Source organism: Nyctibius grandis, chromosome 2 (assembly GCF_013368605.1).
Source record: "Nyctibius grandis isolate bNycGra1 chromosome 2, bNycGra1.pri, whole genome shotgun sequence".
NCBI lineage: Eukaryota > Metazoa > Chordata > Aves > Nyctibiiformes > Nyctibiidae > Nyctibius > Nyctibius grandis.
The window spans coordinates 5228722-5372900 of record NC_090659.1 but is presented as its reverse complement, the minus strand read 5'-3'; the positions used below and the strand labels follow the sequence as shown (position 1 = coordinate 5372900).

At 47.9% G+C, this 144179-nt stretch overlaps 2 protein-coding genes across 2 annotated transcripts; both read right to left on the bottom strand.

Moving 5' to 3' along the window:
• Positions 1–27309: 27309 nt before the first annotated feature.
• On the bottom strand, positions 27310–44150 carry CD101 (CD101 molecule). The gene is made up of 9 exons (XM_068425180.1): positions 44096–44150; positions 42558–42935; positions 41214–41630; positions 38474–38857; positions 37640–38023; positions 36454–36858; positions 30688–31095; positions 29438–29833; positions 27310–27506 (listed from the first exon to the last, which is right to left on the bottom strand). Exons 1-9 carry the CDS (start codon positions 44148–44150, stop codon positions 27310–27312), a joined length of 3024 nt encoding a protein of 1007 aa, XP_068281281.1.
• A 12300-nt stretch (positions 44151–56450) lies between these two features.
• PTGFRN (prostaglandin F2 receptor inhibitor) lies at positions 56451–137337 on the bottom strand. The gene is made up of 9 exons (XM_068423337.1): positions 137169–137337; positions 100018–100383; positions 98712–99131; positions 94274–94657; positions 89551–89976; positions 80575–80994; positions 69474–69581; positions 61314–61619; positions 56451–60062 (listed from the first exon to the last, which is right to left on the bottom strand). The coding sequence occupies exons 1-9, from the start codon at positions 137221–137223 to the stop codon at positions 59896–59898; spliced, it is 2652 nt and encodes an 883-aa protein (XP_068279438.1). The 5' UTR covers positions 137224–137337; the 3' UTR covers positions 56451–59895.
• Positions 137338–144179: the final 6842 nt, after the last annotated feature.

Below are 144179 nucleotides of genomic sequence, written 5' to 3'. Positions count from 1 at the left end.
GGGATGTCAGCCAGGCACTGTCATACAGCAAACAGCTGGCTGGTTCTCTCCCAGTGACAAAAATGCAGCAGCCTCAGCGCGGGGAGCAGGAGGATGCAGCGTAAGCCGAGCGTTGCTTGGTCCTTTGTGTTTGGGGGCAGGAGGCCTGCGCTCTGCCAGGTGCTGCACCCAGAGCGGGCAGTGGGTCAGAGCCGTGCCCAGCTGTATCCCCAAGAGCAGACTCACATCAGCAATGAGGAAAATCCATCCCCCCCTCCCTCCTCCCCTCCATGGCACTGAGAAGCCTCGCAGAGAGGCAGGCAGCCCTTGTGAGAGCAGCCCCGAGAGATGCGGGCTGTTCTCCCAGGGGTCAAGCCATTTAGTGAGAAACTGAGCTGCTGAAACGAGCCTGGGCACCAGCTCCTGTACAACAAAAAAAACAGTGGAAATACCAGTGCAGTGCCAGTGCTTCCTGCACCAATGCGTCCTGCAAGGCCGTGGGCCTCCTGTCGGATCTGCAGGTGCTAAGAAACCAGGAGGCAAGGGGCAAGCACCCATGGGGCGAGCAAGCCCCAGCAACTGAAAGGATCATGCCCTCTAGGACATGCTGCTGCATAGGGAATGGGGTGGAGAAAAGGTGGCCACCCAAACCAGCTGTCGTCCTTTTGTCTTCCTTGAGGAGGGGATCTAGCCAGCTGGTTGCCTCCTCGCCCTGGGGAAGAGGCAGAAGCAGACAAGAGCTCTTCATATGACTCCAAAGTGCTTTACTATAACCCAGAAACCAAAGAATCGCTGCTTCAGGAGGCAAGGCAATAGCAAGGCACTCATTTTTCATCAGCCTCTGATCTCCCCTAGCTCTAATTGACCTCAGCAGAAAACACAGATGTGCTGCTCTTCTAGGAAAAAGAAAAAATCATGCCTCAGTGTTATCTCAGATATTCCCAGGAGAGGTAATAGCCAGAGAAATTTGGTTGATCACATCTATCCACAGGAGGTTTGTGTCTGCAAAGACATTTCTATTGGGTTTCTGGCTGATACCAAATGCATCCTCTTTGATGTGCATTTTCGGGTCAATGCACACCAATGTCCTCCATGTCCCCTTTTATCCTGCATGAGCCGGAGAACCATTTCTGATGGGAGAACTCATTTAAAAATGACTCCAGAAAGCTGATCTCTGTCTGTACTCTGTATCCCCCAGGGAAACAGGCCCCAGCAGACGTCCCAGGAGGTTTGCTGCTGCCTGCAAGCCCGGCGCTGCGGAGTGTCAGGAGTGGGGAGCCGGGAGAGTGGGAGAACATGGTGCCTCTTGCATGTAGGAGCTGCGCTGGGTCTTCACGGGCTGCCCCTTGCACAGACGCTATAGCAGTACCTCCTGGCTCTTACTCCTTGCTCAGTATTTCTTCCCATTGCCTAAGACTTTTCTGCCCTATTGCAGAGGAGGTTTGCAAGCCTTTCTGCTTTGAGCAATGCCAGGTGAATATTGAGGCTGATTTTCTTTATATAGATGCTGTTTTCCTCTATTAGTGGTCTCTGGAAGCTCCCAGGCCAATTGTTTAAGAGCATATTTTATAGCTGCATGTGACAGTAAGGAGAGAATATATGCTAATACCCTCCCAACACGGGAAGAGGAACGCTGGGTCAGACTGTGGGAAAGGAAGCAGCTTCCCAGAGGCAGCAGCCCCGCAAGGAGAAGCAGCTCTGCACAGGCAAGGAGAGCAAGCCACCAGCCATGCCGGTGGCATGATGGGCTACAAAGGGGCCAGGCTTGCTGAGGTTTTCACGAGAAGGGTGGCTTTCCCTCAGGCAAAGAGTGGATTTACCATGGAACGAGGCAGTGGGGAGGCACGGGTGAACCACAGACCCTCCTGGTGAGATTTCTTGGTCTCCAGCCCTTGTCGCCCCAGCTGCAGGCACTGGTGTGAAGCACACTCAGCAACAGAACAGTGTGAACACGAGGTGTTGGTACCTGACATCATTTCAGACTCAGAGAATTGCTTAATCCCTGCACCTCAGAAAGGCAGCAGTAGGGTGGAGGTTAGCTGCTGGGGGAGGATGAAATCAGAGACAACAGATTTCTGGACAGCTTTGGGGGTCAGGATCCCTTGATCCCTTGTTGGGACAAGGAATATCATAGGCTGAACTTTCCCCACACCTACTAGCTGTATCTAACTCAGACAAGCCTAAATCTTTGCGCGCTTCTCAAACAGATAACCCACGGGTTACATGCATGGAGGCACACCAACAACTTCTCCGGTTTCAAGGAATTCAAAAGGTGAAATAGATTCTACATGTGTTAGGGAGTACCAAGAGGAAGATGTCATAATTTTCAATCACTGCTTACATCTTGTTTACCGTTCCAGCCCTGGGAAGCACACAGCCTCCTCATTGACAAGCTTTTCTTCCCTCATATCTTCATTCATTAAGCAAGCTGTCAACAGAAGCCTGTAAGCACAAAGCCCAACCATAGTAGTAGGCTTGGGAGACGACTTTATTTTTAGAAAGAAAACCTCAAGACTACCGTATTTCTCTGGAGAACTAACTCTAGAACCATTACCAGTAAAAGCTGACATGAAATAAAAACATTTTTAATGATGGCATTTAGCAGCAGTTTCAAGAGCACTATGCTCTTGCAATTTTATCAGAAGAGGGGAATGCTTTTGGGGGAAGACACCCAGGGCCAGTGAAGGACTGTGGGGTAGGCAACATAACTGGCCTTAGCTTGCCCGTCACCATTCGGACCAGTCTGTGATGCCTTTGCTCACAGGACCCAGCATTTCCCCTCTGGCTTTGCGTAATGCACCAAGATCTCAGATTCCTAAGTGGTTCGCAGTGCACAGTCCTTTTTTTCTCAGTAACTCTCTCATTATAGGCCAATTTCAACTTATAAATTCATTTATAAGCCAGTCCATTTGTGCAGAGTGTCTTGCTGGAGGCAGACTTCTGCCTTTCTCCATCTCCCTCCCTCCCTCCTCCGCTGGAGCCCCTAATAAGGACAACTGCTTGTGAATATGGGACATCTCTTGCCTATTGCTTGCGTGAGGCAGGGGCCAGCACCGGGCACAGCTTCACCCAGGAGCTGTGGGCAAAATCAGAAAGGGGCAGTGTAGCTGCAGTGAGGAGCCACTCTTGCTGCCCTGCTACCTCAGGGTAACACTAGCCCTCAGGAGTCCCAGCACTCCCCGGCAGCGGCTCGTATGGCAGAGGAAGGACTTACCTTGATGCAACTCCATCTACCCTGGGACCCTCCTCCCAATGACCCTGGGATGCTGTTTCATCACTAGCACCAACTCGCAGCACAGATCAAGAGCTCTTGGGCAGCAAACCAGGTACTGGCACAGGAGCCACCACCACCTGTGGGCAAGGAGGGACAGGAGAAAGGGGAATATGAGGAAAACTCGGTGTCAAGAAAGCTGAGCTTGCCAGACCTGAGAAAAGGCAGGCATCCTTCTCCAAAGCAAAGGGGTGGCGTGTGGCCAGGCCCCAGACCCTCAGCTAAACCAGGCTGACCAGTGGTGGGTCACTTGGCCTGAGCTGGAAGTTGGCCCTGGGTCTGCAAAGATGGGCCATCAGTCACCTTTACCACAGTGCTATGAAGGACACACTGACTGCAAAGCAGTGACCAGAAGAAGGAGGAGGAGGGTGATCATATAGAATCATTTTGGTTGGAAAGGACCTTTAAGATTATCAAGTCCAACCGTTACCCTAACACTGCCAAGCCCACCACTAAACCATGTCCCTCAGCACCACATCTACACGTCTTTTAAATACCTCCAGGGATGGTGACTCCACCACTTCCCTGGGCAGCCTGTTCCAATGCTTGACAACCCTTTCCGTGAAGAAATTTTTCCTGATATCCAATCTAAACCTCCCCTGGCTCAACTTAAGGCCATTTTCTCTCGTCCTATCGCTTGTTACCTGGGAGAAGAAACCGACCCCACCTCGTTACAGCCTCCTTTCAGGATGTCCACCTCCCCGGCAGAGCCAGCCTGGAGACAAGCCCCCAGGAACCGCTGCTGCCTCGCTGTCCCCAGCCCTCAAGCTGCTGTCCTGGGGCACAGCCACCTCCCCAAAACCCACTTTATTTCCCGGGAAACCCCAGCAGATGGTGCCAGACTGTCAGAAACCCTGCGGGAGCCCGGCCCCAGCTCCAGCGCCGCGGGGGCCCCCGGGGGCTGCCGCCTGCCTCCCCCCTCGGCTGGCAGCAGGGGTACGAGATTTATGGGAGGGCATCCCTTAACCGCTAGTAAAACCCCAGGGGCTGTGAGAAGGTCGGCACCCACCCCTTTTAATTCAGCCAACGCTCCTTGGCCAGCATCGCTTTGTTTCCAACGTCACACTTTCCAGTGCGAGGTTTGCTCCTCTGAGTGACCAGAGCAATGGAGTTCCACCACCCCCCCCACACTCCTTCTCTTGGCTGATTTTGCTCTGGGCAATTTATCTCGATTCTCAGTGTAAAATTTTCCTTTGCACCATTTCATCCTATTATTCCAGAATAAATCAGGATCATTTCCATGACGATTGCCAGCAGAGGAGCACCAGAGCAGGCAGGGGGGAGTTGCAGTGCTGACGGCAGTTCAGCCAGTTGGGAGACTTTCCCTGCGCTCAGGCACAGGGACAACGGGCCCTTCCCGCTGATCACAGGGCTCCCCGGCCTCTCCATGGATGCCTGGGGCCCTCACAGCAGTGATCCTCTCCCAAACCTCTCTCCGAGCAGAACTGTGCCAGAGGCTGGTGAAGATGCAGGAGAGTCTGGCATCTCAAGGACCAGCTGCCTGGGAAGCCACTCCAAGGAGTTTCAGCAACAGTCTGAGAGTGTAACTCAATAGCCAGCACTGCTGGGCTGGCCTGGAAAAGCAGCATCCGAAGGTATGGAAGTGGGCAGGCAGGCAGAGGAGCAGGCAGCTCAGCCATCCTCCTCCTCCTCAGAATCACAGAATCACCCAGGTTGGAAGAGACCTCTGGGATCATCAAGTCCAACCGTTGCCCTGACACCACCCTGGCAACTAGACCATGGCACTAAGTGCCATGTCCAGTCTTGTCTTAAACACATCCAGAGATGGTGACTCCACCACCTCCCTGGGCAGCCCATTCCAATGGCTAATGACCCTTTCTGAGAAGAAATGCTTCCTAATGTCCAACCTGAACCTCCCCTGGCGAAGCTTGAGGCTGTGTCCTCTTGTCCTATTGCTAGTTGCCTGGGAGAAGAGGCCGACACCCACTTCACTACAACCTCCCTTCAGGTAGTTGTAGACTCCTCCTCCTCGAAGGGCTTGTGGGCTGGGCAGGAGATCCAAGGGCAGCAGTGCCCTGGGGGAAAGCAGTGCACCGGCCAAAAGAGGAGAGCCTGCTTGACCTGGGTGGGCCTTCTAACTAAAAAATACATCGATGCATGACCCAGCATGATGTGGGGTCCATCCTGCACTGAGGGTGGGTCCATGCCACACAGCAAGCACTAGGCATTTCCCCACTAAGCCAAAGGTTTTCAACTGCTTGTGGAGCTCAGAGTGCTTTCCAGTGGAGGACACATGTGCTTGTGTCAGCAGGACCGCCAGCAGACTCACATACCTCAGACCCCAAAGAGCAGGACAGGTGTCCCCAGGGAGCTGCACAGCAAGGACTGCTGACCTACAAACAGCCATGTGGGCTTTGGTGCTCCCAGCTAGTGGTGATGCAGTCACAGCCAAACAAAGTCAGCTCTTAAATTACAGAGCAGAGAGCCCACCCGTTTCTCATCTATGCCCAACAGCTGAGCTTAACCACATGTTATTTAAAACCATGATGCCACCGTTCCAGGCACACCACTGCAACCTGCAGCCTGGGAGAGCTGAGTGAGCAGAGCTCCTCTGGAAAGCAGCACTGGGACCAACAGCCCAGTGCCCCAGGAAGGGACTTACTGCTTGAGCCTGAATGTGGGAGCTGTCTGGCAGAGAGCTGCCTGCTCAGCTTTGCTTTCCCCCACCAAGTGCCCTCACCTTCCTCCAGTCCAAGTGCTCATACAGGGCATTGCATCACCAAACCCTGCTCTCTACTCTGAGGGCTTTTCCCAAGCCTCTCAGCCAGACCAGGTGGCTTTGCATGCTGGAGACCTTCCCCAGTCTGACCTGCAAGCTGCTGCTGCTGGAGCACACAGCCCCAGCCCTCTCATACACAGAATCACAGAATCAACGAGGTTGGAAGAGACCTCTGGGATCATCGAGCCCAACCATTGCCCTGACACCACCATGTCAACTAGACCATGGCACTAATGAGCCATACACATATGAGCCGTGCCCCTCTCTCCTCCCTGTATGCACTCCCAAGCAGTATCATCCCAACCTCCTCCTCCTGCAGGCAGCCCAGCTCTGTGTCCCCAGTGCCCCAGCCATATCCTCAGGATGCAGCCACCTTACATCTCCCCTGCCTTGCAACCTACAGGCACGAGCTCTTTCCTGCTCATTTGGGGATTGCGGGTGCTTCATCCTTGCTTTATAAACACCTGTGTCTCTCAGCTGAGGTTGGGCCAATGGTGCCTTTGGCTCCTGCGGCTCTCTGCCCCACGGCTGGGGTTTCTCCTTCCCCTCCACCATCTCCCAGCTGAGACATCTAATCAAGTGTCCAGCAGCTGAAGCATCCTCTCTGCACTGCTCCTTGGAGCCTGCATGCGTGTGTGTGCGTGTATCATCAGTGCAATCACTAGCCTGTCTGGCAGGGATCTGGCAGTGCCACCCCAGCAGCGCTGCAGGGTGTTAGCAGCCACCCTGCAGCTGACAGCCTCAAAAGCACCCCTGGATGAAGCCTCACTCCAGACGAGGTTTATTTCCAGGCCAGTTTCCACAGTAAAGGGACCTAAGAATCACAGAATCAACCAGGTTGGAAGAGACCTCTGGGATCATCGAGTCCAACCGTTGCCCTGACACCACCCTGTCAACTAGACCATGGCACTAAGTGCCATGTCCAGTCTTTTCTTAAACACCTCCAGAGATGGTGACTCCACCACCTCCCTGGGCAGCCCATTCCAAAGTCTAATGACCCTTTCTGGGGAAAAAGAAAGAGAGCATTTTGCCCATCCCCATGGGTGCGTACTCGTTGCCCTCTCTTCAAGTTGCAGTGAAATTTGATTGAGAGGACAGCAGCCTCAGCTGTATTAAGGTCTCCTTGACTTATATCCTATATTTCCACAAATGTAGGTGAGCAGATAGAGGATTGAGACCCTGTCACAGAATCACAGAATCAACCAGGTTGGAAGAGACCTCTGGGATTACTGAGTCCAACCATTGCCCTGACACCACCCTGTCAACGAGACCATGGCACTAAGTGCCATGTCCACCGGCCTTTGCTCATCTGCCACCAGGCAGTTACAGGTCTCAGGGGCATGGTTAGGTATGTCATCCCCACAGGGGCATTTTTAATGAGAAGCTTCAGCTGGGTCGCTGCCACCAATTGGGTCCTCAGCCACAAACCATGACCTCGGTGTTGCAGTGAGAAAAGACGAGATATCACCCAGCAGGACACGCTTGAGTTTGAACATTGCCACAGCGGAGAAATCAGTAGCAGAACAATCGAGGACACCGGTGTGATTTCGTGTATTTAACCTCCTGATAATTCCCTCTGTCGGTATTACCTCTCGGCTTCCAAATCCTCAGTGTTGCTCAGAGAGAGGGAGATTTCTCTCAAGGCTTTAATTCTTGGGATTAGACACATAAGAAATGCCTGTCCAGGACACACCGACGGGCTGTCTAGCCCTGTCTCCCGCCATGGCCGTGGGAGAGAGGACACGGGGTCGACCACTCCTGGGGTCTGTCCCCACCATCCTCCCACAGCACTCATCATCATGGAGCCAAGCGTGTGGGCTACTCCCATCCCTTCGAGCAGCCTACTTCTGAGCCCGTTGTCCTCGAGTGCCTCTCACCCTGCCGGAGCCTGCTGGTGCTGCCTGCCTCCCTGGGGGCAGCGAGGGCCAGGCATCCAGGACCTGCTGCATGAAGACATGCTTCCTCTCGTAGCTTTTTCCAAAGAGGTGTACAAGTTTCAGTGAGTGTCGCACGGTGGCCGTGCTGCAGGGCTGGGTGAACAACAACTCCCTGTTCACTGCCTCTGTGGTTTAGCAAATCTCGTTTATATTCCCTATCAGCCTCCTGCTTTCCGAAAACTGAAGTATTTTCACATCTCTCAGACATCAAAGGACAGAGTTAGGGCTATGGGAGCCTAACATGTATCCCTGAAAGAGCCAACATAACCACATCTAATTCCATACCTGCCTTGGTATTCAAGTAATTGCCCCAGCCTGAAGCCAAGGACATGTCCAGTGGGACCAGTGAGACACATGTGGGGAGCTGTGGGAGGACTCAGCCTGAAGACCAGTGTATAAACTGGTGTAGATCTGGCATGCACCCATCAGCTTTGACCAGGTGACAGCTGTAGGTCTAGCCCATGAGTCTTTGAGTGTGGGGACATGGAAGGTTTTAAGAGAAGTGAGAGAAAGCCATTCTGAAAACTGCTGTAGGACTGGAAGTGTCACATGAACAGCCTGCGCTGGCGCAGCGTGGTTTCATTTGCCTGCAGTTTGCGTGGAGGTTTCATATCACACCACAGGACTCTCATCGTATGTAGCCTGACATATCTAGAGCAGGCAAAGGTAGCAATGAACATCAATGCATATATAACAAGTGCTGGAGATATTATCTGGATCTCCAGATGGGTTGCATGAGGCAGTTATGAGACTCCAAGCTGGCTAGACTTCTACAACAATGACAAGCAAGAAAAAAAATGCAGTAGCTCATTGGCTTTTCCACATAGCTCAGGCCTTTGAAGGGACAGAGGTCACTTCACAATGATCCTTTCCTGGACACTCTTCAAAAGTTTTTGTTCCTCTTTGATGAGTTCAGCCCTGCTGCAATGATGTGACTCCACCACCTCCTTGGGCAGCCCCTTCCAATGTCTAATAACCCTTTCTGAGAAGAAATTCTTCCTAATGTCCAACCTGAACCTCCCCTGGCCAAGCTTGAGGCTGTGTCCTCTTGTCCTATCGCTAGTTGCCCGGGAGAAGAGGCCGACTCCCACTGCGCTACAACCTCCCTTCAGGTAGTTGTAGACTGCAATAAGGTCACCTCGGAGCCTCCTCTTCTCCAGGCTAAACAACCCCAGCTCCCTCAGCCATTCCTCGTAGGTCAGACCCTCCAGACCCTTCACCAGCTTGGTCGCCCTCCTCTGGACTCATGACACAGCTGAAGATGAGCGTGTGTGTTAGCAGACAAAACACCCCCAGGAACACAAAATGAGATGAAAAGTGAGCTAAAGAAAGCAAACATCAAGGGATTCACACCACTCAAAGACATGGTGTGATCCTATTGCAACCGCTCCACCAGCTGCACATCTGTGGCCATGCCATGTACTGCCATGCACAGCCCTTCCTGGGAGAGAGTTTACAGCGGGGGACAACATGCTGTGGGCTGTGGGTAGGACAAGGGACAGGACATGGACCAAGAAGTACAGCTGAGTTAACTTCTTTCCAGGTAGCTGGGATGAGACACCAAGACGCAGTGTGACTGTATCAGCCTCCCGGCCCCATGTGGTGAGCCCTCCCACCACCCACCCCCAACCATCACATTTAGCAAGCCATCCAGGTCCTGACCACCTCTTTCTTCACTCCCCAGCCTGAAACACAGAGAAGAAGTGTCAGTAGGTTGCAGATAACACTGCTGCATCAGTTTAGTCTCAATGTATGTTTGAGGCATAGGTAGAAATTTTCCCTGTGGTGGGAAAGGCAAGCTGAGGGAGCATCAGACCAAGAGCACAAATGCACCCCAGAGTATCTATGTGCCTGTGCTGGGTCCACTTGCCCACAGCAGAGAAAGACCACCCAGCATTACCCCTAACATGAGATACCCTTGAAAAAGTCACAAGCTCTAGACCCGTGCCTCCTTCCCTCATGCTGCTGTTCCTAGGGTGGTCTCGCACTCGGCCACCTTAGCACCCTTGTCAGCTGCCCTTGCGACGTTCGACTCCTTCCCCTGTGAAAGTAAAACTACCAGATATGGACACCAGCACTGCTGAGAACGGAACAACCTCCCCAAGGTGGGGAGCATGGCTGGGAACTGGGTTCCCACTTCCCTGTCCGGCCTGCCTGCACTGTCACAGCACTGTTATCCCACGGGGCAGCACGTCCCTTCCTCTTACTCCCCCCATGACATGAAGCAACTCTGGTTACTCCTCTGGGCAGCTCTGCTCCACGACACACGTGAGCGAGCCATTGCAGTCCTTTCTGAAGGACAGGCAGCCCTCACAGCAGTAAACACCAGGGTAGAAGACAACAGAAATCTTATTTTTCACCCCAAGAAATGTCCACAAAGTTGCCATGGTGTCCTTGCCACAGCAGGCAATGCTCTCTGCACCCCTGCTTCTCGTGGTGCTTTTACCTGCCTGAACCATGAAGACACTGCAGTAGGTGACTCAGTGCTGGGTCCCAGGAGCTGTGACCAGCAGGACCCCCCTACACCTGCTGGCACCAGCCTGGTGGCATCAGCCAGCCTCCCTGGGACCCATGAGGATCTCAGTTGCTCCAACAGTGAAAGGTTTTAAAAACACTGCAGGGTAGCATAAATACTTGCAACCAGAACTGTGTCCAGGATACTGCACTTGAGAAAGCTTGGGAAAAAACCTGTCCTAGAGTGATGCAAAAACTGTATTTGAAAAAAAAAAAAAATCAGAACAACTTCCATAATGCATCAAGCTCTAAATTAGCCATCTTTTAGGGCTCCCGCTCAAGCATGTGAAGTCCTCTCCCCATCCTTGGAAGGGAAGCACCCCAGGGAGCAGCAGATCGAGAAATCCTTAGCAGCACTAAGGAAGCCTCAGAGGGCTACCAGCAGCAGGGATGCAGCTTCAAGGGCATGAAACTTCACCGCCTGGACTAAAACACTGGGTCTCTGAGCTTGGGGGCAGTGATCTCCTCCAATGCCTAGCTGCTGGAGCAGAAGAGGGACACATGTATGTGTACACAAGCTGTTAGCATGTCCTGTGCTTGCAATGACCAACTACCAATAACCTGCTTGGGAGGAGCCCAGGCTCCTCTCAGGTTTTGGACAAAGGGCACCACCAAGCTAATGAGCTGCTGAGCACCTCAGCACTGTTGGCCTAGCTACTGGCATCTTAAATAGAGAAGAGATTTTCAGTGTAGATGCACAGCAATCCCAATTCATAACCATAAAGACATGCACCCCTTCCCTTGAAATATGTTTGAATCCTGATGCCAAGGAGATTTCCAAAGCAAAACAACCCATGCACTTCTGCTTGCCTTCCCCATGAACCTTGCAGCTGATGGCCAGCAGTGTGTCAGACTGGCAGAGGAGACAAGGCTCTCATTACCTGGTGTTCAAACAGCTCACGCTTTAGCCTGCTCGTGCTCACCACACTTGAGGCTCCCTCAAACAGTAAGCTCACAACCTCAGCCAAAACTGAGAAACTTGAAGCAACCTGAGAAACTCAGGAGCAGCAGAAAACCCGGGGCCAGAGCAGGAACATTAACTACAGTTAACCTTGCCCACGTGCAGAATAGGCCGTAACCCAAGCGTCCCCGCTGAAGCCCAGGGGTCCTGATGAGCAGCTCGAGGGAGGGAGAAGCACTCATTCATGTGAAGATGCAATGCCAAGAGAGGCAGCAACTCCACAGAGGAGGTGGTGGGTATCAGGTGGAAAAAACATTTTTCAGGGCCTTGACAATGACCCAGAGCAAGAGGAATCTCTTTAAAAAGCACTCTCGCTGGGGATTTATGGGCGAACACGACTGTATATTTTACAGGACATCCTTACAGCCTCATCGGTCAATAATCTGCATTTAACTCAGTCCCTTCAGAGCATGATGGGCCATAACGCTTGCGAAGCAGCTGGTACACGCTGAAATAATAATCAAGGAAGCAGAGAGCAGAGCTGATAATTGATTCCGCTAATATGCGAGTCGGGACTTTGAGCTATTGATCAGATGTGCTTTGGTGGCTCAGCAAGAGCCCAGTCCTCCATGACTGGAGGTTATCGACTCTAATGTTACCAAGAAGGGGGTGCTTTCTTCTCCCTACATACTCCCTTTTTTGGATTGTCACCTTTTCTGGATTTCATTCAGCATTTCTACTAGGACTGGTCTAACATAGACCCCTGAAATTGCTCAGCAAAGCAGCTTTGTCCCTGCTGGTGTCCTACACACCCAGATCTTCAGTGTCAGGGACATAAACATGCAATGCTGAGGAGACAACGACTTTCACCCCTCAGTACCTCTTCCTGGCACCATTCCTGACATAGGTACCCCCTTCCTGTCAACTCCTTTTCCTTCTACCCTCCAAGTGAATCCATCGCTTCCCCCTTCATGTCTTCCACCCACCTCTCCTCCTCCTTCTTGAGTGACCCAAGCTTCACTGCAGGTTTGGCACATTTCTCCCTGCCCCCATAGGGACACGTGCCATGGCTGATCAAGGCGCTACACTGGCACCTCATCCCCCACACCACCACTGGCCACCCACTTGCCCACCACCTAGCCGGTCTTGGAGCCATAGCGATAAGCCACTTCAGGCACTGTCAGCTGGATGTCTGCAGCCACGTCTTAAACTTGCCCTTGCAAAAAGCCTGGTGAAAAAGCTAAATAAATGATGTCAGACAGTTCTTCTTTCTCAGCAAACTCACCGCTTTGTTCAAAGACTTGCAAGAGCTCAGGAAACGCGGTTTCCTTTTGCAGAATCTCTGCAGGTTGCACCTCCGAGCAGTCTTACCCATGTAAGCTGCAAGGCCAATTCTCCTAATTTGCTAGGTATTGCATTCATTTGCATGCATGTTGAACAGGCCTGTAATTCCCCAGATCATCCCAAAAGCTATTAGAAATGTGAGTACAACATTCGCCATCCTTATCAAACACTCTTTTTTCTTCTGGGTATTTTTTTTGTGTGTGTTTTTTTTTTTTTCTTCTTCAAGGAGAGAAGAAATATTTCTTTTTGAGATGCAGCCCTTTCATCCTCATGTTCCCTGAGACCTCTTGGCTGTACACCATCATGACCTGGCAGCTTACTGATACAGTCTGGTTGTTCCAGCTCCTCCTCTCTCACTCTCTGATGCTATCTCATCTTTGTCCACAAAAGAGCGAGGTCTGAGTAAGCACCTCCAGAGCCACCATCGTAGTCAAAACTAATGTGAAGGAATTATTCAGCCCTTTAAGAACATCTTTAGTTTCCTTAATTGCTCTCTTAAGTACAGGTGAATCAAACGATCCTCAAATATTTAAGCAGACGTCCTGGTGTGGGTTACTTGGGAAATCAATGCTTTTACACCTCTAGGCTTCTGACTGCTTAAACCCATTTTGATCGCCTAAGACTAGGAAAAATGTTGTCCAGTGAAGGGCGCCAAGGGCTTAGTCGGGGTTATCCAAAAACACTTGTGAGATGCTTTAAGCAAGGACCTTCACAAGAGTCTTTAAAAATTCTGTGGAGAAAGGTAAAAGAAGAATCAGTGGCTAAAATGTAGAGCCAGACAAGAGCTATCAGGAAAAAAAACAATGTGCTCTTAGCTGGGAGGATAATTACCCACTGTAATTCACTCCAAGCAGAGGGCTGGAGTCTCTCCATCTTAACATCTTCATCACAGCAACATTATTCAGACTTAACACAAGATACTGGGGTGAAAAGCTCTGTCCCGACCGCTATCAGCCAAAATGCTCTGGCAGCCTTCCTGACTCCAGGTCCCACGCATAGCCCCACCGATGCACATCATAGCTCTCAGCCCCTGCTCCCTCCAAGACACCAGCCAGACTCGCAGCTTGGAGCAGTCATGCAATGTGATTTATGGCCATACAGCACACAACTGGGGCCTCTTGCTCTCCCACACCACTCTGAAAGGAGCTGAAGAGGGGCAGGCGAGGTGTCCCCTGCCACCATCCCTGCACAAGGAGTCCCCAGGGTCCCTCATGGCCAGATGACATGCAGCAGGTCTAATGGAGAACTACAAGCCACCAGCCCTCTGTAAAAGCTTTTAAGAGGTGACTAAGAGAGGCGTGACAGGGTGAGGAAACAACCATCGTGCTAAGCTGCATGTCACGCCACCAGCAAGACCGAGCCGGTGGCACCACATGGAAGTGGTTAGCTGGGCTTCGCCTCCCGGCACGCACGGGTGCCAAGGCTGGTCTGCCCAGTGGTGGGGCGGCAAGCCTCTCAGGAGTGCCAACCCCCACTGGGGGAGGTGGCCTGAGCAGTGCTGCCCGTGCCCAGGCACATCCGTGGGTAAGATATCTCAAACACTATCTAGGGGAGAGCAGGGCCTCTGTCTGACGGTGAAATAACCATGTGTTTTGTGAACCAAGCCCCAGGGAGAGCCAGGGGCTGTGCTACGGGAGAGACCCTGCATCTTGCAGCAAGCTCCTCCTGACCTAGTGTCACCTTCACTGAGCTCAAAGCTGAGAAGATACGAACCCCTTCAGCTCACGAAGATGTGGCAGGATTCTGCTGGCAATACTGTTGGGTTTGACCACCAAACCAAAAGCCCATGGTGATTTCTCCCAGATTTGCCATGGTTTGGTGATTCTCAACATTTTTAAGCAACAAATCATGGTTTTAATTTGACTGTCTCATAGCTTGCCCTGCAGCCTTCTTGTCCGTCTCTTAACCAGAAACCCCACAAGGGCCTGCGCTTCCTTGGATCACTCCTTACTGCTCTGCAGGCCATGGCTCTGGGGCAGTGTCACAGCTCTGCAAGCCACCCTTCTTCAGTTCCTCCTGAACACGATTCAAAACCAGACACTTGTCCTAACCCAGAGTTGGATTACAAAGGAAAAGACGGGATTCAACAGCCAATGGAGCTGATAACAGCTAACAGGCTTCAGGTGGAAGCCTGACACTCCTCCCTGTCCACCATCATACCTCTTTGTGGGGAGAATGGGACAGGTTGAGCTCCGCAAAACCTAGTTGAAGAGTCCATAGGTTGCTTGCACCAGGTGATAGATGTCCGATGGGCTCTGCCGCCCCTCTGTCTGCAGAAGAGAAGGATAGCTTCCCATCCAACTCCAGCCTGCCAGATGCTGTGGGACGCACTCATGCTTCCACAGCTCTGTATGTCCCTTCTCATTTTCCAGGCTGTCTTTCCAACTGAATTCATCTACTGCCAGATGATGCTCACCTTGCCGAGTCTGTAGCTCATGCAGCTGCTAGATTTTCACAGAGGCTCAAAGGTTTCACCAAGAGTAGCAAAAAGTCGACAAGACGCTTGCAGTTTTGCTGTGGCTGACAGGAGTGCTGAGTTGCAGCACGGGCAACAGGAAGGCTCTTGTTCAGCTCGCTCCCATGATGCGTGAAAAGCTAAGAAATAGTCAGGCTGGCAGGGGAGCGATGGCTCCATATGGAGGCTTGGGATGCTGAGGGTCAACTCTGCAAGTCAGAGACATGGAAGATGGGGGTTTTGGAAAGAAAAAAGGCATTTTACAGAAATGAACGTAAGCAGTTTCCAGATGAGCATCAGGAAAATACTTTCCAAACGCTCATGCCAGCTGGACAGAGCCTTGCCTGGAAGATGTGTACGCACAGAGCCCACAGTGGCAGGCAGCAGATCCGCGAGGCACGAGCCACAGCACAGGTGCTGGTGGCCTCCCCCAGCTCCAGGCCTCGGTGCTTCCCACAAGAAAGGAGAAGCTGCTGTTCAGCAGGGGTGTGGGGGAGCACATGTCTCGGCACCTTCGGGTTCCTGTTGCATCAAACAATTCCTGACCAATTTTGCAACTACTTTGTCCACTCTTAGCATGCAAACAACCCCTGCCACCCACGCCTGGTGGCCAGCTCCCCTTTCCCTGGGAAAAAGGCAAGGCACTGCAGCATGGCAGCCAGACTAGTTGAGTAGTACCCCTCACAGAAACACAAACCCTGCAGACAAACCATCCACCCCCTATGGCTCTCCTGACTTCTCTTGTGTGGAGGGACTCAAGGACTGGGGGGTCCTGGTGGACAACAAGCTGAACATGAGTGGGCAGTGCACCGCTGCAGCAACGAAGGCAAACCGGATCCTGGGCTGCATTCGCAGGGACATTACTAGCAGAGATAGAGACATGATCATCCCACTCTACCTGGCGCTTGTCAGGCCACATCTAACATACTGTGTCCTGTTCTGGTCCTCACAATTCAAAAAAAGATGTGTACAGACTGGAGAGGGTGCAAAGGAAAGCCACAAAGATGATCAAAAGGCTGGAGAACCTGCCCTATGAGGAACAACCAGAGAGTCAGGTGTCTTGTCCCTGGAGGGGAGAAGGCTCAGAGGTGACCTCATCACAGATTTCCAGTACCTAAGGGTGGCTGCAAATTGCACAGAGGCTCTCTCTTCACAAGGAGTCACATGGAGAGGACAAGGGGCAACATGTGCACGTTGCACCAGGAGAGGTTTCATCCTGAGAGAAGAAAGATTTTTCTCAGTGAGAACAATCAATCATGGGAACACAACCTCTCCAAGAACATGGTGGAGTCCCCATTGTCTAGGCTCCCTTTCCCACAAAAGGTTGGACCAGGTGATCTTTCAAAGTCCCTTCCAACCTGGGCTGTTCTATGAGACTCATCCCTTCTTGAGACCCCATCCTCCCTCCAGGCCTTTGCAGCTCCTGGCCCCCGTGCAAGCCCCCTCCTGGGCAGTTCCCCTGCTGCCCAGGGATACTGCCTCCAGCCATCCCTCCCAGGGTCCTCTCCCCTGACTTTTACGAGGGGGAACCATGACTGCGCCATCCCAAGACAGAATGTGCCTTTGACAGGAGAAGCGTTGCCTCTGCTTGCAGACCTCTCGCTGCTTCGCTACTTCTTCAGGAGGATTTGTTCCCTTGCTTGGCCTCCCATCTCCTGAAAAATCAGAGAATAAAAAGGGAGACAAGTCTGCCACTTTGTTGCTCCTAATCAGAAGGGCTCCCCTCCAGCTCAGCAAGGAACGTTTCTGCTCCAGAGTATCACCTCTGTCACATCAACAAGGCCCAGGTCTGTGGATGCTGTTTCGGATCCTTCATCCCACTCCACAGCATTTGCAAATGAGATGGAGGTGGAAATGTCTGATCCAAACCCAAACCAACTGCATCCAAGGTTCAGGATGAGGTTTTGGTCCTAACCCATTATTAAATGCTGGAAAGTTCAGAGCGCCTTACAAGCCTGCTAATGAAGAAAGTGAAACAGGGAGAGAAGTAAGAATTCTATTTCTGTGCCAAAAGTGGATTCAATTTTGTAGAGAAACTGCATAGTCAATACCAGGCGTCCTGTGATCCCTCAGTTCCAGTCCGCTCTTTTCCTTCCCTAACAGGATTTTCCCAGCTCTACTTACCTCATCAGCTTTTCACTGCTACTAAGCCAGGATCCCCAGACAATCTGTCCTGCTGCCTCAAAACAACTTTCTGTCTATCACTAAGAAGTCTGCAGCACCCATATGTCCTGCAGCCTCCACTGCTAACAACAGTCTTAATCTTCTTCCTTAACACTGGTTATCAAAGTAACACTCCGAGGCAGGAATAGATGCTAAATTTCAAATAATTAGCAGAAAACAGAACCAATTATGAAAAAAAAAATAGCCAAGAGTAAGAGATCTCACACTGGATTAAAAATAGATTGTTTTTATTCATTCTCACGACTTCAATTTGGCATGCAAACAGCAGGCTTTGTAAGCTCAGAAGGGAAGGGAACCTGGCAAGGAGGCCGGCAGAGATGGTGGGGATGGTGGGGATGTACCCACCCGCTCACCCCTGCAGCGTGGAGGAAGGTGTGCGCAGCACCACGGCTTGTTTCGTGGGCCTGGGACACCTCCCGGGGTGACCCAGGCAAGACCAGCTGGGCAGTGGGCAGGTGAGAGACTGATGGGTGACAAGTGGGGGAGATGGTTTGCATGGACTCAACAGCAAGTCAACAGTTTCCATGTCGACCGTAACATTAAGATGGATTGTTTAAATGCCTCCAGAGTTTATCTTGGCTGGGACAGGCACAGGGGCTCAGGGGAGAGAGTAAGAAAACTGGATACAATTTCCATGAGGATTATTTGTTCTTCAGCCTCTGAAGACAGTCCCAAAGTGCTATCATCGGTAGGCTTAAATTCATTATGGGGGGGTTCTATAGTGCTGCTGGGAAGTGCTTAGAGGGGGGTCTAAAAATAGACACCTCCCCCAATAAAAAGCTGAAAGCCAGTGTGAAATAAGAAGGAAAAAAGATGGAAAGTTTGCGTGAAGAAGAGTAGCTGCAGCTTGGCTACACAAAAGCTTCGTCTATTCCAAGTATAGCAAATGGGAATAAAACTCTGAGTCAGACCTTATTTGTCCTATTAATTTGGCTGAGCATAAAGTCACAACAGAGGGGAAAAAGAGATATACAAAACAGCCTTAAATAGCTTAAACTAAACCCAATCATTTACCAGCACACAGTCACAATAAAAGCAATTAGCATGCAAGATATTAAGAACTATCCCATCTTTAAAATGTCTGTGGGCCATAAATAGAGGGGCACAAAAGATAGATTAGGAACAAATCTCAACCTCTTATGCCATCAGTTCTCAAGTTAATTATCTGATAATCACCATGGCGTTCATTTACAGAATAAACATCCCATGTAAATTTAAATCTGCATGTAAATAGAAAAAGAGTTAATTAACAAAACAATAAAGTACCCAGCAATGTAAACACTCTGCTGACTCCACTCTGCATTAGTGGAAGAGTCTGCTGGAACTTTGTGCTGAACTCCCAGACTGAAGCACTGGGGTCTGTACTTTTAGCAGCAAAGCAACGTGTGCTGTCATAAAAAATAAACTGCAAGTTTGTCAGTGGCAATGAAGGACAAGAAAGCCTGGATCCCAGTTCAACACAGCTTATCCTTGCTTCTACCTTCACCAAAATAAAGCACATAAGCCTCCATGGAAATCACATGCTTGCATCCTGTGCTGAATAGGATAAGCAAAGAACATGCGTAAATATTTTGCAGAATTAGATCCACAATCTGCGGTAATTCATTTTCAGAAAAATCTGTTTCTATGGAAACTAATTTTGGGTCCATCAGAGAGATTTTTCTCTTTGATTCTCACTTTTGGAGTCAGTCTTTCCTCCTGTCTCCTTCTCTAGAAATGTTCTAAAAAAGCAGATTTCCTATTTCTTTGCCTGTGTCACAGCAAACTACTGTGTCTAAGTTCCCTCATTTGTTAAGCAGAGAAAATTCTCAACTATGCTATTGTGCGGGTGTGAAGTCCTTGAGTGGAAGACGCTGTAGAAAAAGAAAGGATAATCTAAAAACTTCATCTTGCCTAGCAGCCTACAGATGGACATGATTTACTCTACTGAAAGAGGCTTCTAATGCTTTTAGAAGCACTTTTAGGGAAAAAAAAAAAGCCCTGATAGGCAGTATAAAAGGAAGAGAAAATGTGAGAGAGTACATACCTTTTTTTGCATCTTATATGTACAGCTACAAAATAAACATAGAATAAGAATATTTAAAAAGTCTAGATGATCAGACTATCTACCTCCTCACCTTGCCTGAGCAACGGCCAAAAGCACAGGCCCAAAGCAGAAGACAAAAGCAGAGCAGTTGTATGTGACACTTCCCCAAACCCCTAGCAATCCACAGCTCAGGACTTAACCAGGATGGCTACTTCATGGTTAGCGATGCTCAGTAGATTCCTTTCTTGTTCATTTTATCCTGGAAAACACAAAATTATAGCGTAACATCCCATAACGAGGAGCTTTCCAACTTCATGTTGTGTGAAAACCCTGCTCCTTTTCATTCCTTTCACTTTGAGACTGCTGTTGGCTAGCTTCAACGTCCCACTGCTCTCATGCAGGGGGAGAAGGAAAGCCCAATCGCTGTCAGTCCTTTCCTTGCCCTTTGAGACTTCTCTCACAACCTGGGGTCACCTCCCTCAGACTGACAGGCCTGGGTGGTTCAGCCATTCCCCACCTGGAAGCCATGCCATGGTTTCATCAGTCACTGCCAGCCCTCCCTAGGCCCTGGCCAGGTCTGCTGTCCTCTCTGGGGCTGGAGGAACATCCCTGCACAGAAGGTGTGGGTGCACTGCAGGCAAAATGATGCTCTCTATTTTGGTCTGTATTTCTTTCCTGATAACTCACAACTTCTTGTTTGCTCTCTTGGCTGCTCTGAACATCAGGCAGATGTTATGTACACCTGGCTATTCTCACGTCAAGACCTTGCTTCTGAATGATAATGGTCAGCTCAGAGCCCATCGTTTTATATGCAAAGCTGAGACTGATTTTTTCACCACCGTGTCTCACTTTACAGTCACCTACACAGAATGTCATCTGCTGTTCACTGCCCAGTCAATCAGTCTCATAACACCCCTGTGCATTCCATCAGAGCCAGACCTTGTTCCTAATGCCTTGACTAACTTAATACTATCTTTCTTCGCTTAGTAGTCATCGTCTTTTCCAGACCATTTATGTGTTCATTGAGCAGCACGGTTCTCATCACTGGTGACCTCCCTTTTCTGTCAGAACTATGTGCATTCTTTTCTGCCTTGTATTTTCAACAAATAGTTTATCTATGCAAGGACCTGCCAGCCTTATCCCATCGTTACTTAGTTTCTGTAAGATCCTTTGATGATGGACATTGTGGAGATCACGGAGACTCTTTTGGCTCTGCACCGACTATATCCATGAGATTTTTCTCATCCAGATGCTCACTGACTCCTTCAAAGAACCAAAGATTTGTGAGTTACAGCTGCCTTTTTCAACAGCCAGATCATTTCTTCCTTGCTTGATGCAGAGGTCAAGCTTTACAGATGCCTTCGGGTCCCCCAGCCTTGCTGTGCCTGGCTGGTCTAGCGTGGCAGCTTGCAGAGCCACCCAAGCCTCTGAGTATCCACACAAGATATACAACTTGTATCTTGCCTTGTGTTAGCAAAGAGTGTGATAAATATCCCCTTAGACAGTCATTCTTCAAAACAGGTCAGATCTTTGCATGTAACAGAGACTCGAGAAGATGCAGTTGTCCAGTGTGAGCTACCAGGTTCCCAGGTCACTGTTTCTGGCTTGATGACCCCATTCCCAGGAGCCTCTGGGTCTTGCCCAGAACGGTCTGGTCAGTAGAGTCACAACAAGTTTTGTCTTGCTCAAGTCCAATTAAATGTCCAAGTGACAGCACAAAATGAGCTACTTAGCCTCCCATACCTTTGCTTCACCTGGGGAACACACTAAATTGACGTTCACACTCTGAGACCAAAGAGCAGGATGACCTTGCGTTGCCTTTACAGGATGCCTTAAAACACAGACACTTAACAGCAGGAGGGTACATTTATAGCTTTCTCTCTAGGGGTAGACGTGCTAGGGGCTTAGCCACAGGCATGGCTTCCCATGGACAGAAAGCAGGGGACTCGTGCCACGCTGATGCTGATGAGAGTTACCCCGCAACATCCCCATCCTTCCTCCCCGTCTCTTCAGACCTTCAGTAATTCCTCTCTGAATCGCCTGCCTCTCCTAACGTTATCAGGCACAAGCGTACATCCCACTTCATTAAGCCTGTAAGCCACTGGCTGGATGATATCTGACTTGCATCCGTTTGCAATTTAAAACGGGCATTTGCTTCAGATCAAAGCAGCAGCGGCAGCAGGAACAGAAATTAGCATCTCACGGTCTCGCTCTCCCCGGTTTCATCGCCACAGTGTGTCTCCCTCATTACCAGGGAAATGAAAACGTCTTTACAGTTCAGGCTGTCTCTGCCTTTCATCCCGCGGCCACCGCATGAGGCATTACTGACACATTTAACAGCGATTGGTCATGGCCCCTCTCTTTCAAATGGGACAGTGGGCCTCTCCTCCCTATTAGCATCCCATGAGGGGGCTGTGAGGAGCCACAGCCCCTCGTGGTTTGCCATACTGCTCCCAGCATCCACCCATTCATTCCCTCACGCTTAAAATAACAATCAAACCAATGTTTCCCCTCCCGCTGGTGAATTTTCACACCGAGGCGACAGTCTCAGAAATGAATGCTCCCCCTACAAGGAGCAGGTACAGCAACACACAGGGTCGAAGACCAGGTCACCCCCTGCTTCACAGTCACCCCCACCACGCTTTGCCTTCATGATGGTCCCCAAGGAGGGATCTGAGGAGAGCACCCCTCATGAGAGCAGGCTCTGGGGATGCCAGAGGAGCAGCTCCCTCGCTCTCCCCTTGCTTTACCACATGACCTGCACCCAGTGCCTACAGGAGGAATGAGCACAGTGTCATTTAAAAGACAAAATACCCCCTGCTCGGATTATTCTTTTTAAATAAAGCTGCTGAGGGAGGTGAGTGGTTTGCAATGGCAGCAGGGAGCTTGCGCCCACACGTCCCTGGAGAGCTCACTGGCACTGGCTGTAGAGGAGGGCTCAGCTCCCAGCATCACTTATAAACATACAACTCTCCTTAGAAACACACAGAAAAAAACCACAATGCATGAATGAAAGCAAGAAAGCCCAGATGAGCACATGATCAAAGCTGTTGCTTGTGGTATTCCTGTCCCAACTGCAGAAGCAAGTAGTGTCTGGACCTCACTTTTCAGTTTGCATTTCTAAATAGGGGCTGCTGGGGAAACACGCTTGTGTTTGGCTTAAACAATGTCCATGAAAGGATTTTTTTTTTTAGTGCCCAAGCAGGTAGGGGACCATTAATCTTGTCAGTCCCACACTACCACAACCAGCCTCTTTGCTGGTGAGTGCAGCTGGGCTGAAAGGACACTGAGCTGGTCTCTCCTGCTTGCTGCAGTAGCAAAGCGAGCCAGATACCACATTACCTCTCACACCTCCTTCCCACCTCGAGCCCCATGGTTTGTACTGCTTCTGCCTTGGAAAGCATTGCTCTAGAGCAAGGTCTGCCTTTTCCTGCCTTGTGCAAGAGGGCTGTAATCCCATATTATCTGCTGGAAGAGGGAGGAGGTGGAGGATCGGAGGAGAAGGACCAGAAAACCAGCAGTAGGTAGAGACGATGCAGGAGTTTCTTAGTGGTTAAGGAAGGTTTACAGTCCTAGGAGTGGTTCTGCTTTGTCTTAGGTGCCAAAGACAAAGGTCGAAGGACATGCAAAACAAGCAGGGGCAGCAGGAACCAGCTGGAATGCAAAATGGCAACAAGTGAGACCAAAGCACATACCAAACCTGCATCTTTTATTTCCAGTTTTTAACTGTTTTGTCAGAGCAAGAAAACTGAATGTCAAATGTCAAAACCAACCTAGAGTTAATAGGAAGGAATGGAGATGCTGCTTGAGAAGGGACATCCCAGAAGAACTCCAAGTCATTTGTTTGGAAGCATTTCTTGAAAGTTTGGCAACCTTCCTCAACAACCTTTCCCTGGCTGTACAGGACAGCATGGTGCTGCTGTGCCCTCTGCTCCCAGGGAGCAGGGCAGGCCAGGAAACCCTGAGCCATCAGCTGCCAGAGGATGCAAAGTACCTTCTTGCTTGCAAGCCACTTCCCACCGCTCCTGCACAGCAACTAACTCATCACGCACCCTCCCTCCTCACAGGACAGAGGAGCCTTGCAGCTAAAGGTCCTCAGTGCATCCATCTTCAGGTGAGAGAGTCACTGGTGCGATCCTTTGTCCCACGGCATGTTGGACAAGCCACCCCAGCAACCACCGAGCACTGGCCTTGCTCCTGCCCAAAGGCAGGTGCCATAAAAGCGTTCCAGAAAGGCAACACAATGCAAGGAGGGTCTGCCAAGCTGCAGGGTTGTGCTCACTTGCCTGGGAGGCAGTGCTGCTCCCCCCTTGCCTTACAGTTTCCATACCTGCCTACAGAAACACAAAAGCACAACACAGCTCTTGTGTTTCTATAACCCCGTGCAACCACTTCCCAGTGGATTAATTCCTCTTGGACCCAGCTCTGCACTGCCCTGTAGCCCCTTCAAGTTGCTTTAAAACCCACGAAAGGACCCTGGACCTTCCCACCGCACGCTGCCCTCGCACAGGATGCTCCCTGCTTTCCTCCACGGGGCTATAACAGCTAAATATATATTTTATCAGGTGTTCTAATTTACAGCAGAGGCTGGACTTGGAAAAAAGGTGGTGGTGGGTGAAGGTGGCCAAGAGCCCCGGGAGGAAAATCAACACCACCCCCGACCCACCACGCACACACGTCTCTCTCCCTCTCATACATTTACCTCAGCTGAGTGAAATATTCTGTTTAAAAATAGGACTGTTTTGGAGCTTTTGCTGTGATAAGTTACAACTCTAAGTTCACTCATAGAAAAAAAATACATCTTAAATATATAGCCTAAAGGTTTGGCGGTGATCCAGCAAAGCAGAAAAAAAATAAAGAGGAAAAAACCCCGCCACTGCAAAAACACACATGCTTCTTGCAGACCCTTTCATCAAGGCCGTAGGCACACTTCACAGACTTAAATTAAATCCTCTAAACCTGAATAGAAAGCTGCTACTTACACAGGCCTGTGGTTAACTGAGCGAAAACGGGACAGAAGAAGTGCCCCGTTGATGGAGAAACGTCCCCTTCTCTGCCCACCTTCTTCCCCCAGTCCACCAGACACAAAAATCTCGTGTTGCAGTAGAGTCTGAAGCTTTTTACATAAAGATCAGGTGGCAGCAGAGACACCTCCACAGACCGGCAATGGAGCGCCGAGGTGGTTGAAAGAGGGGCCAGCGTGGGCTTGGGGGATGCCCCAAACCCAGCCAGGACACTCACAGGGCTCGCATGGCTTATGGATCCTGCCCCACATATGTGGCTGCTGCAGCAGGGTTGGGGTTGTCCCACACCACCACCCCAGCACTCTGGTAATGAGTAGCAACCTAAATAAGCTAGATTTTTGTGCAGAAGGCTGGTCTTGATGAGGTTCATCTTAAGTCACGTAAAGAATGGGCTGTCAAGCCATCTGTTAGTGGTTTGCTGCAGTAACACCCGAGGAGGTGTGAGACACCAAGTGACAAGAAAAGGGCAAAATTATTTTTAAAAAGGGGAAACTGAACACCTACATCTTCTTAACTGCAATCCTCAGGGAGATACAGGGACAAAGTACTTAGAAGCACCTAGAAGAATGCAAGAAAAAAAAGAAAATAAACTTTTGTTTGTTTGTTTTAAACAAGAACAGAGCATGTCAGGCCTATCTAATCTCACCTGGAAGATGTTCTGCAAGCCTTGTGGGAAATGGTAAGCAGTAGGTATCATATATTCTTGACTTTACCAAGGCTTGTGAAGTATGCTCCCAAGGTACTCATGGGCAAGCTAAGGAAACAATCATAACAAAACCACAGAGGGACAGCACAAAATTGGTAGATAAACTGTGTGCACAGATTAATTGTTAATAGTTTATGGTCAAAAATGGTTCCTTCTTTCCTTTCCCACGCCCTAAGACACTTACATTTCCTTTCTGTATCCCTAATTACGAGCTGGGCACCAGGCAGCCAGTGTACAGCTGACTCACGGCTGGCTGTCAGGCAACTCACACTGCAGCCTTCCCTTGGTGGGACAACTCGCCTGCCTCCTCTCCTTCCTCCAGCTACCACTTTTCATGAAACTTGTAGGAGTCTGATGTCCTGGGAGCATCTGCGTCTCTGTCAAAACAGACTGAAACTGGTCCATGAGTTAAAGCATTATCGAGACAGGACTAAGACAAACAGACAGCAGGATCCTTCACAAACTGGTGCAGAAAGCTGTTCAACAGACCCATGCAAATGGTGCTTCAATGAGATAGGAAAAGTCAACAGCCTGAACACACAGCGGAGAAACAACTTGCTAGACAGCAAATCTGCAGGAGAGGAGCCTGCCGATCGCGAGCCAAGCGCAAACAGTGCCGCGCTGCCACACGCACACAGAAAATCAAACATCCTACTGCGAAGCGTAAACAGAACGTAACCCACAACGCAGGGGGGAAACCTCTGCAGAGAGCCCCACGTGCGGCTCTGAGCACTCATGCAGTGGGAGAGACAGCTGGGGTCAGGGCAGCAGGGGGAAAAGCTGCGCGAGGTCCAGAGAACACAACCTGCGGGGAAATGCTGAGCAAGCTGGAGTCAGCCGGTACAGACAGAGGGGGCTGAACAGGGAAACAAGAGCAGCAGTCTTCAAACTTCTGCAAAAAGTGCTTTTCAAGGAGAAAGGGGCTGAAGCACCTCCCAGTTCCTCAGGATACAGGGCAGGGGGCTTTTCAAATTTTAAGGAAAGCAAAGGACTTGAACAGATCATCTAGAGGGGCTGTGGTGTCACCAACCCTCCCTCTGGTCAGGAAGCAGGTTCATAAACATCCGCCATGATTTCCATACGGCTGCTTTTGTCTGAGGACGGTGCTTTTAAGTGTCACCCTGACACCTGACCTTACAAGTTGCTGGGACCACATCTCATTTTGCACAATTAGGGGTTGAGTATCCCTTGACTTATAGAGACTGGACTGAAATCTCCTTTCCTCTAATGCATCAGCCAGCCAGCCTTCAGGTAGCAGAGCTCCTCCGCCTTGAAAAGGTGACCCTGAGCTAGATCCCAGAGCATTGAGGAGCTGCCCCGCAAGCACACACATAGCTTTTTTATTACGTGGTACAACCTGGAGGCGTCTAATACTAGGTCCCAGACGAGCAATTTTCTGACCCACAGACAGCCCAGGCACGAGGGACTGGATGCTGTCTTCTCCTACAGCAGTCCCAGCAAAGGAAGGAGCTGGAAAGTCTTTGTACACTCATCTCCAAAATGGCTTGGTGACCACTTCTTCCTTCTGAAATCCAAGACTCCATTTGAGTCCCTTATTGGGTCAAGAGGATTCGGTTTTTATGGATGGCTGTGGTACTCCTGCTATGGACCTCCTTCAGCCCCAGCCAGCCTTGCTCAGTCCTCATGTTCCTGTGACAGGCTTTTTTGATGAAGATACATTTCCTTTCAGAGAAGATGCTCTTTGGGCACAGCACCCTCAGAACAAGGGTACAGCAGTGTCTGAGAGCAAAGGATAGGCAAAGGCAAGTGCAATGCCTTAAACGGGATGCCAATACTCCATTTCCAGCTCTGCCACTGGTTTTGAAGCCTGCACACCACACAGATTTTGTCAAGTCACCTAAAATGAGTAGCAACTTGATACTTTTGTGTTGCGGTGCAAAAAGAGCTGTTTTTTCCCTTATACCTGCAGAGGAATAACACCACTTACATCCACAGTGGGCGATGCACACTGCACAGACCTCAAATATACCACAATGAACAGAGTGTGAGATGGGTGGGTACCTAACCCAAAGACAGGAACACCCGCTATGAAAACCCTGTTTGCTCAGTAATTCAAAGCTGCTTTGTTCCACTGAACATAAACATGCGATTTCAAGGATTCATTGCAAAGGCTACTACAAAACAACAAAAAGCCCCTCTGCAAGTACTCAGTCCTCCTCAGCTGTCCAGCTCTGCTCCTCCAAGTTACATCTGCCATTACAGACCAGCTAAGTCTTCTTGACCCCTCCAGTCCCTTGCAGTTCCATCAGCTGGTCTCCTGTGATGTTGCCCTTCTTGCTTTTTCTGAATTTGAAGTACCAGCAGAAGACAGCAAGGGCCAGGAGAAGGATCAGAACCAGCGGTAAGTATAGGATGAAGTTCAGCAGTAATGGGGATGAGCAGATCCTAGACAAAGCTGTTGACTCTGGAGGAAAAAAGAAAGAAAAAAAGTAAGTGAGGCCCCAAGCTTGTTTGAGTTTCTCTCTCCTACTGTTTCTATAGGTCATCTTCTTATCACTTTTCCCTCAGTTTTCAACAGATACCAATTTTTAACAATGTATACAGGCTACCTGAGGAGAAGGGGAAGAGAAACCAGGTAATTTGCCTCAACTTCTTGTTTTGGGAGGTCAGACAGGGCCCCAGCTCGTTCAGCTGAAACATCCCAACAGAAACAGCACGGCTCTTCAGCTACCTCATTCCAGACTGGACTCAGTAAGGAAGAGCCACAAACCCTTCACCCCCTGGGTCTGTGAAACTGGCTTTTACCTCTCTACCTCTGATGAAGCTCTGTACCCCATCCACACAGACAGAAGCAGCATTTACTCTCCCATAGGAAAACAGGGAGAAGTCTCCACCACATGAATGCCTCTATAGTACTAGGGAGGTATCCTAAAGGGCAGCATCAGGGATTAGAGCTGAAGTTACTCCTGGTTGCAGGTATACTTGCACATGGCTGTGTCACTACCCCTCAGAAAACTCCGGAACATTGAAATTCATGAGCCAGAGGGGCATTTTGAGATACCTGCATCACTGGAGAAACACAAACAAAAAAAAGAAAAAAAAAAAAAAAAGAGAGAGAAAGAAAAAACACCCAGATAATCTCTTGGATTTTGTGAAAACCATGAAAATCACTTGGCAAAAACACTTATACAAAAATTGGATGAGAATTTTCCAGCAGTTACCCAGCAATTTTAGCAATGGTTACCCCACCAGCAACCAGTAACAAGAGACAGAGGGAGCTGATGAAGAAGAAATCTGAGTGCTGGAGGGAGCCATGATGGACACCAGCAGGAACATAAAGCAGGGAGATGAAGCGCTGTCAGTCCCTTGCTGTGCACTTAAATCCAGATTAGCTCTGCTGTAGATGCAGAGTCATGCAAGTAGGCTTGCAAGTAGGGACAAGGGAGGGTCCTACAGGGTCCCCTGAGCTCTTCCACATTGGTCAGCATTGGTAATCGCTGCAGAAGCTATAACCACACGTAGGCACCCAGGCTGGCTTTGGGGCATGGCAACTCCAGGGCTGAAGGCACGAGAAGAACTGCAGGATCCTCTCAGCTGGGTGCAACACGATTGATTTCACAGTTCATATTTTTTCCTCCACATGGGTCATCCGAGCCTCCTATTTCCCCAAAGAGGCAACAAGAGAGTACTTTTTTCCTGCCTGTTACCTCCCTAAAACACTGTGTGCGCCTGACTGAAGCCTTTGCTTTTATTTATTTAAAATTCTGTATGCAGAATCCAGCTCTATCTTTGCACACAGCATGCACCCCAACTCACCCCAAGAGGACAGAGCCTGTTTTTACAGACCTCACTGGAGATGGACTTGACAGAAAAATCACACCAAGAATTTTTTCCCCAAAACAATGTTCTGGCCCCAAAGGCACGACTGAGAGCAGGGGTTTGTGCCCATGGTCCTGCAGAGAGCCCACAAGCCACAAAGCACTGCAGACACAAGTGCACTCAGTGGTACCCTCTGGACCACGTCTCACAGTCGGAGCTCTTGGTATCTCATCTGACCACCACCTCCAAGGTTTACAATGCCAAGCACCTGGGTTTCAGCCCTGGCAGATCAATGGGACTGGGAATGGGATCTCATTGCCTCCCCAACCAGGCCAACAGCACGTGTCCCTCGAAGGGTTCCCCTTCCTCCCCTGGCTCCCAACACAACTCCAGTGATCCCCCCAACACTGACCCGGCCCTGCAACCCCTTAGCAAGCCCTCCTGGCCCTGCTGCATCCACGCCACTGCAGCTGGCATCACCAGCAGAGAGCTGCCCTTATCGCCCTCTCGACACCCCAGCATGGTGAAGGGGGAACCGGTGCGGAGTGACCAGCCCCTCGCACCCAGAAGCATTACCTGGCGGGACAGTAGTGAGCTGGGTGTACCCCGAGCGCGCCGAGGCTTGCAGAGTCCGGTCCTTCCCCTCGCTCTGCTGCTGCCACTCCTGCACCTGGCAGTAATACAGCCCGGCATCGCCCTCCTCCACGCTGCGCAGCGTCAGGCTGATGTCGCCCGCGGTGGGACGGCGGAGGTGCAGCCTCCTCGCCAGGCTCTCCCAGGGGTACTCGACGGCACCGTCGCAGCGGAGGGTGAGCAGGGGTCTGGTGTGGCCGCTCTCCTCTCTCCGAAACCAGGTGGCAGAGAGGTGGGTGGCAGGCAGGGGGGCACCCTGCAGCAGGCAGCGCAGTGTCACCTCCTCACCCTCCCTCGCCGAGATGCTGCGGTTGGTTTTCTCCAGCTGTAGCTCGCGCTCTGGGGTAGGATGCAAGCAGAGAGAGACGTTGCGGTGTTGCACTGCCATAGAAATGCTCCTGCCTGTGTCTGCAGGCTGATGGGAATCTTCTAGGGCGAAGTGTGGGGTATTGGGATGGCGTCTTGCAAGAGCCTCTGCAGGACGCCCACAGGCCCCTTGCTCCTGTGACTCATTCTCCCCACGGTGTTTCCCCCCTATCACCTCTGGCCCCTGCTCACAACCCTCTCACTTCCCACCTCCTCCAAATAAGCGATAAGGCATCCTTTCAAGCAAAAGCTATTTAGGAAGCTGGGATTCTCTGATCCACTTTAGTTAGGGCTATAACCCATAAGCCAAGTGAGGCTGAGAGAGGGAAAAACTGAGCCAGGGAGGACCCACAGTGCACCCCAAGGTGGGTGCAGTGCCCAAGGTGAGAGCAGCTGAGCCTTCAGCCTTGTTCTCAGCAGCAATGTGCTGCAGGGTAAGGAAAACAGTGTCTTGCTTCAGGATGCTCAGGAGTACCAGGAAAGGGCTTCTTCTCTACTCACAGCACTGTACAACCAACCAAGTGCACCATGTGTTGGAAGGAAAAGAAATCGTCACGATTCACTTTATTATGAAGCATTACACATCAGCTGCTAGGGGCAAAAATACCAGCTTGGTTGGTTTGGGAGGATGTGGTAAATCCTCCTAATTCCCTGTTTCCCTTTGAGAGGCACTGACACCACCTGCATCCCTAAGTCTCAGATCCAACACAGGAGCTGCTGCTTCTCCTAAGCCCTGTCAGCTTAGGAGAGGCCCGGGCAGGGGCCTCATCGTAAATTGATCCAACCTTCTCCAGCAGCACCTCTACAAGAGATAAGCGCCTGCTCACCTGGGAGCTTGAACTCCAGCGTGGTCCTTCCCGATGCTCCCTCTCCAAGTTTGTACCAGCCGTCCACCAGCCAGAGCCATTCCTCTACCACACAGTAGTACCGGCCCTGGTCCCCGGGGTTTGCAGAGAGTATCCGCAGCCAGAAAACGTTGCTGGACACTCTCTGGCTCAGGAACCGGGACTTTTGTGTAGGAGAGCTGAACTCAGCCCCGTATTTCACTATGCTGCTGTAGTCGGCCCTTACGATTTGCAGGGGGGTTGCATCTGCCGGAGGAGGAGGTAGGAGGTACCAGGTAACAGCAAACTGAGAATTATTCTGGGCAGACACGATCCTGCACTCAATGGCTGTGTCAGCACCGCCAGCAATCTCCACAGAGCTCTCTTCCGTAGCTACTTGAAGCTTGCTTTCTAAAATGAAGAAATAAAATAATCATGCCAGCTGCAGCTGCCAATACAGGGATGCTGGCAAGGAGAGGGATAAGGCTGGCCTGAGAGACCCGCTGAAAGAGGAGAGAGGAAGAGGGTGCTCAGAGGATAAAGACCCATTAGGGGATGCTGGAGCAGCCGGGGTGGGGGAAGGAGGGAAAGAGCAAGTCCACACACCCTTATTTGAACTGTGGTGGGGAATCACTGGGTGCTGCTGGGCAGGGGAGTAGCAGGGGAGGTGTCTGGGGGACCACGGGGCAGGAACGGGGGGATGGAAGCAGCCGCCGTGTTGGAGCTTGGAGGCAAAGCCTCTGTCTGACCAGATGTGTCCATCTACCACCGCTATCAGCAGGCTTACACGTAAGTGACAAAACCAGCCCACAGCTTTGGAGGCTGTGAACAAGTGTCTTATCTCAGAGCGACTACAGAGCCTGTGTGGGTTTCACTAACAGCCGCCACCTCAGGTGTTTGCTGTGGTTATTAATCAGAAACCACACAACACAATTGGGAACATCCGCTGTGATTACGCCCAGCAATCGTTTGATCTAGCACCGAGCAGTTCAGGAGAGGAGAGCTGCGGTGCTGCCTGCGGCTCTGCCCCCACCCCAGGGTACAGGGCGGCTCCCGATGCGCCTATGCTGCTCCTGGTTTGAGGGACGCCCTTCCCAATGCACATCATCTGTTGCTGGTGCCTTTCACAGAATCACAGGATCAACCAGGTTGGAAGAGACCTCTGGGATCATCGAGTCCAACCGTTGTCCTGACACCACCATGTCAACTAGACCATGGCATTTCCTTCTCCTCCAGCAGCAGAAAGGCTGCAAACTAGTCTCTTTGAAGGGCCTCTGACCACCTGCGTTTCCCCTCGGCCCTCCCCTCCACACTGAGACACCACCCCTGTCAGATGGGGCCAGCACTCAGGTGCAGAAGCACCCACAGTATCTACCCAGCAGTAGACAGAAATTACTCAGCACGAGATACCATCAGGGTTTTGAGGGACTGTAGGCCGAGTTTCCATTCTTGGTGTTTTGCTTACGTGCAAGCTGAGCAGCAGGACATCCTGTGCTGCGGAGGCTGGGGGCAACCGAGCTCCCTTAAGCTCAGCCCCTGGGTGCTGGTTTGGGGACAGGCTGCAGAGGACTCACTGCGATACCCCTGCAGAGCATCTCAGCCCCCTGCCCTCAGCTGCAGGCTCAGCAGGGTGCTCTCCTCCCGGCACCTCCCCGAGGGGTGTGATGGCAGCAGGTTATGCAGAGGGCCTGTGGACCACGAGGGAGCTGCAGCTTCTCCTGCAGGGGCTGATGGGGAAGAGGGACACCACAGGAGAAAGCCCGCGCCTTTCCCCTTCCTTCAAGCATTTCTTCTCGAAACACAAGCAACCACTTCAGAGGCCACCACTGTCTCTCTTGAGAGCAGTCAACGCAAAATATCCCAACTGATGGCTTTTGGCACCCCTGCGCATTGCCTCTGCCTCCATCTCAAATTTGCCAACATAATCTCCCTGCTCACGTCCACTTATGCTGCTTTTTCCTCTTTGCACCCTACTGCTCCTCCTCCCTCTTCTCTCCACACTGCAGACACATTTTCCCCAAAAGTTTGACAGTTTCCTCCACAGTGAGACTTGCACAAGTCCCATTATCTGCTTACTGCCTCATATCAGTGGTGAGGATTTCAGCAGCAACATTCACTGTGAGGTGGCTGCTCCCAAGGGATCAACAAAGTGCTGTCCTGCATTTCACAGGGCACATCTGCTGCTCTGAAGAAACAGGTAAGGGCAAGAAGCAGAAGAGACGGGAAAGCAATCACCCTAATTAGGAAGCTGTGCAAATTCATCAGATCCTCACACACAGAGATCAGACTTGAGTGCATTTAGGAACCAGATGCAAGTTGATGTCTTCCAACTTCAGTACTTAAAAGCATACCCAGCCCACAGCCAGCTCAAAGGAAGCACAAATCTTCATAGATTTGTGCTTCAAAAGCCATCTGGAGACAGTCCTGGGCAACCTGCTCTAGGTGGCCCTGCTTGAGCAGGGGGTTAGACCAGATGACCTCCAGAGATCCCTGCCAACCTCAACCATCCTGTGTTTCTGTCACAGGTGAACTGATCACACTGGAAAAAATAAGACACTTGGTTCTTAACTTCAGCTGCTCAGTACAGAGGAATATCACTCAGCCAGCCTGCTGAAGTCCAGGAGCTTTATTCAGGCACCCAGAAGTGAACTCGGCCAAAGGGAAAGAAAAGATACTCCCGGGTATTTCAACTGGAGGCTTTGTTCCCATTTGAAAGGCCACAGGAGATGAGCAGGCAGGACCAGGGGAGGTGGTGGACATCGGGGACAGCCTTCCCATGTCAGACACGTGGATGTGCCTCTCCCAGCTGCTGCTGCTGGGGAGAGTATGCCAGCAGAGCAGCCCTGCTGCTCATCGCAAGCGGCTCTGCCACCTCTCCCAGCAAAAAGGAGCTCCAGGAAAGTCAGCTGTGGGGCCACGCTGGACCAAAACGTGCGCCTCCCTCCAAGCGAGCTCCTCCTGGCAGCGCTGCTGCTGTCGAGGGCGGGCAAAACCCAGGACCTTTGCCCAAACCCAAAGAGGCTGCCAGCACAGGAGACAGCAAACTGCCTGAGGGGGGCTTCTCGCTTGAGTAGGGCCTGGCCTGATGCCTGCTGGGGCAGAAAATACTCCAGAGAAGCAAAAGCTACTAGAGCTCAGAAAGGAGCCATGGGAAACCGCTGCTGTGAGCACCTGATTTTGATGGGACAAGTTGCTGTCTGGCTCTCAGAGAAGACCACCTCAAGAGGAAGCAGAGCACTTGCTGCAAAGCCCCTTCATTTCAGCTCCAGGTCTCCTCTCGCCTGCCTTTTCCTTTGGCACAGAAAGATATGGTGCTGTTTTCCCTTTCCTTTTCAATTTAATTAACCAAGCTGAGCCTCTCGCTGCCCATCTCACTGTGAACCCTGCCTGCTGATGCCACCCTTTCTGCCTGGCCCGGGAGCAGTGGAGCACGCAGAAGGGCACGGCCGCTGCAGAGACCCACACAGGCCGGCCGGCCGGATGGGAGGGCGGCTGGTGCAAAGCTCCCCATGGCTCACTGCGGAGCTGGGGGAAGCACTAATTATGGGACCCCACCAAGAGTCAGATGCTGAGCTACCTAAGAAGCAGGTAATGGAAAAGACCTGTCCTCCTTCCCCTCCTGTAACTGCCTTTCACACATGTCCCTCCCGTCTGTAGCTCCAGGCCAGATCCACAGTGGCATTTAAACTCCTAAAGCACTGACTGACACTGAATGGTAAACAAAGTGCCAAAGCAAAAGTCAAGAACTCCAGTATCTCTGCAGGCTTCAACCATAAGATTTTATGTGTGAAGAAACAGACTGGTGATTTCCATGATTTGCAGCTTCAATTTTCCACAGCTTCGTCTCATCCCAACACTGCTGGAGCCGGCTTCCTTCCCAGACTTACTTCTCTACCTTCCCAAATATCCTTCGCTGGCTCACGCTGCCTTTCTGAGAACGCCAGCCCTAGAGCCAGCAGCCACCTCCCACTGCGCATCACCCCCTCCCAGTTCCCACCATCTTTACAGCGTCACAGTATCCAGTAACAGCTGCAATACGTTTGGAGCCAAATGTCATAATTATCTCGCTGCTCTGTTGCTACCGTCTCTTCTGTGTAGACCCTCTGGAGGGTCTGACCTACAAGGAACGGCTGAGGGAGCTGGGGTTGTTTAGCCTGGAGAAGAGGAGGCTCAGAGGTGACCTTATTGCAGTCTACAACTACCTGAAGGGAGGTTGTAGTGAAGTGGAGTCGGACTCTTCTCCCAGGCAACTAGCGATAGGACAAGAGGACACAGCCTCAAGCTTCGCCAGGGGAAGTTCAGGTTGGACATTAGGAAGAATTTATTTTCAGAAAGAGTCATTAGCCATTGGAACGGGCTGCCCAGGGAGGTGGTGGAGTCACCATCTCTGGATGTGTTTAAGAAAAGACTGGACATGGCACTTAGTGCCACGGTCTAGTTGACAGGGTGGTGTCAGGGCAACGGTTGGACTCGATGATCCCAGAGGTCTCTTCCAACCTGATTGATTCTGTGATTCTGCGTGACACCCGCTCATCTTAATGCCGTTTACACTACTCATGTATGCTCACAGACACTGTCTGGTGTCACCCCTAGCCACAGCACTGCCCCACAGACCCCCTGTCCCCATCTGGCTGTAGCTCAGGTGTAACACGGAGCACCCCAGCACTCAGCTCTGCAGGGGCGAGGAAAGAGCAGCAGTGAAGCAGGAGGGAGAGCGCTGTGGAAACGAGCCTGGTCAGGGAAGGAAATGTATCAGCTTACGCTACAGCAAACCCACCAGTCAAAAAACAGGGAAAACACATTTCAGTTCACTGGGTTGTGATCCCAAAAACCCAAGGATTAGCAGAAGGAGCACTTAATGCATGAAAAAAGAGCAAGAACTCTCCTTTACTGGTAGAATAGACATGAGGGAAGCCCCCCTACTCTGTATTCTCACGTCTACCTCCACAGGCTCAGAGGTTTTGGCTGGGACAACCCCTGCAATTCCTCCAGCAGCCCCAGCCGCGAGCAGGGCAGGCCGAGACCGTGCTGCTGCCAGGGGCGGTGGGACCAGGCACACGGTGGGCTGGCTGGGGGGCTGCGGTGCATTGCCAATATCTCTCTTCCATAAGAGGAGGAGGATCCCTGTGCGATGCTGGCAGGCACGGTGGCATGGACCCTGCCCGCAGAGGTGGCCATAAAAGGGAACCCTGGGCAGCCCAGCCATGCCCGGGAGGAGATACCTCCACCCAAAGACTCTAGCACCTTGCAGCTCAGTGCTGGCTCCCAGCCCGGCAGAGAGCCCTGGTGCTGTCTCAGAGCACCTCGAATATATCGAGGGAAGCCTGGGGGGACACAGGCATATCCCAGCACCAGCTTCAGGGGCTGATCTCCCTCCACCACCCTCCAGCCCCCACAGAAGCCCACACCATGGGAGGCACCTCGCACCCCCAGCACTCAACTGGGCTCCTTGGGGGGGCGACTGCTTCTTCCCAGAAACAAGGCTTAAAATCCTAGTGGCAAGGCTGATCCCTATACGCTTGGCATATTCTGCAAACAAATAGATATTGCCACTCCCCAACACCAAATTTGCCTCCAAAAGTGTTGTCAGGAGCTGTGGGTGCTGAGGAAGAAACAGGACAGGCAGCACTGTCTCATGCAGCCCTGGGAGGTGACCCTGCTGGAGACACCCCAGGCATCAGTGGTCCTGGTTGTCCTGGTCATGTTTAATGGATTTAAAGTTGCAGAAGGAGAGACCTCTGTTGAAGAAGCACCCATGGTGCTGCTTACCTGGCAGCACCACCTTTATCCCCACAGCATTGGACCTGCTGGTGGCCGCCGGCTGCCCCAGCGGCAGGGTGTTCCTCCTCCAGACCTCCACCTCACACTGGTACGTCCCCTCGTCAGCAGCAGTGGCACTGTGGATGCGCAGCCTGAAGGAGCTGGTAGCCTTCGTCAGCTGGGCTTTCTCCTGGAGGTGTGGCTGCGCTGCCCCCCAGGCCACGGTGCCACTGGGAAAGACCTGGACCATGTTGTGGTAGCTGCCGGTGGGTGGGCTGGGCTGGAAGAGCCACCTCACAGACACTGGCACCTCCTCGAGGGTGTAGTTGGCGCTCACTTGGCAGACGAGTTCAAAACTTTGCCCATATATGATGGTGGCAATTCGGCTTCTCAGCGTGGCATGCAGACCAAGACCTGCTCAGGAGGAGAGAGCGCTTGGTACCAGGACAGCAATCCTGCCCCATGCCACCTCGCTGCCACCCGTCCCACGCAGCACTGTCCATGCTGCCCCAGCCACCACAGCCCCATGGCAGCCAGCACTCCTGCTGCTCCTCTGCCGGCACTGCCTTCCCCCCATTGGCACTGTGCTCTTCCAGCCCCAGGTGATCCCTTGCCCTCTCCTACCTCCCCCCCTGCTCTCCCACCCCCAGCCCCTGGGCAGCCCTGAGTACCCTCTCTTCCAGGCTGCCCAGTCCCACCCCATGGAAGGGAGCCAGGGATCCTCTGCTGATGCTGCTCATCTGTTTGCTCCTTCTTTCCACCCTCCACAAAAGCCTGACAACTCCTATGGCTTGACTGGTGCTTTCAGGCACCCGGCCCAGCAACAAGAAAGGAAAAACACCCCAAATCACAGCCAGAAGCTGCCTCTCCATAAAGGCACCCATTCCAGCAATCAGAAGAAGAAATGGTGTGTCAGAAAGACCTGCTGAGCAAGCCACTGCCTTTCAGGTCTCTGGGCATTTTAGCTGTTGTGTCCCACTTGTCTCTCCCAAAACATCTCATGGAGGACTGAAGCACTCTGCTAGAAATGGGGAAACTGAAGCACTCCAGGGCCCAGTGATCAGCCCCAGGTCACCCTGCAGCAGCAGTGGGGCACAGCAGACCTCTGTCCTACCCACATGCATCCACCTGCTTCTCCAGCCTTGCCTCCAGCACATCCAGCTTGAAAGCCCAGAAATAGGGTGGCCCAACTCACCCATGGAGCTGACTGTCACCACTGTCTCTCCCTGCTCTGTCCAGCTCTGGCCTCGGGACCACTCGGTCACTTCACACCCATACTGCCCGCCGTCGCTCTCATCCAACGTGCTGGGGATCACCAGGGTGAAGGTGCCGGAGCTCGCTTTCTTCAGCCAGAGGTTCCCCCGAGTCCCACCGTCCTGGTAGGTGCTGCCCAGCCTCAGGGTGCCATCCCGCTCCATGGTGGCCACTGGCACCTGGGGACCCGGGTGCTGCGGTGGCAGGTGCCACCACTGCACGGACACAGGGCTGGTTGCTCCTTGCACCTCACACAGGAGGATCAAGGCGTCTCCTGCCAGGACCTGCGGCGTGCTGGTGGACACGGAGAGGCGCAGGCGGCGCTCTGCAAACAACAGTTACTGCATGGTAGGGGATGGTGTTGTGCTGCTCAGAGAAAACCAGAGATACTGTGGCATTAGATGGAGAGACTAACTACATATTGACATTGGAAAAGGAAACCAGGGTAGGACAGGCATTGCTCACAATTTTTTGTACCAAAGACACAGGAGGACCCAACCCCCTCAGACCTCTACCTGTTTGCCCCAAAACTTATCGCAAAGAGACTGAGCTAAAGGTTTACACTTTGTTGACAGCTGCTGCATCTGTCATGCTGATGTTTGCCAGAGCAAGTGCTTTTCCCATTATTATCTACCAAGATCTAGAGCACATTTGCACTCTTGCTGCAAACAGCAGGTGTGTTGCCCCCGCTAAGATAAGGCCAGACTTGAAGCATTCCCCAGTCAGGGATCACTGCAGGCTTTACCCAGAAGAGCAGCCACTAGGATTTACTAACCTATCGGCTTCACGTGGACTTGGATGCCTGATGACACATTGGTTTGGATGCTGTGAAAGCGTCCAGGAGTCTTCACCTCCGTAACAAAGCAGTGGTATGTACCGTTGTCCTTCAGCCCCACCTCATAGACGGTGAGGACATAAACCGTGTTGCTTTGCTTGAATGCTCGGAGCTGCCCCAGCTTGGCTCTCTCCTCATATTTGTCCTCCCAAATCAATACCCCATGGGGGTCAACGCTGGTCACTTTCACGCCGTTGAGGAGCCAAAGCACTTGGAAGTGCCTGCTGCTGCTCTTCTGGGCTCCCACCATGCACTGTAGCTGCAAGGTATCACCTTCAGAAAGTGAGCTTTCAACAGCAGCGATGTCCACGGAGAGGTCTCCGCCTGCGGGCAATCAAAAGCGAAGAGGGTGGTGGGTGGCCCTGCCCACACTTCCCTCCCGTGTGGCAGCACCGATGGCCATGCAGAGGGAAATGGGAGGGAATTCTCTATTGAAACATTTTCTTTTGTTAGAAAAGTGATCAGGATGGAGAATTTTGCCCATGGGGAGGTGGTTGCCAGCTCCAGGCACAATCGCAGGTGGAGGAAGTACCAGAGCCCTGAGGAACTGAGCTCCCCGCTTCGGAGCAGCTAACCTCCCCAGAGCAGAGCACCCACTGGGACAGCCTAGGGCCACAGCCACCCCCCGGCTCAGCTCAGGCATCCTAACTGAGGGCTGCCCTAACCCAGAGGCATTGGCTTTTGTGGGGAGCTGCTCCATCTCACTTCCTGGAGCTGTTCTGCTTCATGTAACATCCCTTAAACCAGAAAGGGGCACAAAGGGGCCTTATCACTCAGGGGTGTCTTTAACTCTGCTGTCTGTGGTGGGAGAAGGTGCGTGAAGGGCTGGCTTTCAAGTCGCTTGTCTGAACCTGATGCTGCTGGTCCCGCATTCTGCAGCCCTCACTGGCTGCTGCAGGATGTGGGCAGGAGACGCTCTCCAAGTTGGAGAGGTTTTGGGTTAGTTCCTACAGAAAGCAGAAGTGTCAAGTCTTGTCACAGCACAGGGAGGTCAGAGGGAAGCAAGAGGAGGTGGAGGTCATCTCCTAGTCCCTGTCATGCCCCCCTACCAACAGGCAGCAGGTGACAAGCAAAGAGGGTAGCGACAGGAGGAACACAAAGTCATCTTCCCCTCAGCAGACCCTCTTGGGCAGCCAGCCACACCTGAGGGGAGGACCCTGTCTCTGGGTCCTATGATACGATTCACCTTCCTCGCGGGGCATTTGAAGCCTCTGCCGCTAATGCCCCCTGGTTCCTGGCATCAGCCTGGCTGGAGAGTGGCTGCAGGCAGAGACCCCTGAAATCCTGTGCCATGACCCCACACAGCAGTGGCACAGCCATAAAACAGGAGGTAGGGCTGAGCCCTGACTCCCTGGGCAGGCAGCCTGGCTCACACCACGCCATCTCCTCGGGTCACTGTGGTGCTCCCCCGTGTCTAACGACAAGCGCAAGGCTCCGTGCTGTAGTTTGGAGGTGAAACAGAGCAGCTCCCAGACTGCCGCTGGAATAGCTCAAATAATTTATTGCAAGCAGAGCACCCCGTGAATTTAAACACTCATTCATAAACAGTTTGCAAACAGGAATCCAAGCCACTGCAGATTTGTTTGGCATTCCCAAATATTTGCTGGAGAGTTTATAGAAACCAATAGAGCGGTTGGCTACGGTCAGAGAGGCTGCTGGTTCCCACTGCAATGGGGTGCTCAGCCCTGCAGCTTGGGCTCTCCCACGGGGTGCTGGAGGGAGACCCCAGCCCTGCAGATGTGGTGGAGGGCTCCTACGCCCCAGCCCTGCAGATGTGGTGGAGGGCTCCTACGCCCCAGCCCTGCAGATGTGATGAAGGGCTCCTACGCCCGCCGCCGTTTCCCCCCAGCAACACCTGCAGCTCTAACACAACCACCATGTTGTCCTCTTACCACCATCGCCTGCCTTCTACCCTTAATGGCTACCACAGGGCAAATGTTGAACTCTGAGAAGGTTTCTCTGCTTAGAAAAGATTCTGTGGTACTGTTGCCCGAAGCCCCACACTACCAGTCATGATGAACTCTCTCAAACAAGCGGATGCAGGGAAGTGCACTGACTGCCATTGCTCTCCAGGCAGCAGCAGCCACGGAAAGCCACTGCAGCAACCAGTGCATAATAAGGGGAATAAAGCTCTGCCAGTCAGCCAGGTGTCAGGAAACAGGCTCTGACAGTGGGAGACTGCGCTTCCCTCCCCTTCCCCGCCCCGAGCCACACAGGGAGTGCTCGGTCCTTCCTAATCTGTTTCTTTGGTTTCCTGCTCTGACTCACCACTGTCTTGTGAGACGCCAGTTCCCCTCACCACCGGGGCTCTGCAGCCTCCTCCATCCGCCCTGAGGCGTGGGGACAGGGTACGCCACCTCCCCAGGCAGGTTTTCAGTGAGAGACTTGCTCCCGTTTTACTGCATATGTTAAAGGACATCTACTAGATGCAGCCTTGGCTGCTTTGAGGTAAAACTTGCTGGTGGGAAAGAGAGATTTTTCCCTTCCTCTGGGCACAGCTACCCACAGGCAGCTGGGGGAAGAGCAGGGTGAGGGACCACAGCCAGCAAAAGGCTTATGGCAGGAGGGGTGGCAGGCAGGGTGCTCAGAGGAGTGGCAGCAAACACAGCACTGTAACCAACCCAGGGCAGTGGGGGGAGAGAGGTTTTCCTGCACAAGGAGTTGGTGCCAAGGGCCCTACCCTGGCTCGTGACTGCCAGCGACGTCCTCCCTGTTTGCTTGCGGGAGATGTCCTTCCACGTCTCATCAGGATCCTCCATCCACTCGGCTGCCTCACAGTACAGCTGCCCCTGGTCGGACGGCTCCACTCCCCCGATGGACAGCTTGTACGTGGTGTTCCCAATCTTGTTCAGTCGCACGTCCCCCTCCAGAAACCTCCGTGCATAAGAGGGCCCTGGCCTCAAGATGAAGTCCCTGGAAAGGGTGAGGACCTCCTCGGTATGGCTCTCTCCTGCTCCTTGAAGACGGTACCAGCCAACAGAGAGATGCGTGTGCTGGGCGGTGGACTTTGACACCTCGCAGGTGAGCTCCACTGCCTCCCCTTTGGCACGGGTGAGGTCCTGGGGTGCCATGGAAGCCGAGAGGGTGTCTGCAATCACTGAGCACGGGGGAGAAACACAGAGAGCAGCGGGTCACAGGAAAAATCATTTCTTGGCCTCGATGGGCAACCTGCTGGTCACTACAAAACTGCAGCCAGGCCCTGAGGGATCTGACATGTAGAAGAAATATCTTCTGTAGCTGATTGACAAGGCTTCCATCAGCCTATGCCAAGGCGTGAAGTGGTTAAAACCTCATCAGGGAAGAAACCACAGTGAATCTCTCTGCAGTACCCTCTTCAGACAAACTATGGGTGGTATTAATTAGGCAGCCCCAAGGAGATTAACGAGCAGCCCCTCATGATCCCAAGTGCAGGCTGGCACACCACCAGGATAAAGGAGGAAACAGGGGTGAATACTAGAAGGAAGCACCATACCACTATGTAGACTTGGTGGGCTCACAGTAGGGCCTCTTCCTTTGTCTCTCCACCCTGTTGTGTTCCCTTTCCCAGTGCTCTGCAGGAGCTGCTCCCTCCCTCTTTCCATGGGTATCCCTCTTGGGTCAAGTCCCATACTCTGACCTGAGAGGGCACCAACAGCTAATGCACAGAGCCCGAAAACTCCTGCCCTCCTAAGCATTGGGCTGTGAAATGCTGCGACTGCATCAGGAACTAACCTAAAGTTGGGCCATGGGACAGCAGAGGCTTCCTCTCCCTTCCCTTGCCCTGGCTGGGAGGCATCGGCCAGAGCAACCTGCCGAAGGACTTCTGGGCATCCCAACCTTGGCCACCCAGCGGTAGGACAGCAATCCCACAGTGGGGACAGGAGAAGGAAAATTTGTGCCCAACAGTCCCATTAATTTCCCCTTTCCCCAGCTGCCCCTCTGTCAGGGACCAGACGAGCAGTTCTACCCAGCACAAACTGGTGGGCAGTAGGAGCCTGCCTGCACCCCCGCCCAGCAGGGAGCGGGGCTCTCCTTCAGGACTCACCTGAGAGGTTCGTCTTGGCGCTGTAACTCCCGAAGTACCTCTCGTCGGTGTTGGGCGTGTGGCACTCGTACTCCCCGGCGTCCCGGTCCTGCAGCTCGGTGATGTGCAGCAGGACGGCGTCCCCCTGCACCCGCTCCACGTAGATCCCCCGGCTGCGCACCCGCTGGGTGTAGATGGCGTAGGGGAAGGAGGGGTCCACGGTGCTGACGATCTGCACCTCCCGCTCGGGGGCCGAGGGCAGGTAGATGGACCACTGGAAGTTCTGCTCCGCCGGGCCCTGGTAGCCGCTCACCTTGCACCACAGCGTGACGTGGGACCCCCTCACACGGTAGAGGGGCCCCTTCTGAATAGTCACCACCCGTTGGCCAGTGCTCAGACCTGCCGGCAAACAGTTGGCACAGGCGGTGTTTTCAGGGGTACACGCAATGCGAGGGCTGTGCACCCAAACCGGCACGGGGTCTGGATGTGCACAGGACTGCAATGACAAGAACTGCTGTGTAGCCTCATTCTTTGAAGCACAAGGTCCAAGTGACTTCACACCTCTTGCAATTTAAGAACAAGTCCTGTAACAACAGACCTCTAAATTTCCTTGTCTCCTAGCACATGACAGAGACCAGAGCATCATGGCCGGAGGGCTGTCAAGCCTGTTCATGGCTGGAGAGCATCTCTCAGCCAGCTGTTCAGAGGGAGCAGCAACCAGGCTGAGATCACTGGAGGAAGCTTGTAGTGTGTTAAAATCAAGAAGACCAAGCACTCAAGTCCTGCACAAGGTGGGGGGGAAAGGGAGCAGGTGCCAGAGCTGACCACTGCCAGAGAAGGAGATATAATGCAGAAGCCAAGGGACACGGGACGGTGGAGGGAAACAGCAAGCTGGGTGCTGCAGAGGTGCTCTATGGACAGAAACCGGGGAGGGCGTGGGAGAGGGGGCCAGCACGAGCTCCTCCGAAGGCAAGGGGCACTGGGAAGCAGCAAGGGCTCCCTCCATTTCTGCCTGCAGAAGGTTTGGCGGGGGTGATGGCCACTCGTGCACTCTCCCCTCCCGCAGAGCTCCCAGTGGTGACACTTGCTCCATTCTGGTGCCCAGCACGCACACAAGCAAAGTGCCCACAGGACACAGGCACTATGTCAAAAACGAACCATGGAGAGACCGGGCCAGGGAAGAGAGCTGGTGGGGGCACAGCCTAAGAAACCCTCAGAAAACCCCTCCCAAGGGAAGGGGGGGTGAGGTAACCCCCTCTGCACCCCCAACAGCCACACAACAGGGGTGTACATGTCCCCTCTCTGAAACCCTGCCAGGGTCCAGGCTATCGCTTTGGTGTGAAACCACAGTGCTGAAATGAGAACGTGCCACTGCACCTCTTCCCACGGCCACCGAGCCAGAGCAGCACTGGCCACAGCAGGGCCACCCTGGTCCCGCAGCCCCAGCAAAGTGCCCCGCTGAGCCACCCACCTGCAAAGCTCCCATCTGCACCGAGGAGGTGCTTTACTTCCCCCTCGCCTGCCCCAGGAAAGCCCCTGCCGCAGTGCAGGGCACTCACCCGTGAGGAGGAGGAGGAGGAGGAAGGCAGCCACCAGGCACCATGCCAGCCCCATGGGAAACAGCTCTGCTTGAGTCCTCTCCCAGCTGGGCGGTGGAAGGCTCTCGTGGGTGATGGCGACAGCCACCCCACTATTTTGAAAGTGGCTGGGAGGAAGCTGCCTGGCGGCAGTGGTTTCCTCTGCTTAGAAGCAGCAGGGAGAGGTTGGGGAGCAGGGTGCAAAGCAACACGCCTCTGGGAGGTGACAACCAGCACCCCGGCCCCATGCTGCTGGGAAAGGGTGATGCCCAAGGCCTCTCCTGCTGCTGTGTGCATGCCAGGTGCCCGGCGCTACTGGCTGTGGCTTTGCTGTTCCACAGCAGCTCACAGGCTAATGCTCTGCTTCACAACTCCCACTTTGCTGCATGGAGTAGCTTGCTCCCTGCTAACAGAGGGGGTGAGGGGCCAAACCCCGGGAAGGGATGGGGGCAGATATCTAGGGCTGAAGCTCCCCCCAGACAGTTATTTTCTGTAGCTGCAGACAGCAGCATGATGCCTCAGGTACAGGCTGGGTGAGGGGCTCAAACCAGAGACACCCTCTGAAGGGATGTGTTTGGGGGGCAAGGTTGGTTTGGTTGTGGGGTTTTTTTTGCTTTGTTTTCCCAGAAAGGATGGCAGCACACGGCATGTACCCCCCAGCCACGCTGCCTGGGCATCGACTGAATGACTAAATTAGCTCAGGGATTCGCAAGCAAAAGCCAGCCATAAAACAAGTCCTTTTGCTTGATCCCATGGGACTCCTAGAGGGAATGAGATCCATGTAATGAACCAAAACAAACACGAGGTCCCTCCTTCCCCCATTTAATACACTGATTTATATGACAGCCTGCGGAGCCAGGAGATAGAGGCAGAGACTCCTGGCTGCAAGGCTCACACCTCCATTAGCCAGCTCCTCATCAGCCTGTGCACACAGCTCCCGTAGCACCACACAGGTCTCCAGAAAGCCAAATGCAGGGCGAGGGGATGGGCTATTGCAGCAGGCAGAGTGGTCCTTGCAAGATCTCACCTGTCTCCACAGAGGTAGTGGGGTCACCATCTCTGGATGTGTTTAAGAAAAGACTGGACATGGCACTTAGTGCCATGGTCTAGTTGACAGGGTGGTGTCAGGGCAATGGTTGGACTCGATGATCCCAGAGGTCTCTTCCAACCTGGGTGATTCTGTGATTCTGTCCTCTGCCACCCACCATTGCTGCAATGAAACAGAGCAGAGGAGCAGCACCTGTTTTGGGGGAAGAGGGTGAAATGCAGGACTGAAACCCGCACGCTGTCTCCACAGAGGGCAGAGGCTAGCAAGTGGTGGAGTGTCCAAACACGCCTGTTGGCAAGGAGGGCGCGTGTCCCATGGCAGTAGGACACCCCACGCACATAGCCATGACTGCGTAGCAGGCTTCTGTTCCCTGCTGCAGGATGAACCCCTCCCATCTCAGAAGGAAAGTGATGAGAAGGTTGCTTTCCAAGAGCAACACGCTGCCAGCAGTGCCCCAGGGATGATCCTGCTGACAGTAAGCCAGCCCACTCACCACTTTGGAGGAGGAAAAAGCATCGCTGCTACAGCGACAGAGTAAATGGAAAGGAAACTTGGAGTTCAACCTCAGTGAGCTTCCAACAGTCAGTGTACAGATAAACACACACACGGGGACAGTTTAACTCCAAGTTTGCAACTCTAATGATGCATGAGCTGCTGTTTACATTTGCAATAGAGAAACCAGGGAGAATAGGATTGCCTGGCCCAGCCCTACCACCGGCAATGATGATGCTCTGTGGACAAAACCAACAGCTCCCTCTTCCTGGGACTGAGCAGTCTAAAACTTACTCTCTTCCTCCGTGGGAAATCAGTGCAGCCAGACATACGGCAGGGCTGTTAACCACGCAAGGCAGGGTAGAGGAAGAGGATCAGAGAATCCTTTACAAAGACATCACTGCCGTTAGAAACCACATCAGGTAAGCCAAATCCATGGGGAGAAAGATCCCCTTACCCTATTTTCCTGGGGATGACACCAGATGGGAAGTGAGGAGGAAATATGCTGCTTGGATAGCACAGAGGGTCCCTGCCATACCTACAAGGAGCAGAGGATCTGCCTCTTTGGAGCCAGGCGGTGCATGTGCCTGTGCACCTCACCTGGTGAGCTGAAGGGCTGCACCAGGGCCATGGGGATTGAACGCTGTTGACCTCTAGCCCTTGGCACAGCCTGGCTACCACCAGCACCTGAGCAGCAGAGCCACCTCTCAGCACAGCCCAGCAGGGTACCACCATCTCCCGCTCCACAGCACAAGGCTGGAGGTCAGGTTGCTGACAGCACAGGCTTTGGCTTTCATGCAGGTGACGGCCATCTTTAATTGTATGCCTCCGTACCCATCCTCCCCCCTTTTGCCTCCCTGGATCCCTTTGCAGGCACCCTTTTTGGATGCTGCTCAGCCACTTTGGGCCAAAACTTTCCAGAAAAACACCATCAAAAACACAGCATGGAAAGTTTTACCAAGGCCAGTGCAGCCAGGGTGAAGTTAGACTCTACCTAAAAGAGCACAGCAGCAATCGGCAACATCCACGGTGACTTGGAAACCTCCCAGGCAGACAAGTGCTGACTAGACACTCCCCTTGCACACTGCAAGGAGCCTGGAGAGGGATGGGGATAAGGCAGGATTGCTCCCACAGCAGGGTAGAAATGCTACGGAGGAAGCTGTTGAGGTTGAAGGAGGTGACCCCATGGTCAGTGTTGATTTTTAGGGGGAACAGACTGCTGAGACCTTAAAGCAATCAGGCAAGCATGGGGAGAGGCTGCAGCCCAGATGACCTGTCTGGCTATATGGCCCCCCATGAGCTCCCTCACCCCATTTGGATGGCTGGGGTTAGGGCAGCTGTGGTTTCCTCTGCCTGCAGCCATCACATTCATTGCTGGCTTCCACCCATTGCAGCAGAGGGCAAAAAACCCCAGCTCTTGAAATGGAAGGTTCCCCCCACGAGCTTTTGGCATTGCTATGCAATATCGCAGGTGAAAGCAAACTGCTCTGGGAGGAGCATGAGTGTTGGAGCCTCTGCTCAGCCCCATGGCTCTACCATCTCCTCACCCCAATCTGAGCCAGCCTTCAGCAATGACCTGCCCTCCGCATCTCTACTCACACAGACAAGCACTCTGGGGCTCCCCAAGCACTGAAGCGCAGCTGGCAAAGGAGCTAGAAATTAATCTGAGGCAGCGAGGTCCCAGCAGAGAGGCTGAAGGGGTCAAAGACAACACAGCCCTCTCCTCCCAGCCCCCCCTCACCCTTCAGCTTGCACGACCTGCCCTGGAGCAGTGTGGATGGGAGCCTGGCTCCCCAAAGGCTTTTTGGAGGGGGAAGGCACATGTGGTGCCTGCTTGCCTGTAAACACCTCGGTGCCTTGCTAAGGGCAGCTGCAGAGAGCTCCCTGCAGCACCCCTAAACAGGGAGGGGAAACACAGCCCAGGGGTGCAGGCTATAGGCAAGCTCTCCAAAAATGCCTCCTCTGCTTCACAGATCTCAGGAGGCATGTCCCCTGCCCAGAAATGCCATTGCCACATACCCACAGTGACCAGGGAGGGGCAGAAAGACAGGGAGGGCTGGAGGTTGCAGCCTTGAAAGCAAGGGGCTGGCACCAGGCAGGGTGGGGGGACGCGAGGAAGAGCGCAGCATTAGCCGGGATAATCTGGCGGTCTTGGGGGACGCGCCAGAAGCCTGCAGATAATCAGGGGAGCTGGCACAACAGACTTTGAAGGTTTTCTCAGCCCAGCTCAGACATCAAAGGCAGCTGGTTACTTCCCTCAATTACGGAGCAGGAGCCAGCCGGCTGCCTGGCTTCCCCAAGGCCGGCCAGCTCAGCCGCGATCCCCCGGGCACGCTCTCGTGGGCAGAAACCTTCTGACAGAGCACAAATGCCCGAATCCTCCAGCTCCTGCAGAGCCAGGCTTGCTTTGCTGGGAGCTCACCTCGCAGCTCCATGGGCTTTCACCTTGGGCTGTTGGAGCCAAGTGAGATCTCGCTGGATAAAGATCTCCCCACTGACCTGCTGCCGAGCCAAACCACCCCCTAGTCCCAGCGAAACCAGAGCCATGAAAACAGGGGGAAGCCTAGCAAAGGTGAAGAAAATAGTGACTTTTTTCTCATGGCAGTGGGAAGGACTGCTTCTGTTACTCAAATCCTGCCTGTCCTGGGCCCTTATGGGACGTGGTTCCAGTGCACAGCAAGGACAGGGTCTTCGTGAGCAAAACCCACAGCAGCACAGAAAGGCTGTTGCGATTGTTGTGCACCAAAAAACACAATAGCATTGATACAGGAACTGAAACAAATCATTAAAAAAAAAAAAGCAATTGAAATCTAAGAGCAGAACAGGCTGGGAAGTGGAGAAACACCAGTGCAACTGCAGCTTTCGAGGGCTCTGGCTGCTCTCGGTAATGAGCAGCCAGGGCTGGCCTAGGAGAAAGCCCACAGCTCTTTTTTGGTGAACTATGTTTGCACCATCGTTTCTACTGAAAAAAGTCAAAGAAGAACAAAATTGGCCAGGGCACTGCAGAGACACCAAAGTCCCTCAGGAAAGTGGGATGGGTTATTCCTGCTTCACTGCTGCAGCAGCGGGCAAACACACTTGTTCTGAATATGCTTTGCCAGCGGGACATAGGCAGAGCCTGAACCATGTGCCTTGTATGTCTCATCCCAATACAAAGTGGTCTTTAGCCCCCCTCCCCCTATTTTAAATCTTTCACCCACACAAAAGGGCTGAAAAGCCTCACTGCAGGTGGCAAAAAGCTCAGGGAGGGGCACAATGTGCCGCTTGGGACCAAGAGGGATGATGCTGCATGGAGGGAGCTAATTCATCTCCTCCCTGCCAGCTCCTCGCAGCACCCCAGGAACAACGTGTGGCACCTCGGCAAAGAGGCATTGCTCCTCAGAGAGGGAAAAAGGGAGAGCAATCAGTAAGAACTTCTGGGGGGGAATACAGAACAGTATGATGTGTTGGGAGAGAAGCTAGGTTTTAGTATTAAGCTGTTTATTTAGGTCTCTAAGTTATGGAGATGCTGCACTTCAAAACTAATTAGATTGACAGAGCTTGGATTCGATTACAGGATTTCAAGAAGCAAGAGGGTTTAAAAAAAAAAATTAAATAGCTGTCCTGGAAATGTTAGCAAGGGAATTAAACAACCATTGCTGCAGCCAATTGTTAAGTACATCTAAGCTGGGGAAAATGACAACTCCAGCCACCAAAACCCACTGCACCAGTGGCTGCAGTATGGAGCTACTCTCCTAACAGGCCTGAATGGAAGATGCATAAAATACGTGTTTCCCAGTGCTAGAGGCAGGCAGAGGGGCTCCAAGGCCCTTTTCAGGGAGCACGTCCCTCCCTCTGATGGCAGCATGTGAATCTGAAAGTGCATGGATTTTCACAGAATCACAGAATCAACCAGGTTGGAAGAGATCTCTGGGATCATCGAGTCCAACCATTGTCCTGACACCACCCTGGCAACTAGACCATGGCACTAAGTGCCATCTCCAGGCTTTTCTTAAACGCATGCAGAGATGGTGACTCCACCACCTCCCTGGGCAGCCCCTTCCAATGTCTAATAACCCTTTCTGAAAATAAATTCTTCCTAATGTCCAACCTGAACCTCCCCTGGCGAAGCTTGAGGCTGTGTCCTCTTGTCCTATCGCTAGTTGCCTGGGAGAAGAGGCCGACTCCCACTTCACTACAACCTCCCTTCAGGTAGTTGTAGACTGCAATAAGGTCACCTCTGAGCCTCCTCTTCTCCAGGCTAAACAACCCCAGCTCCCTCAGCCATTCCTCGGAGGTCAGACCCTCCAGACCCTTCACCAGCTTGGTCGCCCTCCTCTGGACTCGCTCCAACACCTCAACATCTTTCTTGAAGTGCAGGGCCCAGAACTGGACAATTTTTCCCCAGCCTGAACCCGCTGCAGCGAGCAGAGCATCTGGGAGCCATAGGCAGGCAACTGCGGGGCTGGGGCTGAAGAGGGAGAGGCTGTAGGTCCCACAGAGCAGCAGAAGGGGTACCTGGGGAAGCCCCACCACCTACATAGACAGAAAGTCCCATCCTTACCAGCCAGGACACTAAGGCTCTGTCTGCACAGGCAGAGCGCAGCCACCCCGGCACTAAGAAGAACATGGGAGCAACACATAGCTGTGCTCCCATGTGATAAAGCAAGGTAGCACTGGCAGAACTACACTTACAGCTCACCTAGCATCAAAGCCTTCGCTTGTCTACCTGAAGCAATTCCCTCTTTCCCACTCCTCTGAGATCATGGGAAAAGCAGCAATTTCACAAGGTCCAATAGCAGAGCAAGAGAGTGGCCCCTTTTAAAATCCCAGAACTGCCAACTTCAGTTCCTCTTGAAGCACCTGAAGCATCCTTCACCTGTGAATATGAAGCTTCTCTCCAAGTACCCATATGCAGGTGTCCAAAGAGATTCAGCCTGAGGCCTGAGGGGTTGCCGCAGTGGGACCTGGACTCAAAATGTAGCATTAACATGCTGTTTAGTGGTCTGGATGTGTTTAGCTACCAGACAGCTGTACCTGGTCATGCAGCAGATATTCTGTTCCTATATGCCACCTTTTCACCCTCCTCAGCATTGTTTTGGGTAGTGGACAACACCACCCCACGTTGCCCTCATTGCTGCACAAGCATCCCAAGAGCAGAACAGCAGAACAGGGTGTAGGCAATACTGATGCTGCTGGTATCCTCCATTTCCACTAAAGGAGGATGTCTTGGCTATAGTCACAGAAAGGCTAAGTTATATTTACACTAAGCCAAACAAATTTCCTTCAAACAAAAGGCAGGAGCTGCAATGAACTCCAGGGCAAGCCTGCAGGGTGCACAGCTCTGATTGAACAGAGTTGTCAGGAAGAGTTGCAAATGTACAAACTAGATCTCACTTCTTTGTGCTTGGATTGTCAGTCTCAGCGTGAGAGCAACTCCTCCTTCAGTGTTGCCACTGAAGGGCTTGATAAAGGATGCACCTAGTACTGCAACACAGCAACAGTTATCTTACTTTTGCCTGACACCTTCCACCTATGACAGACTGCAGCACCTCCCCTGCCACTCCCAGAGACTTGGAGAACATCTCTCACCCCTCAAACACGGGTCTCAGTCAAGTTGGGAAGAGATGATACTCAGATGACATGCTGCTGCCACCACTGACACAAGGTAAGGGAGGGTTTAAACACAGCAATGCCATGCCCAAGGGTCCTGGGAGCCATCTTGTTAACACTGTATACAATCACAGAATCACAGAATCAACCAGGTTGGAAGAGACCTCTGGGATCATCGAGTCCAACCGTTGCCCTGACACCACCCTGTCAACTAGACCATGGCACTAAGTGCCATGTCCAGGCTTTTCTTAAACACATGCAGAGATGGTGACTCCACCTCCCTGGGCAGCCCCTTCCAATGTCTAATGACCCTTGCTGAGAAGAAATTCTTCCTAATGTCCAACCTGAACCTCCCCTGGCAAAGCTTGAGGCTGTGTCCTCTTGTCCTATCGCTAGTTGCCCGGGAGAAGAGGCCGACTCCCATTTCACTACAACCTCCCTTCAGGTAGTTGTAGACTGCAATAAGGTCACCTCAGAGTCTCCTCTTCTCCAGGCTAAACAACCCCAGCTCCCTCAGCCGTTCCTCGTAGGTCAGACCCTCCAGACCCTTCACCAGCTTGGTCGCCCTCCTCTGGACTTGCTCCAACACCTCAACATCTCAACATCAGGATGAGGAAGGGGAAGATAATGAATAGCAACTTACAAAATACTTTTCTGGATGAATGCAGGGGACTGTGGGAGACAAAAAGGAAGAAATAAAAAGATAATGGCACCAGGCAAAGACACTTCAGCGTGCACCTGAAAGGCTGCAAGGAAAGCCATCAGCTTCAAAAGGACCTTAACATCTTATTTCTAAAGAAAACATATACTTCTGCCAGACTGGACCCTCAGAGCTCAGCTTCCGAAGGGCTCTCCTTGAAACATCAGAGACAGACATTTCTGAGCTAGGGGAAGAGGCTATGCTTGTCAGCCCATGGTGATGGGGTGCTGGGGGGAAGAGAGCGGGCAGTGGCAGAAAACAGCTGGTAAAGTCTGTCCCTGTGGAAGAAGGCCAAACACCTGATAAAGTAGAAAGACATATTATCCTTTTCATTGTTGTAAGACTCACCTTATGGCAGTGATTTTGCACTAAACAAATGCTTCAGGAAGCCTGGTCACTCACTATCGGTACAGCTACTAGAAGCGACAGCTTCAGAGGGACTGGACACTGTGGATAACACACCAGGGACCTCCGTATGAGACTTGGTTGGCTCCAGTAGTCACACGGCAGAAAAGCTGCATCGCTGAAGGCTAGGAGCCTGCGCAAGGATATAAACCACAATTACAGGGGATTGGATCCATTCTGATAACTGTAATCCAAGAACCATTCTTATGCAAAGGCAGAGATGTTATACAAGTAACAAAATCAACATTAAAATCCATCCTGGAACTGTTTTCACAAAAACATAAGTTATGTGAGAATGGTTGTTACAGAGATCTTGAGGACCCACCATCTGGATGTGTTTAAGACTGGACATGGCACTTAGTGCCACGGTCTAGTTGACATGGTGGTGTCAGGGCAATGGTTGGACTCGATGATCCCAGAGGGCTCTTCCAACCTGGTTGATTCTGTGATCTGTCTCTTGGTTGAATAGTGACTACAGCTAACTGCTGTGGCTTCTTCCCTCGCCCATCACTGGAGGGAGCTGCCATTACCTCATTGCTCTCAGCCCCTACCTGCCTGGCCAATACTTTTATTCATTTATCTTGCCCAGTTCTCATGTCTTAGGTGAGCTCTGCTTTCCTTTACAGCTAGTGGTGAGAAGTGGGTACCTTCAGGTTCTCCATATTCCAAAATGCATGTCTCAAGTAGGTCAGATAAATTGCATTCTTTAGGTATCTGTTTCTAAAGTTGAGGGTGGCTACCCTGGGTGTTAAAGATGAATTCCATCATAGTTACCTTGAGAAATTACTTTGCTTCATACTAGGTACAATGTTCAGCACAGTGGTCACTTGTCTGGAACTCACAGACACTGAGCAGCGTTTGTGTTATGATAGCAAGCAGCTGCTCAGGAGAAAGCAGGCCAAAACCATCTTATTTAGAAAGAAATCTGTCCCTTCTGCTTTGGCAAAGGGAATCTGAATGTCTCTTTGGAGTCATTTCCCCATCAGCGATACTTAGTTTCCTTGCATGTTGTCTGGAGTCCTCATAAGGAAAGAGACTACAAACCATTTGTGTGCATGTGCGTCTGGTGCCAGCCTTGCAGATGATCTGTAGTGGGCACTGGGCTGGAGTTCTGCAGCTTGAGCTCTCAGCCAATGATTCAAGGATGCACCACAACATACCCCTGCTCTCCCTCAGAGACGAACACAAAGGAGCGTGGTCCTTTAGAGAAGCAGAGACAAACATTGGTCTAGATGGCAAAGGCAAGAAGAATCCTGAAAGAAAGAACAGGGAACGAAAGAGGGGAGGCAGAGGGAACAAAACATGGAGGACAAACAAACAAGGTTGGAGACAGAAAGAAAGAGGATGTACCTGAACACCAAAGGGGAAGTTTGGCCAGTCCTGTCCTCTCAGATAATCTCTGTGTGTTCTCGGCTGCCCAGTAACTGCTATGTTCATATTGCTAGCTCTGCTGGAGGAGCTCTGGAAGCATCCTCCCTTCTCTCTAGCCCCACCCTATAAGAAATTTTTGGGAACTTAGTATCTTTGAGACTCCATGCCATCCTGTTGAATATGCTAAATCATTGGCAGGATCACACAAACAAGGAACCAGAGGGCATGAGCCAGGTTAAGTTGCCAGCAAGAAATAGAACTTCATGTCCATCTATCTGAAGCTTCATTATTCACTTGTAAAGCCAGCAGAGGTGCACTCAGACTAAGCCTGTGGTCTAGTCTAAGGCCCAGTACATGCTGGAGTTTATAAAATCCCACATGAACAAAGTACGATATGATACTAACTTGCTTTCACAAAGTCTGGTTTGGAAAGGCCTGCCTTTCTACCCGCTTGGCAGAGGTGGAAAGTAGACATGCACTTACACTTCTGGTACTTTGTGGAATGCAACTCGGCTGCCAGGGAGAGAACAGCGTGTCTTTGTGGCAGCTCTGGAAATCCACAGAACCCGTGTTCCTCAATAACCCAGGCATTCCCCTGGAGCTCTCAGTATCAATCATCTGCTGGCCATGGCCGAATGCCGTTTTCCTCAGTAACAGAAGGAGATTCCTGGCAAAAGGCTGTCAGACAGAAGGCTACGTGCTATATTTAAGGTGTGTTTACCTTGCACAAGAATGAGAAGTGGTTTTTTTCTTCAGTTAGCATGTCCCACAGCTTGGATTAGTTGCTAAAGGCTCTTTCTTGAAACACCATCTCTCCTGATACCTGCTGTGCAGACCTCAGCCCCCTGCAATTACAGAAATGTAGAAAGTCCCACTGAAAATGCAAAAGCCGTACATTTCCTTGGAAGAGTTGCATGACCAGCTCACCTTCACATGACGAAGAGGAGGCTGGTCTTCTCATGCATCCTACTCCACTCCAGTCAGCTTCAGCCCAGTGGAGGTTTTACGACTGGCCTGGGTTTTGCTGTGGAACAAGCACAGCCAAGCACGTTGCCTGAGCCTGGTGCTACAGAATCACAGAATCAACCAGGTTGGAAGAAACCTCTGGGATCATCAAGTCCAACCGTTGCCCTGACACCACCATGCCAACTAGACCATGGCACTAAGTGCCATGTCCAGTCTTTTCTTAAACACCTCCAGAGATGGTGACTCCACCACCTCCCTGGGCAGCCCCTTCCAATGGCTAATAACCACCCCGGCTCTAGCACAAAAGTGCTTTTCAGGGTGTCTCCATGACACTAGGCAGCTAGGCACCTCTATAGACAGGCAGCTGAGTTGAACCCATGGGAGATACAAGGTGATGCTGGAGACTTGGTAACTCCCATCATTGACTGCAACATTCAGGCAGTTACTTGCAAGTATCCCCCTTCATCTCCAGACTTCAAGTTTTGGCTTTATTTTTTTTTTTTTTTATGATAAAATCCTAGCACGCTTTCAAGTACTGTATTAACAGCCAGATCATCCCAGGGGTGGGGGAGGCAAGAGGATTTCATAAAGCTCACTCAAACTTACCAGTAAGCTGTAACGTGTACAGCTAAAGGCCAACAGCTGCTGTCCCACAGGCATGCCACTCATTACTCGTGGGCACGTATGTGTTAAACATCTGCAGCTGCCAAAGGCTCTGCTGAGGGATCAGAGACCATTTATGGTATTTCTCCATCTCAACTGATGGTCTCTGTCACCCCATAAGAACTTACAGCTTGGTGCCACCTCCCAGCCTCCTGTAAGCACACTCTACAGAGGATATCTCTCCATGCCAGCTGCAACACCACCACCTGGAAAGAAGCCAAAGGTACACAGAATCACAGAATCAACCAGGCTGGAAGAGACCTCTGGGATCATAGAGTCCAACCATTGCCCTGACACCACCATGTCAACTAGACCATGGCACTAAGTGCCATGTCCAGGCTTTTCTTAAACACCTCCAGAGATGGTGACTCCACCACCTCCCTGGGCAGCCCCTTCCAATGGCTAATGACCCCTTCTGAGAAGAAATTCTTCCTAATGTCCAACCTGAACCTCCCCTGGCGAAGCTTGAGGCTGTGTCCTCTTGTCCTGTCGCTAGTTGCCCAGGAGAAGAGGCCAACTCCCACTTCACTACAACCTCCCTTCAGGTAGTTGTAGACTGCAATAAGGTCAGACTGCAATAATCTCCTTGCTCTACTATCATGGTGTCCTTACTTGGTTGCTGGGGGGGGGCAAATCCTAAATTCAGCCATTGGCAAGGTAAGGGGGAAGTTTACTTCCAACACTACTGATTTTCCTCCTGGTACCTTGGAAACAAGAAGCCTCAGGAAGGGTTCAAAGAAGACTCAACATCTAATGCCCAGGTTTTACAGCAGATACTGAACACGCATTCCTAACTGTGACTGCTGGCCTGAGGTAATCAAAAGGAAACTCCCCCAACAAAAAGGCTGACTTACAGTGGGGTAGAAACAGGACAGAATCAGAAAACAATTACATTCTCCAATTCATCACACAAATGTAGGCAAATATTTAAAACTTACTGTAAAATAGGGATCATGCTTATTTTACAGGGTAAGCAGTGCTGGAAATGGGACTTAAGGTTTATATTTGATACCCTTGCTTCAATAATAGTGTCTGCATACATTCAAGGTACGAGGAAAGAACTGCCCATAGCTCAAACATACAGACCCACAGCATAGACATAATCAAAAAGGCTCGCTCTTTATTTTAAACATAAAAAGAAACATTTTACACAGCATTGTTAGAACTATTCAGTACCTGCATTCCAGAACTGTGCCAAACACTTTATTTTATAACTTTGAAATTAAAACAAAAGAAAGAAAATATCTTGCCCTTCTGCTATGGGATGTTCAAGCTTGTCCTGGACTGAAATTCCACGTGCCTGGAGGAATTTACTAGCTTAACCAGGAGATGTGGAATGCGAACAGAGGAAGATCAACGTGAGCCCTTAGGATGCTTTGACAATACCACAGGTTGCAGCAGAGAGGATACGGATGCTCGCACTGCATCTCAGGCAGCTTCCTCTCCTGACACTCTGCAGGTTTAATACACAACCAGATGCACACACACCTCCACTCACACAGGAAATAATAAAAAACATGAAAAGTGACCTAGATTTTTTTTTTTCATTAGAGATAAGATTCCCACTCTATTTTAAAAAAAGGGGATAATACAAAATTGGCACAAGGAGAAGGAAACCTGGGGGGTAAGTCTAGCCCCTCAGCTTCTAGCCTTCCAACTACAGCAAATAGAGGGTGGAAGGGGATGCAGCATTGCCTTCCAAGGGGCTGGCAGCAGCACAAGCTAGCAGCGAACTTGCTTCACTTGGAACGACAAAGATGGTTTGTTATGGGCCACGAAGGAAGGTCAGCATTAGCTAAGGACATGGGGACCTTTCACTAGAGCAGGGAACTCCGACCAAAATAACCCTGAGTTTTTTCCAGCAGGGAGAAAGTGTGCTACGTTGTGTGCTTGGGAAGAGCTGGCGGTTCCCTGCTCATTCATTCCCTAATTATTGCATTACAGTCATGATCCTCTCTCCCTAAAACTTAACCAAGAGCACATGAACAAGGAGTCAGTCTGCAAGGACAGAAAGACTGATGCTGTGCTTTGAACTTTACCAACACTACCACCCCTCCCAAGATGTCCCAATACCACAGGCCTCCTGTGAAGAAAGCAGATGTTAATGGAGGAAAGAAGCTGCTAGATCAGTGTGGGAAGGACAGCCAGCATCCCAAACATCAGAATGGTGTTTCATAACATCCAAGGAAAAAGAAAGATTTCACTACAGCAGACAGATAGGAGAGGAAGAAAAATTCTTGCTGTCAAAGTAATATCTGAGTGAATCCTTCCCTCAACTCCTTTGGAAAGCATCGCTTCATATTTCTGGGCTTTCACAGCAGAAGCTAGAGACTGCTTCTGCCCTGTTCCTCAGCAGAGGCAGCTACACCTGCCTGCAACGCAGGCCTTTTCAGAGCTCTTCCAGAAAGGAAAACATCAGGCCAGAAAGAAAAGTTGCTATGAATGTTCAGACCAAAGTCTTCCAGAGGTTTACAGGTTTTGGGTGTCCCAGTTTTGGAACACTACACGAAATGTCTTAGAGAGTCAAATAACAAGTTGCAAGCCCCAACTCTGCAAATCAAGTCCATTTTGAAGGTGTCTCACATTCAGCTTCCAAAAATCACTGGACACCTCTGTGCATACATATATATAAATATGTGACTGCATGCGTGTTCACATGTTGGAAGCAGAACAGCCTTCTAGAAAAAACCCTCATGTCAGCTTCAGAACAAAGGTCATAATGCAAGACAAGAAAAACAAACACACAAAGAAAAGTTACTGAAAAAGAAAAACGATTTTGGAATAGCGACAGTGTTGAGTGCAAGGTTCCACAAACACTAATGTGAAACGAAGCCTTCATAGCACAGAACTAGACCTGCAGCTCCCCTGGAATGTGCAGTGGGATGAGCTATTAGTGAAGCAGACCAAATATACAACGAATGTCTAGATTGGCAACAGCACACCACAGCCACTACCTTTCACGGATGCTCTACTTTAGCATCTTTTATCTGAAAAAAAAAATCTGGAAAGGATTGAGTGCTGGCCTCAACTCCACATTTCTAACCTTTCTTGATGCGAGCCAAACCCTGGCTGTGATGTCAGGCTGCGGTACAGTCCTACTTCCTTGTTTGTTTATACACAGTGTCTTCATTCTGACTTTTATTGCTTAGAACACCAGCTGTGCTGGGAAGACAGAACTGCCTGGAAAAGGAGCTGCTCCCACTCAGGAGCCAGGTCAGTGTATACGGAAGACCAAAGCAGAACTTCTGTACGATAGCACCTAGGAATAGGTCCCAAACCCATGGGGAAAGCCCTGCTGCAGGCCCATGCACAAGACCAGGATCATTGGAACCTGAAGGATTCTTGCTGCCCTCTTGGGCTCGCTCCTATTCCTACCCTGAGCTGCACCTCAGCTACTGCAGATCTCAGACTCTGCTCACAGGTTTAAGGTTACCCTCAAGTGACTGACAGAAACAGCACTGGAGTCTGGTCTGTGCATTCAGTAATATATAGTTTACAAGTCTTCTATAAACATGATCCGTTGGCCAACTGCAGACAAAGATCCACCTTATTTTTATTTTTTTTCATAAGTCACACCATCACCAGTGGGGCACAGTCTCCCACCTCTCTGCCGAGGCCAGCAGAAGGCTGGGCCTTGTCCCTAGACACCTTGTGCCCCCCTGCCACAAGCAGAACAGGGTCTCAGGCACAATGTGAGCAGCTGTAGTGGGGAGAAAAGAAGGTGGAAGGAGGGGGGAGAAGGTGGCCATAAGCAGACATCCAACAAATGCTTGTCTGAGGGTTGACTCTTCAGAGTTGCCATGTTAGCCCCCATTCACCACAGCGAAGAGCTTTGAGCACTTAAAATAAAATAAAAAAGTTTTTTTTAAAAAAAAAGTGTCTCAGAGACCTCCAGGCAAGTTATGTTTTGGGGTTAACTGCAAACCCTTTGAAAGCCAGGGAAGAGAAGGCATGCTGACAACCATAAACCAATTCTTTGCTGGAACAGTCTCATGAGACACCAGCAAAGGAATCTTCTCCAGCCTTCAATCCAACACAGAGAAGTCTGAGATACCAAAGTGGACAGAGAAAGGGAACAGGATTGTGTGATGGGGGTAGAGGGGAAAAGTAGATTGGTTAATACAATGAAAGTCTAACACTTCTACCAGTCCCTTTCCCACCCATCGCCCTGCCCATCATGCTTTCATACAGGGACATCTTTTCAAAACCAAGAGAGGGGGTGAACGAACCACCAAACAAAACAAAACAAAAAAAAAACGTAATGAATTTTGTCACAGGGCCCTGCTGAAAGAAGGCTCAACAGTTTGCACATTAGAAGGACGTGATCCCTACGCAGAAAGTGCTGCTGGAAAAGGAGAACTCCGAGTCGCTAAATATGGCCTGAAAGCTCTCAGGACATGACGTGTAACAAGGAGAAGCTTGAGGTCCAGGCTGATACCAGAGAGGAAAAGCACTGTCTTGTCTGGGCCTGTGAGCAAGTGTCTCAGCACAGTCCAAGAGCTCTGTGAGTCTCTCCCAAAATGCAAGTGTGTCTGGCTCCCGCGCTCAGTCCATCTCCATCGACATTAGCCGGCGACGTTCTCGTCTTGTTTCCTGCACTTCCTTCTTGCAGCACCAACGGGAGCTGCAGTAGCCAATGAGGCAGGATAAGAGTCCAATGACAGTGGCCAGACCAATGCCAATCAACAGGGGATACTTGAAAGCATTCAGAACTGAAAGAGGAAGGCAAAGTCATTAGATATCACTGAGAAATTCAGAGATCCCCTTTAGATGTTCTTGCCTGAAAAAAGGAAAAAATCCCACATTATTCAGTCATGGGCAGATTGTTTCAAGAAGGAAATTACATTAATTTTCCTTCTTGATTTCTGTCTTCTGAGGTTTGGAAAATTAGTATCTTACTGGACTCCCTTACCTCCTCACTCTAATTCTTCCTCCACTATTTCAAAGCCTCAGGAAGGCTGGAAGCAACAGAGGAACCTTGGAGTGAGACAGTAAAGTAGAGCTAGTTCCAAGAGGTATTCCATTACCTGTTCCTCCAAACAAAGGCCTTGCAAAGTTTCCCCATCAGAGGCAGACTGTGGCTGCACTCTGTAATATGTTTCCAAATGGCAAGGAGTGGACTCCTTTATGCTTTGCTTGATTAGTACTACTCGAACTGCCACTCGGCAACCCTGTCTAATCAACCTCCAAAGCTGGCGCCTAAACAAGAAATTTGATTTGTAGGCACCCACTGTTCAGTTAAAAGGCAGGGTCAAGAACTGTAAGGAGTTTGGAAAGTATAGTTATAACAGTTATCTGCACAGTAAGTAGAACAAAAACTTCTGAGTCCTTTCAAGTTCATGGAACTTCCAAATATGACCTCTCCTAGAAATACTGAGAAGAAAGCAACTAGTTCAAAACCCCTCCTGCATTAATTTTCCTCCTTAGCTACGTGCTGAATGCAGCATCCAGCATGCAACTTGCTTCTCATGAAGTCTAGCAACACTTGCAACTCAGGTTGGAAAGCAGACAAGGCACTAAGTGCAGGGCGCAGCACGTCTTGTGGTTAGGAGAGAGAGGAAGGAGTCAGAGCTCTGACCTTCTGTTCTCAGCTATGATATTAACCACAACACAACTCTACTTCAGCACACCCCATCTGCAAACCAAGGCTTCCTCCTGCAGGCAGCAGAAGGGTTAACACTTGGAGAGAGTACTATGCCTTGATTGAAAGATGCCCCAGCTATGCAAAACATCACCAAGAGATGATCAGGAAAGAGAAGACTCTAGTCTTATGAGTATGATCTGTTCAGGCCCGCCTAGTCTACAGAATCTGGAATCAGAAGTTGCAAACAATAGAAAAGGATAACAAAATCTAATGAGATTATCACAGGCACCTTTAAAAATAGCCATAGGGAATATTTGTCCCAGAAAGACATAACAAGGTGTTAAAAAAATATTGCATCACACATGTTGCAATCTCTTACCATCCATTTTCACAGACAGAAAGATGGGTTTGGCTTTGATGTCAGGTTCCCGCTGCCATATGCCAGTGGCAGATCGCACCCACGGGGTCACGACGCAGTAGTGGTTCCCAAAGTCATGGTCCTCGCAGCCATGCACACGGAGTCGGAATTCCAGCGGGCTGATTCTCTCCAGGCTGAGGTCACTGCTCCCATTTCTCCTGCTCTGCGTGACAATCCCTCTCCGGTCCAGCGAGGCCAGCAAGACGGGCTCTCTGTCCAACGCAAAGGAGCGCACAGCAAACCAGGAGACATCAAAGGACATATCATCTGCATTTGTGGACAAAGAAGAATTTGGACACGTTGGTGAGCTCCAAAGAGTGTTCACAGTGCCACTTCTCAGCAGAAAGGTTAATCTGCAAGCAGCACAGCCAACACTGGTCTGACAGTGGAAGAATAAAAGAAAAGAAAGAAAAAAAGAAGAGTGCCCTGAACATATCCTTTCTAGGAGGATTCAAGCGGTGAACTGCAATGAAATGCACTGGCATGAAGAATGTAGCTGCACAGAAAGGGTGACTTACTACAGAGATGACAAAGAGGATATTTGTTGCTTTCCTGCCTGCCATTCTAAAATTTATATTTCATCTCTGATCTAAGTTTTCACCAAGCAAGCCTAGTGTCATAATAAGTTCTACTACTATGCTGAACCTACATTGAAAACGGATTGGAAGCGCTAAGTATTTGTTAGCAGAGAATGATTTGCAATCACTGTCTTCATGCAGGGCCTACACAACCACAAAGTCACAGAATCACAGAATCACAGAATCAACCAGGTTGGAAGAGACCTCTGGGATCATCGAGTCCAACCGTTGCCCTTACACCACCATCTCAACTAGACCATGGCACTAAGTGCCATGGCCAGGTTTTTCTTAAACACCTCCAGAGATGGTGACTCCACCACCTCCCTGGGCAGTCCATTCCAATGGCTAATGACCCTTTCTGAAAAGAAATTCTTCCTAATGTCCAACCTGAACCTCCCCTGGCAAAGCTTGAGGCTGTGTCCTCTTGTCCTATCGCTAGTTGCCCGGGAGAAGAGGCCGACTCCCACTTCACTACAACCTCCCTTCAGGTAGTTGTAGACTGCAATAAGGTCACCTCTGAGCCTCCTCTTCTCCAGGCTAAACAACCCCATCTCCCTTAGCCGTTCCTCGTAGGTCAGACCCTCCAGACCCTTCACCAGCTTGGTCGCCCTCCTCTGGACTTGCTCCAACACCTCAACATCTTTCTTGAAGTGCGGAGCCCAGGCTCTTTCAGTCAGAAGGCTCTTTCCTGTAGACTCCTTCCTTACATTTCGCCTGCCTAAATGAATACAGAGATTCTACGTAGAGCACAAAAAATTACCTACGAAAATACAGAGCATTCAGGAGCAAAGCCTGACCATGATTTTATACATTTTTTCCAGAGTTGTGGGTTACTGTCACACATCATCAGGCATCACGCCTTGTACAAGTTTTACTACCCAAGGAGATAGTCTATAAAATGCATTTACAACACCTTTAACATTTAACATAGCTGGCAGGTAGTCAGAGTTCATCAACACATCTAGCTCTTTCTATGTTCATGCAAGATCCTATTGATCCCATTAGCAGATCTCCGTCTTAACCCTATTAGGCTGATGTAGCTGAGTATCTACTTTAAAAATCACTGCTATTCTTTGCTAACATGAGCCCTGCAACACCTGTCAGAGTCTGAAACCTGGCATGACCCAGAGTGTAGACAGGAAAGCCTGCTCCCTTGTTCCATCAACAGGTCTTCCTTCCTGGCACACGAGCAAACTGATGGGCCCAGACTGGACACAGGTTATTATTTCTGTCCTGAGTCTGGGGTACTGGTAGAATGTGTGCACGGGGCTTAACCTTTTCACACCTAAGACAGTCCCAGTGATTTTGGCGATGTATCAAACCTGCATTTGCTAATATTGAGATTTCTGAAAAATACAGTATTAGCAACCTGAAATTTAAAACTGATCTTTCATCTAATTGAGTTTGCTCTTCTCTAAACTTCCACGTTCGATCTCCAGGCTCATGGAAATATTAAAGCCCTAAATCTGCTGCTGTACTCAAATTCTTTGCTGATATAAGAGAAGAGAATTTTTAAGCCTCTATCAGGCAAGCTAACACTTCAGGAAGGAAGGGAACCTTATAATATTTTAAAGTGAAGTAAAGGCACATCCTCAGCTCTGCTACTTCAAGTATAGCATCAGCTGGCCAGGTGGAACATTTTCCCTTACTGCAGACAAAAACCACCCACTGTTTGGGGTATAATTAACTCCCCCATAAGGTGCACTGGTTTTATACACATCTTCAAAAATGAAACAAAAAGATGAGAAAGCAGATGTTACTACCAGAGACACTGGCTGATCAAACTGTTTTGAGACACCAGCCAGTTTCCTGCCCTGCCTGCCATGGCCAGCTGCTCCGGGTGACAGCACAGAACCTCAGGAGAGCCCCTTGCCTGTTTTGCAGCCCTACAGCAGGAGTAGGTTTCCCAGCCCTACATGGGGGTCAGCACAGGTCATATGGACCAGCAGCCCTCACAACACTCACTCTTGCCTATCATACTACAAATACTACTATTAGTTACTTGGCATAGCACTCAGACCACTTCCCTTGAAAGCAAAGTTAATAAAAATTAACTGAACACGTGTTTATGGTAATGGGACCAAACTTTGAGCTCTGCTTTGTGTATTCATCCAACTGTCTGTGGGAAACAGGGCCTCTGCTGGAGACAGCTATGTTTCTGTAAACTACTCTTCAGCTCTGCTGCCTGTTTATGCCAAATACGGTAATAGCATCGGTCCACAGGCAGTCACGTTGGGAACGACCAGTTTCTTCCAGAGATCAACACTGCCATTAGCTCTTCTGTTTCCAGGTACAGTAGGAGCGTATGGACACCTTCCAGGCTAAGTCCAACTAAACTGAACACACCACTGCACTCGCTAAAAACAGTTTAAACAATAAATCTAAATATTAAAAAAAATACTCTAGCCTTCAGATTCCCAGGCAACTTGCTACCTTTGAAGGATTCCTTCTTTTCAGTCTCGGTTAATTTGAGGTTCCCCTCCCTCCACACAAAAAGATGAGTGCTGGCACTTGGTGTCATTTTGAAACAGCTGAACCTATCTTCTGTAATTACAACATGGGACAACAGTATTATGCCAATATATTTTATTAGTCAGTATACACAGTGTGCAATTAGTGACTCACTACAGACAGGCAGAGGGAGGATTTGGCTCTGAGTACTCTTTGTCACTATCCTCCTTGAGATAAGCTTAATACGGCAAAGTCATCTGATTCATTTCTATATAGCTCTGGTTTTCATGCAATAAAAACACAGGAAAATTTAGCAAAACCAGGACACAAATCAGGTCCTCTCTAAAGATCAGTGATGAACATGCCTAGCAGCTCCCAAATGCTAATATGTAGTTTTACTGACATAAAACAGGCACACACTAGGCTTCCCAAAAGCATCTGTACCACTCCACACACACCTTGCATCACTGGTCAGAAGTCACTCTCACAATTTTTGTCCCCATTCTACAAAAACCAAACTCAACTACGAGAACCACACCCACAACACTACAAAGGTTTCTTTCACCAGTCCCTTCTGTGCTCCACAATGTTGTAAGTAGTGTGGGACACCTGGGCAAGGTGCCCCACATTAAAGGAAAGCACACCGAGCTCAGAAGGCCATCAAGGACCTCCATGCCCCCAGGTCAGGCAACTCAGCTGCTTTCATAAAGGAACACAAAGCACTGGGAGCTGGAAGTTTCAAAGCTCTGTGAGCAGAGTAATAGTGGTGCTATGCTTCCTCCCCTCCTCAGTTAGTGAGGATCATCAACATGTAAAGCACATCTTTATGCACATTTCAATTTGACACACAGGACTAAGCTGTCTGGGTCTTAGCTGCTTCCCTGGCCAATCACTCCTCAAAACAGCGAATCCTATTTCTAGACCAGCTCTTAGGAACCATACACTTCCAGTGCTTAGAATGGAGCTCTCTCAGCATCTTGTTACAGTGCTGAATCACAATTTTGAGACCTTTTTTGTTTACTACATTTAAATGAGGTTGAATAGGGCTTCCTAGAGAGCTGAGCAAACCACTTCAAGCCATACAAGAGGTAAACAAGCTGGTTTTGTTAAATTCTCCAGAGTGCCCACTGGGTCTGTCTGGAGCAGATAAAAAACCATCTCCTTTCAGGCACAGCATGTAATACTTTTAAATCCCTAAGCATATAGCTCAAGAAGGGGTGATCTGGGAACTCTAGAGAGATCGTTTGTGAAAATGCGTATTCAACAGAAAAATCAGAAGCAGCTTTTATATCTTCAGGGCACAGAAGAACTACTATTCCCCCCGACCACACATACTCCCCCTCATATCAATTCAAAACACCAACCACAGCTGCCAAGCCAAAGGAGCACTTCTTTAGATGGAGCACTTGCTGCCATGTACTCAGCTTAGTAATACACACTCCATTTCAGCAGGGTCTCAAAGAAGCAGAGGAAATTAAAGCATGCAGCAGTCACGCCAAAACCTTTTCCACCCTTTTGAAAATTTCCCATAGGGTGGGGACACACAAACACACACACACACACACACACACACACACACAAAGTACTGTGAATTGCCTCTACCAGACAAGGACCAATCCTTAAGTAACACTTCTAGAAACAAATGGATTGATCCAACTGTAACACAGGGCACTGACAAAGATCATTGGCCATTCTACTTTTCCTCAGCTCCCTGGAAGGACTTTATTTTTCTGATTGTGCAACCAAAGAGGGAGAAGAGGTGGCATCTGACACCCCAACTTATTACATACTAATCCACATCCATGCTTGCAAAGTTGAGCGCCTATGTGTACAAAAGCAGAGCTGGCTGGCACACCAAGTGTTCAAAGTGTTTTGGATGTGCATTTAACAAGACATCTTATGAAATCCCCCGATTCTTCTTTGCTCACAAGAAGGCCCAAAACACAGCCCTGCAGCAGGTCTGACACCAGAAGAGTAGATGGCCTTTGAAAGCCATCATGTCCCTCGGAAGAGAGTCAAATGCAATTGCTCTGCTCTCCTTTCTCATCACATTTCCAAATAGAAAGACCACGTCTTTACTGCTGTCATCTGTTTTCTTCTAGGAGATGCTGGCAACTCTTGCTCTGTTTATCTGATTACCTGGTGTAGACTTTCCCTAACAACGTGCCTCATTTCCCCACTGGTATGAGACAGCCCTGTTATTTTCACAGCCTGTCTAATGTTTGGCATTCATTTAAAAAGCAAGTTCTCCATTCCAGTTGTGAATTAAATTGTGATACTGACTCAGCATAGAGACAGATCAGAGACTGGATACAGGGGAATAAGGTTACTACTGAGGAACTACATCTGTTTGTTATCACATGAGCCCTTAAGGCCTTTTTTCACCTGACCTGCTCCATTATCCCACTGCTCTAGTCCCCCCTCCGTCTCTCAAGGACAAGAAAGCAGACTGACAAGGGAAGTCTGCACACCCTACAGCTGTTGCATAGATTCCAGCTGTTCCCTGCAGCTCTTCTGCCGGTCTCGCCCAGAGGACCAGCAAGGACTGGAGAAGGACCAGCTTCTCAGGCCCACATGAAAGGCCCAGATAGGGTTTCTCCACACAGCATGGCTGGTTAGGTCCCAAATCCTGCTTATTCAGCAACTGGAGGCTCAGAGCATGGACTGAAAGGTTCCCTCAAAACCTGCCACGCCACCACAACTGTACTCCATCCTAGGCGTATCTGTTGCCTGTGCCTCATCTGCCCCATTACAGACTCAAAAAACAAAACAAAACAAAACCAACCTAAAACAAAACAAAACAACAAAAAAAAAACACAGAGATCTGCCATGTTCAAGATGACACTACCCAGCTATGGAACAGATTACAGTGCTGACATTTAAAACTCTGCACTGGTTGCTCATGACTGCTGGAAACAGTATGATTTCCAACTCCAGGCATCACCTGTCAATTCAGCAGACACCCATGAACCCTTATGAAGTTGCCCCATTAAAACTTAATCGTGCCGATGAGCACCTCCTTGAAGAGGACACCTTTTTACTTCGATCCCTTTGATTATCCTTATCTTGTCAGTGCTTCTCCCAGTCTCAAGTGACCAAACTTCAAGAGAGATGTTGAGGTGTTGGAGCAAGTCCAGAGGAGGGCGACCAAGCTGGTGAAGGGTCTGGAGGGTCTGACCTACGAGGAACGGCTAAGGGAGATGGGGTTGTTTAGCCTGGAGAAGAGGAGGCTCAGAGATGACCTTATTGCAGTCTACAACTACCTGAAGGGAGGTCGTAGTGCAGTGAGAGTCGGCCTCTTCTCCCAGGCAACTAGCGGTAGGACAAGAGGACATAGCCTCAAGCTTTGCCAGGGGAGGTTCAGGTTGGACATTAGGAAGAATTTCTTTTCAGCAAGGGTCATTAGCCATTGGAATGGGCTGCCCAGGGAGGTGGTGGAGTCACCATTTCTGGATGTGTTTAAGAAAAGACTGGACATGGCACTTAGTGCCATGGTCTAGTTGACAGGGTGGTGTCAGGGCAACGGTTGGACTCGATGATCCCAGAGGTGTCTTCCAACCTGGTTGATTCTGTGATTCTGTGAAACACACAAAAAACCATCACGAACCCAACTGCAGCGGAGCACTGACAGGAGAGACCCGCTGGTACTAAGTGGCCTCTTTTCAAGTTTTAAGTGAGCCAGAGATGCTGAGGCCTCTTCCACAAGGCAACCCCAAGCTTATTTTAGCTGTCGAACACCAGCAGAAGCAGCAGCTGCTCCCTGCCAGCAATTATTGCTTTGCAAAGGAAGCCAGCTGCTTTGGGTACTGGCTCGCAACAATACCTGTAAGAGCTTGGGCACACCTCAACTTAGAAAAGGCTTCCTGCTGAGCAGAAAAAACACAGGACAGACTGAGGTATACGTGCAGGCGTACATCACTGCTTACTCTGTCCAATATCCCAGGCTAGGCATCTTTTGACAGCAATAAAGTTTACTCAGCTTTTCCTCCCTACCAGGCATTTCAATAACACTATCTACAGACTTCTATCATTTTTTCACAGACAGCACACAACTAATCTAGCAAATTGCTTCCACGCTACACTCAGATTTAATGTAGAGCATACATCTTGGAATTTCAAAGAGATGGGCCTTTACTAAGCTTGGTACTTCATCTCATCAGCTACTACATTGTAAGAAATATTTTCTGCACAGCACCTCTTTTGTAGTGGCTTACATGTAGATTTCTAAGTTTTGCATGAATCATGACATCTTTATATTTAGGTATATACATTTATATTTACATACATATTTATAGATTTATTTTAAATGCATTTTTATATTCATATATATATATAGAATGACTTTAAAAAAATTAAACTCACTCCAAACCCAAATTCTGTGTATAATAACCAGACTTATTCTCACAGTATTTTGATGAAAAGCAGCTCAGGCAATGCTTGGCAAGCAGCTAGGTTTGAGCAATTCTCTGAACTTTCCAGCTCTTCATAAAAATTTGCCTTTAAAGCGTCCGCTATCCGTTTCACAGCAATTAGGTACTCTTTTTCTTTCTTCTTCCACACAAAAAAGGAGGCTCACCTCTGAAGGCATCAGCAATAAAGATTCATTTTTGGCATTTATGCTGCAGTTGTCAATTATTGTGATTTTTAGATTTATATTAAGCCTTCAATTCACTCTGAAGCGTGAAGTTGACTGGCCGGGTGACTTTACGATTTGTTTACAGGTGACCATTTTCTGTTAACAGGTTTTGTCAATGGACCTCCTTTTTAAGTAAAGAGAACAGGTAGAGTTTTCATGGTGGTTGTAGGCTGAGATTGCCAGCAGTGGAGTCAGTTCGTACAGATATCACAGGGGGGTTTAGCTGTAAAAACACTTTTTTCCCCAGCCCCTCAGAATGTGAAACAAAAAAACTTTCTTTTAAATTGGGCTGTGTAAAACAAACATGATCTCCTCTATTTATCTAGTTCTACAGGATTTTCAATGCTGGTTCTCAATCCTCCAGCCTCACTGAAAGGACATAGGGTTGTGACTGCTGGTATTATTCTGTCTGGTGGAAACAAATGAGTTACAAGTAAAAAAACTTTGCCAAAATACCTGGCTCAAGTGCCATTCCTTCCGTTGTGACAATACACAGCAAATCTGCCAGCTCACCCTGGTAAACCGTCGGGTTGTCAGAATGCACCGAGACATTAAACACAGGACCTAGAAAAGAGTAACCACCGTTATTCATGACAGGCTTTTCTTCAGTGTCCAAAACCTTTCTTGCATGTTTTTGAAGTATTCTCTGCTAGTTTGTGGAGACAGAGCTCTGAAGCAGGGATAAGCAATCATGTAAATTTTCACAAAATAGTTATCCTTTTTTAACCATTAATTCCTGCACTAAGACAAAGTACCCAAACTGCCAGACCTTTCACCCAACACAGAGGCTGCTGCCCAAGTCTGCCTTCTACTGCCCCGCACAAAAGGAGCTGGTCTTCCACTGATGACTCCTCCAAGAGCACAAGGGTTCAGGCCTTCAGGCTAATCCAGCGTGGATCTTTTTGTCTGAGGCTGTCAATAGGAATTCAAGTTAGAGCAAACCAGCATTTTAACAATACAGATGGTTCTGCTACAGAACTGAAACACAGACAATACAAGAAGTGCATCTCATAACACTTTTCTGTGGGTTTTCCTTCACACTCTGCCACAGATAGCTTCTTCTGTAGAAGATGTCTCAAAGCCCAAGGGTACAGTAACTCCTTCAGTTGCAAAGTGGTGATGATACTGATGGAAACCATGAGGCTGCTGTGAAATGCTCAGACACCATGACAACATGTGGTGTTCGACTTCTGAGGTACATAAGCTAAAAAACAAAACTACCCCAAATTTTGACAACAACTACATCTCTGGTGCAAAATTAAGGAAACCACAACTCCTTAGATATGCCAGCATTGCTAGTACTCTCTGTTTCACAGGGCAGAAACTGAAGTGTGTCAAAATACCCTTAGTGATTTCTCTACTAAACAAGTCGAAGGAGACAAGTAGGAGGAAAGCTGATGCTAATGGTGGCCTCTGGGATGGCTTTGGGGAAAGGGGTCAGGGAACCCAAGAAGGAACTTGGGACTCAGATTAAGAAATAATCCTTTTTACCCTCCCTGGACTCCATTAGCTGCTATCATTACCTGGCTCTGGGACAGCAGCAGCAACAACAAGCATAGGAGGGTGGTTTGGGAGGAAAAAAAAAGCTGTTGGAAGATTTGCTCTCCTCCACTTTTACACTCTACTGTTTTAGTACAGGAACTGTAAATTTCAAATCCACTGAAGATCAGTGGCAAACAATGCTTTTGATGGAGAACATTTAAGGAAATCATCCAAGACAACCCACTTGTCCCTTGCCCTCCCAACAGGTTTCTGTGTGAAGCTATGCTGATAACTCACCACACTGCACACACTTACCACATCACTTCCAAACTGAGGTTCTGGAAAGAAATTTGGATGTGCCATGAAGCTAGAGCTCTCATTTCTGGTTAAACTATTCTAGGCTTCAAGGGCCTGGCTTGTTTTGGTCAGCAGAGATTACACAGCACACTAAGAAATGAATTCCAATTACAATGCAATAATTGCTTCTGTGGCTTCCAAAATTCCCCCCACAATTTCCACTGGGCACAATGTGCTGCTCTTTGTTATACCACACATTTCTTACAGCCCTCTTCTCTGCCCCAGAAGTACTTGTACTTTGTTCACAAGGGCAGTATGTAGACATATAAACCCAGAGGTTTGTACCCATTTTGACACTAGAACTCCTCTCTATTTAAAATTAAGATCGCAAGTTACTCCACCAAGCAAGGTTAAAAGGGTGGTAGACATGCAATAGAGGTTACATGTGGACTACCAGCCAAGACTCCTACATGCTTAGGCTAGAACATGTTTAAGAAAATAAGAGACCCAGAACGCTTTGAAGTTGAGCTGTTTAGGTAGTGACTTCACGAGCAGGCTGCAGCCCTAACTTAAGCTCAACATGATGGCATCCTTTTCTGGGGAAACGGAGAGAGGTTAATCCAACTGCTTCCTCAGCCTCTATCCAAACTCTTTCTATGCGAATTCAGTTTGTTTCCTGACATTCACACACACACACACCCCAACCATATTCCCCTTGCAGTCTATTTGATTATTCGTCTTCAGATAAACCAAGATATTTTCCATCATTTTCTTTGGAGTTGTGCAGACAGGAGTTCAAGGTCATAGGGCACTAAAGGCAGCATGGACCAGGGCATTCCACCCAACTGTAACCAAAAAATTCTCAAGCTGTGTATGAACTGTCACAGCAACAGAAAAAGATACTGTCAAAATCTGCCAGGAACATCCCTGCATGCCCAGCACATACCCTCTCCTGCACTGATCAAAGGCAAAAGAGCACCATAATGATCCTGGTACTGTCTATAGGTCGGGGTCTATCTATAGGTCCCAGCAGCCAGTGAGCTGACATCATGTCAGGAATATGGGGCATGCTCTACTCCAGCAAATGCTCTGTCTTGGCTAGATGCTGGCAGGGATTGAACTGCATGATCCCAGCTTTGTCAGGCTAAGAGGATGGGCTGCCTTACCCCTGCCCTGGCAGGGTAAACAAGGAAGGCCAGAGGGTACATATAGACAGGACTTTTCAGGCCTTATTTCTAGGCTGAAAGTCCAGGCATCTCCCGCATTCAACAGACACTGGCTTCAGACCCTGGCATGCCAACAAACCAGTAACGCAGAGTGGAGTCTGCGCACTCCTGGCCATTGAATTTCACAAGGGTAAAAACTCAGCTTGTTTGGTCACTCAGCCAGGCAAGGCCATGTATCATGGTAATGCAGCACTTCCTACATACTCTTCAGTTCTGGGTCCCCAAGCGCATCTCTACAGTGCCTCCCACATGAAGAGTCAAAGCTTCCTAGGCAGTAAGACGACTGCTAGGCAGTAGCTGCTCTGTCATTTTATGATCGTGCTTCCCCTTGGTAAGCTACAGTTATTTCCCCTTGGTTATTTCCCTACTAGGGTACATCTCCTGCAAATTACCATCTGTACCTTCAGGGAAAAATCACTGTCCTGTGTTATAAGAACTGGATTTCAACAGAGTCGAGAGATGTGTCAGGGGTTGTGCTCTTCCCTCTCCAGCTGAAGAAGGAAAACAATTATTTTTTATTTTTTAAAAAATAAGCAAGCTTCATCACAGTGAAAGCTTCTTAGTTCAGTCTTGAAAACTGTGTGGTTGCAACTTTCTAGGAGAAGCATCTCTCTTCTTTGGAAGTATATCAGGCCTTCTGTCCACATGCCCCATGCCCTGGGCCTCAGGCATGAAAGGACAGAATAAAGCATCTTCATAGATTCCTCCCCACAGCCCCAAAACCTGAAAAGGCAGGAGGCTGTTTTCAACAGAGACCCATGAGCCCTGAGCTGGACCACAAAGACCATTTAATCCCCTACCCTCCACCACAAGGTACACTTGAGTCAGAGTTGTAGTCACTACACAGCCTGGGAAAGACTCACAGAAGCTGACAATGTGGCTCTAATTCCTCATTAAAAGTCACCTGCATGCTGCCCTTCTCTATAGAAGGGTTCTGGTCTTGTTTCATTTTATTCTAAAAAACCCAACTGACCAGTGCTTTTAACCTGATTATAACTTGCCTGATTTATGTCCCCAGCTTAAATAATTTACTCTAGCTTCAGCTCAACCTGTCTGGCAACAGGATGAGAAGCAGGAATGAGCTGCATGCCGATCTCAAACAAAAGCAGCAGCAAACCAGTGTCTGTTAGCGGGTTACAAGCAAAACCATCACCTTATCTAACTGGACACCTGCTTTACTGCAGGCTCAAGAAAAGCAGCTGGGCAAAAAACAGGACCAAAGCAAACATGAGATGCTTCCAGACACATTTTCAAGGCTCCTGAGGACCTCCCAAGAGGTCAAACATGTGCTACAAAGATCTTCTGCAAGGTGTCCATCCTGTTGGGGTTTTTTTTCCCCATTACCATCACACCGCAGTATTCAAGAGGCCCTGGGTCTAGACTCCACCAAGCAGAGCCTGGCACACAAAACCCAGGTGCTTTTCTTAAGTTTTTACCCTCCAAGACAAAAAAAAAAACAACAAACCCTCAACCCCAAGCTTACAGATGCAGGCATGTGGTAACAGGCAACTCCCAGCAGATGACACCAATTATCAGGGTCTCAGCATTGCCATGCTCAAGCACTTGCAGTGTCACAGGAAGGGTTGGGCAGGTGACATGAACTCTCCTTCCACGAGATCCGAGTTCATGCTACATTAACACTGAGAAAAATAGAACTCTACAGATAACAGATGATGTGGCTTTGCTCACCTTGCCACCTGTATTTAACAGTTTGAAATGCTGTTATTGGCACCTACTGGTCACTCAGGAGAATAAACAAACCAGTATTTAGTTTCAATTGCAGGGTTGACCAAGAATGACCTGTAAAGCTCATCAAGAATAAAGCAAAGTTAAGTGTAGGAAAGCTGCTCAGGAGTTTGAAAGCTAAGAAATAATTGGATTTTAATAACTTCAAGTTTGAAAATAAGTGTCATGCCCTCAGCTAATTCAGAAACTAAAGAGCACAGATTTACAAAACAAACCAGTATTCCCAATTCTAAGAGCTAAGCATCCCCCTTCCCCTAAATTGCTGTATTCTGCTGAGACTTTTGATTTAAACTAAGCCAAAATCTCCATTTCTCACTATAGTAAGGCCATATGTAAGCTTAGATACGTTTTCTTCTTTAGTAAAGTAATAATTTTACATTAAAAAGCATCTGCAGTCAAGATAAGAATAAAGAGCATTTCTTGACTTCTGAATGGTTGAAAAACACTATATAATTTTAAACACAAAGCTAAGAAACTGAGGTTAGGAGTTCACTGGTACAAATCTAGATGTGCTTAAAGAGAAACCAAGTTCCAGGATCAGGACCTGTTTGGTGTAATTTCTTCCGAATGTCATCTTTTATGGCAGATCTCATTGCTCAAACCATTGATTTCATGCAACCCAGGAAGGAAACTCCAGGATCCAAATCTTACAGTGACATAGCTTTCAGCTAAAGTGTATTGCAAACTCTTCCATGTATGTAAATGAAAGGAAAAAGTGTTTATAAGCTGCACCAAATTCGGTTTAGTACTTTGTGCTCAATCAGATTCACACTGAACAGGCTGCAGGGCGGAAAGGAGGAGTTCAAGTTTACGGAGTTAATTTACTCTGCTTTAGAATTTACATATTGGAGAAAAATAAAAAATCCTGAGCTCTATTTACATAATGTCACCCCATTCTCCCCGCTTTCCTTCCCTGCTCAGCAATCCAAACACCTTAAATCTGCAAGAAAAAGAAGGGAAAATAACCAAAAGCCAGTTAACATCTAGATTTACAACAGAAGAGATCCCAATTACCTAGGCCCTAGGTGACATTTTGACCTTTTCTTTATCATTTTAGCTAGTACTTCTCTGCAAAAATAAGGTATAGTCTCCCCACAGACATGAGTTACCTTTATTTTCCAGACAAGTAAAGCAGGGCAGAGAAAGGTCAAGTAACCTGACTGCCAACAGAGATCCAGAGCAGGCCGCTCCATCCAAGAAGCCTGTGCCCAGTCCATTACCCAGCAGGGAGCCCGCAGTCGCTGCATGCAGCTTCCCTACTCACAATCAGCCGGCACCACGGACCACAACGCGGAAAAAACTTGATGCAACCCACAAGTTCTCCGTCTTCCAAAATATTACTCAGATCTGCCCTGGCACCAAATCATCCACCCTTGAATGGAGAATCCCATGACCTGCCTTTCTCCAGATAATGAGCTCCTTCACCCACACCATTCCAGTCCCCTGCCCTCTCCCTGCTTCTTCATGGAGCTGTTCCCTAACAAGTTCTACCCCAAGCCTCATAACAGCCGTTACTGGAAGAAGCCCCAAGTAGTTTAGCCTGTGGTTTCTACTTCCAGCTACAAATTAATGCACACAGGCACAAAGGCACACAATGACAAAGCACGCTCCTGCCCATTAACAACGGCTGGAAATACCAGCCTTTCTTGCCAAAGAGTTTCTGCTGTATTGCTCTTCATTCATTTCCATGATTAAGGTCTCTTTCCTTTAAGAATCTTTCTGTTCTCCTTTCTTGACACTGAGTGTCTCTTGGGGTCATTGCAGGGCATCATTTCATTTTAATTGCAAGTTCAACATCAATACTCAGCTCACATTTCAGCAGCTCTCGGTTTATCTCAGCTTCTTCCAAAGCAAATGGTAATACATTGCTGTGCAATGAGCTCACACGCAGACGTAACCCAGAGCTGAAGATGCTTCCCTTAAAGTTCTCTTTTATTTTTGCCTTTCCAGAATTTCTGCCCTCTGCTGAATGGCGCAGGGGGAAGCCAGCTCAGCACACAGCCAAGCTTCAAATGGTTCTCTCTCATAACATGCTTCTCAATGCAAGATTAAAAGCTTCCTTCTCCCCGCTTCCCTCAAGGGAAAGGAAAATAAGTCACTTCTGTGGAAATCCCTGTGAGTGTAGAGTGGGCAAAGACACTCTAAACACTAACCTGGGTTGCTGGGTTCAGGGTAAAAGGGATAGAAAATTAAAAGATGAATGCCAAAGAAGAATTTATGACACTAGGATAAACCAGGTGGATTTCACAGAGACCAGGTGCCTCAGCATTAAAAAAAAAACAGCTAGGTCAGCTGGAGCCATTTGAACCAGATACTGGTATAGACCTGCATCAGATAAGCACTCTGATCTCAAGCAAGCTCCCAGCTATTTGACTCCCCGCTTTGCTGGCCAGCTCAGCTAAGGCTGTGGGCAGAGGGGAGCACAAAAAAAAGACAGCCTCTCATCTGCTGCTCAGCCCTTGGAAGTGCAAAGGTATTGCCACTGGAGCAACACCTCCCGGCTACCAGAAGACAAGTGAGAGGTTTCAGATTGGGTGGACATGATCACAAGTCTTACAAGAAGCTGTCTTGATACACTGGCTTCAGAAGAACAGCAAGGAAGAGAAGACAGGTGTGTTCCAGGCTGAAAGAAAGGCTATGAACACATACATCATCCAATAGCTTAGGAGGAGAGAGGATGCTTTGAGTTTCAGCAGAGGTTATGCAATGAATTAAGAGAAAATTTCAAGACAAGCACCGGCAGCTACCCTTGTCCCTCGCATTGCCGGGCAACCTTTGAAAAAGAGATGGCAGAGCTTCAGTTCTAGACCAGGAAAACCAAAAAGAAGCACTGAAGAATATTAAAGTCTTCATATGGGACAGCTTCCCCATGCCCCCCAGACAAGCTTAGTCTGCTTACAGCTACTAGACATACAGCAGGCATTCATTTTACGAAAACAGTCTAGTGATCCATGTTATTCATAAGGCCAGACCAGAGGATTCACAAGATCTTCTCTGGTCTTAAAATATATCCAGCAGAGAACAATCTGCTATTGATTGAGTATTCGAAAACTAATGACCTACTAGGCTCCTCCTCACCACCACCACCACCCCCCAACTTCCAGTTTATATAATTCAGTGGACAAAATCCACATTTCATTTTTTAGTTCAGGAAGTTTCAGACTAATGCCTTTACATTAACATTTCGGATCGTGAACCAAATGGAATAAATACACCGCTCTGCAACAAGCAAGTGGAGAAAGAAGAGAGGAGGTCTCTGCTTGCAGCCAGCAAGTTCTGCCTTGAATGGAAAGAATCTCAGCAAGACGTTTTCCACAGATGTTCATGGAAAAACATTTCAGAGCACTGCCACATTTCAAGCCTATTGCGGCAGGAAACACTGAAGTTTCATGTGCGCAGTCCCCAGCTCATATATAAAAAGCTTACAGGCCTCCTGTTGTTCAGACAGATCACATTGCACAATGTGTATGCACGCTAAAAACCCCTCCTTGAAACATCACTCAACGCAGAGTTCTGGGAGGGAGTCAAACTGGAAGGAAGGATTTTCAACCCTAGCAAGCCTCCCCACCCCCTATCAAAAAGGAATCAATGAAAACAACCAAGAAAGAAATTCCTCCTGTGACTAAAAGCTTCACATAAACCCTTTAAGGGCTTCCTTCTGCTGATAATGCTGCTTCTGTATTGATCACCTCCCCACTTCATCCCTCATGATGCAAGCTGAAAAATGCTGTCAAAGTCCAAGCCTTCAAAGCGGGGAGGAGACTGGAATATCTCCCAGTTTTTGAAGTTGTATTGCCTTATTATATCCCCTCCCAACAGTCACAGTTAAAACGCCTTTCTGTTACACTTTGAGAACCCCAAAAGTCAGGAAAACTGTTAACGAGACAACTGCACTATTAGGGACATACACACTCATAAGCTACTCATCACCCACTTAACTCAGTGCTCCCCAGCTTTTAGTTACCTGCAGAGCTGCACGCCCCTCTGCTTCTTCTGACCCTTTCCTGTTAGTATCTTCCCTCCAGTTTTGGGGAGCCTCTTGTTCTCCCTAGAAACCACTAGCTACCTCAGCAGTTCTGCCTTTCACCACTCCCATGACGGAAAATCTGGCACCAACTTCTTTTTCTGAAGAGCAAGTTTGACAGCTGCCTGTACCACAGGATGCAAGACAAGGGCGTGATATCTGAGCTGTGCTTTTATAGCTGCTCCACAAAACTTTGCCATTTACCTCTGGCTTCCTGACTCAGGCACAGTTTGCATCAAGGACAGTACAACTCAGCAAACAAAACCAAAGTAACACACCCACAAAACATCTTCTGTCTTGTACACCTGATTTCAAATAATTTTCCAAATAATAATTCCACAGTTAGTCCATCCTAACTGTGCTCATCACATGTCCTCATCATGCCCAGAGATGAATGTCCAGCAAGGATATCTGAGTAACAACTGAAGGACACAAAGTTCATTCACCAATTGAAGGAAGGAAGGTATTTCAAGACAGATTTTGCTACGTGCCAAGATTATTTTGGGAAATAGCTCTCCAGTAAATTGTGTCTGGGATCTCATTTCTCTCTTCATTCTTTTGTAAAGAATGAAAGGCTGACAGGGCTTCAGGACCATCCCTCCTCCTGCTCCAGCCTTGCTACTGGAATTCACACATTCCCAGGGCAGTGCCACAGGCCGCCTCCCTTTCTTTGCTCTATGCACCAGAAATCCTATCTGGGTGAAGAGGCTGGGAGTAGGGAGTGACAGCAAAAAGAAGTCAAGACTGCAACATGCACAGTTTCCTCCCTTACATAGCTCACAGGTTTCCCTGTGAACCATGGATATTAATAGCATGCTGCCAAACTTTTTGGATGGGAGTTCAAAGTGACATAACGCAAGCAATGTTGGGAGAGTCACCAACCACCGCTTTTGTTCAGGAAAGCCTCCACATAAGAACTTGGAGGGGAGGGGTCTGGGACAGATTTCATTCTTGCTGGTTTCTTGCATCACCCCTTTGCAAATGCTGCTCTCCCACTGTGTCTGACCCAGATATCAAGACTAATAAGGCTAACACTATATGCCATTAAACCATCTTGAGAAGACAACAAATCTACAGCAATATTGAGCTGTGACAGCACAGCTCTAAGAGACATTTGGAACATGGGCAACTAACACAGAATCACAGAATCACAGAATCACAGAATCACAGAATCACAGAATCACAGAATCAACCAGGTTGGAAGAGACCTTTGGGATCATCGAGTCCAACCGTTGCCCTGACACCACCCTGTCAACTAGACCATGGCACTAAGTGCCATGTCCAGTCTTTTCTTAAACACATCCAGAGATGGTGACTCCACCACATCCCTGGGCAGCCCATTCCAATGCCTAATAACCGTTTCTGAAAAGAAACACATTATTTTCAGAACAGTAACTTACCAGAAAAGTAAACAAAAAGCTGACCAGAAATTACCTAGAAATGACTCAGCTCAATGTTTCTCTCAGTGTCCTCTCTCTGGCCGGCTTAGGTCAGGCTGCATCTTCGTTAGGGTTTGTATCAAGATGCTACATTCAAAGCTTCTTACAAAGTGATGTCCTCATTGCAAGGCTGTCCCCCCATGCTCAGCCCCTGTCCTCTTCCCAGTGTGCCTAATATCAGGAAGTTCAGTTTTCAGAAATCACCTTGTAGAGAACAATTACCTTAATTAGGATGCAACCACAAGTCAGGCTGCTTTTGCCTAGTCACAGACATCTTCTAAAAACCCTACAGCCTCACTATTATGAGCAGTATAACTCACATAGAGAACAAGGGATGTGAGGAGAGACCTTCTCCCAAGCTGTGCTTGCAAATAGGAATGGGGGAGTGCAGAAGGTTTGAGATAAAGCAGCTAACTAGAGAGCTCCAACATAGGACACACCTTTGGGCTACACCAAAATCTCTTTAGAACTGCTCAAGAAGTCACCAGCTTGGTTTATCAAATCATGAGATGAGCCCCTCACTCATAAGCACACCACCATTATAAAAACAACTCTGCAGTACTTCCCACCCACACAGCATGATAGGAAGTCAGTGTTAACATGCATCTCTCATGATCCAAACTAACCCTGTCCCACTCTCTCTCCCCCCAACAATATACCAGGACAGGCACTCTTCTCTAGAAGAATCTCAACAGGCCAACTATGTTACAGCTGAAGGTGAGGGTTTCAGCAAGGATGCAAGGAACAGGACGCACTTCTGATATTGAAATTTTTCCCAATTTGTGGAGCTTTGTAGTCCAGCCACAAGGGGCCTCTAAGGTCTTCCAGGGGCAGGATACACTTGCTGAGATGGCTGAAATGTTACCATTGCCTTGACCTGACCATTTTTCTGCAATTACATCAACAGAAAGGTGTGCTCAGGCAATTTAATGCTATGCTAATTGAGTCTGTTTTGGAACAGAAATCTAGTTTATATTAATGTTCTTCCAGAGCAGCCACTACCTAACAGCAATCTAGCGATAAATCTGGCAAATGTGGCAGCAGTTATTCCACACTGAGAACCAGCTCTGAGCCTGCAGGACCATAAAAGCCGCATTAGTAAAGAAAAACCCAGGGGTTATGATACAGTCGATTCATTAAACATCTTTCAATAATCAATAGCACAAAGGGCACAAGTACCATCAAAGGAGATGAGCAAAGCTCTCAGACATCATACCATTTGGAGACCCCTTCCATGTTCCAAAGAGCAGATATTTCCCAGAGACAGGGAAACCACTGGGAGCACGTCAAAGAACTCTCCCCCTTTCTGGCTTACACACACAGCTGCCAGATTCTATACTAACCTGACATCTGGAAGTCTATCTGGATAGGGTTGGATAAGCCATTCACTGCTTCACGCCACATGCCACCACCACCTGGAGACCAGGCAGTCACCACACAGCGATAGAGCCCAGCATCAGAAATCTGGGTCTGATACATCCTGTAGCGGAACTCATTCTCCTGGACCTTCTCCAGAACCACGCCATCCACACGAGTCTGGTCTGTCCAGTCTTCCAGCCGCACTACTGAATCCTGGTTCAAGGAGATGATGCGAGTGGTTCCATTAGGATTTGACTGATCCGTTAGTGGCTTCTCAGCTGTAATGAGGACAGAATACCGTGGCGTCTTGATGTTTTTTGAAGACACTTTGCATGTCATCTCAAAGGTGTGGCCTGCTACAAAGAATGGCTTCAATTTCACTGCCTCCACTGTAAGCGTGTAATCTGAAGAGGGAAGGAAATAAGCAGCAAGAGAGGGGTTAATAAATATGTGCAGATATTTCTGCAGCACCTTTCAATCTAGAAGATTACAAATAAGTACTTTTTTTTTTTGAGAGACAATCCAAGCACATTTATATAAACACATATGGACATCCCAGAATGCTACTCAACAGCGTACACACACCAGTTTGAGTCAAGATGCAAGGATTCAAACGAACACCAAATACTGAACAGATAATGCAATACACAGGTCATAGCGTGACAGGACCTCCAGGACTTTTCATTCAGGAGTAAAGATATTAGTCAGACAAGACTCAGAGTCCCAGTTTTACACTGGATCTGGCAGAGCACCCTCAGCAACAGGGTACAAGGACAGTCCTGAAGTACTCACGACTAGTGACAAAAGCTGCCAGTAACTGAATTGGCAGCATTTAGCGTGGCTTCTTTTCTTTCCCTTGAAAATCCACCCAAACAGCAAGCCAGACACATTCAGCTGACCTTCCAAGATCAGTTGAAATTGCATGACAGAAAAGTTGGTGGTTGGTGGTAACAGGAGAAGTCTCCATCCCCAGCATTCCCGTACACACACCCCAGTGTTGAAAGAGTTTGGTATACCTCTGCCTCCATGTGTGCTCTTTTCCCTTCTCACACATTCACCTGAGAACAAGCCTACTAGAAGCCTTGATGTTTCCCAACAGCCCATTTGGCATCAAGACCGCCAGCAACACTTACTGCTCAGTTTCCTTTCTTCAGCATTCTCCAAGTCTGCCAGCTCCTCAATCCCAAGAATCCCTTAATTACAGGGCTTGGGAAAATTATACCTCTAGGAGCACAGCCCCAAGACACAAAAAAATACAAACTGATAATAAGAAGCTGAGAAAATGAGGAGCGACTGAAATCAGAACCAGGTAAAAGGAAAGGGAGTTGCTAGTTTCCTGGCACTGTGATGAAGAGACATCCCCCACACTCAGGTTCTTCCTAAGGAAAGGGTGCTGGGGCAGAACACACAGCTTACAGCTCCTTCCCAAAGTAGCAGTATTGCAAGAATTCAGCCAGTCCAACTTTCTGGACTTACTTTGCTGCAGCATGTTCTCCCTTCCACCCCCCTTATAAAAAACATCTGTAGATAGGTTTGAAAAAAAAAAAAACCTACACAGATCACCTTTATGCAAGGTGAAACTTCTCAGGAAAATGGAAATAAGCAATGGTGAGATTGTTACACGTTCCCCAAAACTGAACTAAATGCAGTAATATTTATGCCTTCTCCACAAGAGCAACAAGATACTTGTCAAGATTACATTTTGCAGTGTTTTGCCTTCAAGCAGCAGTTTTCACAATGAGTAAACACAGCCCACAAGATGAGAAACCCAGTATGACAACTTCAAATCAGTCCTGTATAAAGCAGATCACAGTACAAAGCTATATCAAGAACCAGCGGGAGCGGGGAAGGCTGAGCTGCTTCTTGTGGTCTAGCTGAGCACAGAATTACTTGATCCTCCACACCAAACCCCCCCCGACACACTTCCACCCGCTAAGCAAGTGGGAATACAAGAGTTGCATATTCAGGCACTCAGGGTACAATCACAACTGAAGCTGCACACACAGAGTCATTTTCTGCTCCCTTGGGCAAGAACTCATCATGCATCTGATGCTAGACTTCAAATCCATTTTTTTCCTCATTCTGTGTCCATAAGATTCTGATATCTTATAAGTTGGGGACAGACCTGTTGGAGACCAGCGTAGGGGAAAGGGACCTGGGGGTCCTAGTGGACAGCAGGATGACCATGAGCCAGCAATGTGCCCTCGTGGCCAAGAAGGCCAATGGCATCCTGGGGTGGATTAGAAGGGGTGTGGTTAGCAGGTCAAGAGAGGTTCTCCTCCCCCTCTACTCTGCCCTGGTGAGGCCGCATCTGGAATATTGTGTCCAGTTCTGGGCCCCTCAGTTCAAGAAGGACAGGGAACTGCTAGAGAGAGTCCAGCGCAGAGCCACGAAGATGATTAAGGGGGTGGAACATCTCCCTTATGAGGAGAGGCTGAGGGAGCTGGGTCTCTTTAGCTTGGAGAAGAGGAGACTGAGGGGTGACCTCATTAACGTTTATAAATATGTAAAGGGCAAGTGTCATGAGGATGGAGCCAGGCTCTTCTCAGTGACATCCATTGACAGGACAAGGGGCAATGGGTGCAAGCTGGAACACAGGAGGTTCCACATAAATATGAGGAAAAACTTCTTTACGGTGAGGGTGACCGAACACTGGCACAGGCTGCCCAGAGAGGTTGTGGAGTCTCCTTCTCTGGAGACATTCAAAACCCGCCTGGACGCGTTCCTGTGTGATATGGTCTAGGCAATCCTGCTCCGGCAGGGGACTGGACTAGATGATCTTTTGAGGTCCCTTCTAATCCCTAACATTCTGTGATTCTGTGATATCACCCTCTTCATAAGGTTGCAGCATGTAGGAGTCCAGCACAGACCAGCTTGCCACATACTTTAGGAATCTAGTAGACAATTACATTTTTGCCCCAAAAGCAGAAGCACAAACAGCTAGCTGTACTTCTCTGCCACATTTTGCTGCTTTCTATGCCTTGTGAGGAGGCCCTGGGCAAAAACCCCTCCTGATGCAAGTGTTCTTTGTGCTGTTGATCTTCACGTCAGAGCAGTGGGTCCTAGACACCAAAAAAGAAATCTTGCATTTGGTCTCTCATACATGTACTTAAGCCAAATACCTTCACATTATCAGAGCAGTCCAGATGCAGCTGAGAAGAGATGACTCTCCCTACTATCTGGGCTCCAAATGCCTTACTTCAACTATTCCCTGAGCCACAGGTCAGGCAGCTGTACACAGAGGAGTGTCTTGTCCCCAGTAAGGACAGAGCAAACTTTGTTCCTAGACATCCTTTCTTTACTTTCCATTTGAGACAACAGAAAATGCTGCTTTTAACAATTATTTTTGCTAAACAAAAGGAGAAAGGAGTGGTGGTAGCATGGGACTGCAGCAGAAATGTCATCTGCAGAGTTTGTGGAAGTGAACATCTGAGGCCCAGAGATGCTGCTGGAGAACAGTGGTAGAATTCAAAAGGGTTAGAAATTAGGATGATCAACAGAGAACAGGAAGATATATTCTTACAAAAGTCCTTTCAAAGGATTTTTCTACCTTTTAAAACCCCAAAATTCCTTAGGTTGGATGAATACAGAAGGCAGAGGCACCTCCTCTTATGTGAGACCATAAGAAATACAGACAAGAATAGAGAAGGGGACACAAAAACCAGCACATATAGGTGCTGAATGCTTCTTGGTGTAACAAAGTCAAAAAGGATCAAAGGAACATTTCTGAATCTGCAATAATATCAGAGACCTGCATAAGGAATAAAGTAAAACAAAACAAAACAAAAAAGCCCCATATCCTATCAACTAGAAAAGCCTGGATCGCTATTCTGAACAGTACAGTTCTGTGCCAAAATTGTTCTCCTTCAGCAGCAGCAGACAAAATGTAATTAGCACTCCATCACCCCCACCTAGAAAAGCATGTAGTTGTCTCTGCGTGTAACAGCGCACGTTATGGGAAAGAGAAGAAACCAAAGATTTGGCACTTAGGTTAGAAATAACAGTAATCTGCAAGAAAAGTTAAGTGGGAAAGGAAAGTTTCTTCATGTTTCTTGTGTTCACAGAAATTACTCATCAGATTTTATAGCACAAGATGGGCTAGAGAGGTCAAAGAACATTTTCTTCCAAGAACTGCATCCTAAAATCTCATTTCTAATCTTCCAGGAATTGCCAAGGAGGCAATGTCTTGACCACCACCCTGCACGCTTGTGCCTCCATACACATATCTGCAATCCCATGCAGAGTCTCACCTCCTTGTAATGAATGAAAGGCACGATAAAACACACCCTGGTCGGTCATATACAGGAGGCTGCAATCGGCAGAGTTTGTGTTGGAAAATGGTATGGAAAGAGATCCTAAGTAAACCATACCCAAAGCTTATAACCAGTTTGGGCACTACTCCAAGACAGAGGGCTAGCAGCAGAAGAAATCCTAGCCAAATGATTCAGATAAAATTTGAGTAATAAACTGTACTTTGGAGCCTGGCAGTGCATGCCTCTGCCTTCCATCACTGGCCACTCCAAGTGGTTAAGCCACACTATAATTCTCTTGCTCTCTGCCACAAAGTGCGTGCTCAGGTTCAAGAGTACTTCCTGGGTAGTGACCAAAAAGGGTTTTCACCTAATCTAAACCAGTCAAATTGCTAGAGAAGCCTAACAGCTACAAGGGCGAGGAGACTTTAGGAAACAGCAAACACCTTCTCTGCACTCCACTGACTCCGGTTGGAAAAGCAGCACGATGGCCACGGCTAACAGTAACCTCAGAGCCCAACCTCTCGTCAGCAGCCTCAAGCAACGCCGTCTCGATGTTCATAAAGGCTTCTTCATCCCCCAGTGCACTAGCTAGATTGCAAGTACAGGGAATGCAACAGACATTAAGGTAATGACAGCTTCGCCTTCGTAGGAGAAGGAGACTATACAACACCCTGAGGTACAATTGCAGCCCCAGCAACTCCCATACCAAGAGCTCTGAAAACACAGCAGGCACACTAAGGCCCGCACCACAGCCCCAGAAGTGCAGATACAACGCGACAGCTCTCCCCACTGCTGCACGCACACCAGATCACCCTCCCTGGCCTGCTCCCACAGAATCACACAGAATCAACCAGGTTGGAAGAGACCTCTGGGATCATCAAGTCCAACCATTGTCCTGACACCACCATGTCAACTAGACCATGGCACTAAGTGCCATGTCCAGGCTTTTCTTAAACACATCCAGAGATGGTGACTCCACCACCTCCCTGGGCAGCCCCTTCCAATGGCTAATGACCCTTTCTGAAAAGAAATTCTTCCTAATGTCCAACCTGAACCTCCCCTGGCAAAGCTTGAGGCTGTGTCCTCTTGTCCTACCGCTAGTTGCCCGGGAGAAGAGGCCGACTCCCACTCCACTACAACCTCCCTTCAGGTAGTTGTAGACTGCAATAAGGTCACCTCGGAGCCTCCTCTTCTCCAGGCTAAACAACCCCAGCTCCCTCAGCCGCTCCTCGTAGGTCACACCCTCCAGACCCTTCACCAGCTTGGTCGCCCTCCTCTGGACTCGCTCCCCAGCCAAGCAAAGAGCATAGACACTTCACCCTCACACAGCCATGGGCACGAGGAGCCCAGCCACCCCTGACTGGGGCTTGTACACACCTAACTTCATGCATTTTCTTGACCCTACACCCAAACTGGCCCGTACACCTGGCAGCTTGGTGCCATGGGTATGGGGAATTTCTTTGCTCAGGAGGAACTGCATGTCTGTACTATGCAGTGTCTACGATACACTAGATATGGTAAAGACAAGTGGGTGGCAGAAATATCACCTGTTCTCTATTTGCAGGACTTTCAGAAAGATTGAGATGCTCTTTCTCCCAATTACATGTGATGGGAGGGCCTGGGCAAGCATTTAGGACAAGCCACATTATGCTAAATACATTATTTTGTAAATTAAAGACAGAAGTATTAACAAAACCCCAAATAATAGTACTTTTATGATTTGAAATTTCAGTTAAAAGATAATGTTCTCTTTTGCAAAGAATTCCATGCAGATCAGTGTTGACAACACTGGCTTAGGAAACAAGCACCAATTCTACATTCCACTGCAAACAGCAACTGTGTTTTAAATATAAGCAGTACTCACACTCAAATTAAAAAGTAAAATTATCTTTTAAATGATCAAACTTTTTTCTAGGTTGAAAATCATCTACAGAGCCAGTCAAAAAAGGTTTCCTCCCTTCCTTTAGCGCTTTTTACTGATTGTTGGGTTTTGCTTATTTAGAGTACGAATTCCAATGTAATTGATGCTTTTCATTTTTGAGGTGAGATAAAGATGATTTCTTTGTCACCTTGGCAGGGGAGAGGGGAGGAGAGAGAGGGGAAGAAATAAATCAGGCAGACCGTGTCAAAACCAGCGATGATCTCTGATAGCGATTGGCTGCGTTTGCAAAGCTGAGTAAGCAGAAAGACTTGTGAGCATTATTGGTCCCAACAGAACAAAACAGAAAAAGAAGATAAAAAACCTCAAGTTAAAGTGGGCAAACATAGAATTTATTATACAACACACACAAAAAGGACTTCGACATCTTCACGTGATGCTTACATTTCAAGCAAAGGCTTCCTTATCCTGAACAACCCTCTGTGCTGACTGACCCGCAGACACAACACAAAACAATTTCTCCTTTCTCAAAAACTCAGAACAACCTTTTCCAAAGTGGGGTTTCTCCAAAGTCCTCCCCCCTCCAAGCACTGCTCCGAAGTTAACGCAGACGATGCAAGTAATGAAATAATTGGAAGAAAAGCCTCTATGTAGGCACAAGCTATCCAAGGAAGAGGCAAATTTCTGTTGTCTCCTTAGGCAAACACGTGGGAGCCTGGCTGCTGGCTTTTATAAGCACTGGGAGCAGTTAGGGACTCAAATCACCAGAGATACTTGTCAAAACAACAGTCAGAGAGCAGAGGCAGCAGCAGATTAACTCCTTCGTAGTTGCTGGCTACAGCATTGGGCTCCCAGCTGAGTCTGGAGCTCACACGAATAGGTTATGGCAGGGGACAGGGCACGCAGAGAAAGGCATCTGGGGATACACTGCTGAAAGAGCATAGCGGGGGCGCATGAGGGGTGGAAGGGGAGGAGGGGAAATCAAACCTATACATTGCCTCCCCCTCCTTATACGTATATAACATGCTTTTTCAGGAGGAGAAGGTGTCTGCTGGAGAGCTCACTTTCACATCATAAATCCCCAACTGCAAGTTTTGCCAACAAAATGTACTTTTCAGCATGGGGACTATAACATTTACATTTGTGTTGCTAAATTAGCAGAGTTTTTGGAATAAAACCAGAAACAAGGGAATGTTCACACCTGTCACCGTTTGTTTTCCCTCAGAAATGTCAACACAGGCTGAGACTTTTCAACTCCAGCTGGTCTCTCTAGCTGCTCCGAAGGCGATGATCCATTACGTGTGCATGCACATAAACACGCACTCCGTGTTGTGGCATAACAACTGAACTAATTGTGACCTGCATTCAGCATTAATGAGATCTCATTCCTGCTGGAGAAGCCAGCTTCAGCGACAAAAATGACCTTTTCATGGACCACGCTTGGTCTGGGGACGAAGGGAGTACTGAGCAAGCAGCCCACCATTTCTCTCTCCACTGAAGCAGAATCACAGCAGAAGCTCTCCAATTCGCTGTTGAGGGATTATCCCTGAACAACTACACTGTTTTCAAACTGTCTCTCAAATACAGTTCTCTGCCTGTGGCTGCCCGAGCTAGACTGTTAAACAAATCTACCAGGATAAACGCAGCTTAGCTAAGCACAGATTTTTCCCATAAACGTGACATCCTAGGTTATCCTATTCCTTCTGTCCCTATCCAACAGACCCTCTTGCATGACCTCACACTTCAACCAAAACAGTATCATTCTACAGGACAGCCAGGATACATATACTCATTTTAAACCAGTGTTAAGTGATTCAGGTAACTCAATTTAGAGGCTCAGAGGTGACCTTATTGCAGTCTACAACTACCTGAAGGGAGGTTGTAGTGAAGTGGGAGTCGGCCTCTTCTCCCAGGCAACTAGCGATAGGACAAGAGGACACAGCCTCAAGCTTCACCAGGGGAGGTTCAGGTTGGACATTAGGAAGAATTTCTTTTCAGAAAGGGTTATTAGACATTGGAAGGGGCTGCCCAGGGAGGTGGTGGAGTCACCATCTCTGGATGTGTTTAAGAAAAGACTGGACATGGCACTTAGTGCCGTGGTCTAGTTGACAGGGTGGTGTCAGGGCAATGGTTGGACTCGATGATCCCAGAGGTCTCTTCCAACCTGGTTGATTCTGTGATTCTAAGTAATGCTCCCAGAGTCAGTTTAAATACTGACCAGGGCTAGTTCACTTCTGCCTGAAAAAGGCCCAGACCCAAGCAAATCACTGAATGACTTTCCTCTGCCACCCACTTATTTTTTTATACTCTGGTACTACTGTGCCCATGAACTTCTTCAGAAGTGCCTTCTAAACATGGACTTGTAGGAGACAGAAAAAAACCTCTCAAACTGGCAGACAGAGAGGACTTAAAGAGTGACATTCCTCTTTTAACCTCAAGACAACCCTGTTGCTAGCAGCAAGATGCATCCTAGAGAGACCAAAATACTCCAAGTCATGAAAGGGGGCAATGACCCCAGCATCACTGATGGATGCCACCGCTGCCACAATGACAGTTCAGCTCCTGGAAGTCTCAGTACAGTTTGATTGACGTATCTCTGCTTTGCACTTCCACTCCAAACTGTTGCATAAAACCGGTGAGTGCTGTTAAGTAGTTACTTCCTTCCACAAATAAAAGGCCTTTACACAAGGTATTAGTGTTTTTTCCTCTTTGTAACACAGAACCCCATTTCCAAAGACCATTAGCAGGCCTTCTGGCTGACGAGCCTACTCAAGAGAAAACTACCTCAGCTATCCAGGTCTTTCAGCAAATAGGTACAAGGTTCCTACCTTGTGTAGCCCAGAAAATGCTGACAGATGCAGAAGTCACATCTTTGCTCTTTACCCAGCTGTTGTTGCGGTGCCTACTCCACGCAGAGATGACACAGAAATAATCCCCTCTGTCACTTTCTGAAGTCCACTGGATCCGTAAACTGAAGGTGTCAACAGCCCTTTTAGAGAAGATTATTTCCCCATTCTGAATCCGCTCTCTGCTCCTGTCCCCAAGCAGCAGAGTCCAGTCTGCATCCATTGTGGCCAGGAGCTCCTCTGCCACCACATCATCACTGCGCAAGCGCTGCCTGTAGTACCAGGAAACTGTGAAGCGGATGTTTGCTTCGGTGTCTTGTGCGTTTGTGATCCTGCAGTTGAGCTCTGTGGGGTCATCTGAAAACTTGGGTGTTCTAGAGGCATTCAGAAACACCTCATAGTCTGGCTCTGCAGAAGAAACCCAGAAGAAAGAGATTAGAAGCTACAAGCAGAAGGGAGAATGTGCCAGAGCTCAGTAAGAGATACTGCTAACTTCTAACACCCAGTCTGTGAAAGCACCTGAGCTACAAGCCAAGTGCCAGAATATGCATTTTTCTTACATGACCTGGGGACTGGGAACTTGGACTCCAGCTCTCAGAATTGCACCAGTCCGACACAAGTACCCCTACGCCTGTATTTCCAAACAAGACCCTTCATTTCGTATGTCTAGAACAATCAGGACTAAGAGATCTCTTTGAGCAAAATTTAGGCCTGGGGCCAGGCCCTTCTTTAGGCCTGGCCCCAAGACCCCACCATGTGGGTTCAGTTTCAGCCCAGCCCATCACCTTTGGCACCTGTTCAGATGCCTGGGGCAGCCTGCAGCAACAGGAGACTGGTTATTCTCTAGCTGTGGACTGACCAGAGACATCCCATTTCCCCGATTTCTCTCCAGGATAAGAGGCCATTTCCCATCTTGAAATGCCTTCTTTTCCACACTTAAACCATCCCATCATGCCTCTGTGGTTTAAGAATGTTAAAAACCAACCTAAAAACCAAACCCCTCACCCACCCAGACACCAAAACCAGGGGGCATGGGTATCACCATCAGCACTGGCCACCAACAGCGGTGCACAGGAAATTTCAGCGGGCAGCATAATAAATACTAAGTAGGTTAAGAGTCGAAGATGGATAGATCAGAAGAGCCTCACAGTCTGAACAGAGAAGTACGTGCTGTGCAGCTCTGAGGCTGGAATACCTCAAGCTTGAAAAGGAGTGCCTGAAATTCACGGGTTAAGAAGGAGGCTGTTGTATTTAAATCTGAAATAGCTGGCTGTCCAAAGCCTAAAAGCGATAAGGCAGCCACATGACTATTTTCTCTCAGACTAGAGATAGTAAAGGAAAAAGATTACAGCGAGAACCTCACACCACAAAGGAAATACATATTTATTTACTAATGTTAGAATATTTTTTCTGTCTTGCTGCCTATTATAATTCAGAAAAAAGACTAGCTTTCCAGCTGTTCAGCCAACACTCATCACATGGCTTTTACATTGTAAGTGTATTCTGCGCTCTATATTTATTTCTTGCTTTATGTTTTACTTGGCATTTTGCCCTCCTAGAAACAATTAACCGAAGATATAATTGGGACAGAGAAGGCAATCTGAGGCGAAAACTTCGGCTTAACTCACCAATGAGTCAAGATAATAAAGCATCTTAATAGAACTGCTGCGCAAACTATGTGTGTTTGCTTTTTGGACTTCAGATGCAAAGGATAAAAACAATTGTATCAAGCAAGCTGGCTGCTGCTACGTCAGCTTGCAGGGAAGATATCTCACCATTAAGTGTTATGCATTCAGTGTCCTTGCATCTAGCAAGAACAAGGGTGTTAATACACACCAGACACTAGAGTATCTAGTGATATTGATGGTGAGTTTCTGAAGTGTTAGGTAACACACAAGCAGAAAAGTACCTACCACCAGCTTTCTGCGCATTTTCAGTGTAAGTAATGCAAAATCAAAACAAAATGCACAGAATTCCTCTGCTGCAACCAAGGCATAGATTATTAATGGTGGCCAAAACCCACTTTTGGTGTAAGTCCCCAGAGATCTTACAGCTACACTACTCTTCCTGTCTCATTCACAAAAGACTACTCTTCTCCAGGGCTTCATGATATATAGCTCACACTCTGCAATTTTCTTATCATTCCCCCTCGCCTCCCCTTCTCCCCCAAAAAAGAAGGCACTCAAGACCAATTAATATTTTCACAGCAACAAAGACTACAAAAGCAGAAACTCTTCTCTAGAAAGGAACACAAGAAGGGAAAAGCTGCAAGAAACTCGAGTTCTTAGAAAATAACTTCAGGTCTGGTTTATTTGCAGGCAGGGGAAGGACCACTAAGAAGGGAGTTTTGGCTTTGACGGCACCACTCCAGATAGGTGCTTCACCCTGACAGACACTCAACCAGAGGATTTAGAAAGAATAAAGGGCTGGCTGGATAAACCTCGTTCCTCTGCTCTGTCAGCTGTCAAAGAACAGCCTCACTGACAGTTCAATAACTTAATACTCCAGCAGCTCTTAACTTCCATTAAGGAGGAGGAGTTAGTGGATTCTGGATGCAGCTGAAAACCTCAAATGCTGAAAATTTATTCTACCAAGCATCTGCTGAAGAGCAGATTTTATTCTCTCCTGTTCCTAAATAATGCCAAATTGGAAGAGAAAGAGTAAGGAATAGTCCTACAGGTACAGGCACTGCGAGAGAGTACATGAGCATGCAGTGCACCTGTGCACACATGAACATGTGTGCATGCATGCACATGGACACACGTGGGGAAAGGAGGGAACACAAGTTAAATGTGTAATTTGAATGGCTGAATGAGGACACGAAATGAAGACACTCATCACTAGCACGCTTCTAGCATGCATTACAAGTGTACTTGGAAATGGCCACAGCTCAACTGCTCTGTACAATGCTAAAATGCAAAATTTAAAGTCATTGTCGCTGGGATTTAACCTTGTGACACAGCTAGTTATTTCTGAAAACCAGGCTTCAGAGAGCAGGCTCTCAATCTGCTGGTCTCATTCAGTACTTTTATGCTGGAGGAGCTCTGTCTTTGCAACTGGACAGTCCCACCAGTTTCTGTTGACAAGAGGCTCTGAGCAAGTACATTGAGAAGGTTCAGGCCCAGATACTCGCATCCAGTCAAAGCTAGGAACAAACAGCAAGTACTATAGCTCTGCCAGCTCTCCCCCAGCTCACGTCTGGGTTCATTCAGGCTTCCAACACAAGCAACACTTTGTGAATTTTAGCAGGTGCAGATACCTTACCTACAGCATCCTGCAACACCATCCTGAGTTTCATTCCTTCTAAATTGAAGCTATTCTTCCCTCAGGACTAAACTAGGAGATCGGATGGGTAGGCTGACATATCTAGACCTATCCCTAAAATGACAGGCTTTTTAAAGTTTTGTTGGAGTTTCATTTTTAGTATTTCTCCCAAGTAACTTTACTTCTAAGGATATTTGCATAAAGAGAGATCTCCAAAGCTTGAGTTCAGCTGGGATAATGCAAAGCAACACTTTTATGATCTGCAGCACGCATATGAGACAGTGGATCTCCAAAAGAGATTTGTCTTGGGAAATGGGAATAGGGAAAGATACTGTCAGCCTGCTCTTATAGGCCAGGCAGATCAGATAAGCCTGTTGAATCTCTTACTTACAGCTTCTGTTCCTCATTCAGTCAACAAGTCTTAAATGAACAACTGTTAAATACAGCTGCTTCTAACCAGCCCCTTGCAAAAAAACATGGACACTGACGGTATTAGAGCTGTAACAAGGGAAAACCACCAAGAACAACTGGGGGATAAAAGAAGGAGAGATTAAAGAGATCTTCTGTTTAAGTAGATTTTTCCGCCCCCACTGGTGAATTAAAAGAACTTGCTGCAGAAATGCTGAAGTAACGTACGGAAGCCACAACTTCAAGTGCACAAATAATCCTTTGATTGTCCAAAAGGCTAAAAATCCACTCATCTCTAGGATTAAATGTTGAAAAATGTACCACATTGAGTGGGATGTTACATACTGCAGGAAAATCTGTTTTAGTGGCCACTATTCTAATCAACTCTGCTAGCATTAAGATAGCACCAAGCCAGGTCTCCCTCACTCAGTCACACTGTTCAACAGCTATGTGACAGTCTCGGAAAATGGACTTGGTTGTTGATGGAGGAGAGTAAAGCAGTATAAAGCCATGTTCCATTCTAAAGCCATCAGTAGGATGTGGTGTCTCTCTAGTGATTAAAAGAACAAAACAAAAACCTAACAACTTTGAAAGCTATTAGAGTTCATTATGAAATTTCCATTATAAATAATTTTTATGGTATATGCCATAAAGATCAGGGGAAGCATCTGATATCACTGTGTTCAGTGCTCAAAGAGAATGGCTGACAACAGGGGCAGCTTCAGCCCCTTGAAAACAAGGCAGGCTTTTAAGTTCTAGTTCCCAATTCAGACTGTTCAATGACACCAGAAAGCGGAGTGCATGGGTAGGACAGGTGGTAAGATATCCTAAAACCCTATAATGTACAAATCCAAAACCCCATAGGATAGATCAGTAATTTTATATGTGAGAGAGATACCCTACATACAGATGATAGATGCAAATGAGAGAGAAACTTGCAGAGAAGAAATTCTGCAAGGTCCTCTCCCTTTTCTGATGGGACCAAGGAATGAGTGGTACATTACCCACGAAGTCTGAAAGCAGAATCACTCACCTAATGCTGTCACCACCACACCGACTGGTGCAGATGTCCTCTCCACCACCTTATGCCAGCTCCCGTTGTGCAGTGGTACCCAGACAGCTGCTTGGCAGAAGTAGTAGCCAGAGTCTTCCACATCCACATCACGCACCAACAGGCGATAGGAGTTCCTATCTACGTGGCTCAGGCTGATGAGAGTTGAATCACTGACAACAGAATCACGGTCCATGCTCAGCAAAACCTGAGCATCTGACAAGGTATCATCAGGTGACGGTGAAAAATACCACACCACCTCTGCCTGGAAAATACCACTCCTGTCTGTTGTGATGTTACATGTAAGATCCAGGGAGTCTCTTTCAGTCACTGACACGTTGCTTGTTGAGATGACCACATCTAGAGCTTAGAAATGAAGAGAGAAAAATGCAAACAAAAAATATATTTTTTTAAAGGAGTCTACTGTAAGTTATCCAGGACTTCACATTCTATTACAGAAGCTTCTGAAGCAGCTCATTAGCCCTAACTTCAAATGCCTGTTGGATATTGAGCTGCACGATATATTACAAGGGAAGTACACATCACCAGTCAAGCAAGGGATGCATGATGAGGGCAGGGGGAGGAAGGGAGGGAGAACATGTTGTTTACAGCTCAATGGCAACTGGTCCATGAAGGTTTTGTTCCAAACACAAACCGCATATCACCTTCGCACAGCAGGAATATGTGTACAGGATTTTCCATTCTCACAGGAATGGTCAAGGTGTTTTGGGACTCTCTCTCAGAAGAGAAAGTGTTCATTGAAATCACTAGGAACTACGCTAAAACCCAACTTGGTTTCTACTGAAATAGTTTTGGGCTCCTCTAACAGAACAGATTTAGATGAGAAGCAGCCACGGCCACATATTGGAGTCCTGACTGACCTCAGGTGTGTTGCAGTAACATGAAATGGAAGCAAACAGAAGGCAGCAGTAACTCCTTATACTGATGACTCCTCCACTAAACTGCTCTGACCAACACACACTGGGGACTTACAGCAATGCCAGTAGCCACTTAAAACACATTTAACAAACTCCTCCACTAGCACATATGGTCATAGCCAGCATTTAAATGAGACTTTCTGCATTCTGTAGGTTACTAGGCTGGCCCCACCATTGTTTACAGAAAGCCATGGGGTGAAAGTGTCAAGACCAGGAGTAGAGAAGCTGCCCTTAGCTACTGGTGAGAGGTGAACCATGGGTGCTGTGTGTGTTGTTTGCAAACCTCACTGTAAATCGTTCACCAAGTTACCAGGCTACCACATGTCTTCACTTGCTCATTCCCTCATTCTACATTGCCTAAAGATTAGATCTGGACCTCAGTGCAGCACCATTCCCACCGTGTGTAATGCAGCTGCTCTGAAAGTCTCAACTGAGGCCAGCAGACAGGGCTGCTACAGCAGTGGCTCTTCTCAGCAGATCTACGACCAAGACCATGAGCAAGAATACAGATTCCTGCCTTAAACAGGCAGCTATGTCTCTAGTGCAGATTAGCGACTTCTGTGTAAAACCATGTTCTACTACAGAATAGGTACTCATCTGTAAAAGCTTTCTAGAATTATCATCAGGAATGACAGACAACATATAAAGGCCAGAGCCAAACCGAGCAGCCACAACTATTGCCAATAAAACCAAGCAATACTCATCTCACCGCTCACCACGTGATAGCACAGAGCAAACTGAACAGAGGGTAGTAAGCCCCACTCGAGTGGTAAAGCAAAGTCCACTGTCTGATGAGTATCTCATTGGGACTTCCCTCACTGTCTTATCATGGGACTGGAATCAGTAGGAAAACCTAGTTGATTTAACAGACTAATACCAGAATATAAAATAAGAGTCATCTACAAGGTTAAGAGCAGCATTCATAGAATCATAGAATGGTTTGGGCTGGAAGGGACCTTAAAGATCATCTAGTTCCAACCCCCCTGCCACGGGCAGGGACACCTTTCCTCTAGACCAGGTTGCTCAGAGCCCCATCCAACCTGGTCTTAAACACTTCCAGGGAGGGGGCACCCACAGCTTCTCTGGGCAACCTGTTCCAGTGTCTCACCACCCTCACAGGAAAGAATTTCTTCCTAATATCTAATCTAAATCTACCCTCTTTCAGTTTAAAACTGTTCCCCTCGTCCTGTCACTACTTGTCCTTGTAAAAAGCCCCTCTCCTGCTTTCCTGTAGGCCCCCTTCAGGTACTGGAAGGCTGCTATGAGCTCTCCCCGGAGCCTTCTCTTCTCCATGCTGAACAACCCCAACTCTCTCAGCCTGTCTTCATAGCAGAGGTGCTCCAGCCCTCTGATCATCTTCGTGGTTCTCATCTGGACTCACTCCAACAGCTCCATGTCCTTCTTATGTTGGGGACCCAGAGCTGGATGCAGTACTCCAGGTGGGGTCTCACGAGAGCGGAGTAAAGGAGCAGAATCCCCTCCCTCGCCCTGCTGGCCACGCTGCTTTTGATGCAGCCCAGGATACGGTTGGCCTTCTGGGCTGCAAGCACTCATTGCAGGCTCATGGTGAGCTTCTCATCAACCAACAACCCCAAGCCCTTCTCCTCAGGGCTGCTCTCAATCCATTCTCTGCCCAGCCTGTATTTGTGCTTGGGATTGTCCTGATCCACATGCAGGACCTTGCACTTGGCTTCTCCAAGGAACACTTCTGTCTCCATGCAATAGTGACAGGCATTCAGAATCTGGCAGCATATGCATACAGAGGGACTCTTAAAAGAGAGTTTACCCACATGTATATTCTCAATGCTGCTTTTTTGGTTACACATATGTCTGAAGGCCTCACTTAGGGTTATACACCTGTTGTGCAAGGCACTATTAAAAAAAGACATATGAGAACAAAGTCAGGCCCAAAGATGTCATGATTTTAGGAGATGAAAGTGATGGGCAAGTAGATAGAAGAGCAACAACAGAAAAAAAAAAACCACACAGTTACGCAAGTAATCTGTGCATGGCTTTTTTCATTAGATTTGTTAATTCATCTTTTGGTTTTAGTTGGTTGGGGTTTTTTTGATGTTGTTTCTACAAATTCAATCCCACAGTTTACAGCAGGTGAGGGAAGTGCAGCAACCAGGCTTTACATTTACATCTCAAGCTCATTTTAGCTTGCAAGTGCAGAGGTTTCAGATATCAGCACAAGATGCTCTTCAAGTCCTACTGCAAGATGTGTGGGTAAAAATTTCCACAGCATTTTGCTAAATGGGATAGGTTATTCTCCAGCATAACTTCAAAAAAACCCTTCATGCCCCTGACAAAGTGCTGCCAATGACTGAGCTAAAAATGAAGGCAAAAAACCCTAAAAAAAAAAAAAAAAAACAACAAAAAAAAACCCCACACAAACAAAAAACCCACAAACAAATAAAACTGCACACCCAAACCACATTAAAAAACTGCACTACTACTGGTCCTGGCCATCCTCACCCTGTTTTCAGCCACTGATTGAACCCCACCTACTTAAACCAAACTTTCCAAACGTGGGCAAAATAGAGAATTACAGCTCTTAATTAAGCAAGCCCTGCCTCAGCATAGAGCACCTGCAAGCTTGTAACAGACTTGTAACAGACACCCTGAAAAAGAGGGGGCAGACTGATCCCATCAAATTTCACAGGCTAAGTATCACCAGGATACTAAAACTACATCCAAATGAGCTAGTCAAAAAAAAACCAGCAGTTCTGGGTTCTGCCTGTAGTGATTAAAGGATGACAAAAATGAAAAGATGCCCTTACTGTCTGAACACTTCTAAAATATCACCATAATCTCACCTTCCTGAGGGACCGTCATTGCCTGTTTTTCCACCTACTGAGTGATAAGATGTGTCACTACCCGCTTTCCCTCTTCCAACTAGCAATGGTAATGCTAATGCAATTAAACGCTTAGTGCATCCCGAAATCTCCATGGGCAGGGAGGGGTATCTGGATATCCTCAGCCCAGCATTACACGTATTTTTGTCTCTTTAGTCAAGCATGCAATGATGAGTTTAACAAAACCATTGCTGTCCTAGACCCCTGCCAACATGGTGGAGCAATCAGACCAGTGAGTCAGTGTCAGTGATAAAAATCACTGGGTAATTTGTCCTGTTAAATTATCACTGCCTTCCTCCTTTCTCTTGATCTTTCTACGCTATTTTAATAAACAACATACAGAAAAGCTTCACATCTGTCACTGAATCTCAAGGTGCTTCTACAGGGGAAGCGCAGCTGTTTAGTGCTATGGGACAACCCTAGTAAGAGAGCGGAGGGAAGGTTTGGGGTGCTCAGGGATTAAATATAATGTTTATTTAAGAAATGTTTAAATACAATGTTTATTTAAGAAATATAAAAACCAGAAGCAATCCTCATTTAGTTCATCTTACCCAATTTCTGCTCTCAAAGTATCACAGTCTGGACCCAGTAATGCTGCGAGCCCAGCCCATCGGTAACACTCACCAGTCCGTTGGATTGCCACACTTGCTATCTCCACGTTCTTCTCCTGAATCTTCTGCCAGAAGCTATCTGCCCCTCTCACCCACTCGCTCACAAGACACCTGTAGGCACCCCCATCCACCGATGAGGCCTGGGATACAGATAACCGATACGTGTCATTCGCTCCTGTGTCCAAGCGGATATCTCCGTTACGGTAGCGCTCTTCGTAGCCAGGCCCCGGCTGGAATTTGCCCTCGTGAGTTAAAGATAAGATGTCCCGCCACGTCGATCCACTTTTGATCTGCCAAGTCACATGCAGGTGAGTGTGCTCCGGTGAGGTGGTAATGGCTGAGCAGCGCAACTTGAAGGAGTCACCCTCAGACAGCCTGAGAGACGCTGAGGAACGTCCTTTTGAACCACTCACTGATAAGCCGTCAGAAATCACTATTTTTTTTTAAAAAAAAAAAAGAGAGAGAGAGAGAGAGACCAAGACACAAGCATCACAAAATGCAAGCAAGAAGAGAACACCCACATTGACCTGTTAAGATATGTGGCAGTAAAACTACTACGGAGCAACACCTGGCCAATCATTTCTTCTTCCACACATAAATATATTCCAGGAACAAGAAAATTCAGCTGAAAATCCATTAAAGTAAGCACTTTACTTTAAACAAGCCAATATAAGCATTCAAATTCATTTATCCTTCCTCTCACTTTAGTTTCTCATCCAAACATCATCATTCTTCTCTATTCCCATCCAGAATCATCTTGATTTTCATGGGAGTAAAAGATAACAAAACTTGAAAAAAAACAGCCTCCCAAGTTATTACTGAAGAACCCTAAATGAGAGAGCAAAGCTAGGGCATGACTGCAGTATCAACATGCTGAAGGGGAAAAGGAAGATTATCTCCTTCATATAGAAAGATCCCTAAAATGACACTATAAATAAGAGACAGAAGACAGGCTGTGTTTTTTCCTAAAGTTATAGCCTCTCTACTAGGCTTAGGGACATTAAATATTTGCAGACATCTTCAGAAAACCCACTGCTTAGTTTTCCCATTTTTATTTCCATATTTACTAGACAGAAAAAAGGAAAGTGGTTTTATAGTAAACAGCCTCTCTTTGCTTCTTCACTTCAGTCGCCTTTGCTATCATACCTCCCAAGGTTTGATTTTTGGCTTTAGGAGAATTAAACAGGAACAGGAAGAAGAAAAAGGAAAAAAAATAAAATCACAACGCTCATAAGCAACAGAAATTCAACATTTTTAAGGGTACATCTATAATCAATATCAAAAACAAATTCAGAGCACACCTCACTTTTCAGAAATACCTTTCACTTGGACCTCTGCATCATAATTTCCCTGAACAGTGGCATCAGTGCTGGGCGTGGTGCATTTGTATCTCCCTTGGTCAGTTGGCTGGATGTTCCTAATCACAAGTTCCACAGCATCATTGCTGCTCCGTCTCAGTTTGATATCCCCGCTGCCCACGCGTTTTTGGTACTCCTCAGAGGTGAATGTAGAATCCCAGGTACTCACTATCCGCACAAAGTCAGTCTCCCGGGAGAACTCCCAGTCAAAGTTCTGTTCACTGGGTCCATCGTAGTCACTAACGCTGCAAGGGATCACCACCTCCGTGCCCACGACTCGGATGAGAGGACCTTTGGGCACCCTCACAACACGCCCTCTGCAGAAAGCTAGGCAGGAGAATAAAGTGAGAGAAAGAACACAGAGTTAACAAAGGAATTACCATGACAGACTTCAACCAAAAAAAATATGAAATAGAATAAGGCTGGGCATCCTACTTGTGCAGAAATCCAGAACTAGTAAGAGCAGCATTTCCCATTAATGTTTAATCTCACTGGAGCAGGAGCCCCTAAACACGCCATTTTTAGTGTGGGCTATCTTTGTTTCATTGGTTATTTAGTAACACAACAGGTAACAAAATACTGAGGTAGAGAAAATTGTAAGGAGCAGAAAAAAAAAAAAGAGAGAACTAGTCATGGATCCAATGTGTAGCAGTTTCTCTACTACAAGCCAAGTGCTATGTAAGACACAAACAGCAATAATAAATGGTCTTCATTACTACAGTGAGGGCATAATCTAATCAGGCATTTTTGTAAGTCTTTTGCTGACATCAGTAGAGTGTTCAAAGTAGGAAACTAACTCTCATCTAGCTTGAGGGCCATAATGGTAAGTTGACATTCTCCACTTCTGCCCTGAAGGGTCATGGCTTCTCTAACACAGGTGAGCTTCCTCGCTAATTGATTTAAGAGGAAGAACTGATTTCAGACACAGTTCACTTGAGCAGATTTCTGCAACCACACCTGTTTCTAGCACACGTTACCTCTTTGGTGGAAGTCCCAGAATATGGGAGCATTAGTGCCAGCTCCCACCAGAGCAGAGGAACACACAACGTTCAGACTGTGTTTCCTGGGACTGTCTGGCTAGAATGACAACAGCAGTTCTCTGCAGAAGACTGGCAAAGCAGTAGTTATGCTCCAGGCAAAAGTGCGATCCACTTAAACTAGCCAGAGGACCTGGCAAAGGTGCAGCAGGAGACTTTTCTGGTTGATTTGCCACTGTAAGCCCAAAGAATAACCCCAGCAGCTGCACATGAATTTTGGCAGGTTCTTACTACCCAAAAGAGCAAACTGCTTTGATTCAGAGTTCCAATCAGAGAAATCTTTTCAGAAAGAGAGGGGTACTACCCAAACTCAGTCTCCAAATATGAACAGCTTACTGCATCCCACCAGCTCCATATCCATAGCAAAATATTTTAGGAGCCAGGTAGAACAGGAGAAGCCAGAACACTGAAGGACAGATCTTGCTAAAACCAATTAGATGGCCGTAACGACATCAAAAGGAGTTGGACCAAAAGGTTGATCTGAGATACTGCAGAGGCAAAGCCAAATTTAAACAAACGACCCCCCAACACACAAAGTCCAGCAACCCACAACTGCCATAATTCACCAGCTACACTGGGAAAACAGAATCACAGAATCAACCAGGTTGGAAGAGACCTCTGGGATCATCAAGTCCAACCGTTGCCCTGACACCACCCTGTCAACTAGACCATGGCACTAAGTGCCATGTCCAGGCTTTTCTTAAACACATCCAGAGATGGTGAGTCCACCACCTCCCTGGGCAGCCCCTTCCAATGGCTAATGACCCTTTCTGAAAAGAAATTCTTCCTAATGTCCAACCTGAACCTCCCCTGGCGAAGCTTGAGGCTGTGTCCTCTTGTCCTATCGCTAGTTGTCTGGGAGAAGAGACCGACTGCCAATCCAATACAACCTCCCTTCAGGTAGTTGTAGACTGCAATAAGGTCACCTCTGAGCCTCCTCTTCTCCAGGCTAAACAACCCCAGCTCCCTCAGCCAAAAACCACCAGCTAGTGACAGGAATACCAATACAGTTGCGGAGCCTTCCCCTCCTATCACTCTGTACATCTTCTTGCTGTGTATTAAGACCCCACTCGCTGGCTCAGAACCATCATGCCAATAGGTATCCACGTGTGGACAAAGAAGTTAGTCTCATGGAGAGAACAGTTTCCCCACTGGGGAACCTGTTATCAAGTGCAGCTTGTCCCCTCCAGAGCAACGTGGAAAAGGATGCGTAAAAGAATCAATATTTCTGTGGGTATTTAAAAACTACACAAGCGGCTGTACACACTGAGCATAACTAAAGAGAAAAAGCATATCTTTATCCGCAGTTACAGTTCAGCAAAGAGCTGAACCAAGGACTGACACTGCCTTCACCTCCCCGGTTCATAACTCCCAGTCTGCTCTTTGCTTTGCAGGCTGTTCACGTGTACCAGCTCAGTCATAACGGTCCAATTTCCTCACTGCCATGACCTTCTGTATTCAACATTAGTACATCATTAAACTTATTTGTAACGCAGACTGGGGTTAATCTCTTACCCCTTATATCCCTCCCAGAAGACGGTTATTATGTACTTGATCGAGCCATTGACTAGTCCTAATAAGGAAGCTGGACTTCCCTGCACCATTCACATGTGAATCGGAGAGAAAAACCCCCGCTGTATTCTTCCACAACCACATGTCTTTAAGGACATCCCTCTAAACACGAGCACCATATAGTAAAATCATTGATACATAAAAATAACCAACAAAAAATAAAGCAAGCCGCAAGGCTCTGGTATTTCCTCACTAGGTCTTAAGTTGCAGCCCCATTCAATCCTTGAACTTCTCCTCTTACAGAAAGCAGTAACAGCAGCAGGTAAGCTTTAAAGCACTGCCTGATAGCCAAACCTGCTTCCAGCAGACCACTGTGAGAAGTCCGCTCAGGATCCTGAGGGCACTCCTCACATGCTGACGTATCTCTAGAAAATACTCTCCTGTGACACTAAAACAAGCAGACAACACTGTTCTGCATGTGTCTTCAGCTGTAGACCCACATACCACGCACTGCACTAATCCAATCCAGAGGTGACAAAGGCATGACTAATGTGGCCAGGGCCACACATTTGTGTTTGAGATTAGCACAGTTTCTCTCCTTCCAAGGTCACTAAAGACCCTTTGACACTACATGAAGGTAGGGGGTGATTAGCACCTTCATCAGAGAAGGTAAGCCGAAGGGAAAGATAGGGGCACAGGGACTGGTCAACAGATCTGTTCAGAGTCCACACCCTCTTGCTGTAAAGCAGTGACTATTCCCCTCCTCACAGCACAGCCCCACAAGCAATTCCAGTTCAACATGAAGTTGGAAGGAGGGCAGCGGAACAGGCTGCAGAAGACAAGAGGGACAGCCTGTAACAGTTATAATTTTGTACTTCAGAAACAATAACATTTGTCACTGCTAAGATAAATTTGGATTCTCATCATGGAGGAGCTCACAGAGAGAGCATCACAAGGTAACAGAACGAGAACTTACTGCAGAGCGTCCGCTGTGCCCTGCCCACAGGTAAGGAGAAGCGTGCATGTGGCAGACACTCCAAAGGGGAGCTGCCTTTCTAGGTGACCCAGGAGGCTCAGTATCTAGCAAGCTGTGAATTCAGGGTTCTGCCTTTTGTCCTGCAGCAGTCAACAGCAAGAGTATCCCTAGCTATAAACTAGGTGTTAGGGTCTTTGCTGTGCGTTAGGGATTAACATTTCACGTAGCTGTAGCAGAAGGCCCAGAGCTACAGACACTGATCTTGGCAAGAGGTGAGCTCCATTTTACTCTGGCAGATAAATGAGGAGCTTTTACAAATATTTTATTCTTGGAGTGCCCTGTGTTACTCGCATACACCCCCCCCACCTTCCCAGAACAATCAAAGTTCAGCTTTCATGATATGAGAGCTTCAAACTCTGTAAATTTGTTGGAAACATTTATTTTTCATGACACCTAATATATTTCACTGTTACTATAAGGTGACAGGTTCTTAATGAATTCACTTGAATCCCATCTAACTGTAGAAACAGATGGAGCAGGACAGAACAGTGTATACACTAGTGACAGAAAACAACTGAACTTTGACAATTCGGTATTTTTCAGTATCGCTGAGACCACCAAAGATGTGTATTTAGTAGGAACTCAATAACTGGCTCTGTACTGTACACTGCAATGCTAGACATCAAACGTGCCTGAGCAAAAGATTAATTGCCTCAACACAAAACTTTATTTTTACAGAGTTACCAGACCACCAGATGAAATTGCAAGGAATTATTTTCCGAAACAAAAGGTAATGGAGCCCCTGTAAGGAGGCCAGCACACAAACACAAGGGACTGGCGCTTGTTCCTTGGGCTCATGAGACAGGTGACAGTATGACCAGGCAACACTGGTGCTTTTGCAGGGCTGGGCTAGAAATGCCCCAAAAGAAGGGCAACCACAGAGCCTTCATGGCTGTTTGCCAAGCACTTGGTTAGAGGATTCTCCCAACGGAACACAATATACTCCACCAGGAATACAGGCAAAGTGTGGCTCAAGGTAGATTAATAAATTGGGGCCTGCCATATTAATAATACAGAGGCAAGATAGCCCAGACATAGCCTAGGCAGTTTTGAGCTAGTGCTTGTTCCCTAGCAATGGTCCATGAAGTACTTAAATTAATTTGTCCCATCACCCAGATGCACCATCTCATTTCTGTCATTAAATGAAATCCTTTCAAAGAGAACAAGGCAAGCAGATGACTGAATAGATAGGTTGTGAAGTCAATCCGAGTACATTAAATAGCAACCTATCATTTTTAGGATAACCAAGAAAACAAGGCAGCAAAATTGTTCAGGACCTACAGAACAGGTGGCCTGTTTAAACTCCCAACAAGCTACACAAGTCCTCAAGGAAAGGGTTGGTGGGGATCTCCTCTTGCATTAGGGACATCGCTACAGATGAGGAAAGCCTTCTAGGAGCTTCATCTTCACACAGGTTTTGCATCTACGTATCATTTACGAAAGGACAAGATGAGAAGTAATCTGTGGAGTTGCCCACAAGGCTGAGAAGGTATTATCATTGCAAAGAACACACTTCTGCTTCAGCACACTCTTACACAAGGTGCTTCCTCCAGCCTATGCTACACAGCTCCATCTAATGAGAAAACATGTTCTTTTAGCAGCCCAGAGAAGGAGGTCGACTCTCTAAGTCCGCCAGCCAAAGGAAAATGCAATGTGACATGCAGTAGGAAGCCAATTAAAGCCAAAAAAGTAAGAGCTGAAGAATGAGTAAATTGGCTCAGACTAAGCACTCAAGCCTCTGCATAAGAAAGACTTCGAAAACACAGTCCAGCTCCTCAACCGAGGCAGTCACGGGAGACACAGCGACAACTTTGCTGATGCCTTTCATCTCAAAAGGGCTTTCCGAACAAAAAGTTGTTTCATTTGCCAGCTAAATATTACCATGTCTGGGAAGGAAATACAGCAGCCCTTTCAAATTCACAACAGTTTATGACAGAAAAAAAAAAATACTGCAGCCAACTTTGCAAGTGGTGGTAACAATTTTTCCTCCCTGAACTCCTCCATTTATTTTCAATCCAGGCATCGCTTTGCTGCAGCACTGTGTAAATGAGGGGGTTGAGCAGGGACAACCCTTGTGCCACACTGGAGAATAAGCAATGGGTTCCCCACCATTACAGCTGTGCACTCTGCCTCCTATTTCCAGCCAAATCCCAAGTCTCCCACTTCTGTGCTGCGCTGCTTAACTGCGGTGTTTGTGATGCATGAAGCCATTTTACAAAATGGAGGGGAAAAAAATTCATTTTTGCATCTTTTTTTGTCCCACCAAAAGACACATCCACACAAATCCTCTTCCTCCATCAGGCTCCCGCTGGGAGGCAGGTGAAGGGACAAACAGCACACCACACATTCACAGGCTCTTCTCTGGGGAAGCAGAACCAAAGCATACCAGCATGGGAGATTATAATCCTTATCTCCAATCTTCCCCTTTTCCCCTTGCCTCTCCTCCCAGCTCCAATTATCATCAGGCAGCTACACATCAAGAATGTCATCTGCGACTATCTGCGAGAGAAAGAACGAGTTATAGCAAACACGCCTACAATGTTTGAAAACCTTTCCATACTGTTAATGCAATTTTTGTTTTTTTTTAAATATATAACCTGTTTTTCCTAGAAGTGGCACATTTACACAAACAGCATGTTGCTTTGGGATTTCCTTCCCTTTTTAAATGCAATCAATTAAATTTTCTCTCCTGCACTGTGTATGTATGAGAGGAAAAGTCAGAGAGATTAAGCAGAATAAAAGGAATTTCTTTAAGTACCAGAAATGCAGCTAACTATTAAAATTTCTTTACTGGTCTCGAAAAGAAAAGAAAAAAAAAAATCTAAATAAGTGAGATCTCTTACCATTCCTATTTAACACACAACAACACAGAATCACAGAATCACAGAATGTCAGGGATTGGAAGGGACCTCAAAAGATCATCTAGTCCAATCCCCCTGCCGGAGCAGGATTACCTAGATCATGTCACACAGGAACGCGTCCAGGCGGGTTTTGAATGTCTCCAGAGAAGGAGCCTCCACAACCTCTCTGGGCAGCCTGTGCCAGTGTTCAGTCACCCTCACCGTAAAGAAGCTTTTTCTCATATTTATGTGGAACCTCCTGTGTTCCAACTTGCACCCATTGCCCCTTGTCCTGTCAAGGGACGTCACTGAGAAGAGCCTGGCTCCATCCTCATGACACTTGCCCTTTACATATTTATAAACATTAATGAGGTCACCCCTCAGTCTCCTCCAAGCTAAAGAGACCCAGCTCCCTCAGCCTCTCCTCATAAGGGAGATGTTCCACTCCCTTAATCATCTTCGTGGCTCTGCGCTGGACTCTCTCTAGCAGTTCCCTGTCCTTCTTGAACTGAGGGGCCCAGAACTGGACACAATATTCCAGATGCGGCCTCACCAGGGCAGAGTAGAGAGGGAGGAGAACCTCTCTTGACCTGCTAACCACACCCCTTCTAATACACCCCAGGATGCCATTGGCCTTCTTGGCCACAAGGGCACACTGCTGGCTCATGGTCATCCTGTTGTCCACTAGGACCCCCAGCTCCCTTTCCCCTACGCTGGTCTCCAACAGGTCTGTCCCCAACTTGTACTCATACATGGGGTTGTTCTTGCCCAGATGCAGGACTCTACACTTGCCCTTGTTACATTTCATTAAATTTCTCCCCGCCCAACTCTCCAGCCTGTCCAGGTCTCTCTGAATGGCTGCGCAGCCTTCCGGTGTGTCAGCCACTCCTCCCAGTTTGGTGTCATCAGCGAACTTGCTGACAGTGCACTCTATTCCCTCATCCAAGTCATTAATGAATATATTGAATAGAACTGGTCCCAGTACCGACCCTTGAGGGACTCCACTAGACACAGGCCTCCAGCTGCACTCTGTCCCGTCATACTCTTCTTTCCAGTGCAGACAAGCACACAGTAGGGGTTGGGATCTCTGCTAAACAAAGTGGTAGGTTCTTGCTACTCTTTCCAAATTACAAAATTCAGATCGCCCTGGTCAGCAGAAGCAACCTGCACCTTACAACCAGGCAGCCTGCACAGGGAGGGGACGAGGGGCTCCTTTAAAAAACAATAAATTTGATTCTTACGCTGAGGCTGTGATCACCACAGTAGCCCGAAATCATCTGAAGCGTGCAGGGCTCCCTCCATACCCTGCAAGGCAACAGTAGTGTGACATCTCCCTGACTGCAATACTCCCTGCCTAGAAAAAGGCTGATAGATTTTTATGGCTTGAAAGATCTGCAGCATATCATCTGAAGAGATCAGAGAAGAGCGAATGAAAGAGTCCATGAGAGAGACATTTACATTGTTCTTTCCCAGGCGGCTAGGATTCTTTTTTTAGATAATGTAGAGCTCTTATCAAAAGGAATTAGCAGGGGTGTAATTGCTTAAAACCCATTATCTCTATCAGGATGAAGAAACGCATACTGCATCTTAAGTGAAGCCTCAGCAACTATCAAACTGCAAGGCTGCTGGATTGCTCTAATCTCCGTGCCATCTGAGATACCTCAGAAAGGCCACATCTCCAGCACTGGGTGAAAAAGCAAGTACCTTCCCAGCTGGACTCCATCTATACCACGTGGATTAAGATTCATATGAAAGGATGAAACCAGCATATTTTCATCCTTTATTTTTCATCCATAACTGGACTCTAGGACAGAGTCCAGTTGGAGGCCTGTGTCTAGCGGAGTCCCTCAAGGGTCGGTACTGGGACTAGTTCTATTCAATATATTCATTAATGACTTGGATGAGGGAATAGAGTGCACTGTCAGCAAGTTCGCTGATGACACCAAACTGGGAGGAGTGGCTGACACACCGGAAGGCTGCGCAGCCATTCAGAGGGACCTGGACAGGCTGGAGAGTTGGGCGGGGAGAAATTTAATGAAATATAACAAGGGCAAGTGTAGAGTCCTGCATCTGGGCAAGAACAACCCCATGTACCAGTACAAGTTGGGGACAGACCTGTTGGAGAGCAGCGTAGGGGAAAGGGACCTGGGGGTCCTAGTGGACAACAGGATGACCATGAGCCAGCAGTGTGCCCTTGTGGCCAAGAAGGCCAGTGGCATCCTGGGCTGTATTAGAAGGGGTGTGGTCAGCAGGTCAAGAGAGGTTCTCCTCCCCCTCTACTCTGCCCTGGTGAGGCCGCATCTGGAATATTGTGTCCAGTTCTGGGCCCCTCAGTTCAAGAAGGACAGGGAACTGCTAGAGAGAGTCCAGTGCAAAGCCACGAAGATGATTAAGGGGGTGGAACATCTCCCTTATGAGGAGAGGCTGAGGGAGCTGGGTCTCTTTAGCTTGGAGAAGAGGAGACTGAGTGGGGACCTCATTAATGTTTATAAATATGTAAAGGGCAAGTGTCATGAGGATGGAGCCAGGCTCTTCTCAGTGACATCCCTTGACAGGACAAGGGGTAATGGGTGCAAGCTGGAACACAGGAGGTTCCACATAAATATGAGGAAAAACTTCTTTACTGTAAGGGTGACCGAACACTGGAACAGGCTGCCCAGAGAGGTTGTGGAGTCTCCTTCTCTGGAGGCATTCATAACCGCTTGGACGCGTTCCTGTGTGATATGGTCTAGGTAATCCTGCTCCGGCAGGGGGATTGGACTAGATGATCTTTCGAGGTCCCTTCCAATCCCTGACATTCTGTGATTCTGTAACGACCTGCTGTCTTCCCCATTCACCCCCCTCATCCACCACCCCCAAGAAAAGGGATTTCAAATGCACCTAAGCAAACCACAAGGCTTTCACTAGGACACAGTTCTTAGTTATCATAAAACCACAAAATGGTTTGTGCAGGAAGGGACCTTTAAAGGTCATCTAGTTCCAACCCCCTGCCATGGCAGGGACATCTTCCACTAGATCAGGTTGCTCAAAACTCCAGCCAATCTGACCTTGAACACTTCCCATGATGGGGCATCCACAACTTCTCTGAGCAACCTGTTCCAGTGTCTCACCACCCTCATCATAAAGTTTCTTCTTTATGTCCAGTCTAAACCTACCCTCCAGTTTAAAACTGTTGCCCCTTGTCCTGTCACTACAGCCCTTGGTAGAAAGTCTCTCTCTCTTTCTTACAAGCCCCCTTTAAGTATTGAAAGGCTGCGATAAGGTCTCCCTGGAGCTCCAGGCTGAACAACCCCAGCTCTCTCAGCCTTTCTCCATAGGAGAGGTGTTCCAGCCCTCCTCTGGACCTGCTCCAACAGGTCCATGTCTGTCTTGTGCTGGGGGCCCCAGAGCTGGATGCAGTACTCCAGGTGGGGTCTCACCAGAGCGGAGTAGAGGGGGAGATTATCTCCCTCAACCTGCTCGCCATGCTGCTTTTGATGCAGCCTAGGATACAGTTGGCTTTCTGGGCAACAAGCACACGTTGCCAGCTCACATCCAATTTTTCCTCCACCAGTATCCTCAGTCCTCTGCAGGGCTGCTGTCAATCCCTTCACCCCCCAACCTGTACTGATATCATGGATTACCCTGACCCAGGTGTAGGACCTTGCAACTTGGTCTTGTTGAACCTCATGAAGTTCATATGGGCCCACTGCTCAAGCCTGTCAGGGTCCCTCTGGATGACACTCCTTCACTCCAGCGAATCAACTGCACCACTCAGTTTGGTATCACCCACAAACTCACTGAAGGTGCACTCAGTCCCACTGTCTATGTCATTAATAAAGATATTGAACAGTATCAGTCTTAATACAGATCCTTGAGGGACACCACTTGTTACTGATGTCCACTTGGACATTGAATCATTGACTGCAACTCTCTGGATGCAGCCATCCAGCCAATTCCTTATCCCTCGAACAGTCCATCCATCAAACCCATACATCTCCAATTTAGTGACAAGGATGTTGTGTAGAACTGTGTCAAAGGCCTTACAGAAGTCAAGGTAGATGACGTCAGTTGCTTTCCTTATCCACCAATGCAGTCACTCCATCATAGAAGGCCACCAGATTAGTCAAGCAGTTAAGTTATGCTACGGTGCATCTTTCCATTTCCAGGAGTCCTTCTGCATAGCTGTTAGATGTTTGCTGCCTTACTTGGCTAGTTACCTAAGTTCTATCTGTCATCAATGGAGAGAAGCTCTCTGAAAAACTTCTTTCCCACTGGTGTTTATAGTTAGAGCCTAGGGAGACCAGCACTTGAGCTCAGCAGAAAAAAATAAACAGATTTCCCATGCTTCTCCCCCACATCTTTAAAAAAATAATTAAAAAAAAATCCCCAAAACCAAAAACCACCCACCACTCTTCCTCTAAATACACAAAACACCAGCACCACAATGGGTTAGATGAACATCCAGTGAGTCAGACCTGATCTGTTCTGCCCAACAAAAGTGTCTGGATGATGTTACTTTGGATAAATACATAGTAAATGGCAAGTTCAGACCTGGAAACAGCAGTCAGAAGGCCTCATTATCTAAAAAGACAAGGACAGTAAGAGAACAATACTTCACCATGTAAAATACACTATATCACTGCAGATAGCCAGCAGATCATCTGATCGCTGCCCAAAAAAATCTATTTTGGAAAAACTTCACTGAACTGTCTCACAAGAAGGAAAGCCTCCTTCCTCTGCCATGTCTCAGAATCACAGAATCACAGAATCAACCAGGTTGGAAGAGACCTCTGGGATCATCGAGTCCAACCGTTGCCCTGACACCACCATGTCAACTAGACCATGGCACTAAGTGCCATGCCCAGTCTTCTCTTAAACACATCCAGAGATGGTGACTCCACCACCTCCCTGGGCAGCCCCTTCCAATGTCTAATGACCCTTGCTGAGAAGAAATTCTTCCTAATGTCCAACCTGAACCTCCCCTGGTGAAGCTTGAGGCTGTGTCCTCTTGTCCTATCGCTAGTTGCCTGCGAGAAGAGGCCGACTCCCACTTCACTACAACCTCCCTTCAGGTAGTTGTAGACTGCACTAAGGTCACCTCTGAGCCTCCTCTTCTCCAGGCTAAACAACCCCAGCTCCCTCAGCCGTTCCTTGTAGGTCAGACCCTCCAGACTCTCTGCTAAGGCAACTGCAACAGGCAGAACTGCCTCTCTTGCTGTCTCTTGGGCTGTCAGGAATGAAGTCCTGTTCACCTGCTCAGCTCCACCCTCACACAACCCATGTCAATTCTCTGCCAAAGTGAGCCACAGGAATTTGCCATAAATGCTTCTGTGGGTTATTCCTGCTGCAATACAAGGAGAAGAGACCAGTAAACTAGAGTGAAAGCTTGTAAGGCAGAAACCAGGTTGCATATGCAGTACTAATTAGAGCTTAAAACACTGTCACTGGCTGCTGACAGCACAGATCCCACTGTGCACCACTGCTTCCCAGTCATGGGGAGAGGTATGCTACTGGAAGGTAGAGCAAGGCATACAGCAGGGAGAGGGGAAAGGAGAAGCCACATAAACCTTTCCCAGCTGTGCAAAGCAGAAGGCTAGTTTGTCAAACTGAGCAGCCCTTGGCAGGCAGAGAACTGTGGCACCACTGGTCCAAACAGAAAAAACAACTAATAGGCAGAGATAATACTAAAGATTGTGTTTGAGATTCCTCTGCATGTCAAACAACGGCATCACATGTGATCTCTGTTTCCTTTCCCTACCACTGACTGACAGTTGAAGATAAAAGGCTGTATCTAAAGAACTACTTTTGACAAGTCTCCAAAATGCAGCTGGGAGTAAAAGAGGAAGGAGAGAAAAAAAAAAAACCAACAATGAAATACAAGACTCAACATGCTGCATCTTCCTGTGTCTTACCTGAAATACCTGTCCCTGCTAACAACCTTCAGTTACTTTCCTCCAAATAGTCCATTTTTACCTACTCTGCCAGAGCAGCCCGTTTAGGTTACCTGGTGACATCTGACCAAAAACTCCAGGGACTCTGGAAGTGGTATTTAGACTTCCACACAAGACAGATGATTTTCTGTTGTTCTGCCTCAAAAGCAGTTTGGGTTGCCAGAGGAGAGGTTCAATACGTTACACTCTAAGGAAAGCAGTTGACAAAGCAGTAAAGCCTACAACTCATAGCTGGAGGGCTAGCATAGTTGGAAGCAGGGCTGCAAATACTTGCAGAAATGCTGTATCTAAAGTATATTCACATTTTCTTTGGTGGGGAGGAAGGACACAAGTTAAAAACTGTAATATCAATTCCAACTCAAGAGGAGTGCATGCATTTACCAGCGTTTTTAAAAAGTCCTCAGGCTGGAATAGACAGAATTAAAATCAGTGCTGTTCTGCAACATCACTAACTTGCACTTATCCGTTATCTTTAAATCTTTCCCAAAGCAGTTGGAACTGAGCAGAGCAGCTCAATGTTGAGGTGTTGGAGTGAGTCCAGAGGAGGGCGACCAAGCTGGTGAAGCGTCTGGAGGGTCTGTCCTACGAGGAACGGCTGAGGGAGCTGGGGTTGTTTAGCCTGGAGAAGAGGAGGCTCAGAGGTGACCTTATTGCAGTCTACAACTACCTGAAGGGAGGTTGTAGTGAAGTGGGAGTCGGCCTCTTCTCCCGGGCAACTAGCGATAGGACAAGAGGACACAGCCTCAAGCTTCACCAGGGGAGGTTCAGGTTGGACATTAGGAAGAATTTCTTTTCAGAAAGGGTCATTAGCCATTGGAATGGGCTGCCCAGGGAGGTGGTGGAGTCACCATCTCTGGAGGTGTTTAAGAAAAGACTGGACATGGCACTTAGTGCCATGGTCTAGTTGACATGGTGGTGTCAGGGCAATGGTTGGACTCGATGATCCCAGAGGTCTCTTCCAACCTGGTTGATTCTGTGATTCTGTGAAATCCATTTGCTCTATACTGCAATTTCTTCTGGGCAGAGACCAACCGTTTTCTTTGCCCGATGTGGAATGCAGCACACCACTAGGATCAAACTGAACTTGCTTTGGATTTAACTGGAGAAAACAATCAGACTAGAATAGATCATTTCTAAATCTGCATCTACATTAACTGAAATAATACATTGAGTGTGAAAATCCAAGACAAGACAAAAAATCCAAATCCCAGACAAGATCATGTTAAACTATAAAAGCCAATACATTTTTCAACCAGGATGATTTTAAACAGGACAGCACCTAGCAGAGGTGAGGAAGCTGGAAAGCTAGGAACAAGTGTTTTTGTCAAAAGACTTCTTAAAAGACGCACATATAGCAATATCCATGTGTTCCACAAATCCGTAATTTCACAAATTATACATCTAAAAAAGGAAATCCTACAACACTCCCTTCTCCCCTCTCCCAAAAATAATTTCCATTATTATCATCCCCTTTTCCTCCTTTGATATTTATTGCTGTGAAGTAATCATTTTTTTTCTAAGTTGTCTTTAGCGTTAGGCAATATCCAAAAAACACTCAAAATGCTTTCAAATATAAGAAGTGCCAAATCCAATATAAAGTCTTTTACTTTTCATTGGCAATTATACTAAAAACAAAAAGCAAAACAAAAAAACCCACCACCAACAGCTGTTTGAGGGGTTTTTTTGTGTCGTGGTGGTTTTTTGGGTGGTTGTTTTGCTTTGGTTTTTGGGGATTTTTTTCTGTCGTGTGGGTTTGCAGAGGGTTTGGGGGGGTTTTGGGGGGTTTTTTGTTCTTGTTGGGTTTTGGGGTATTTTTACCTGTGTGCATTCAGGAATGCACAGGTTGGGATTGAAGATAGAAGAAAAATGGACAGAGTCCTCTTCGGACACTGGCCATAGAAGAAGAGAGCGAGGCCCTCATGATCCCTCAGCTTTAAAATGAGAATGACGTGTACGGGATGGAATACCTCATTGGTCAATTCTGGGACACCTGCCCTGTCTGCTCCTCCCAGCAAGTGCAACTCTTTTACAGCCTTTCACTTGTGGACCATAAGAAACTTAGCAGTGACCATGGTTTCTATAGGAATAAGGTTCAACAAGAACAAGTGCCGGGTCTTACACTTGGGCCACAACAACCCCCTGCAGCGCTACAGGCTGGGGGAAGAGTGGTTAGAGAGCGGCCCGGCGGAAAGAGACCTGGGGGTGCTGATCGACAGGCGGCTAAACATGAGCCAGCAGTGTGCCCAGGTGGCCAAGAAGGCCAAAGGCATCCTGGCCTCTATTAGGAATAGTGTAGCCAGCCGGTCTAGGGAAGTGATCGTCCCTCTGTACTCGGCACTGGTGAGGCCGCACCTTGAATCCTGTGTCCAGTTCTGGGCCCCGCACTTCAAGAAAGATGTTGAGGTGTTGGAGTGAGTCCAGAGGAGGGCAACTGAGCTGGTGAAGGGTCTGGAGGGTCTGACCTATGAGGAACGGCTGAGGGAGCTGGGGTTGTTTAGCCTGGAGAAGAGGAGGCTCAGAGGTGACCTTATTGCAGTCTACAACTACCTGAAGGGAGGTTGTAGTGAAGTGGGAGTCGGCCTCTTCTCCCGGGCAACTAGCGATAGGACAAGAGGACACAGCCTCAGGCTTTGCCAGGGGAGGATCAGGTTGGACATTAGGAAGAATTTCTTTACAGAAAGGGTCATTAGACATTGGAATGGGCTGCCCAGGGAGGTGGTGGAGTCACCATCTCTGGAGGTGTTTAAGAAAAGCCTGGACATGGCACTTAGTGCCATGGTCTAGTTGACAGGGTGGTGTAGGGGCAGCAGTTGGACTCGATGATCCCTGAGGTCTCTTCCAACCTGGTTGATTCTGTGTGATTCTGTGAAGTATAAGCAAGAGCCTTTCTGCATACCATTCCTACTGTTACCTTAGTGATAACTATCACCTTCAAGCGTTATCAATCCTAGAAGCAGACACTGTCTGAAAAACATGCAGTTAGCTTCAGAAAGTGCAGTTACTTAGAAGAAACTTAACTGAAAGGAAAAATCACTGAAAGAAAAATTGGTTCTGTCCTAGTTCAAACCAGGACGACCTGCTTAAATTTGGTGGCACTTGTCCTCTGCAATTTAACCCAACACCCCATCCATACCAGACAAAGTCCCATCTAAAGCCAAGTTAAGTCTTAAGGGGATTGGAAGATGAGATTTAAAAAGCCACACGCTTTCATAATCCAGACACTATTAATCTTAACCTCCACTTGCCCAAAAATTGTTTTTGGGGATCATTTCAAATCTCAGTACACAGAGCCTAGTTTCCCAGCAAGTGTTCCACTGGGTGAGCAAAGGCATCACATAGGCTTCAGCAAAACCAGCAACAGAGCAAAGCCTGATTACAGATGTCAGCAGCAGCAACGATGCTGAACAACCCAACATACAACTCTCAGACTCTCTGGTTGGGATCACCAAGGGCAGCTTCACTCTACTTGCATCTGCTGTTGTGAGAGATTATGGAAGGAGGTGTCTGGACAGCAAGGCTGCTGGAACTGCTGAACAAGGCAGCATATGGCACTGGCCCACCTTGGCTCCATGCTTGACAATTGACTTGCAGCCCTAGGAGCCAGTGGAGGGATGGATCTCAGTGTTTATAGAGTAATCCTTTTCATCTGTAATTTAATTATCTGACAGTCCCATCTTCACAACAAATAATCTCCAAGCAAGTGGCCACATTAAAAATGCCAACAACAGATGCACACAGAATGGGTGTTAGGGCACAGGAATGAGTGCCTCTGCCTCGTCGGCACATTCAGGTTAAGTGCAACAGACAAACTGGCTGCCCAGGGCTTGGATGGGTGGACTCTTCGATGGGTTAAAAGCTGGCTGGATGGCCGAGCCCAGAGAGTGGTGGTGAATGGGGCAAAGTCCAACTGGCGGCCGGTCACTAGCAGTGTTCCCCAGGGCTCAGTTCTGGGGCCGGTGCTGTTCAATATCTTTAGAGATGATCTAGACGTAGGGATTGAGTGCACCCTCAGCAAATTTGCAGATGACATCAAGCTGGGTGGGAGTGTCGATCTGCTGGAGGGTAGGAAGGCCCTACAGAGGGATCTGGACAGGTTACATAGATGGGCCGAGACCAACGGCGTGAGGTTCAACAAGAACAAGTGCCGGGTCTTACACTTCGGCCACAACAACCCCCTGCAGCGCTACAGGCTGGGGGAAGAGTGGTTAGAAAGAGGCCCGGCGGAAAGAGACCTGGGGGTGCTGATCGACAGGCGGCTAAACATGAGCCAGCAGTGTGCCCAGGTGGCCAAGAAGGCCAATGGCATCCTGGCCTCTCTTAGGAATAGTGTAGCCAGCCGGTCTAGGGAAGTGATCGTCCCTCTGTACTCGGCACTGGTGAGGCCGCACCTTGAATCCTGTGTCCAGTTCTGGGCCCCGCACTTCAAGAAAGATGTTGAGGTGTTGGAGCAAGTCGAGAGGAGGGCGACCAAGCTGGTGAAGGGTCTGGAGGGTCTGACCTACGAGGAACAGCTGAGGTAGCTGGGGTTGTTTAGCCTGGAGAAGAGGAGGCTCAGAGGTGACCTTAGTGCAGTCTACAACTACCTGAAGGGAGGTTGTAGTGAAGTAGGAGTCGGCCTCTTCTCGCAGGCAACTAGCGATAGGACAAGAGGACACAGCTTCAAGCTTCACCAGGGGAGGTTCAGGTTGGACATTAGGAAGAATTTCTTCTCAGAAAGGGTTATTAGACGTTGGAATGGGCTGCCCAGGGAGGTGGTAGAGTCACCATCTCTGGAGGGGTTTAAGAAAAGACTGGACATGGCACTTAGTGCCATGGTCTAGTTGACAGGGTGGTGTCAGGGCAACAGTTGGACTTGATGATCCCAGAGGGCTCTTCCAACCTGGTTGATTCTGTGATTCTGTGATTCTGTAATAGCACAGCTATTGCCAGCTCTTTTGCTGCAGAAGATGTACTTGGACAGACTAACTGACTAGACCAAACTCCTGCAGCAGAACAGGCGCAGTTAGGAATAGATCACAGGCATTCCTGGTTTCAGGCTTAGTGCTCATTTCGCTGTATCACACCATTTCATTACATACAGATGAAAACAAAGATACGTACAGCCAGGCAAAGACGACATGAGCGAATGCAAAGTACAATTAGCTTGTGCCCTGTCAACTGGTGCCCCTTTAGGTCAGGAGCCCTCCCCGAGGACTTCATTTGGGCACGTACACCACCACCATATCCATGCTGCTGTCTGCAACCTGAAAAACCAGAGACCAATGTTTTCCAACCCCTTCTGTCAAAGCCCATAGATCCAATTAGCACTCGAAAGCCAATTTCAGGTCATGCAGAGCAATGCTGTTTAGTATGCTAATCTCTGTGGAGCCTGCACGTTAGGAGCACAGATATTTTCCTCCTAGACAAGAAGGAATTGTGTGCATGCGTGCACACACGGAGTGTGATTTAAGAGACATCGGGGCTCTTCCTCCGTTAAAACAACATTTACATAACTAATTCTGTAAATGAGAACAGGACTGCAAGGTATTTACAGTACTTGTTGCTGCTGAGCTCTTTTTATTTGCTGTGGCACTGATGATTAGAAACTCCCTTGCCCCAGAAAAGGCAGCTTAGTCTGGTCTCTGGCATAAAAAAAGTGGACACATGAAATTACCCCTGTTTCAGGAAGAGACGTTTTTCATTACAGTATTGTTTCCCTCTTGCAAAGGAGAGGGTCAGTGGTTCGGAGGGGACAAGAGGAGGAAAGAGGTCCAGATAAGGGACATAAAACAATATCTAGAAGGCACACAGGGATTCTGGTCAAGGTCTTTAAGATGGTCTGTGTAACCCCAACACAGACCGTTAAATAAAAACTACCCCCAGATGGGTCTGAAAAACAGCTGGCTTTAAAAACAGGCATGCCACAGCACTCTTCATTATTTGAAAGAGACAAATACCAACACAGAAAGTTCTGGAAACACGGGAAAAAGCTTCACAAATGACATTCAAATCAATCTGGTTGCATCACGACTCCTGAAAATTGAGAATAAGGTATTAGATCAGCAGACGGAACTCAAGACGGCCTGCTTATTTACTTCACTAATATTTAAAAAGCAAAAAAAGCTTGTCCCCCATCACACAGAAATTTAAGAGCAGCACAACTTATCTACTTTAGCATCTGGCACAGTCGAAAAGGCTGTAGAGGGCAGCTGGTGCTGAGGCCCCAAGAATCACACTATGCATATTTGCGGGTTTGCATTGGACCAGGTTCGGTGCCATAGGCCAAAGGCCCAAGGGCACCCGAAATGCAGCAGATCTGCTCCTAGAGTGACACTTGTGGTTTACTTACATCCAAAGGAATGCTAATTGCACGCTCAGATTGCTTACCAGTAAAAAGCAATGTGCAGAAAGTGGGACAGTGAGGAGATTCACCTCCGAAATTCAATCCTCACCCCAACTAAAATGGTAATGAAGATGCAGCCTGCATGCTCCTAAAGGATACTTAAAGGGCTGATCACATTTAACTTGAATGTTAGTGTGGAATGGGAACCCTTCCCTAAATCACAAACGTGAGCTAAGCCATGAACGAATGTATGGCTAGGATATGAAGTCCACCTACGCTCTGCAGTGTTGCCTACCCCTGCTCAACAAATTTAACAGCCAAAATTTAAAAAAAAAAGCATGCAAGAGTCAAAAATTTGCTGGCATTCACTGCCTCTGAGAGCTTGAAGGCAAATTAGCTGTGTAATTAGCTGCCTGTGCCCCTGAATTCTACCTCTAGAAAGCTGTTCTCACATGTGAAAGGAAATGGTATTGTATGCAGCTGCTGTTTAATTTACTAGAAGATTAATTTTACTGGACAAAAAGAAGATACTTTCTGGAATGGATGGGCAGGTATGTGTACATGGGCAACATGCAAGAGATTCAGAAACCAGTAGAGACCTGAACTACCTCATGCAAGACATGAACCCGGTACAACTCCACTCCCAATTACTCCAGTCCTGGAGAGAAACAAACTGCCTTTGTACTTGCACCTTCTAGAGCAAGCAGAAAAAAAGAAACACTCCACTCTTGTGACCAAAGCTAGCTAGCTCCAGAACTGAAGAGGTTCAATTTTCAAAAAACCCTGAGCATTAACCTTCTGGGGAGCCAAGTCTCTTAGTAAAGTTTCAGGCTTAGACCCTCAAGCCTCCCATCACCTCTGAAAACCTTGCCCTGCATTCGGTGCAGGTATTTTGTTATCTCCAGTAGTGGAATAGCAAGGTTCATCAATTCAGCACTTGGCTGAAGAAGTCCAGCACTCCTCTCATGTTCCCCATCACAAATTGAAAGTATTTTCTCCCTTTTGGTTATATGCCAGCAAGTTTTCACTGTTACCTGTTCTGATTAACTCACAGCATTTGCAGTACTACCTACTCTTCCCTCTACAACCAGTAGTGAATAGCCTCCCTGGTATACACAGTAACACATAGCACTACAGAATGTCACACACATTTAAGCTTTTGGGGAGAATTTTATGCCATTTGAGAAAACCCATGTGTAGCCATGTAATAAAAGACTGCATCACAACATATTACTGCTTGGAGCTTTAGTAAAGTTTTGCATTCAGCCATCAGCTACTAATTTTCAGATAAGCAGGCCTAAATATACATCTTAATGTTTCCTGTTATTTCCCACTTTTAAGAAATGTATCTCAGAAGTATTTACATTGCTGCTGTCATTGGCATGCTGTGTATAGGAAGGTCAACACCACAGGTGATAAAAGAGACGGGAAAGTTAACACACAGAGATCAGCTAATATGCACCATCACCCAGAACATGTCAGAAAATGAAACTTCAGAGGTAGCCAAATGCAACGCCCATGAGCCAGCAAACTCTTAGAGGAAATATTCAAGGTAAAACATGAGGATACCATCTCTAACTTAGGAAGTCTCTAAGCTACAGATGATCATGAGATGATACACTAGGATAGTAACAGGGTATGCTCACTCTTCCCTAGGCTCTTGGCCGCTGTCAGAGGCAAGATACAAGGCTGCATGGATCTTTGGTGTCAGCCTTCGCTCTCTTTCTACAGCTTTAGGAAGCAGGAGCTTGGAGGAAATACCCTTTTACTACTGCTGCTCTTCAGTGGCACCCAAGCTGGTGACTAGGCTGTGCCCAGCAATGAGAAGAGAGACAAAAAAAAGGAATGAAAGAACACAGAATTTTCAAGTAACTCTTAAAAATCAGAAGAGAGGGAATCCGTTTGAGCATGAAATAAGAGAGGAAGGCAGGTAGAGAACTAACATGACATTAAAATAGCAAGAGGAGGAGAATACAGTTTTTGAAAGATGCCCAGAAGGAAAACGCTTAATTGTTTCTTTTCTGCTCCAGCCTCCTTGCACAGCCGTTCTAGGTTACACTATTTAGTAAGACAACCTACGTACAAAATAAGTAGCTGTTAATATTTGGGTGAAACTTGGACATCCTGAAATTATTCAGTAACTACCTTACATTGGAACAGACAGCAGATTGCATTCACCCTAGGCATCCTCACATTTGCTACACTGGGAAGAACAGTTATGTCCCATAGTACATTGTTCAAGAGAACCAAAGACTCTCCAGCCAAACTTCATCCCAACAGGGAGCACGCCAGCCATTTTCTGGATCCTGAACTGGTACACGTATGTAGCACAAGAACTAAAGACAACATTGCAAGTTCCAAACACCCACTGCAAAAGCAATAGTGCACTGCAGACTTAAGTCTCAGAAGTCTCTATCAGCCACTGTATTAATGCAAAGAAATGATTTTAACATCAACTGAAAAGAAATGATGTCTGGTGCAAGCGTAGCAGCTGTCTAAGCATACAATATAGAGCAGCATAAGAACAGAAGTGGAAAGTACACCACCAATTTAGAAAGTCAAGGGCATGAACCTGGAAAGCTGTAGATGGACTTGGCCACAGATACTAGAATTAGCAGTCCACACCTTTAAACGGAGAGAAGATTCTTAGTGGTACCTTTCAAGCACCTTTGAGATTTCTGGCTAAGAGTGTCTCCCTGAACTGCTCCCTTCACTCAAGGGCAAATGGCCCTCGGGGAACAAAAGAGATGTACTCAATGTACAGGGAGAGCTAGTATTCTCCAGAGATACTTCTGATTAGGCCCAGAAAGCTGGAGCATGAAACATTGCTGTCCAATGTGCAGAGCCAGCTTTGATCCCTTCATCAGAACATAAATAATGGTGGAGTCACCATCTCTGGAGGTGTTTAAGAAAAGACTGGACTTGGCACTTAGTGCCATGGTCTAGTTGACAGGGTGGTGTCAGGGCAATGGTTGGACTCGATGATCCCAGAGGGCTCTTCCAACCTGATTGATTCTGTGATTCTGTGATATCCTGGAAGCCATTTCAAGACAAGGAGACTTGTTCACCCAGCCTTAGCGCCAGAGACAATATGAACTGACATATCGTTCAGAATGCAAGCACAAAACACAGACCCATACATAAGAAAACAGAAATCTAAAATACATTTGTACCACACCAACCTATACCCAAGAGGTGTTTATGTGGCACTTAGGCCTTGAACTCAGGCTGCAAAAAAACTGAACTGAAAGCCTGATCTCACAAACATTAACAAAAAAAGGATAAGCAAGAAAGGCACAGAATGCTGTGCAATATCAGGAAATTCCCCTTGCTCTCATGCTTCATGGTAACATCTGAAAAGATAGCATTGCTTGACAAAGTCAGCGTTATATCAAAGCCCCAGAGGGCAAAAGGAGTTCTGCCTTCATTAATACTCAGAGACGCATTATACGTGTAGTCAGACTTCTCAATGGATGGTTTAAAAACAAAGGATCCTCCTCCCAGCTCTGCATCTACCCATGTCCAATGTCAGCAATACACAACAATTTAAGAACCATAAGAAAAAGACTGACAAGTCCTTCATAAATACAACAAAACTGTTCATTTCTCTTAAATTCTTCATTGTTTATAAATTCGCACTTTATATATTCAAAGTACTATCTATACTCCCTGCTCACTTTTTATTTTACTATACCACAAAATCAGCTAGGTCTAGCTCTCTTGCTGGTGTGGCAGTCATCAATCATGTTACCAGCACTATCCTATAACAAAGTTTGTTTATTATTAGAGAGCAATCAGTATTATTAGTTATAAAAAAGTAACAAAGTATCCAGGAGGCACTCCAGCTGCTGATGAAGACCTAAACAGACAAAGGTACACACAGCATTTACAGAGCTCTAGTAAACTATACAACTTTCCTCTCACCTCACCCCCTGCCTCCCCACTTGATTTTTCAGAAAGAAGAGGGGTTTTTTTAGAGATTAGTGATCTGAAGAGCACTTCCCAGGAGCTTAAACCAGTTAAAATCCACAATATCAAATTAAGACATTTCAAAGAATTCAAGCAGAAGAGCACCCGCCATAATGCAATGCAAGAGCAGCCTACAAATGCCTCCACTGTTTGTAGTTTTACAGCCTAAGCCTACCAAGAGTCAAAATGCAGGGTACAAAGCACACAACTAGGTCAGGTTTTGCCTTTCTCCAGACAAAACCACAGATTATTTCAAGATCTTTGTCCCTTTCACAAGGAATAAATAAGCCTTGAACAACGGATTGCTAGGAAGTATTAAAGTACAGAAGTCCAGTCTGTCCCTAGACTGAAAAGCATCACTCTTTGCCTTTATCATAACAGCAGATCCTCTTTGCCAAAGGGGACTAGTGTTAAAAAAAAAATATTCAGTTTTAACACTTGAGCAATTCTCTTCCCCGGGGCAGTTTTGTTTAAGGTCTTTGTATTTTTGCCTGCCCTGTTCACACTACTGTACTGTACTTTTATCTATTAGCAGTTCAGTGCAAGAAATTCACTACCTGTCCATCACCTATAGCTGCTCAGTACAATCAGTGAGATCTCCCAGAATTCTCTGAGATCCTATTGAAAAAAAATCTCTCTACTGATGAAAACCATCTTCATTAATCCACCTGGCGGATGTATTTTTCACTTCTAATCATTACGGGAGTTTACAATTCTAAAAAAGTTATACTCACATCACATTATTCAGATTACAAAGTCTCTGAAGAAAAGGAAGCTCTTGGGCATGGTGCTGTAAATCATCAAAACCACTTCTTCTTCCTAGCTGATAAGCACTTTAAGAAAGGACATGTACACAGCTGACTGCTAGAGAAGAGTCACAGGCATGGTCAGCCACAGAATCACAGAATCAACCAGGTTGGAAGAGACCTCTGGGATCATCGAGTCCAACTGTTGCCCTGACACCACCATGTCAACTAGACCATGGCACTAAGTGCCATGTCCAGGCTTTTCTTAAACACATCCAGAGATGGTGACTCCACCACCTCCCTGGGCAGCCCATTCCAATGTCTAATGACCCTTTCTGTAAAGAAATTCTTCCTAATGTCCAACCTGAACCTCCCCTGGCAAAGCCTGAGGCTGTGTCCTCTTGTCCTATTGCTAGTTGCCCGGGAGAAGAGGCCGACTCCCACTTCACTACAACCTCCCTTCAGGTAGTTGTAGACTGCAATAAGGTCACCTCTGAGCCTCCTCTTCTCCAGGCTAAACAACAGTCAACTGTTATCACTGAAACAATCATCTGTTCAGCAGCAGAACTCAACCGAGATTATAATCAGAATACTCTTTTCTACAGGAAGGATACATATTTATACACTCTTTAGCCCAAACTTGGAGTGAAACACACCCAGATGTATTGTAAGCCAAGGTTATAGTTATCTGCAGAGAGCCTGAAACAACAGCAGACATAAAAGCTGCGTCCTTGAATGCCAACACTGGGAGCTAATAACAAATTTAGCATCACTGTTGTGGACTGTTTCAGCATTTATATATTTTTGTGGAAACGCGCAACAGTTGAATGTTGAATTGCAGACATCCAAGCCAAACTAAGACCATGAGAGTACTGGAGTTACAAGAAACATCCTGCAGGAAAAGTTTAAAATGAAGCTCCTTAACTTCTGTCTGTAAAAGGGAAGAAAAAAGGACTGACTTCCTCAGCCTGACTTCACAAGCTCCTGCTAAGCCTGGATGTCACTCAGTTAAACGTTTGTCCCTATGTCCTCCTTAAATGCCAGAAATGTCAAAGGACAGAGGAAGGAAACACTAATTTACTCCAATTAGTTTCTATCTCAACATAAAAAAAAACTTGTACAACAATCTGAGAGTTAGATGATGCTAAGGGAGGGGGAATCCAGAAATGGACAGTGGAATTTCTGTATGACTATCACCATAAAATCAAAGAATGTTCCGTCAAATGTTTCATTTTTAGAGTTTATTTGGTATTAAACTCCAGTTTTATTGTTACTTGGGACTTGTGACAGGAGCATCCGTGCAATGCATAATACAGCATGCACGTGGCAGAAATCATCATCAGAATTATAACGTCAAGTCACAGAATAACTGTACAATCTAGTAGCAGTATTTATGTCACCACAGTGGTCTAAGGCAATGTTCTTTAGAGACCTTTCATTAGACCAGCCAATGCAGTCAGCAGAGATGGCATACAGGTCCTTCTACTGAGATCGATGCAGTGAGGAACAGCTGTAAAGTTTCACATGCACAGTTATACTTTTGCTATCATCCTGCATCAACAAGCTCAAACTCAGCTCAGCTCAAGTCCCACGGCCTCTCACGGTCCTGCCCTGTCACAGAATCACACAGAATCAACCAGGTTGGAAGAGACCTCTGGGATCATCGAGTCCAACCGTTGCCCTGACACCACCCTGTCAACTAGACCATGGCACTAAGTGCCATGTCCAGTCTTTTCTTAAACACATCCAGAGATGGTGACTCCACCACCTCCCTGGGCAGCCCATTCCAATGGCTAATGACCCTTTCTGAAAAGAAATTCTTCCTAATGTCCAACCTGAACCTCCCCTGGCGAAGCTTGAGGCTGTGTCCTCTTGTCCTATCGCTAGTTGCCCAGGAGAAGAGGCCGACTCCCACTTCACTACAACCTCCCTTCAGGTAGTTGTAGACTGCAATAAGGTCACCTCTGAGCCTCCTCTTCTCCAGGCTAAACAGCCCCAGCTCCCTCACAAGTATACACTCCAATGCTTCTACTCATAGTGACTTCCCTGCAGAACAAAACACCCAAGATGACCTGATAAAACCCTTGCTGGCATTCATACTTCTGATGCTGCGGAGAAGACTGTTTAGGTAGAAGTTGACTCCAATGGAGGAAAAAAGGCAGGCAAAAGATGACTTCATGCACAGAAACAGATGTTCTGAAAGAGGGCAAAAGCGAGACTCTGCTCTCCTAAAAACGCCAATATATACCACCAGATAAGCAGAATTCTGTCTAAATGAGAGCTATTTGAGTTTCCCAGCAGGTATTCACTGCCCTGTATCTATTTTGATACAAAGCATGCACGCCATCTTTTTCAAGAACAAGGAGAACCACCTCAGTGCAGGCAGCCTCAGGCTCCTGCAGCAGAGGCTACTAAAGCAGAGCCAAGATCCCCACAAACTCCCACCAACCATCCAAGCTACACTCAATGCATGAACCTGCTGTCTCCAAAGAATGCCACAGCAGAACAAGAACACAGGTAGCCATACTTGTTCCATTTTGCACATCTTTAGACAGTAAGCATCCAAACCCAGCATGACTTACCCATACACACTCCTGCCTCTGAGGAAGTCCTAGAGATCTGCTTTAAACAGGGTAAATGTAACACTCAGGAGCACATTTTATATCAAATTACAAGAGACTGGGTACATGCAATTGCCTGCGAGGAATTTAGGGGTCTTGCCAAACACACACGAACAATCATCAGGATATTTTGTGTCATCATCTGGTGGCATACATCCAGGACTACGTGGAAGTCTTAAAGGTAGGGCATTAATTACCACAAGTTAAAAATCTCCTTGGCTGTATGTATTGAAAGCAATTGTCAATTCATAAGCCTTTCAAATGTATAATGCATGCAAAAACAACAGCTGATGGGGAGGTGCGGAGGGAAGCAGTGATGATAAATAGTACTGAGAAGCACTCAAATAACTTTGAAGGCCAAAATTCTTTGCTCACCCACACAAACAAAACAGTCAAGAACAGGGCAAACAGGGCTGTCCCCTCGACAGCCTCCATGCATCTGGATGTGTTGTATCAGAAACTGGGTACCGAGCTCACCCAGCCTCGTTCAGGGAGCGACCTTGTTGACTAGAACGCCACCCAGTACCTGCTGCTGTTTTGCTCAGGCCAGCAGACACATGTTCACTCAACTGAACCAAAACCAGTAATTCATTTTACACAGGCCCAGCAAAAGGTAAACACAAGGCTGGATTCTTACTCACACACTCAAAAGCAGAAAGCTCTAGCTTCATGTTACCAAACTCCCTGAGACTAGCTGTCCTCCACCACCAAATCACAACATTGGCCTTTATGTCAGGTATTTTTGTCCTCCAACAATCAGCACAAGGCTTCAAGCCCAAAGCTGTGCATCATATTAACCCTTGTCAACATGAGAGTTTGCCACTTAAGCAAGGAGGTAGGGGGAAAGAATACCTAACCTACCATCAGTCTTCTCAACAGGCCTTCAGTGTGTTTAATGCACACAGGTCCTAAGAAGGTCTAGCACATGTCACTGCTAGATCTTCTATGAGCCATGGTCCCCTCTCCTCACACCCAGGTACCCCAGGTGCCATTTTTTCTTTTTCACCCCCTCCTGTATACCCAAGGTCAAAAAAGACCTTACGTCACCAGGCCAAGGTGAGAAAAATCATCAGCATGAAGTGCTCTTCATCACTATGCCATTCACAGAATCTGCAGCTTGGGCCCTTGTCTCCTCCCTGCCAAACCTCCAAACACCTTCCCACCCCAACGCACAGCCTGTTCTTCTTCAAGGCTCACCCTGTAGCTCTGTGACTGATCAGCTCCCCAGCAAACGGCTTCTCTGAACACACAGTTTCAGCCCAAGTGGTAGTCACAGGATGCCTCATGTTAGCAGCTTCCTCTGAGGTGGAAACCTCTGTTGCAGGACTTTAATTCCAAGAAATGTCTGCGTACTTATGACAGTCACTTGACCAAAGTCCCACTTTGGACTGCAAGCAAGATCCTCCAGCAACAAAGCAACCCTGACACTGGAGGATTACTGCTGACCCCAGACTGCCACTCATGGGAGAACAGTATTCACATTGGACTTTGGCCAAACCCACACAGCCAAAGTGAGTTCTCACCCCAATGCACCAATACCAGAAGTGTGGCAAAAGAAGAAAATACAGGAGAAAGAGAAGGCAGCAAGTTACTTTGACAGCATATGCATGTTCCATGAAAGCACTGTAAGGGGACTAGTTTCTTATTCTGGGTAGGAATTGTTAAAGCAAGGAAAGGACCCACCTTACAAGTCTGGGTACAGGAGTGCTCAGTGCACCTGCCCTGCATCCCTCTGTAGGTTACTAGACTTTGCCTAGATGCACAAAGAGGTTAAATCACAGAATCACAGAATCAACCAGGTTGGAAGAGATCTCTGGGATCATCCAATCCAACCGTTGCCCTGACACCACCCTGTCAACTAGACCATGGCACTAAGTGCCATGTCCAGTCTTTTCTTAAACACATCCAGAGATGGTGACTCCACCACCTCCCTGGGCAGCCCATTCCAATGGCTAATGACCCTTTCTGAAAAGAAATTCTTCCTAATGTCCAACCTGAACCTCCCCTGGCAAAGCTTGAGGCTGTGTCCTCTTGTCCTATCGCTAGTTGCCTGGGAGAAGAGGCCGACTCCCACTTGTCTCTCTACAGCTTCAGACAGGGAGAAAAACCTCTATATATACATATAAACCAAAAGCTGACTGCTCATACCAAGAGGAGGGTCAGTGAGAAATACTTTAAATCACTTTTAATAGCTCCTTTCTAAGTAGCTTTGGTCTGTCTCCCTTGATCCTTCTAGGTTTATGAGGCAAAGTCTGGAGCAGGCACACTCCCTGTGCCCTCTGCTCATGAGCAGGAACAAGGGTACCATCTAAAGTCTCATTTGTTCTTCAGCTATTTTGGAAGGACATCCCCAGCCAGTAACTCTACTCACAGTCCTGCAGCCTCCCCCTCGCCCCTCTCTTTCAGACTCAAAAGGCAGGCACCAGCATCAATTCAGATGCCACAGCATACCCTGCCGCCACATGCAGCATACTTCAGTCCTTGTTTTAAACTCTGCAGGAGTCTACAATTCAATATTCCATTTACCTGCCAGTGGTGAGCAGAAAACTTTCCTTGGAAAACTAGGGTATTTCAATATTTGTTGCAGAGCTTTGAGAAACTTGGGGGTTTTTACCAAGGCTGTTTCTTGGCGATAACTGCCCCAACACCACCATCTCATGCAGACACACCTTTACCTCATTCTTCCATTTTAAACAAGCTCTTCCCCCACTTCCCTTTCTCTCTAGGAAGCATGTCCTGTCCCAGTACTCTCTCCTCACCTTCCTTCCCCCCACCTCTAATTTCTAGCAACAGCCACACTTCTGTGCCCATTGACTCCTGGTTCTATATGCTATTTTCTCAGCCTTTTTTTGAAAAATAAATATATAAATCCACAAACCTACAGATGTCAGCAGCTTTGCAACTATTGACAGGTACCTATCAATACAGTTGCCAGCAACCAGAGCTTAGTCAATAGCTTTAGTGTCCATTCAAACCTGCTTTGTGATAGACATGAAAGACCCAGGCTTACCTTGCTACCTCCCACCTCCAGAAAATCACAGAGTGATTTTGTCTCCAGTAAGCTGTCATGCTCTTTATTTTCTCCCTGATGAAGCCTGCTCCAAGCACTTAAGCTCTCTAAGCCAAAAGGTACACCATGCCTTGTCTAGAACCAAACCCTGAGATCAAAGGGAAAAAAAGGTTGATGCAATAGACTTATTACTCTGCATTAATTTAAATCTCCATATGAACTGAATATGAATAAGCACAATCTACATACAACATATAAAGGCTCTTTACATGAACGTGAATTCCATCCACTAACACCACCTCCCAATACACAGCACGTCACCGGGCTTCTAAAGAACATAATGCTTCTTTTGGGAGACGGTGGAGGCTGTAACATCTGGGTAAATATTACAGGTGGTGCTCTGAAAGCACAAAATAGTTTGTGGCAATGACAAAAGGCAAAGGAAGATGCATCACCTCTCCTCTCCAGCACTCAGAAGAGTATTAGAGCGCAGATGGAAAGACTAACACCTCGCTGCTTATTCTAACAGTTTCCATTAACAAATAATTGCCTAGTTTCACCTTAGTGTTACTTGCTGTATTCAAACACAAATGAACATATGTACTGATTAGACATACGTTTCTGGAAAAAAAAAAAGAGTATTGAAACTTAAATGATTACTCACAAATTATGTGAATACTGAATTTTTCTCAAAACCATTATGTTTGGTACCCTGAAAATTTAGGAAGCATCCTCTTGTAGTTTAGCATCTGGTTTGTATTTAGAAGCCATTCTTTGCAAACACAGGGGTCACGCTGCTTTTAGAGCAGCTCCTGCCAATTCTCTTTTGCAGGGCAGATTTAATAGCAAATTCCACTGCCACAGGATTCACTGTGTAATAATGAAGGGTAGTGTGTCAATAGATGAAACCGAACACATCAATAAGAAGCTGGCAGAGGTCCCTGTGGATGCCTCTCTTACAACAATCATTTTAATGCGTGTAGGAGAACAATGCTGTTACAGCCTGCTCAAAGATTCCCCACAGCCACATTGCATCAAAGACTGACTGAAACACGACGCTAAATCTCTGCTGTTGGAGCTAACAGTGGAACACGCGCGGAAACAAAGTCCTTTACGTTGGCAATTATTCCTTTGAAGACTGGCAAACCTAAGAGTTAGCTTTTGTCAGGACTGGACTCTTGCTAACCAACGTGACCCCCAGTAATGGTTCCACCAAACTCTTTTTAATGGCTACTGATATGGTGAGAAAAGAGTGACTCAAAAAGCATGAAAGCATGCAAATTGCAGTCATGAAGCAAGCACTAAGCAGCACAGCTAAACCACATCTTTAAGAAAGTCGGCAGAAAGGCAAGTCCAGACTAATCAAGCCTGTTCAACAGAAATAGTGGCATAAGTTCTTCACTTTTTTTTTTGAGAGCAACTAAGCAGCAGGAGTTGTTTTACAGCCAGCATGAAGTAAAGGACAATGGGGGACACCTGGGAAAAAGCCTGAGAGAAGAACTGAAGCCAGAGAACAAAAGTTAAAACCCACACGTAAAGTTTACATTGATTTTTTTTTTTTTAAAGCTTTGTGTCCTACAAACGGCAGGCTCTCACAGCAGATATGATCAGTGATCCACACAGATCAGCACGTTGCTCCAGCATCGGCCAATTTGTCATAAGGGGAAGAGAGGGGAAAAAAAGCGGGAGGGGGAGAGGGGGAGAACTTCACAACACATTTACAGAAGTCTGAAACTGGAATAAAAAGGAGGCTTCCAATTCTCTGTTCCCAATTCTAGCTGTAATCCTTTGACACCTTAAAAGCAATGACAGAGTGCTTTCTCTAGAGACCTAACTCCCTACCGAGCATTTACAAACTGATGCTCTTCCAAGTCTTATAATGTGGCCAAATTTGGACATTTTTCATAAGAACAGCAAAAGCCACATTCTTGATGCAAACTTAACTCTCCAGCCAAATTTCCAGCTCTTGCTCTAAAGCATGGAGGTGCTAGAACTTCTCAGCTTAGCAGCTGAGATTATTATTTGTTCAAGAGTGAGGAGGGAGAATTGGCCAGAACATCCAAGAATTAAAAAGGAAAAAAAAGCTGCTTGTTCCTGCTCCCTCCCCAAGTGTAACGGTTGGAAATACCAGAGCTTTTTTGGGAGGGAGGTGGGGGGGGGGTCGTTCCTAGGAAAAAAAAAGTCAACAGGTGACAGACACCCAGCCCAGAAAATCTCAGCACAAATGCCTAAAGTCTTGCAGAATAATAAACAATTTAAGAGATGGCCCTCATAAAAACTATCAAGCAGACACACTACAGGCATTGCTGGCAGCCCTGCCTATCAGCAGCTGTGACAGCTTGACCGGGAGCTCCAGTCTTTAATTAGTTCTCATTCCTGAAGTTCACAAGTCAATTAATTCCAAAAACCACCCTCAGATCCTTTTTTAAAATAAATCCTGTCCAGGACTTGGTGTCTTACTCACTTACCTATTCTTCCCATAGCTCAGCTAACAGTTCAGATCCTTTAGAGCATCCATGCAAATTCCACCTGGCCATAGAGACTGTCACTACTAAAATACTCCAGCTTGCTTCAGCAATTCTTCGTATTTCTGCAGCAGTATTTTGCCATTGCTGCATACAAAAGAGATTGTTCTTCAGGTTGCTTCTTCACACCCTGTCACATAAGACTTTCCCTGCAACTTGCCTCATCTAGTGTATGAAAGAGCACCAACTGCAACACTCTACCACAAGTTTTAAGCAGTCCCCATGGCAATTACATCAAGTCAAATCTACCAGCATTACCATATACTGATTTATAACTTTACAAGACTCAAAGGCATTTAGAGACGCTGGTTCTACTTTCTATCTAGCTCGCTTTAAACTTAGTCAGAATGCCATAAAGTTGATAATGGTTTCCACTGGAAATCCATCTTTGAAACGTCTTCCAGCTCCAGAGAAAAGACCATCCTTTTTTTTTTCTCAGACTTCAGTTAGAAGATATCATTTATATGCTTTATAATTATGAAAGCTTACATGTAAATGAATAAGGCAGTTTCTGATATGAAACTCAAAAAACAAAGAAACTTTTTTAAGTTCCATAACTTATGTCTTGCTTCTTATCTTGGTTTAGATATGCAGATGATCTGGAAAGACATTCTTCAAGGCTTTTGGCATCTGAGCAGCTATTTTTCAGAGCATCCCATCCTAAAACCAGTTTGGTCTGAAACTGGTTTTACGCCTTTGCCCCTCGTAAAACCTAATGCATAAAGTGCATTAAAAGTTTATCTCATTATTTTTAAAGCCCTTCTCAGCAGGTATTCAAGCCTTGGAAGAAAGCTATCATTTGAGGTTTTTCTAAAGAATCAACTGACAAAAAATGGACAATTAGAGAACTTAGTATCTCGTTTATACAAGCTCATTCCTTCTTTAGGGCAGGAGATACTAACAACCCAGACAAAAACTGCTTATGTTACAGTCTCTCCCTGTCTTGTTTGCTCAAGTTTTGGGGTACCTTGTTCAGGTTAGGAACTAGGGTCATGCAGGAAACTGGTTATTATTCTTGGACAGAAATTGAAACATTGGTATCCCTGGACAATTTCGCCTTACAGGTCTCTAGAAAACAGACTTACTACTGCAGATCTTCTAGGAACGCAGGATGTCTAGCAGGGGCCTGGGAAGTAACTGCAACATCTCCAACAGAAGTCAAAAGCAAAGTATTAAAAAGATATTTTTCTTTGCATTATGATATAGATTCTTACTTTATACTCCACCTAATATCTTTCTTTTGAAACTACTACAGACCTTGATAGACACTGACACAATGCCTACTTTGACCCAGTTCATGTTAGTAATGTTTCCCTCAAATTCAACTTAACTTTCAAGTGATTTATTTCAATACATAATCAGAAAGAATTCACATATTCAGATAATGTGTCCATTTCCCTCCCTTCTAAAACACAAAACTCCACACAAAAAAAAATACATCAGTGAAAGGCATCTAAAAAGAAACTATTGAAATGTTCACTTTCTAAAAGTATCTTGTTGAGATATGTAACCATTTCCCTACTAAAAAAATACACAGGTCTGTTTTGCAGGTGAGTGTTTGACAAGAATTATGGAGACTGGCAAAAAAAAAACAGCAACAAAAAAACCCAACCACACGAAAACAAATCAACCCATAAATTTATTGGATGTGAAAGCTGAAATCTCAAATGTCCCTGAATGTTTGTTTATATAGCTAGACAGACGGATATATATTTTTTCTTAAGTACGTTCCCCTCTAATCAAGCATGTGGCTGCATTTTTAAATGACCCCTACTGCTTACTTCAAATCTTGTTCAGGCAGGTTTATACCTCAGTTCAGGGATTAGAGCCAAATACAACAGAGGCTACCTAAAGAGAGCAAGCTGTTGCTATGTTGAAATGTAGCAATCGAGAAACCTGGTGAACAAGGTCGAAGAATTTCAGCAAAAGCACCTGGACTCCCTAAAAATGAGCCCTGGACAAGAACCTACAAAGACGCAAGAGAGCCAGAAAAGGTGACTAAGCTATCATTTGCCAACCCAAAAAAACACAGGATGTAAAGGAAAAAAACACTTGCTACACTGCTCACCCTTCGATTCCCACATCTTCCCCCAGCCTACACACTAAGAAAACACATCAGCATGGCAAAACCACACTGAAAGTGCTTCCTCCTCAGCAACACAACCTGCCCTTCGGTGCCTCACCAACACAATTCCAACGCTCACCACAGGCTTCTACTACCTTAGCAGTCTGCAGCAGCTAAGACCAGGACAGGCTTGTCGGTATTTCCCCTTTGGGAGCCTTTTTAATCACCTGTAAAGCTACAACGGAGATAGGCAGGCCTAGCTGTCGGCTCCTTCCCCAGTACCAGTGAGGATCTGAGCCTGCCTTCCTCCAACAGCAGGCAGGCAAAAGCCACCAGCAGATTCCACTCTAACACACCTTGAACGCTCCATGGGCAATCATCCTTACATTGTATCCCTGCCCTAAACCTTGAGGCTCTCATTTTCTACATGCTTTCACTTAAGCTGCAAATGCAGGGCAAGATTAAAGCATGCTTTTCCTTGAAGTTCATGATCACAATAACTTACACTAATTACCAAAAGCTTTCTATTGCAGAGCTCGAATTAAACGTTGATTCAAATGACTAATTGTTGTAGCTTCTGAGGAAAAGAAAAAAAAAAAAAACACAATAAAGGATTTCAGATACCAGTTGTAGGAAACAACTCTATTCATGTATACACAAGGCTCCTGGGGATCTGGCATGCTGGAACTGACTTTCATCATAGCGGACAGCGAGTGTCACACAGGTCTAAATGGTAGGAAGAAAAAGGCTGTCTCTGGGAAACCCATCATCAGTAGTTTTCCCTCAGGATCTACTGAGTGCCTGCGCTCCTCAAGCCCCACAGCACTTAAACAGAAACCATCTTTTTTCAGATGATACACTGAAATTCTTAGCTTGAATCTCAACCAAGAACCAGGAAGGGGAAAAAATATCCAGGAGCTGCAAAGCTTACTGTTTACTTTACAGTCTGAGCCCTGGTAACCACCTGGTTTGGTTTTTGCATGTCTTGTCCTAGTAGGGATGTTTTTGTTTCCAGAGCATTTCACAGGTTGATTGCACAGAATGAAATCACACATAAAACAGGCAATGGTAGTGCAAAACGCCCTCATGCTGCCCTCTCTTCTCAGGATCTAACCACACCAGAGGAGGGAAGAGAGAGACTAGATCAAACCTTAATCTCAGGATCCACAATCTCCTTACCAAACAGATTATAACTGTACTGGATTCAGGAGAAAGGATGAGAAAACATTCTTATTTGTCACAACCAAATACTTCAGCCATTTGCATCTTATGCTGGGTTATTTTGTAAAGATCTGAACAAAACAATCAAGTGTAAGTACACACAAGGGACGAACTCTTCTGTGCTTCAACTCCTTCCCTCCACCTCCCTTACACAAGAATTCCTCAACACTTGCAGCACGTTAATTAACAAAAAGCCTCAACTTGTCTCTCTATTAAAAGGGCTGCTAGAAAACACATATTCACAGAAGCATACTCTTCCTGTCCAGAGTGAGAGGAACACCACCTTCCCAACCTCTTCACATTTGGAATATCTCATAGAGGCTACCAAGTAATGGTATCAGAAGACCGCCACACTTCAACACACACCACAAGCAAGACTGAAAAGTTCAGGGTTTTTTTCCTGCATAAAAAAAGCACTTTCAATTTTAACAGCACCATTCCAATTAAAAAAAAAAAAAAAAAATCCCTAAAAGGCAACTCAGAACATCCAGACAAACCATATTAAGAACAGTGGCCAGATATCTGTGCATGCACATTTTAAGTTCTTCTAATTATTTTGCATGGAATCAAGATGGAAACAACTTCCCTGTTGCAAGTCATCTTTAATAGTTTTTACTTTTTGCTGCATGACCTTGAGTATCTGAGTCTTGATTTTCCACTTGTCCTACTAAACCATTCTCTTGAAAAATTTTATTCCCTTTCTGTTTCTAAACAAAAACACTAAAGGTGTTCTCTCCATTTCTTCACTGTTTCTCCAGCTGGCAGAATGCCTACATTGTAGAGATAAATGAGATGACTAACCTCTGCTGCAAGTAAGAGAAAGCACAGTGGACACCTTTGTCTGGTAGGATCTTAACTTATAGATAGACACCCCTCTGCCCCGATTGCCTCACTGCCTGCAAGCAGCCTCAGGAAAAGAGCCTGGGACGAGCCCAGATTGAGGAAGATGACTTTTAAACTGTAATTATCTGCTCTCCAGTCCTGGCTATGAAAGATTCAACAGCCAAACCATGAGGAAAGTGCTCTGGCAGACTCTAAAAAAGGAATTAGTCATAGCAATGTCAAAAGTACAAGCACAAACTTAAATCAGCAAGTAGAGTTTTGTTTAAAGAAGAGTGTTGCAGTGTGAGGTTGGGGCACTGTTTAGTTACTCACTCCTTCCACCCCAAATCTGGAAAAGGTACCCATTTACTACCTGCAATTAGTCAAGGGTTCTGAATCCAGAACTGCACGTAGTAACGTGTGGGGCGTGCTTGCTCACCAGCATCTATAGTACTTCAGACTGCACAGAGCTGACACCGAACTGCTTAACAATCTTCTTGTTCTCCAGTTAAATGCACTGCTACTTCAGTAACACTGTTAGCAACAATGCTGCAAGTCCAATGTTGAGGAAAAAAAAAAAAAGGTAAAAAACCCAAAAGCCACCATCCACCCTTTTGTGTAGTTCTTGCTACAGTCTTTATTCCTGCGCGCTGCCTGCCTGGCATCGACACCAGTAAGGAGCAATGCCACATGTTAAGCTAACGACTGCTACACAATTACGTGAACAGGGCATAAAACATCTCCTACACCATTATTCATTATCTCTTAGCAGGAGAACTTCACGGCAGAGGCAGCAAACCCCGAGGGCGCAGAGAAGTGTCACCTCCCTCACCACACCTGTGTGCCCGCAGAGCCCGGGCTCCTGCTGCCGGCATGCGGGGGCCCTCCTGGAACAGGCAGGGCAAGGATCACCCCCTCGGCCCTCAAACGAGTCACTTCACGCCCTGCGAGGCGAAATGTCCCTGCCCTCACCTCAGGGCGGCCACGGCCCGCGCACCGGGTCGTGCAAGAGGAACCACCGCCTGTGGAAGCCCCTCGAACCGGGCAGCCCCGCCGAGCAGCACCCCCCGCGCCCCACCGCTACTCTGAGGAGGCCCCTTAAAGTTTCGGGGACCCGGCCCTTGCGGGGAGCAGCGGGGGCCAGGGGGGCTGCGGAGCTGTTAACGCCCGCGGGCGGGCCGGGAGAGGGCGAAGGCGGCCCGGCCCGCGGGGGACAGCACGGCCCGGCGGGCAGGCGGCGCTGCCCGGCCCCCCCCGCCCCGCGGAGGGCAGCGCCCCGGCTGCGCTCCGCCGCGCCTCAGGCGGGCACGGCACGGCGGGCAGTTCCTCCCCGCCGAGGGGCCTGCGGGCCCGGCCTCCCTCGCTACCTGCGGGCGAGGTGGCCCAGCCCAGCCCAGCCCGGCCCCCCCGCTGCCCTCCCCGCTGCCCCCAGTCGCGCACCCCCCGGGCTCACCGAGCAGCAGCAGGAGGAGAGGCAGGCAGGACGCCCTCTCCCCGCGGTGCCCCATGCTGGCAGGGCTGCGCGGGTGCCTCTCCCTACGCGAGGGGGTGGATCTCCGGCGCACACGCTCGCCTCGCCTCGCCGCGGACCGGCGGCAGCTCGCTCCTCGGCCGGCCGCTCAGCCTCCCGCTGCCCTGCGAGCACACGGAGCCGCCCGCCCGCCCCGATCGGCCGCGCCGCTGCGGCGCAGCCAACCACAGAGACAAACTTTCCCCAGCGCCCGCCCCCGCGCGCCCCCGCCCGCAGGTAGCGGGGGCGGTGCGGGGGTCCGGCCCGGCCCGGCCCCCACCCCCTTAAAGGGGAGGAGAGCGGGAGCCGCTGGCCCGGCCGCCGCCAGCCGCGGGGCGGGAGCCGCTCGCCAAGCGGGGCCGTGTGGAGGGCGGTGCTGCCCCGCCGCTCCCGGAGCCGCCCCGCACACGTGGCCCGGGAAAGCCCCGGTGCCCCGGCGGGGGGAAGCGCTTGCTGGGGAGGGGGGCGCGGCGCAGGCACTGCCGGCAGTAGTGGGCCCTGCGGGGCCGCTATGGTGCCGCTCCTGCCCCGGCTGCGGGCCCTGCCTTGGTGGTGGGGGTCTGGTTGTGGCCGCTGTCCTCGCACAGGCGGGTACCCCCAGTGTGGGGTCGGCTGGTGCTCCCCGTTTCACAGAATCACAGAATCACAGAATGTCAGGGATTGGAAGGGACCTCGAAAGATCATCTAGTCCAATCCCCCTGCTGGGGCAGGATTGCCTAGACCATATCACACAGGAACGCGTCCAGGCGGGTTTTGAATGTCTCCAGAGAAGGAGACTCCACAACCTCTCTGGGCAGCCTGTTCCAGTGTTCAGTCACCCTCACCGTAAAGAAGTTTTTCCTCAAATTTAAGTGGAACCTCCTGTGTTCCAGCTTGCACCCATTGCCCCTTGTCCTGTCAAGGGATGTCACTGAGAAGAGCCTGGCTCCATCCTCTTGACACTTGCCCCTTACATATTTATAAACATTGATGAGGTCACCCCTCAGTCTCCTCTTCTCCAAGCTAAAGAGACCCAGCTCCCTCAGCCTCTCCTCATAAGGGAGATGTTCCACTCCCTTAATCATCTTCGTGGCTCTGCCGTGTGTCCTCACAGGCGCACCCCAGCGCAGGGTACCCACACGTAGAACCACCACACAGACGGCGGGGGGTCACTGCCACCCTTGTCTCCACGCTCCAAACCCCAGCTGGGGGCTGCCTGGGGCTGCCTGCTCGTCCATGCACAGCACAGAGGCTCCCTCACACCTGGTGGCGCAGCCCTAACTGCAGGGTCCACTCGTGTACCCATCCCTGCACACATAGTCGTAAAACCCACCGCCGTGTGGGCCCGCTCCTGTCCCCCTGCCCTTCCACGGGCACGCATGGCAGCAGCAGGCCTGCCAGTGCCCCTGCCCGCTCCCCCAGGCAGCTCCACTGGCCTCATGGCCTGCGCCAGGCGAAGGAGAGCAGGGGCAGTGCCCGGCCAGGGGAGCACCGACACCCTCTGCCCCAGGGGGTGCGAGGACAGGGCCCCTCCACCCCACCTGTGGCAGCCAGCCAGCCGCCCCACAGCCCCCCAGCTGCCCTGTTTGGGGACTGGGTTTCTTTTCCCCTGCCTGCGTTCCAGTTTAACTCGGTGAGGGGCTGCTGCCGCACGGCATTCATGCCACCACTCTGCCGCCTTTCCCCCTGGCCTGCTCATGAGATTTTTGTTTGCTTGGGGATTTAATTTCCTGTTTGTTTGTAATAACAGAGAACTGAAGCACTGTCCTGCTCTCTAGTAACTGGGCAGTCACCTGCTGTTTCAGTCCCCTTGCCACATTAACTGTAAAATCAACACTCTCCTTGTGTGCGTTTTGCTGTTTGCTGCCCCGGCTCCCTTCAGGCTACCTGATTCACTGTTGGAGCTGGATCCCTGTTACACATTTCTTTGTGTGGGGAACCTCCGGAGCCTATGCACGGTTTTGGGCTGCTGCTCCCACGCAAAATGGCTGGTTTAGGCTTTATTCTAGCGTCTCCAGCACACCTTGGTCTTGAGCATGCCTTGGCTTGGGCGAGGTTGTTTGCTCCCACTAGCAGGAAGTGCACGCTGTGTTTGTAGCTGAGCATGATTATCAGACTGGATTTTAGGTTGGACTTTGTTATTCATTCTGTAACGCTTTGCAGTAGAAAGGGTGTTGCCTGATAGGAATGAAATAATACCCTCCTAAAACTGATGAGGAGAACTTTCACCCTCCAAGCACAGTTACTTGAGCTCCTGTGCACAGCAGATCTCTTTGCAGAGCTGCAGCCGCGAGGCGCCTGGGGAACACTTAGTCCTGTCCACATTGAAGTTCTCTGAGCTCCCAAACTGCAAATGAGGCTAAATCCACAAGTGTGACTGAGAAAGGGCTGCCCAAACAAAACAAGACTGTCTTCATCTATGTTTACAATACCTTCCTATGCCTGTTTGTTCTTGCTGCCTATTTCCGATCATTCTGCTCTACCTCCTCCTTTGGCCAGCATCCAAACACATTTTTTCTTCACTGGAGAACATCACTTCTGTAAACCAAGACATATCCCTTACGTCAAATTCAGAAAACATGTGAGAAGATTGCTCACCCTTACTGGTCAGCTTCCGTCATGCTGGTTAAACTCCTGATCCTTCATCAAACTCTAGTCCTGAAAATATATCCCCTTGTGCCTCTTAAGCCTTGCAGCAGTGATCCTGATACGTACACACGGATGTGGTCGTGGATGCGAAGTTTACTGTATGCACGAGGCCACTGATTTTGCAGGAGCCCCAGTCCCCGTTTGCTCTGTGCTCCCTGTTTTTTGGGCTCTGTTGCTAGTTGAGGATCACCGATCCAGGACCTCAGTTACAGTGCTGAAAAGTTACAGCAGTGACTTGATGATTTTCATTATGTCCTTACAAGGATTTTCCTTATGACCCTCCAATTTGGAACTCCCTATTGCCCTTACTGTAACTGCCAGATTCTGGTATCAGCTTCAACACAGCTACGCGCTGTTAGTCACACTGGTGAAAAGAACTGCTATCCTGAGCTGTGGTGGGTGGTATTCTCAACAAGTGTCATCTCACTCTTTCACTTCATGTTTAGTAAGAACCGCTTTCCCTCTCATACAGTCAGACTTCCAGACAGAAGGGGCTACTGTAACCTGTTAATCTGACCCATATACACAAGCCATAGATTTTTATCCCAGCAGCTGGATCGAAGCGAGTTTGAAAGACAACACATCTCGTCGTTCTTAAAGACTCCAAATAATGAAAAGTGCCTTACTCCACCTACTAATTTATTCCAATGTTTAATTATCCTTGCTGCTAGGAAATTGCTGCTTTCAAGGTTGAATTTCTCTGACTTCAACTTCGAGACATCAGAACTTGTTATGCCTTTGTCTACAAAACTGCACACCCATCCCATTTTCATGGATAAGTAACTATACAAGGTGCTCCTATCACTTCTCCTTGCTAAACTGAATAGATTGTTTTCTGTGAAGCCTCTTATTGTAAGATTCAGTTTCAGCCACTGCAGCATTTTTCGGACTCTCTAATGTTTCTAAGTGCTTTTTGACTTGCAGGCACCCACCCTGGATACAATGTCATTGTGGTGTATACGCACATGCTGTGCATAGAGTAAAAATCATTTCTCAGTCGTGGTTTGGTTTTCCACTTCTCACATTCTAAAACTGGAATTAGACCATTAACTGCCTACGCTGCACAAAAAGCTTGTGGAGTCCATTACCCGTGTTGAATCCGCAAGTCTCTTTCTGCACCTGCATTTTCCAAGCAAGCATCTTTATCCTGCTGTTCATCACCAATGTTCTTCCTTCCTCACTACATGGCCTTGCAGCAGGGTGTGTTAAAATAAATTTTGTAATGTTGTGGCAATTTAAGCAGGTGTTTGAGATCCCTCAATCAATTTGAGAACAGTTTCTCTGAAGCTGATAAATCCCCAGCATAGATGAGAGAAAGAGCAGGCCTGAAGCTGACCGCTGTGTTAGTCTACCTTCTCCTTCAAAGCCTGTTTTCTTCTCTTTTTTGTGTGTCCTGCTTTCAGGATTGTTACATGTATGTGATGATGTAGTTTTTTCCCCTTGCCAGTTCCATTTTGTACAGTTCAGCTATGAGAGCCAGACTGAGTCAAAAGCTTTCTCCAACCACAAAGTCGAGACAAGTATCTTCCTCTGTTTTTGTGCTTTCTCCATGTTTATTTATGAGATGCAGAGTAAATATGTGGTCAGTTGTTTATTTCTCAGGAAGGCATCCCATTTGACTTTCAGTGTCTAGCATGTTGTTTTGAGTAGATACCACATATAATTTGTCTATTGATGATGCTGCAGAAATGTTTGCCTACATTTCTTCATACCTAGATTTCTGCATAATGCATAGGCTGAAGGCATCTCTCATTTGGGGGTAACTGGATTAGCCAACAGAATCTCAGGGAAGGATCAAGACTGAAGTATTATATTAAACACATTATTATGCATGCACATATGTGCATGAACACAAGCACACACTCATCCTAAAGAAACCCACATGCAACCACTCCCTGCTTGCGCCACTTCTCCAACACATACTTGCTAGCTTTTGCAAAGTTTCTCTCTTGGCAAACATGGATAAACAACTCTTGTTCTCCTCACCTTGTTGCCTGAGCAGCAGAGGACAAAGGCGAGACGACTGCGTAGCAGGCCCACATACAGCGTGGAATGCAAGGGTAAACAGCATTCAGAAGTCCCATACATCTCCAACCAACAGCGGAAGGACCCACCCTGACGAGGACCCAGCACCCTGTTTAGCGGCCGAGGCTGCAAAAGTGCTGCTCACGTGTGGTGCAGATTGCTGGCTGCAAACCTTAAGCAGGGGAGAAATCTTTTGGTCCCATTGCCTGAGCTATGTGAGGCCCCTTGCTGCTGGTGTGTGGCAGCCATAAGCTCTCCACAACAAAAGAAGGGGACAGGCAGACAGGCAGATAAGGCCATGCTTAACTGCTCCATCAGCAATACGACAGCCACTAAGGGCAGGAAGGGGACTGTCAGCAGCTTCCAAACTGCTTACATGACAACCCGGGGGAAAGGGAACCACAGCATGAATGTTGTCCTGGAGACATCTACATGGGGATGTGCCACCTCGTGTCTTGGCTACTCATTAAAGACCCTTTTCTCAAGATCTAGGGATGTTATCCCCAGCGTGCTGGCCAAATTCTGCGTTGCTTTATTTCATTCTGCCTCTAGGTTCCCTTTATGTTTCGGAGCAGGCACAATAGTCATCTTCATTTCCTCTCCTTGACTCTTGTTAAACTTCTTCTTGCTCTATTAAACAGCTTGCATGTTCCAGCCAAGGGGCTGCCCCTTCACGGTTGTGGCTGACATGAGCCCTACGGCCTCGAAGCTGTATGGTCGGTTTTGTGAAATGCTTCTGAACGTACCTGCATGGAAAATATATGCCCCTCTGTCATTCCTCTCTCAGTAGTTGAACAGAAATATGGGCAATAGCAGAGAGCTCACAAAGAACTGTGAAAAACTCAGCTTACCCATTATGTATTATGCATTAAAACCTGTCTCTATTGAGCTGTCCAAGATAAAGTCCTGCTGGCATTTGATCAAAAGAGTAGGAAATTACCTTGATTTGTCCTGGCTAGAGCTGGCTGCCTCATGTAAAAAGTATTTGTGAATAATTTTTTTGCAGATTGATGGGAAAAAAGTGAGTAATTTATTTGATTAATATTGTTCAGCTGGCTATTGAGCTAACCAAATCATGAGGAAAAAATATTGGTGAATGATTTATTTGAAAATCTAGTGGAAATTTGACAGGAGAAAACGGTCAAACAAACTATTTGCCACTATTATTCAAATACTGGTAGATCTGGATAGTGTTCATGCACTAGTAAAGCACACCCTGATGCTTCAAGCCATGGCCCTAAGAAAGGTATTGAAATATGAATTCAAATCTTCAAATCTACACTCACCTTCTCCTTAAAGGAGATTCTCCTCAACCACAGCCCAAAAGATACCTGTTAAAGAGCATAGAACAGATTCTACATTTGCAGTTATTTATTCTTATTTATTATGAAGACACTCTGGAAACTATCTTGCCTGATATAATAGCAATGAAAATTGAGTACCTTTTACTCCTCTATTGCCTCCCTTCAGTGGATCTTTACGCACTTTACAGATTTCAGAGGGTTTAATGTTACAGCTGTGCTGTGAGGCAGGAAGGCATAATGAAATCCAGAAAAAGTAGGAAGCACACGCTATGTGCTACAGGTTTCTTTACATCATAAACTCTCAGACTTCATGAGCATTTTCAGACTAGACTCCTTTCAATAGAGCACAACATTTAAAGACTGACTACATTTTTCAATCATAAACAGCTGCTTTATATTACATGCTGAGCTCTCATTGAATTTGATGGAATTTTTGAGCACTAAACACATGAGGAGAAAAACCTATGTATTGTGATATTTCCGTGCATACATGTAGATTTAGCAGCATATCTCTAGATGCTTGCCTGCATGATGGTCTACACGTTAGAACCATAATAACTCGGGAACAGGCAGGTTGCAGAGACCTGTCTTTGGCTGTGGGTTGCATATCCATGTCACTGACGCTACATGAGCAAATCACATGCAAAAAAATTTTCCAACCTGTTATGCAATAAATCACAGAATCACAGAATCAACCAGGTTGGAAGAGACCTCTGGGATCATCAAGTCCAACCATTGCCCTGACACAACCCTGTCAACTAGACCATGGCACTAAGTGCCATGTCCAGTCTTTTCTTAAACACCTCCAGAGATGGTGACTTTACCACCTCCCTGGGCAGCCCATTCCAATGGCTAATGACCCTTTCTGAGAAGAAATTCTTCCTAATGTCCAACCTGAACCTCCCCTGGCGACGCTTGAGGCTGTGTCCTCTTGTCCTATCGCTAGTTGCCCGGGAGAAGAGGCCGACTCCCACTTCACTACAACCTCCCTTCAGGT

Excerpts from the sequence above, each read along its gene's own strand:
- CD101 (XM_068425180.1), bottom strand. The coding sequence starts at position 44,150 with ATGGGGCTGGCATGGTGCCTGGTGGCTGCCTTCCTCCTCCTCCTCCTC. Across the intron at positions 38,024-38,473 it reads AGTCCACGTGAAGCCGATAG|AGCGCCGCCTGCGCCTCTCC; the intron begins GTTAGTAAATCC and ends TGTTGTTTGCAG. Across the intron at positions 31,096-36,453 it reads GATAAAGGTGGTGCTGCCAG|AAAGCAAGCTTCAAGTAGCT; the intron begins GTAAGCAGCACC and ends TCTTCATTTTAG.
- PTGFRN (XM_068423337.1), bottom strand. The coding sequence starts at position 137,223 with ATGGGGCACCGCGGGGAGAGGGCGTCCTGCCTGCCTCTCCTCCTGCTG. Across the intron at positions 99,132-100,017 it reads TGCAGAGGTCCAAGTGAAAG|TGATTTCTGACGGCTTATCA; the intron begins GTATTTCTGAAA and ends AAAAAAAAATAG. Across the intron at positions 94,658-98,711 it reads TGTGGCAATCCAACGGACTG|CTCTAGATGTGGTCATCTCA; the intron begins GTGAGTGTTACC and ends TTCATTTCTAAG.